The sequence below is a fragment of the Nomascus leucogenys genome, chromosome 20 (assembly GCF_006542625.1).
Source record: "Nomascus leucogenys isolate Asia chromosome 20, Asia_NLE_v1, whole genome shotgun sequence".
In the NCBI taxonomy this organism is placed as follows: Eukaryota; Metazoa; Chordata; class Mammalia; order Primates; family Hylobatidae; genus Nomascus; species Nomascus leucogenys.
This window is the reverse complement of record NC_044400.1, coordinates 62,163,760-62,307,938: the sequence shown is the minus strand read 5'-3', so window position 1 is coordinate 62,307,938 and position 144,179 is coordinate 62,163,760.

Here is a 144,179-nt window from a genome sequence, read left to right as displayed (position 1 = left end):
CCTCCCAGGTTCAAGCTATTCTCCTGCCTCAGCCTCCCAAGTAGCTGGGATTACAGGCATGCACCACCATGTCTGGCTGACTTTTGTATTTTAGTAGAGATGGGGTTTCACCATGTTGGCCAGGCTGGTCTTGAACTGATGACCTTAGTTGATTCACCCACTTTGGCCTCCCAAAGTGCTGGGATTACAGGTGTGAGCCACCATGACTGGCCGCATGTGTCTTTATAATATAATGATTTGTATTCCTTTGGTTATATGCCCAGTAATGAGATTGCTGGGTCAAATGGTGGTTCTGTCTTCAGGTCTTTGAAGAATCACCACACTGCCTTTCACAATGGTTGAACTAATTTACACTCCCACCAACACTGTATAAGCATTCGCTTTTCTCCCCAACCTTGCCAACATCTGTTATTTCTTGACTTTTTAATAATAGCAATTTTGACTGGGGTGAGATGCTATCTCACTGTGCTTTTGATTTGTGTTTTTCTAATGATTAGTGATGTTGAGCTTTTTTTATATGATTGTTGCCTGCATGTATGTCTTCTTTTGGGAAATGTCTGTTTGTGAGATCACACAGCATTTGTCTTTCTCTGCCTAACTTACTTCACTTAGTATAATAACCTTACTATTCATCCATGTTGTCACAAATGGCAGGATTTCCCTTCTTTTTAAAGGCTGAATACTATTCCATTGTGTGTGTGTGTGCCACATTTTCTTTATCCGTTAATCTGTTGACAGACACTGAGCATGTTTCTCTATTTCGGCTATTGTGCGTAATGCTGCAATGAACATGGGGATGCAGATATCTCTTTGAGATAGTGACTGGCTTCCTTTGTGATTTATAAACATGGCAAGCTTTTACCAGCCAGCCCTTTTGCATTTGTAAACCCTACTCCCTGGAAGACGCTTCCTTCCAGATCATCCCTTGAAGGCTTATTTCCATCCTTCTGGCATTAGTGCCCATATCACTTTTTCAGAGGGGTCACTGCATTTCCCCAACACTGCCACCCAGGCCCTTTCAATCTCTACCCTGTCGATTTTCCTTCAAAGCACGTCTCATGCTCTGTAACTGTGTTATTTTATTTTTTTGTTTGCTGTCAGCCTTTCTCCTTCAACTCCGAGCCCCCATCTATAATGCAAACTCCAAGAGTGGGGGACTGTGTCTACCTCCTTCAACTGCTTCTTTCTGGAGTCTAGCATAGTCTCTAGTACGTAATAGATGCTCATCAAATAGTGGCTAAATAAATGAATGGAGTAGTATGTTTGAAACAAGTATATTTTTGCAATGTTTTAAAAATCAAAATGGCTTTAATGTTTTATATTATTTCACTTTCATACCAAAGGAATATTTTTGGTTAATATATTTGCAATTAAAGATATTATTTCTATCAATAAGTTTTAGAAAAACCATTTAAATTTTGGAGGCCATAACAACACATAGCAGTGAATTACAAAAAAAGGTGAGTTTTTGACTTCACGTTTTCTAATGGAAAATAATTTAAACCATATACAACTTTAAAAAATGCATAAAAATCTGCATGAGACAGTATGTGTTATTTATACTATGTTCTTTGGCTCTGTGAGTCTGTGATGTGCGTTAGGTTGTGTAACAGTGGATGAGGCAGCCTCGACCTTTGGGTAGCTTAAGCATTTAGACACCTGATGGCAATCTTTCATTAAATTTGGTGTAGTAGCAGCCTCTCTGGCAGGTAGGAGAGAACACAATTTGTTTTTCTTCAGCAATCTTCATACCAAATATCTGAAAATGTTTCCCAGTGACAGACAGAACTGAGAGCTTAATGTCTTTCTAGATGAGCATGGTAGCTTTCTTCGGGAGAAAATGCTGTGGGTGGATGAGCTCAATGAAAAGCAAAGAAAAGAGGAAGGAAAATGAAGTTTATGCATGGTCCAGATACATTTAGGGACTCAGGCAGACGACTTAGAGAGCAGGATGTGATGCTAATGGGCAGGAAACGAGTTCAGTGAAATTTATGTTGTGTTAAAATGCAGTATCATCTGGTGAGCCAGCGTTCCCTCCCTTCTTCCTCCCTCTTTGATCTCTTGCCACTGCCCTCGCCTTGGCTGGGGTTGGGAATAAAAGACAGAGTTTTGGGCAGAAGGTGGATATTTCTCCTCAGGATGAATGAAAAGGGCAGGATTGAATGAGGGTGTGAAATAGCAAACCTTTCTTGTGTCTCCCAGCTCATTCACTGGGCCATTTTCTGAGACCTTGATGATATAATACTGTGGGCTAAAAGCTACCTTTTGTCAATCACCCACTATGTGCTAAAATCATGCAATGTACCTTACTTGGATTGTCTTCATATAATGAAGGACTTAAGTGAGAGAGGATTTGTTAACTTTCCCAAGTCATTTTGGCAGGTAGAGGGCAGAGTATGGATTTGACTCGGAGGCCTAAGCACTCTCCCCCTAGGCCTACTTGATATGGTTTTGCTGTGTCTCCACCCACATCTCATCTTCAACTATAGCTCCCATAATACACACATGTCATGGGAGGGACCCAGTGGGAGGTAATTGAATCATGGAGGTGGGTCTTTCCCATGCTGTTCTTGTGATAATGAGTAAGTCTCATGAGATCTAATGGTTTAATAAAGAGAAGTTCCCCTGCATATGCTCTCTCTTGCCTGTCGCCATGTAAGATGTCCCTTTGCTCTTCCTTCATCTTCTGCCATGATTGTGAGGCCTCCCCAGCCATGTGGAACTGTGAGTTCATTAAAACTCTTTCCTTTATAAATTACCCAGTCTCAGGTTTGTTTTTATTAGTAGCATGAGAACGGACTAATACAGTACTGCTTTCCTCCTATGCTCAGTGCCAGCTTATCTCACTCCCATGGCGTAGAATACCATCTACATGCTGACAATTCCCTACTGAATTCTCCAGCCTAACTCAGCTACCTAAAGCCGTCTCCTCTCAGGTATCTCCTGGGCACCATAACTTTACTCAAGATTAAACTCTCTCATCTCACCTCACCTTACCCAAATCCTTCTATCACAAAAGAGAATGCTGTGTCTACCCAGTACTGACACCAAATACATGGGAGTCATCCTTGACACCTCCTCCACCCCCACACAAAACCCACATGCAAATAATCACTAAGACCTGCCACTTCTGTCCTCAAAATAAATTACAAATAAGACCCCATGTCTTAGTATCCATTAGCTTAGACCAAGCCACCATCATCTGGACCAGGTGATGAACAAAAAACAAAATTATTGTGAAATAAAATAAAAATTACACTCATATACATAATCTGTTATATATAATAGAAGAATCTAGGTAGAGAACTTAGATGTATTGTTTAAAGAAGGATAATAAAGTTACATCCCTTTATCCATCAACAAGTTTAAGGTTTAGAACATTACCATTATATTTGAAGAGTCTTTTATTTCATCTGCCCCCTGCCGCTCCCCTTGAAAAATCCCCACATTATACTGCATTTTGCTAATTATTCCCTTGCTTTCTCTGCAGTTCTACCACACATGTTTGTATCTCTACATCATGTTATAATATGTTATAATTTTACATGGTTTTGAAATGTAAACATTTCAAAATGCAATCACAATTATGTTTAATGTTAATGTAATGCATAATGTCATATCTTGCTCTTTTCCTCATTACAGTCATATGTCATTTAATAATGGGGATACATTCTGAGAAATGTGCCATTAGGCTATTTTCTCATCGTGTGAACATCATAGAGTATACAGTACTTACACAAACCTGGATGGTATAGCTCACGACACCCCAGGCTAGGTGGTATAGCCTATTGCTCGTAGGCTACAAACCTGTAAAATGTGTGCCTGTATCGAATACTGTAGGCAATTAGAACACAAATCACTGGATGATAGGAATTTTTCAGCTCCATTATAATCTTATAGAACCACTGTTTTATACATGGTCTGTCATTGACCGAAATGTTGCTATGCAGTGCATGATTGTATTAATATTTTTTATAATTCCTATGTATAACAGGGGTTAGCAAACTACAGCCCATGAGCCAAATCAAATCCAGTCTGTTTATATAAATAAAGTTTTATTGTAACATATTGTCTATAGCTGCCTTCATGCTACAATAGCAGAGTTGAATAATTGTAACAAACACCACATTGCCTGCAAAACCAGAAATAGTCAAATCTGTCTCTTTACAGAAAATGTTTGCCAACCCCTGCTGTAAAGAAATCTTGCCCATGAACACTTGGAGGCATGTACAAGAATGTTCACAATAACACTGGTTTTAAGAGCATAAACCTTGAAACCACTCAAATGGTGATCAACGGGAGAAATATAACTACGTTGTAGTATGTCAATGAAATACAATACATCTGTGAAAATGAAGTAGTTACCTAAATAAACATGAATCCAGCCAAACCATAATACTATGATTTTAATAGCCCGAAAGAGCATATTAGGACTCCATTTGTTCACATTTCAAATCAAGCAAAACTATAATACGTTATGTAAAGATGCAAAAATATGTGATTCAACTATAAGGAAAAGCAAGGAATAATTAACGGATTACAAGATAAGTCATTTTTGGAGGGCTGGTAGATCAAGAGCACTTGTGTGTATCTTATCCAAGTTTGTGATTTGTCTTTCTCTCTCTTTGAGGGTTCTTTTGATGAACTAACATTTATATTTTGAATAGTCAATTTATCATTTCTTTTTTCCAGAGATTCTTACATTGTGAATCATTTAAAAAGCCTTTCTGAAAAATGAGAATTCTTTTCTATATAACTTTTGAAGTTTTAAATGTTGCCTCTCAGGTCAATTTTTGTACATTGAGGTACACACTTTTTCTCCATAGAAATAACTAATTGTCCCGGCACCACTTATTGAATAGTTCCTCTTTTTCTCACTGATATACAACATCTACTCAGTCATTTATCAGATTTTCATATATGCAATGGATCTGAGTCCAGGCTGTCTAATCTGCTCCACTGGTTTTAGCAGCCTTTTAACTGGTCTCCCTAGTTCTACTCATTTCTTCTTCAAACCATTTTCCACCCAGCAGTTGGAGTGATCTTTAAAATGTGTCTCTGTGTGTGTACATGTATGTATGTATATGTGTGTGCAAACCTTTCAGTTACTCAAATGTTCTTTTGAATAATTTGGTCCTCTACTTGTTATTTCTTAGAGTTTGTAAAATCTTCTCATATACATATTGTCATTTTCTCTTCCCATCATCCCAAACTACAGCTAAAGAAATTGAAGCTTAAAAAAGGAAAAGGAGCTTTTCCTCACACAGTGAAAAAGAAGCAGAATCTGCATTCATAGCTGCCTTTGCACTCCAGAATCCAGTGACACTTCTCTGCTTTCAGTTCCTCAGACTCTTTCTTTTCCTATGATCTTGAGTCTTTGGCGATTTTTCTCTGAGTGTATCATTTCTTCTGCATTTAGGTTTTTCTTTTTTTTAAAGAAACTAAATATTGTTAGCCCTTTCTCAGAATGACCCTCCTAATTAATGCTTCCTTTGCTTAGCCATTATCCTCAGCAAACTAATGCAAGAACAGAAAACCAAACACCACATGTCCTCACTTATAAGAGGGAGCTGAATAATGAGAACACATGGACACAGGGAGGGGAACAACACACACTGGGGCCTGTCAGAGTGGGGATGGAGTTGGGGGAGGGAGAGCATCAGGATAAATAGCTAATGCATGCTGGGTTTAACACCTAGGTGATGGGTTGATAGGTGCAGAAAACCACCATGGTACACATTTACCTATGTTACAAACCTGCACGTCCTGCATATGTATCCTGAAACTTAATAAAATAGAGTAAAAAATATATTCTTTTCCTTTTCTGGGCATTTTGCATAACATTGGCTTTCCAAGGCCTGTGTCTTCTGTCTACTTCATTGTTAAAAAGCCGGCATATTTCTCCTTTGTGCATCTTTCACCCCTTTCTTCTAAGCATCCCCCCTCTGTGCTCCATTTCTCAACAAAGCCTATAATGCATCTTTTTCTTTCTTTCTTCATCTCGCACGAAGTCTTGCTGCATTCACTCTTCAGAGATAAATTAAGACCTTCAGAGACTTTACAGTACATCAGGTCTTCAAAGAACGTCATTTTGTTCAATGTCCTTGCATTATAACGTTGATGAGAGAAAAGAAAAAAAAAATCAGTTCCCTGCTGAGGCCACGCTGTGTGGAGCTTGCACCTTCTCTCCATGTTTGCATGAGTTTCTTCCCACATCCCAAAGATGTGCACATTGGATGACTTCGCATGTCCACATTGTCCCAGTCAGGGTGAGTGTGGGGGTGTGTGTGAGTGTGTCCTGTGGTGGGACAGTGTCCTGTCCCGAGCTGGTTCCTGCCTTGTGCCCTAATCAGTCTGCACAGACTTCAGCCATCTGAGACCCTAAACTGGAATAACGGGGTAAATAATTACCTTACCTGTTTTTATTAATGTTTCTTAAATGTATGTATAGGACACATTTGTTTAATGCTTAATATTAGAAGTGTTTTGATCTTTATTTAGAATTTGGTGATGTTTTTGTGACCAGAAACATGCTATAGGAACCTGTTATTTTTGTCAATTAACCTCAGGAAAATTGTTTTCATGATATGTCATGTTGCTTAAAGCCACAGTTTCCAAGAATTCGTTGACAATGTTAAGATCTTGGTGTTCCAATACCTAGCCCTGGGTGCATATAATTTAAAATAAAAGGCTTATTAACAAGACTTATTAACAAATCAAACTATATTTCAAAATGACACCAAATATAAATATATCCTTCCCTTTTTTGTAGATTTTCAAACTCTCTTTTTCTTTCCTCCTGTGATTGCTGTTTCTGTTACTGCCTTCTGCTTAGTGGAGAACCTGGCCCTCTCTCCATTTATCCCCCGGGGGCCCTCCTTCAATTCCTGTGGATGTCCTTTCGCTGTGGAGCTTCATCTCTCCCACCCCTGCACTGTGTGTTCTTTCTTTTCTTGTAACTTTCTTCTGGAAGAAACTCTTTCTTTGTTATATCAAGGGTTATATTTTCTAGCCCTTTGCAGAAAAAAAAGAATGCAGATTTTTGATCATGAAGCCCCAAACATTTCTCACTTGAACTGTTACGGAACAGCAGGAGTTGAGTCTAGGTCCCATTGCTCACCTAAGAGAAAGCCAGTCACTGAAACAACGAGCATTGTCAGGGAAGAAGCCTTTATTATTTTACGGGTGACATCAGCCAGAGAGACAAGAGCCAAACCTCAAATCCATCCCCCACTCCAGATTAAGGCCAGGGGTTTACATAGCTGGGAGGAAAAACAGGAGGCACAAAGAAGAGGAGTTCATCAACAGATGGCAGGTGATTGAATGAGGGGGTCTCATTGTAACCACGTGCAGGAAAACGGGAATTAGGAATTGGTAAACAGGAGGAATTTGTCAACATGCAGCAGGTGCATCTCATGTAAGTTTCTCAAGCATCAGTTTTATGGGCGTCTACATTGCTGGAAGATTGGGCTGGTTTTAAAACCACGTTTTCTTTGTGGCACCTTAAAATCCATTATCCATAGCAACCAGGGTACTTTTAAACATGCAAACAGGGGTAAGCCCTTCTATAGCCTCCCTTCACACTTAACAAGAAAATTCAGCTCCAAGCCCCATTTTACAAGCCATGTGTGAACTAGCCCTGTCTACCTCTCCTGCTTTTCCTTGCCCCACTCTTTTTGTCAGTCACTTTGGTTAGCTAAATAAGATAAGCTTGTTCCTGCCACAGGGCCTTTGAACTGGCTGTTTCCTCTACCTAGAATGTTCTCTCTCTTGTTCAGTAAAGGTCACCAGCTCCTGTTGTTATTTAGGTCTCAGCTCACATCTCTATCAGAGAGGCCTTCTCTTTCTACTGCCCCTAAAGGACTCACCCTTTTCCTTTCTGACATATCAATTTATCAGAATGCTCCAAAGAGTTCTTATCATTATCTTCATTTTTCTTGTTTGTTTATTTATGTCTTATGTTTGTTTATTATATTTTTTCCCTGAGAATATTAGCTTCCTAAGGACAAGGACCTTTTTCTCTTCCTCACCGTTGTAGCGCAGAGGCCTGCAATAGTACGTCTTACATGAATGACCACAAGGACTTGATAAATTCTTCCTTTGCTGTTTATTTCATTGATTATAGTTTTACACATTAATTTTCTAGATTAGATCCCATAATGATTTCTATAAAGTCATATGTCTGCCTTATAATAAAATCTGTGAATCCACATGATAATATATAAACATCTTAGAGTCTCCTCTGTGTTGTTTCAATTTCTGAAAAGAACAATTATTTTTAACTTCAATTTTCTTCTAGTTTTTCCACCTTAAATGTGCTACTGCCTTCACCCAGTTGGATAAATCAGAATAACGTAATTATCCTCAATTCCTCTTTATTATCAATCCCCACATAAAGTCGGTCACCAAGTTCTATTGATTTTACCTCCCAAGTATGCTTCATATTCATGTATTCTTTCCAAGGCTAAAACCCCAGTCCAATCTCTTGTTATTTCTTGCCTAGATCTCTGCAATGAACCACTCACTGATTTTACTATTAATGCTTTTGCTTTTCCACAAATTTTATCCACACTACAATCAAAGAAATATTTCTAATATGCAAACAGAGTGTCACTGTCTTATATTTGGCCCTGGAGTGCTTTCCTATCACATTAGGATAAAGTCCCAGGTCCTCAAAATGAAATAAAAGGCCCTGACTTCTTGGTCACTGCAATATCTGTCGCTGCTTCTTCAATTTAAATGGTGATGTTGCGTCCTTCCCGGCAGGTGCTATTCTTGAAATGATGTTAAGAACAACCCAGAGAAAGCTGACAATCCTATTCTGTTTTATAGATGGGAAAAGCAAGGACCGTTGCATGAACAGGTTTGGCCAAGGTCACGTAACTGGGAATGATCCTTAATTTCTCTTTCTTTCTCAATCCCTGCATTCAGACAGTCATCAAATTCTATTGATTTTACATCAATGCCTCACACAGTTAAAAGTAGCAGCACTAGGAACCAAATCTCCTGATTCTTAGACCATGTTTCATTTTCATTTTACTATAACATGATTTTTTCCCCTCCCCCATCATGTCTGATCCAGGGCACCCAAAGGTCATTGGTGCTAATCAAGTTCTAGTTTATTTGCAGATTAAAAAAAATTTGGAAATATTTCTAAAATATTTCTGTAGTGTTAAAAGGTTATGGAAAAAATTTGAAGAAAGGTCAAGTTATCTGCAGGCTGAGGATCTTACTCATGACTCTGATCATATTTATTGACTTTTTGCATTGTATCAGGCACTATCCTAAGAGGATAAAATATAATAAGTAATACCTTTTAGGTAATATGTATTGAGGTTTTTCAATGTGACAGGCGTAGTTCTTTGCGTTTTCTGGATCTTATTCAATTCTCTCAGCAACTCTATGATGTAAGTAGTATTATTATCCCCGTATTACAGATGAGGAAAGTGAGGCACAGAGATATTAAGAAGTTTGCTAAAAATCTCACAAGAAATGAAAGAACTCTGGTATTAACTCAGCCAGTTTGTCTCTAGAGCCCATGATTTTACTCATAAGATCGTGGGGCTCTCTTCTGGAATTCCTTTTTATAAGGGTTTTACAGTTGGCATAGAAGAGAGGCCCATAAACATAAGACAGTGTGATAAGTGCTATGATCTATTCAACATCTCTTGCTGGTGACCTCTATATGGTAGATATTTTGTGATGTGCTTTCACTTACATAGTGTAGAGCAAGGGATATGAATTCAGAAGTTACAGTTTTATTAATTGTGTCACTTTGGAAGAGTTATTTGATCTTTCCGAACCACAGTTTTCTTCTAAGTAAAACACAGATACCAATATCTATTTCAAAGTTTTAAATATTTAATATATATCAAATAGGCTACACATAGTAGGTCAATCTGAAAACTTATGCGAGTTATAGGAATGTTAATGAAATAGCTCTGTATAAAGTGTTAGGTGAGAATAAAGGAAGAAATTATTAACTTTGCCTAAGGAGTGGGGAATGTTCCTCACGGTCAATGGAACACTTGAGTTGAAACATGTCTAAGGATTATTTAGACTGAAAGATTTCTATCAGGATCCAGATTTTTCTCTGGAGAAACACCTTTTTCTCCAGGTGTGTATACTCCATCTCACGTAGACTTGGTTGCTACTGACATTCATCTTGTTACCTCCAGATGAGCCCCCCAGATACTGAAATTACAAAAGGCAAAGGAGAAAGATGATGGCAAGAAAGCGGGCCCTTGATAATGCTAAGAAGCCACTGGTTCAACCAGATATGAATCCTGTGAACCTCAACTTTCCAATCCATGAGCCAATACATATGCTTCACTGTGGAAGTCCACTTGAGCTGAGTTTTTGTTACTCGCAACTGACCCCCTTCAAATGGCAGAGAGTTCTATAGGAGGGCTGCATGTACAAAGGCTTGCAGAGAGATAGGAGGGAGCATCATGAGTTTGGAAATATTTCATTGAGAAATAAGGCCAGAAGGTGGGTCACTGCCAACTTTTCAAGGGCATTGACTTCCATTTTAATGAGCTTGGACTCAAGCCTGTAGGCAGTGGGGAGCAACAGTTTTTGAGCAGAGAAGTGACATGATGAGATTTGCATTTTAGAAATATGACTGTGGCTGTGAAGTTGAATTTTGATGGGAGTACAGAAGGCTGAAAGCAGAGAAAGGAGTTAAGAGATAACCACAATGGCATGGAGTAGGGAGTTACTGAACTTGGACAATGGCAGCGGGGAGAGGGAGGTAAGGATCTGGTCTCATTTTCTTTGGACACACCTCGTTATTATGTGCTCACTGTTATGGATTCTCCTCAGCTCTTAATTCTGGGTTCACAGATGCCTCGCCAGTCACAGCTGCAGACTGGCAGATAGGAGACTCTTGCTCTGCAGGTGCACTAACTGCAGAGCCTTCAAAATCCAGAATGCAAGGCACAGGAGCCTTCCAACTTTTCACAGTCCCTGGCTTTTCTTATTCCTGCATCATGGCGATGTTCTTCTGCTAGACATTAACAAGTGGTACCAAACTTTGTGGTCATCACAGAGCATAGATCAGAAAGCTGCTTCGAATATCCTTCTGAATTCATAGATGATTCCCTCAGCTCCTTCTCTTGCAGGCAGGAGATGCCCCAGCATGGAATATCAAAATGTTCTTATGAAATTCATGTGTATTGCCTCTTGTTTCTGTAACAGAAAACCTCCAACAGGTTACTGTGGAGTTAATTTTGCCTCCTACTCTTCTGAGATCTTTTCAATAAGAGGAATGTTGGAATTGTATGGGAACAGAAATATATAAACAGATGTATAAACAGTTGCGTGGTTTTTGTTTGTTTTGAGATGAAGTCTCACTCTGTTGCCCAGGCTGGAGTGCAATGGCAAGATCTTGGCTCACTGCAACTCATCTGCCCCCTGGGTTCAAGTGATTCTCCTGCCTCAGCCTCCCCAGTATCTGGGATTACAGGTGACTGCCACTGCGCCCGGCTAATTTTTGTATTTTTAGTAGGGATGGGGTTTCACCATCTTGGCCAGGCTAATCTTGAACTCCTGATCTCATGATCCACCCACCTCAGCCTCCCAGGTGTTTAGTTTCTAGGTATATACTTAAAGAGAAAGAAAAGCAGGCTCTCATGTCCAGTCTTTCTGGCACTATGCTCTCATTTGCTGTATGCAGTTTGGTGCAAATTGGAATGGACGATTAAACATCTGTTAATAGGACCAGGGAAGAGTTATAACTCCACAGTTCCATGTGTACATACCATCCATGTTGTGCTTGTCTTCTGCTCAACTACAAAGTCACAGCTAGAATCACTTGGGGGGGTTGTGAATCTAGGCCAGGCAAACTCCATTCCGTTCATTGGCCACCACTGCCACCACCACCACAACCACAAGTCAAACTCTTTCCTTTTCTTTACCATGAATGGATGGCGCAATGATATTATTTAAAATTTTTGAATTATAATGTGGGAAAGAACCTTAGAAAGCATTTACTGTAAAATTACTAGTTTGTGATAATAGAAACTGTCCCAAAGTGTGGAGCTAACACCCACCACAAAGGAGACACGTCAGTTCCGTATTTGTAAGATGGAAATGATTATAGTATCTACGTCTAATGGCTGTTTAAGGATTAAATAAATTAATATATGTAAAGCACTTCAAATGCCACTGGCACATATTAAATATCAAATTGCTTGTTACTATGATATGATTGTTTGGAGATTCAGGTTTGCTGTCAACATGCAGCATGGGTAGGCTGGCTGGCTGCCTGGATGCTGAACTGGTAGAACTAAGCCAAGTTTCCTGCTTTAGAAAACAGGCACTTATGAGTTTGTCAGGGCAAGGGAGTGGTGAATATGTTCTGTGAATCCATGTGGCTACACAGAAGACAGATTTTCATGGAGGGATCTTAAATCTTGTGCAAAAGAGGTGAGCAGATCATAGTAGAGAAAAGTGGAGGTACTACTGGATTCCTAGAAACTGAGGGAGTAAGAAAATCAGCTGAAATAGAGACACATTCATCCTGTCAAAGGAACTGCAGGTGAGAACCCTAGTGATAGAAGGATAGAAGGACGAAAGCATCACACTTGCTTATTTCAGCTGAGTTTCTTACTCCTTTCCATCATAATGGCTACATAACTAGCAGATATTCTCTGAATGTTACTACATGCCAGACACTGTTCTGATGCCGAGAGTGTAGTAGAAGACGAAGACAAATCTCTGCTGTCTTGGGAATTTGATTCTACAGGGGAAAATAGATGGCAAATTAATAAATGATTGCATAAGTAACAGGTGTGATGTGGGATTACTAAGTGCTAATAAAAAACAGGAGCATAAGAAGAAGGGAGAAAGGAGGGAGTAAATGTGGTGGAGGGAGCAGAAGGAACTTCTGATTGCTTCTATTTTCTCAGAGCACTTGGAAGTGACAGCATGGAAGCGGGTAAGGAGGAGGCAGGGGCTTTTGGAGTTTTAAAGGGAAGGTATAAAATTGTCACCTAGAATCATGGGAGAGAAAACAGAATTGGGACTTGTAGTAGGATTGCCAGCCCAGCTTTGGAGACCTTCTTGAGAGCTGTGGTAATGATTACAGAATGACATGAATGAGCATGTGTGTGTTTCTGTAGGTCAGTTGAATTATCTTGGTGCAGGTACACAGAAAGTGGAGAATTAAATTTATTCAGAGTTGGGGTTTGCCCAGGGGATCATGAAGGAGGAAGAGAGGGGAAGGGACTTCAACCTGTTTGCGAGGAACTGTGGAATCTAAGTTGGATATAAAAGGGAATAAGGACGAGAGAAGAGTGAATGCTAGGATCAGTGGTTGACTGTCCCCTGTGGGGTTTATTATTTGCTTGACTCACACAAGAGTGAGTGAGTTATACAAAGAGGAATGGGGGATGAGGAGAGGATACTTAAAATGAAGATTATAGCAATGACAAGGTCTAGGAAGTATCTTGAGAATTGAGTGCCTAAAGTTGGGTGGACAACATCATTAAAAAAAAGAGGTCAGGAAATCTCTGACCTATAAGCTAGAGCAACAAAAGCAATAAAAGAACTATTTGGATATTGAAAGCCACCAAAAATTGTTGGATGCCGAAAGAGGGTCATGATCAACTCAGTATATCACTGGAGGCTATATGAGTAAGCAGCAAATTGTTTCTCATAAATGCAGAATGTTGGCAGACTGACAAACTGCGTCTGCCACTCAGAAAGGATACTGAGGGTAGTCACACCCCAAGCGCAATGTTTCTTGTAATTAGGCAAATCTGAAGCCTGTTAGCAATAACGTGAACCTGTGATCAATCAAGCAGCTGACCAATCATTACCTCCTCCTCTCCTGCTCATTCCACCCAATAAATACAAAGGGCTGTGGGAGTTCGAGGGCTGCCTTTGCTCACTAGAAGCAGGAAGCTCTCTTCTTCTTCCCCTGGACCCTTCCTTTAAAACAGTTTGTTTTGTCTTAAGTTCTCATTTCTGCATTTGTCCTCATTCATTTAGTCCTGTAATGATGGTCTCAAGTCGTAACAGTAATAACTGTCGTAATGGTCTCAAGTAGTAACAGTAATAACCGTCATAGTGACGGTCTCAAGTAGTAAGCGTGGAAGTCACAAAACTCAGTAACACCAGAGACTAATAAGAATCATGGTATTAAAATTGTCAAAAAGTGAGAGTGACTAAAGATCAGATTATAATGGAAGGTAGTAGGTGACTAAAGATCAGATTATAATGGAAGGTAGTAGTAGTAGTATAGACTAATAGAATTAAATTTGAAACTGGGAGTTTCAGTGAGAGGAAAGAGTAATGGTCTAGAAGTGGCTAGGAGGTGCAAGGATGACACCCTACTTCTTGGTTCATTGGTATAAGAGAAGTGGGAGAGAAAGGGGCCACTGCTTAAGAAAGCTATGAGAAAAACAATGTCTTCAGCATAGAGTAAGGTTTCAGTTAGTGTAAGAGAAATGGAGGAGAATGAAGATAACAGGTGGAGGAAGTTGCTGAAGATGGACTGTGAATTCTACAAGACTTGTGAGGAGGAATGGGAGATGGGGTCAGATTAGAAGATGTAAAGAATTTTATGGTGATAAAAGATGACCTAGGAGATGGGGCTTCTGGTATTGACTGACATAAATATGGTAGTAGAATAAGATAAAAAATCATGCTATTTAGTGAGAGGGTCAGAACCACTCCACCAGGGAATACATAGAAACTCTATTTAGATAGTTCTCATTATCAAATAAATGCAGTTTTGTATCCGTGTTCAGTTGGTGACGGTTAGTAATATAGATACTGAGTTTTGGCTTTGCCACCTATTGGCTGTGTTTTTCTGGGCAATTTATTTGACTGCATATCAGTTTAGGCTCCCCAGGATGAGATTAGATGTATGCTAGAGATTTATTTGAGGGAATTGCCTTTGATTAATAAAGTGGTAAGGAGCAGGAGGAGGCAGGGGAGCAAATGCGAGCCTGACATTTGTGAAAGAAGAGAGGGAAGGAAGTAGAATTGAGTAGAAGGAACCTCAGATTGTGGTACTGCTCTAAGTGAAGATGACCTTCAGATGAATCCTGCACTGGGCAGGAGTGGGCTCTAGGGCCCCTGCTGTGCTCAGTCACTGGCTGGGAGCAACCAGGGAAACCATGGGTTTGAGGCGTAAATATCCCCAAGAATTTGGGGAACCTAGAGCTTAGCAGCTGGAAGCTGTCAGCCAACTACTTGTAGCAGATCCTCTTAGAGGAAAATAAAAGCAGTGCACGTCATGGTCAGCATGATTCTAAGCCATTTGAAATGTATAATTTGAAATTATCTTTAAATTGAGGTAAAATTTATATACCAAAATTAATCATTAATCATTTTAAAATGCATACTTTGAGGAATTTCATATACTTACAATGTTGTGCAACCATCACCTCTATCTAGTTCCAAGACATTTTCATCACCCTCAAGGGAGACCTTGTACCTCAAAATGTGAATCCATAAAAACAGAATGTGACAACACTAATGTATATTCTATCTTTATGGATTCACATATTTTGAAAGTTCATGTACATGTAATCGCACAGTATACAATGCTTTGTATCTAGCTTCTTCAGCTTACCATAATATTTTTGAAGTTCATCCATATTATAGCATATGTCAGTACTTCGTCCCTTTTTATTGGTGAATAATATCCCATTGTAAGGATAGACCACATTTTGTTTATCCGCTCATCCACTGATGGAAATTTGGGTTATGTCTACCTTTTTTGGTTGTTGTTGGTTTTTGTTTTTTTGAGATGGAATCTCACTCTGACACCCAGGCAGGAGGGCAATGGTGTGATCACGGCTCACTGCAACCTCCACCTCCCGGGTTCAAGCAATTTTTCTGCCTCAGCCTCCCAAGTAGCTGGGACTACAGGCACACACCACCACGCCCTGCTAATTTTTGTATTTTTAGTAGAGACAGGGTTTCACCAAGTTGGCCAGGCTGCTCTCAAACTCCTGACCTCAGGTGATCCACCTGACTCGGTTTCCCAGAGTGTGGAGCCACCACGCCTGGCCAAGACTGTTTTACAGAGAAATGGACCACACTTCACTTTGGCTCACTGTGGTCTGAGAATGCAAAGAGCCCTTGGGACAGGATTAAAAGCATAATCACAACTTGTGACAATGGGTTTCTAACAAGGATGACTTTGTGGCCATTCTCTCACTAGTGACCGCACTTCCTGCGGACAACTGCCTCCTAGCAGAGCTGTTCTTGAAATACGATTTCCAGTTTGTAATGCTGGTCACCACCTTTCACATCTCACCAAATTTGGTCAGGCTCTTACAGACTCTCACTTTGATACCTTTATTTTTCTTTCTTTCCTCTTTTTTTTTTTTTTTTTTTTTTTGTTTGAGACAGAGTCTCGCTCTGTCGCCCAGGCTGGAGTGCAGTGGCGCGATCTCGGCTCACTGCAGGCTCCGCCCCCCGGGGTTCACGCCATTCTCCTGCCTCAGCCTCCCCAGTAGCTGGGACTACAGGCGCCCGCCACCTCGCCTGGCTAATTTTTTGTATTTTTATTAGAGATGGGGTTTCACTGTGTTAGCCATGATTGTCTCGATCTCCTGACCTCATGATCCGTCCGCCTTGGCCTCCCAAAGTGCTGGGATTACAGGTGTGAGCCACCACGCCTGGCTTTTTTGTTTTTTTTTTTTTAAGAGGAAAGAAGGAAGGAAAAAGGGAAAAGAAAATACTAGATTAAAAATAACAGTCATCCCTTGGGCCCTCAGTGAGGGAAGAAAAGAGAACACAGGCTTAATTAGTCCACAGGCAATTTGGAAGAGAGAGGGGGATAGAGTCACTGATAGTGTGCTGTCTCAGGGACTGGTATGGATTACTGAGGAACATGTTGTAATTTCCTTGTCTGCAGATGTTTAAAATACTAAAAAACATCTATCTCCCTTTGTCCCCAGCATAAAACCTTTGTTTCAGCCGAAGTAATGACTTCTACCACGACAATATACTTTCTGGCCATTCTGGTGGGCAGTTTTCCTTGCTACCTTTCTATTTTTGCTTATTTGTTTGTTCCCTTAAGTAGATATTTGTATCCCAAACAATGCCTGGCATACAGAAGGAGGAGCTCCATGAAGAGGTTTTCAACAAACTTCTCATTGCTGGCTGCCATTGTCTCTTCTTGGCATACTTGGATAACCTGGAGTTTGTTTAGAGCACTAATGGAGTACGCAGGTTCTGGTATTGGACTAACTGGGTTTGGATGTTGGCATTACCACTTAGGCTCTGTATGATTTTAGGCAATTTACTTTGGGTACAAATAAAGATAATATTATTCAGTATCTCAAGAGACTGATGTGAGGAATAAATCAGATACTTCCTGAGACACGCTTGGAAAATGCAAGACACATAATACGCTGGGTTGATAGATGTTAGCTACTAACATTATTGACTGTCTGGTCTTGTTTTTTGTCCATTCTAGTCTTATCTCTCCTAGTAGAAATTTATGATTCTTGAGAGCAAAGACTGTGTTTTAGATATATTTAATACTTACAAAGCAAACACACACACATACAAACAAGCAAATGCTATTAACCAATAGATAGATGTATGGATTTAGTGCTTCAAATGTGTCACATAAAGTAGTGATATGTGAATCCAGTTTTTGAATAACCCAATATGTTTTACAAGACATATGTAGAGATGAAAATTAAAAAAAAAACTTTTGAGCAAAGAGTGGTAGTGTTTATTAAAATGTAATCTTCATGAGGGCAAGACTGTGTTCTCTAGAATAGAGAATGGGCACACAGTAGGCATTTCATAAATACTAATGGAATGGGTGATTAAAAAAATTAGCACTAGGAAATGCCAGAAATTCTGCCTATGTTTATTAACTTAACTCTCACAATACGTAAAACATAGTTGTCTCTGTGTTAGTTAAGAACTGAGGTTGGCTGTGAGTTGAGACTTTAACAATGTAAACAAAAAAAGCTTATTTTTATCAACTAATGTAATGAGGAGTCTAAGTTTCACTGGCTATAGTTTAGGGGTTCATTGTTCAGAACCAAGGTCTCTGAAATTCTTTGTTTTTCAGTATGGTCCTAAGGTGGTTGCTGCAGCTCCTGCTAGCACACTCTTGATATAAATTAGGAAGAAAAAAGAACAGAAGAGCACTTTTCCCACCTGGGGCAGTCCCCTTTAAGGAGGTTTCCTTGAAAACCAGTTTTTAAAGAACTTTTACTCGTATCCAATTGGCTACACTCATTTGCAAATGGAAAGGATAGAGGGCTTCTCTTTTTCCTCCTCCTCCCTTTTTTCCTCCTCCTCCTCCTCATTTTTCTCGCCTGGTCACGTTGTCACTCCTAACAAAAACATGGTTCTATCATTAAGGAGGAAGAAACTGGTTATCGAGTAGGTACCAGTAGTCTCTGTCATCTTCTTCTTCATTTTACAGATGTAGGAAACAGGCTCAGCCCCATAGAGGTTTTACATATTGGTTTTACTGTGGCTTTTGAGGATTTGATTTATCACATCACAGTGCCTTCTTTTGGAGGACGTGCAGAACAAAACCCTCTTGGTAGTGATTCTTGGGGTAGTCAGCAGCTTGTTGAAGTTGTAGATGGTGCAGATAGTTTTGTGTCTGTCTTTACTTACACCCACTGCTAAGAAGTCCCAGAAAGTGAGGAGGTCTGTGTATGCCAACCATTGAAGAATATTCTACTATGACTTTTTCTTTTCCAAAATTTCCCTGCTATCCTACATGCGTTTTTTTTTGAGACAGAGTCTTGTTCTCTTGCCCAGGCTGGAGTGCAGTCGTGCATTCTTGGCTCACCGCAACCTCTTCCTCATGGGTTCAAGCCATTCTCATGCCTCAGCCTCCCGAGTAGCTGGTATTACAGGTGTGTAACACCATGCCCTGCTAATTTTTGTACTTTTTAGTAGAGACGGGTTTTGCCACGTTGGTCAGGCTGGTCTCGAGCTCCTAATCTTAGGTGATTAGCCCACCTCAGCCTCCCAAAGTTCTGGGATTACAGGTGTGAGCCACCGCGCCTGGCCCTACATGCATTTCTTCAAGGTACCTGAAACTATTATGAAAAGAAAAAGGTGATAAGTGGAAAATAACACGCATACACACACACCCACACAAATCCACTCACACATATAAGTGCATAAAATGTAAGCTCTGAGAGTTTATGTAATTAGCTTACATTATGGGTAGTTAGAGATGAGTCAGGAATCTACCCCATCTCCCTGACTCTAAAATCTATCCTTTACCCTCTCCAGCAGAGATTCTCAACCCTGGTTGCACATCAGAATCAGCCAAGAGCTTTAAAGAACTTCCATGCTTAGGTCAAGTCCCAGACACACTGTAAATCAGAATCTTTGGGAGTTGAGAGCTCTGGCATCAGTATTTTAAAAAATCTCCCCCGGATGATTCTAATGCAAATCCAAGGTTGAGGACCACTACTTTTCAGATACTCTTAAGCAAAAGAAATGAAGTGTGGTATTCTATAAAGAGAGTACTTTTTAAAAATTATTGTAACATATCCCAGTGGTTTTCTCACCTGCTTTCTTTTCTTCTAGTGGAACCAGCAGTATGCAAAACAGATTAAAGCAGAGTTTTCATAGTTGAGGGAGTATCTGGCTCCACTTCTTTATCACCCCTCGACTCACCCCATCTCTTGCAGATGGCCCTTGTGGCCACCCACAGGACAGTGACCCACCTACTTCAATGCATCCCGTGGAGTAGATGTTTTAACAATTCAACAGACATTCTGACCATCAAACTAACATACATGACTTGGGAAAAGTCTCAGTCTTGTGGGTGATTGTGGTGTTGTCTTTCCTTCTGCAGACGAGCCTCCAATTTCCATCTCTCTACCTGTGGTTATTCAGAGGACAAGATGCTAAAAAGAGCCCCAGGATCAATAACAGAAACACACAGATATTGTCAAGGTTATGCTTTCTCTCGGCTCATGTGGCCTTGTGTGTGTGTGTTTTATCCCCACACCCCCAGGAGTGCAGTCAATCATGTGGACCTGTAATGCCGAATGCTCAAACTCAAATGTCTACAGAGGCCAGGCTGAGAGAGAATATGTGAAGTTTCCATGTTTTGGTAGATGCTATGGGAAATTGGACTGTCTATGTCCTTCCTAAAAGCATTTATATTTTAAAAAATATTTGAAACTGTGTCTTGGCAAACAGACACATACACACATATTTTCTGGGCATAAGTTATTTTAGTGAGGTGCCTAGTGAGGTGAAATTTATTTTATTTTACATTTTAGCAGTAGAGGCTGTCAATTGCTTTTTTAGGTGGACCCAGCTGGTAAGTTTAGAGCGTCATTCTATTTTCAGGGAAGAGTTACTCAATTTCATGATGGCACAATGAGTGTATGTGCGTGAGTGTGGAGCAGAACGTTTTGAACCTTGATCAAACCTTCTCCCTCCAAAGCCACTTGGCTTATAGTTGATCAGATAACTGTAGGGACAGGAAATTTTGCATAGAAGGCAAAGTGTCACCTAGAAGAATAGGATGCAACTAGAATCTCTTTGATGGATTGAGATGGTCCCAACTGATTGGTAGGAAAATCCCAGAAGTCCCTAAAGAGAGTAGCTTTTCCATAAGGAAAGAGAATACATGAGTGACAGAAATCATTGCAGCCTAGATGTCATGGTGGGATCACTGGCCAGACCCTCCATTTCTCTCTTTTGCTGACATTTGGAAGCAGAACTGGACCCATTTGTTGCATCGTATTGTATTGTATTTTTTTTTTTTTATTTTCATAGGTTTTTAGGGAACAGGTGGTGTTTGGCTACGTGAGTAAGTTCTTTGGCGGTGATTTGTGAGATTTTGGTGCACCCATCACCTGAGAAGTATACACTGTACCTAATTTGTAGTCTTTTACCCTCACCACCTTCCCACCCTTTTCCCCAAGTCCTCAAAGAGAACTGGACCCATTTAGATAAATACATCCTTCTAAACTGAACCAAGTGGTAGAGGAGACAACAGATTTACTGCTAATATAAGCGTAGAGATATGTCAATAGTTGTTTGGAATTATGGTGGTGTTTGTACCTTGAAGTAAAGCAGGAGAAGCTGGTGACTTCCTTTTGTTAGGTTGTGTACCTGACACTCCACCAGACATTGCAGGATCTGCAAACAAGATTAAGTCCTGTTACTGCAGAGCTGCAAGTTCAGTCGTGTGGAAGAGGGGAAGAAGCTGGAGCAGGTGGCTCAGTGATGTGAGGGTGGAGTTTAGCATGGCAAATCAAACAAATACTCAAGTAACTGTAACTTAAGGAGAAATGAAGTCTGATACAGAGTCACATTTATGAGATGTCATGGACACCCGCTGAAGGAAGAAAGCCCATGTGGTTGGACACAATTTCCCGGCATTTAGAACAGCCTAAAGTAATTTCATAATGGAAACTTGGCAGGGAGAATTTCAGAGTTAAGCAAATATAAAGCAATGTGAAACAGTCTTGATGAATGCTGCAGAAAGGAATCTGCAAAAAAGGGACTGTGTGGCTAATGAATAACACCTGATGTTTACCTTCCTAAGCTTGGAGCCAACTGAGAAGTAGATGCAGGAGTTAGGTAAATGGGGAACAAGGATAAGCTTTGTTAGTAATAAAGCTGATTGAAAGTGCAGCGTAGGGTTGGGCGCAATGGCTCACGCCTGTAATCCCAGCATTTTGGGAGGCCGACATGGGTGGATCACCTAAGGTCAAGAGTTCGAGACCAGCCTGGTCAACATGGTGAAACCCCGTCTCTACTAAAAATACGAAAATTAGCAGGGCATGATGGAAGGCATCTTTAATCCTAGCTACTATGGAGGCTGAGTCAGGAGAATGACTTGAACCCAGGAGGAGGAGGTTGCAGTAAGCCAAGATGGTGCTGTTACACTCCAGCCTGAGTGACAAGAGCAAAACTTCGTCTCAAAAAAAAAAAAAAAATTGCAGCATGAGTGTCTGTTCCTCAACTGAATTCCGTAAGACTTGTGTTTACAGAATTAAACATCTCCTCTAGGTTGAAGGCAAAGGCAGCTGTTGCTGTCTCTGTTTCTGTCGTGCTCTTCTGTTCTGTTCTGCCCTTATGGGGATTAGGTTTCTTATGGAGAAGCAGAGATGCATCCTGAAGAGACATGGTTCTGAAAAACAGAGGACAGAAAGGGCTAAGTCACTTGCTTAGTTTCTTTAGAAAGGTTTTAGAATCTCCTGTTTTTCCTCTCCTTCTTCAGGAGGAACTATAAAAATGGGGAGCAGAGGCCAATTATTTCCATGGAAATACAAAAATGGGAAGAAGGAGGTCCTTTCGATCCTTTTACAAACTTTTCACTCCAAAGGAACAATTAGTCCGTCATTACTTTCTTGTGCTCAAAGAGCTCTCTCTCTCTCTGTTTTCTGTTTCTCTTCATCTATTTTTTACTAATGTAGGCCTTTGCCATTTATCTGTGACCTGTGATGGCATCTTCTAAAATATACATAGTTTCTACAATGTCAATATTTGAAAAGATGACTTGTTTTCTCTTAAATTCCAGGCCTGTTGGTATTTTCTTGTGTTTAGAAGCACAAGGCAAGTTATCTGGCTTTTTCATCTCACACTAAAGTTTTATATCTCACTTGAGGATCGTTTCTCTCAAAGAAACAAAGGTTTTATCACTCACTAGAGTAACTGTGTACAGAAGATGAATAGAGAACAACAAACCCATGTTGAGATGCTGATGTTGGGCAGTTAGCTAGCAACTGAACTGAGCAATACAGATTTGTGTAAGAAAGGCATTCAGCTCATTTCTGAATATGTGAAACTTCAGTTAAGTCTGACTTCCTGGGGATCCATGCCATAGCATTTATCTCTCTGTATCTTCAGTGAGTGGTTGTGTCTTTTTCTCTTTAATCATATCTTGAGCCCCATGTCTTTTTTAAAGTAATAAAGTCCCAAGTATAGTAGCCCATTACAGAAACTCAATAAATATTTGTTGAATGAATGAATGAAGGGTCATTTATCAGAGCAGCATAGTACTCATTCTGAGCACATCTCATGTAACCATTTTTGGACCAGGTCATTTTAAAGAAATGTCCATGACGCAGAGCACATCCTAACTTTAGGCAGGTGTGCATTTATTCTCTCTGCAGAATATAGAGTAAACACAACTAAGAGTTTGTGGATAGGGACAATCCTACCATATGTGTTTTCAAGTATAAAAAAAGTTTGTCATGTTGTACATGCTGGATCAACATGGGTTTATTGGGTTTCTGTAGGGTTCTATCACTCAGAAGCCCTAACCTCTGGAGTCCTGTGCTATTATGTAGAGAAATAGAGAGGGTTGTGATGGGAAAACGATGCTTTATTATTTTCCTTCTCAGGGTCTTAGGAAAAACTAAGTGTGTTCTATAGGGATCTCCACCAAATTCTCCTACTTCCTGTTGTAGGTATGGCTAGAATTGGGTTCTGAGGCCTGGAGCAGAGAAAGATTATCTCATTGAGATCAGGGGATGTCAGAACCTGAGTTAGAAAAATAAGGGTCTGTATTAGCTTCCTACAACTGCTGCAATAGATTGCCACAAACTGGGAGGCTAAAAGCAACAGGAATTTATTCTTTTGTAGTTCTGAACATCAGAAGTCTGAAATTAAGGCATCTGCAGGCTTGGTTCCTTCTGAAGGTTCGGAGGGACAATCTGTTCCATGCCTCTCTACTAGCTTCTGGTGCCTGCTGGAAATCCCGGCAGTTCTTGGCTTGTAGACACATCACTCCAGTCTTAGTGTTCACCATCACATGGAGGTTCTCCCAGAATGTGCATGTCCAAGTTTCCCTCTTTTTGTAATTGGATAAGGGCCTACCCTAATCTGGTATTATCTCATTTTTATTTGATTACATCTGCAAAAACGTATTTCAAAAAAAGTTCATATTCTGATGTTCCAGGTAGATGTGAATTTTTGGAAGATACTCTTCAACCCAGTACAGGGTCCAAGAAGCTAGAAGAGAATTCCATTAAAGGAATTGGAGTCCAGGTTCAGGGTATTGGACCTGTCACAGAAAAACAGGAAACCAAAGCCAAGGAGAAGAGAGCAAGTGTAAACATTTCCACATTAAGGGGTGGGTAGGGATTAGGTATAGATCCTGTGATGAATATATTGGATCCCCTACAAGATTTTCTTGCTGTCCCTGGCCTTCATTGCATGGACACAGATGTAAAGTTAAGCATGATTTTGTTTCCCAAACATGTCCACTTACATAGAATTATCAGTGAGCAATGTAGACTTTACTGAAGATATTATAGAGGAGGGATTTGTACATTGTACTCCACAGCAAACAATTTAAAATTCATAGCACATGTTTTTTATTTTTCCTTCTAAAATATCACTGACAGTTTATCTTTCTTGCCTTCTTCTCTTCTAATTCTAGAGTCTATCTGAAGTTCTTCGTCCTAGGTTACACAAAACAATTGAATTCTCCCTCTGGCTACTACTGCAAATGTGTACAGACTTATTCACTCAAAGCTCTCTAGAACAAAAGCTCTGCTATTACCATTATTTAACCTTATCAGAAGACAGTCAGGATTAGTGAGTGCAAATACTTGTTTCTCATTGTACCCCTAACCTGGATTGTTAGATATTTTGATAGCAAGGGCAATTATTTTCATCTCATGTGCTCTGCAGCACCAAGCATGTTACTTCCCACATGTAAGGAACTTCATAAATGCTGGTTAATAATAACCATTATTATTAATACTGTTGATGTATAATAATGCTAATACTATTTATTGATGTATAAGTCTGTATTTTTTGGTTTCCATTAAAAGTTTGTGGTGCTACAGAGATATCAAAACTTGAGCTTTTGAAGTGCCAAGTTTCTAAAGAAGTTGTTGAAAGGCTGGGAAATAATTTTCAAAAAGTTACTTATTTCTCCTCATGAGCAAGTTTCTAAATATATTTACATGCATTCTAAGAGGGAGTCATTTAATCCAAAAATATTTATTAAATAACAACTTTGTAAACACTAGGAGATTCAAAGATGTATAAGATAGTTTCTTCAACAGGCTTACATTCTAATTGCCATTATGTTTGTGTATGTAGGAGGAATATAAACCTTGTGGTTTGCTGTGATAGACTGGTTATTCAAATTCTCACTTTACCCCTAAATAGCTAATTGACTCAGAGCATATTTTAACCTTTCTGAGACTGTTTCCTCATTTATAAAATAGGGAAAATAAGAGTATACAATAGGATTTTGGGGAGAATAAAGTAAGATGTTTCTTAGTCAGCAACATGGTGTATATTTAATGAATGCTAGTTATTATTGTGATGATGAATGATGATTAATATTAATGATGATGACCAGTGGTATAAGATTTTTTTGGAGGTGGGTTATTTTTTATCTAAAAAGATAAGGAAAGGTTGTAGGGAAGATAACATTTTTGAGATGGTCTTGTAAGAATGGGTAGGGTTACCAAAGACTGAAGATATTCTTGCAGGGAAAATGGAATTAACGCAAAGGTACTTAAAAAAGACTTGAAGTGGGCTCAGATCAAACTGGAGAGACTAGAGTATTAAAGAAAAAGTAGCCATCATAAAATGTTGAGAGCAAAGTTTTGTTATCACACAATTGTGTCTCGTTTTTACTCTGTTCATCTTTCAGGCCAGACTACAACTCTTGGTGATATATTATACTTCACCTTCTACCCTCTATAAGTGTAATCACCTGGTACAAGCTTGTAGGCAGCATAAAGCTCAAAACTAGTTGAACTCACCTAATTAAATAATCCTAGAGCTTCACATGTTTCCTGTGAGCTGTTGTAAGCACACACTTGACTCCTTTCTGAAAGTTCAGATTAAAAGGAAGCAAACTTCTAAAATTAGAATTGTAATTAAAATTTGACTTTGATCAGTAGCGGCTGAGAGGGTCATTAAGAGCCTTGAATGTGCTGACACAGGGCGTTGTTGGGTTGGATAAGGTGAGGAGGGAAGTGGGGAGATTGGAAACAAAAAATTGTGAAAAAGCATTATCGAATTGCAAACATCAATTATGGGTCTATGGATGAGCGATTATAATATTAAAAACATTCTTGGCGGGCAGCCTGTATGGGTGTAGATAGCTGCAACTTCATCAGAGCTCGGCTTTAATTTGATTTTTGCAAACATGTTTTGGTTTCTTTTCTTTTGATTGATTTCAGAGAACACTGGACAATAGCTGGGTGGAAACTGCGTCTAACCCTCTGTGAAACTTATCAAAAGATGTTTTCTGCCTCCTGCAAAGCTTGGAACACACCATCTCAGAAGGAGATGTGTGAGGGACAGAGAAGAGAAAGTTGCGGGGAATGAATGGGTTCCCACACTGGGTGTAGAAAGTGATAAGGCTGAGTGCTGCCTTGTCCAGAACCAAGGAGCAGTGATCAAGGAGGGAGGAGATGAAGGAGTTGAGAGCTTGCTTTTGTTTCCCTGATAAAGAATAATTTATTGCTGGCATGAACAATGAGGGTCAATGTGGCAAAACAATGCAAGAAAGATAGTAGTTTTAGTTCTCTGTGAGACAGATGTGTGTTGTGACTGCCAAAAAGACTAATATGATCATAGGTTCCAATTATTGAGAATAGAACAAAATGATCATTACCTTTTCTCTGCACACTGGGAGTTACATATTCATTTTTAAGTGCCTAGAATACCCCTTTGTCTTCCTGGTGTATCTCTAGTCATTTTTCCAAAGCTAGCTCAAGCTCACCTCTTAACACCTTTCCTGACCCTATATTCATCAGGCAGATTTAATCATTGCCATCTCTTCTGGGCTCAATTATACTAGTATGTTCATCACTTTGCATTGCCATATTCCTTACATAACCATCTGCCCTGGAGTGCAGGGTCTATGTCCAATTAGATTTTGTACCCATAGGGCTTGGCACCTAGTAGGTGCTCGGTAGATATTTATGGAATTAAGTAGAATAGGCTAGCTGGAGCTTGTTTTGAGATCAAGTAGAAAGGTGGAAGAACCTAAAATATTGAAGCCCATCTGGAATCAGGTCATGCTTCAGTTAGCGAGTTGACTAGTAGCAGGTGTTTTCCCAGCTGATGGGGAGGGGCTCATCCTCCCATAGGAAGAACCACAGGAAAGGTCTGCAGAGTGACTGAAAAGAGACACTCTAAAGGAAGGCAGAAGTGACTCTACCATGTCCCAGAAGCAAGAACAAAAGAGTTATATGCAAAGGGAGAAAACGATTGTGTCATGCAAAGAAAGGACTTAACGAATTTTCTTTCTTCTTCCCCTTTATTTAGCAAAATGTGTCCATATATTTTCAAAGGAATTCAGGCAGCCAAACACATGACTGGATTTATGCCAGAAATGGAAGCATTTTCTGTGGATCTCAGAAAGTAATGCCAATTACTGAGGTCCCAAGGATGATGGACGCCAGAAACACCATATCATAAGCAACAGAAGTTAAGGTGTAAGCCAAGTCAAGAAGACTTGAGATATCTCAGTCAACAGGAGCAAAAGGATGTGCAGAAGAGTTAAATTTTGTGGCATGGGGAATTCCAGCTTCTACTCGCCATGTGTCAACGTATTGGTTCTTGTATACAGTTCCTTCTGCACAACCTTTACAAACCGTTATATAAAAGTGCTAGAATAAAAATCGAACAAGCGTTTCCTATACTGTATTTCAGATACAGTCATGCTTTGCTTAACAACAGGGATACATTCTGAAAAAAGCGTTATTAGACAGTTTTGTCATTGTGTAAATATCATAGAGTGTACATAAACCCAGATGATATGGCCTATTGCAAATGTAGGCTATATGGCACAGCCTATTGCTTCTAGGCTAAAAACCTGTACAGCATGTTACTGTACTGAATACTGTAGGCAATTGTAACACAGTGGGAAGTATTTGTGTCTCTAAACATATCTAAACATAGACAAGGAACAGTACAAGTATGGTATTATAATTTTATGGGACCACTGTAGTATGCAATCTGTAGTTGACTGAAGCGTTGTTATGTGGTAGGGGACTGTATTCTTAGGAATAGCTGACTGTGAGGGAGGAAAAAGGCAATAAGGGGAGAAAAAACATTTGACAGTCAGCAGGAATTGTGAAAGATGCGTTGGCCTCCTAAAAAGTCGTATCAGGAAATGAGGAATGATTTGAAGAAGGATGTGCTACATTTTTACACATATAAAAGACTATAATATTAAGCAGGAATTATGCCTGTCTAAATTTCCCCAGAGGCATAAATACAAGATATGTGGGGTGTTAGAACTTTTGATTGCAATTAATATTAATTGACTTAACTTAATTTTAGGCAACACTCAAATTTATAAAAGTGTCAGGTGCTCACAGATCTGAAATTTAAGTTGAAGAATCTGGTCTTTCAGGAAACCAGAATCTTCAAGGTACTGCCATTGGGATACATTTGTTCCAGCATTTTTTCTTTTTACCTCCTTATACTCAGAATTTAAAGCTCTGAGAGTTACATTTGTATTGTCATAGCTTGGATCATGTGAGCACTTTTTGGCTAACGGAGAAGGGGACAGACACCTCAACTGATGGTCCCATTAAGACAGCATATAATGGGAAAGAACAATTCCCCACAGAAAATCAAAGCTCCTCCTTCAGAAGAAGAGGGAATGCAATATGCAGAGCTATTTGTCATCTACTGCAAATGCATAGACTGTTCCAGAAATTCCCTTTGACTGAAGGCACTCAGATGGGGGTTGAGTGACTATTTGTCAAACACATTGTAGGCAAGATTCAATAATTGAGTGAGTAATTGGACTACATAACCTTCCTCTAACCCTGAAATTTTACGTCTCTGTGATTTTAGAATAAGAATCAAATCACAAGACTCCCTCCAGGAGGAATAATGAAACTGCCTTTATTATTCCTATTCATATGTTTATTTGAAAATATCTAGGATCAACCTGTATATACACAAGCAAAAATACATCGATACGCAACCCACAGTGCCAACAGCTTGTAATTAAAGAATCAGACTAATGCAACATTTTCCCACTTACAACTCTTCCCCACTGCTAGCATTCTTCAAGCCTTCTGTTATCAGGCAATTTAGTTATACACAATAAAAACATACACATGTGTAAGGAGATTTAAATATATTTTTCTAAATGTCAATTAAGGATCTTTATACAACTGCTCTGGTTTTTGAGCCTAGTTTATATTGGCTACAAATTGAAGCTGAAATAATTCTCCAGATAAGGTTATTTATTCTCATTTGAGAAGAACTGGAAAAGCTATGATAGGATTCTTTTAAATTTTAAAATATGTGGATTCTGTTACCTGGTACATATTAATGACAGTTTCTTATCCTGATTATATTATGGGATCATAGAATTCTAAAGGTGGAAGACATGTTGAGATGTCCTCTAGTACATGTTCCTGGGACCCCAAGGAAATTACTTTAGATGGACTAGAGAGACACATAAAATTTGGAGGCTTGGGCTCTATTGAGGGAAAGGTGGAGAGTATATCAAAAACATGGTCTGAAAGCTTTCTCTACCATGTCTGAATGTGAGGAGCAGTCTTAGATAGGTAGCCAGGGCTCTGAAGTATTAAAGCTTCAGGGTCAGTTCATGGATTCGGGTATTGAAGTAGTTCTCAACATACCTGCAAAACTTACGGAGGGATATTTTAAACGACTCTAAATAACAGCAATTCACTAAGACAATGATTCTCAAAAGCGGGGAAGGGAAACACTAGAGGACATCAGAAACTTGAGAGTGTGTTATAGCCCCATGTGACCTCCCTCACTGTACCTCCCTCACCTCCAAGTTGAGAGTGAATGATTTAGGGGGAAAATGATAGATGTTTCAAATTGAGATGGTCCCCCAAACCTACAGAGCATGGTGGGAAATGATAGAGGTTTGAAATTAGGATGGTCCCTGAAGCCCATAGAATATGGTGACCTTGAGTGTGCCATTGGCTTATAACTAGGGAATAAAAGTCAAATAAGACATACTCATCATCTACAAGTTTTCAGAGGTAGGAGAAATAAATGAGCTAACTTTTATAATGTACATAGCACAATGACTAGAACAGAGTAGGTACACAGTAAATGGTATGATTCCTTTATCCCAGCCATTAACTCTATTTCCATAGATATCTCTGAATGTTTCTTCTTGTTAAATGCATATTTAAATTTATGTTTCACTATGATAATCAGATATTTAGGTTAAACCTGGATCTCTAATACTAAGAAAAGTCTAGTCTATGCATTTGGAGTCCTTGACCATAGAGTTCCATTGCTATACTTCTATGGAGATCGATGTCTTTCTTCTCTGTTGCCATGATGACTTTCACCATAGCTGGATGCCACTTAAAGGGTCTGACTGGCTGGCACAACTATTTTAATGCATCCTGACTGTGTGCTTCTGAAAGGGAAATGTTTTCTTGGAGTGCAATGTAAGTTTAGGAATATCAAAGGCAGTCAGATACTCAGCATAATTATAGGTTAGGTTTGTAGACCAGATATTCAAATCATCTTCCTTTCATTGAAGGAGTGTCTGGTTGATTAAAACATTGGAGGCAGCATCTGATACAAACATTCCAGAGAGCATGTCAAAGAGATCTGGTACCAAAAAACAGCTCTCTGAAGCCAGGAAGCCAACTCCATCCAAATAAACAGCACCAGAGAGGGAAAGATGGTTCAGACGTAATGCCCATGTGTATGGATGACTAATTTTTTAGGATGCTTTTTTTCCGGTTCATGACTCTGAGGCAATTGCTAGATTTAGGACAGCATTTCCTTGACCTCTACCACCTGGAAACACATGAGTTATGATGTTCAAAGACAATGGCCTTGACAAGATTATTAGAATTTCTTTAGTGTTAACCGCAACCTAACCCCTTTCTCTCTCTCACTCAAAAGAGCATATCCATGTGCAAATGAGCTAAGGCTGGCATTTTTCTTAGGGCCATAAGGCGTAGGACATTTTCCATAGGGCATTTTCTTTAGGGCTCTATAAAGAGTGGTTTTAGATAGTTCATATACAGGAATCAAATCACGTTGACACACATAGTCACTTTGTCCTATTTAAATTCTCTTTTAATTCTTTAGATTATGTAGAGAAGAAAGACTCAGTTTGTTGCTAGTATTTCCTTAAAACCTCTCAACTCTCTCTCTCCCTCTTGAACAGAGCAAAGGCCAGCTCTGACTCAGAATTCTCAGCTAGCAACAGTATCTAGCTACAATTTAACAACATTGTCTGGTAATGTTATATATTTTTAAATTTATCTTCTATTTTGGCAAGTGATACTGGATTTCCATTTATAGTAATGATATAAAGTTTCCTTAATGCATTTATTTAAGTCAATAATTGAGTTCATTTAAATAAAAATACTTAAGGAAATAATAGGCCGGGTGCAGTGGTTCATGCCTGTAATCCTGGCACTTTGGGAGGCCGAGGTGGGCAGATCACGAGGTCAGGAGATCGAGCCATCCTGTCTAACACAGTGAAACCCCGTCTCTACCAAAAATACAAAAAATTAGCCAGGTGTGGTGGTGGGTGCCTGTAGTCCACCTACTCAGGAGGCTGAGGCAGGAGAATGGCGTGAATCTAGGAGGCGGGGCTTGCAGTGAGCCGAGATTGTGCCACTGCACTCCAGCCTGGGCAACAGAGCGAGACTCCATCTCAAAAAAAAAACATTTAAGGAAATAATAGTAAAGATACGTCCCATAGTACATAATAATGCAGATATGCTATAATAATTATACAGATAGGAAAATATTCTGACAGTGCTACTTGATGGTGGAAGTTCAGGAAACACTGTTGTAGGAATAATCTTGAATTGACCCTAAGTTTTCAAAAAAAATTATTTTCAACTTTTACTTTCATGATTATTACTAGCAAATTTTTTATGATATATTTCACAAATGTTTAGGATGTTTCAGCACTTTATTCTGCTCTGTTTTAGAACTGCTGACCTATGTAAACTCATTACACAGAAAACATATAGAATGCAGAACTATTTCTATTTTAATTTTTTGGAACATGTTTCATGTTTATGATCTGTGCTTGTGCTCTTTTTTAAAAAATAGTAATAGCAAATGGTTCTAAAAGGCTTTTGTTGGGGAGATGGCTAGTTTTCTACATAATACTTTCTTTGTCTTTTTCATTGTAACACCATTTTAGCTGGGTATGGATATGATCAGTAAATTATATTTTTTCATTTTTTTCTTTTTCTTTTTTTTTTTTTTTTTTTTTTGAGACAGAGTCTCACTCTGTCACCCAGGCTGGAGTGCAGTGGTGCCATCTTGGCTCATTGCAACCGCCGCCTCCTGGGTTCAAGTGATTCTCCTGCCTCAGCCTCCTGAGTAGCTGGGACTACAGGCACCCGCCGCCATGCCTGGCTAATTTTTGTATTTTTAGTAGAGATGGAGTTTCACCATGTTGCCCAGGCTGGTCTCGAACTCCTGACCTCAGGTTATCCGCCCCACCTCGGACTCCCAAAGTGCTGGGATAACAGAATTATATTTTTTCATGTGGCAAAGTTCTTGCCCTTGGAAAGTGAGCACACCTCTTCTCTGTTCTCCATCTGCTTCCTGTTGGCTGGCAACTGGATATGGTATGAACTCAGCTTCAGCCATACAGATGACATCGTGTCTAAGGAAAGGTGGAGCAATAAGATGGAAGGAGCCTGAGTATTGGAATGGCCAAGTGGAGCAGAGCAGCTCAGGGCCCCACATGGCACACATTGGAACTGTTATGTGACAGAAAAAGTCCATTTTCTTTTAAGCCTCCATAATGCTCTAAGTTCCTTTGTTACAGAAGCTTAGCTTTTACCTTACTATGATGAATATGATACTTTTCCACCTCCCCAAACACTCTCTGTTAATATTAAATATAATTAGCTGGCATAATGAGAAAAGTTGGGAAAGAAGGTGTGTCACCTTGTGCCTTTGTAAATAAATTACATTTGACTCCTTCTACTGCAGTCTCTCTAGCTCCATAAGACTCAAAATAAGTTTGGGAAAAGAGTATTGGGGAGCAACTATTTAAATACACATAGTCAAAAACTAAATAATAGCAAATCTGTTGCTTTACTCCTTAAGTCAGAGACTAATTCTAGGAATGTTAAAGGAAAAAATAATTCACTGGAAGGATTTAAAAAAGTTTATATAATAACCATGGGGAAAAAATGGAAGATGCAGGTTTCATTAAGGAGGTAGATTACAGCTCAGGGATGGGGTGGGTGTTAAGTCTGGATAGCAAGAACTGTTAGGGGTTTTCTCCTCCAATCATTTGTTTTTTATTTGTGCCCTACTCCAGATTCAGATTCTTGGGAGAAATAATCTATTTGACCAGTCTCCGTTTCTTATGATTACTCCTTTTCAGACAAAAGTGGGAGAACTTCATTGTTAGGTCCACCACGCAACGGAAGATGGACAGTTCTTCAAAGGAAGATGGGGCCGGGCGCGGTGGCTCACGCTTGTAATCCCAGCACTTTGGGAGGCCGAGGCGGGCGGATCACGAGGTCAGGAGATCGAGACCACGGTGAAACCCCGTTTCTACTAAAAATACAAAAAATTAGCCGGGCGTGGTGGCGGGCGCCTGTAGTCCCAGCTACTCGGAGAGGCTGAGGCAGGAAAATGGCGTGAACCTGGGAGGCGGAGCTTGCAGTAAGCCGAGATCGCGCCACTGCACTCCAGCCTGGGCGACAGAGCGAGACTCCGTCTCAAAAAAAAAGGAAGATGGAAGCTTTACTACTCTGCACTCAAGGGTGCATTGGAACCATGCTGCAGTGGCTCATGAGAGCCGATGGTGAACATTTGTTTCCAACTCTGTCTTCAGTAACACCTCCCTAGGGGTTTGAAAGTGGCCATGCTGGATGTATCAACACCACGGAAGTAGGCAAATGGTACAAATCAGAACCTTTTCTTCAAAGAGCTAGTTGTTAAACAATTACCAGCATAGAACTGCCTATACTCTATTTCCTTCTTTTCACCTGGTATTTTCTGTAGAATCTCATTAAATAGGCTGGCTTTGCATCACACTTAAGAGTAATAGGAATTTTTCATTCTCTTAGGGAAAACATCTAAGAAAATGAAAAGTTTTATTTTATAAGCATGCCCCCAAATCAACCTATAGTATTATTTGATTTAAACATTGAATTTTTATCCATGTAGATCATGTATCTAATTAAAATGAAGTTCTAGGGGAGTGTTTCAGCTTGTCCAGTTCTGAGAGAGAGGGTCCAAAAAGGCATTCTGTTTTTGTTGGGGAACAAAAACAGCCCAGCCTTAGTATCTGAGTAGCTCTCATCATACATTCTTTGACCATTTCATATGTAGAAGTATTGCCTTAGAGATGAATTGATTTTAATTTTGACACCACAATAATGAGAATTTTTGATTCTTTTTTACATGATATTTATTTAATTTATTCATTTATTTAATACATTTGTATTGAGCACCTAAAAGGTATCTGGTTTTAAAATTTTGAATTGAGGATAGAGTAAATAAAAATATATCTCTAATCAAAACCTTGAGGCTATGGTAATTTTCTGAAAGTTTAATTCTGATTTCAAATTTCTAAGAAGTTGGATTTTTTAAAATATCCCCAAAATAGAAGAAAATAATCAACTGGCCAGGAACAGTGGCTCATGTCTGTAACCCCAGCACTTTGGAAGGCCGAGACGGGAGGGTCATCTGAGGTCAGGAGTTCAAAACCAGCCTGGCCAACCTGGCGAAACCCTGTCTGTACTAACAATACAAAAATTAGCCTGGCGCAGTGGTGGGTGCCTGTAATCCCAGCTACTCAGGAGGCTGAGGCAGGAGAATCACTTGAACCCAGGAGGCGGAGGTTGCGGTGAGCCGAGATCACGCCATTGCACTCCAGCCTGGGCGACAGAGCGATCCCATCTGAAAAAAAAAAAAAAAGAAAAAAAAATCAACCTATGTCATGTGAACAGTTCAAGCTGAAGATATCTTTCTAAATGCAGAACAATTGTTTCAACATAGTAAGCGTCAAATATTGCTCTAAGAGGTTTACAAAAATTAACAAATTCTATTATCCTAATTTTACAGATATGAAAAAAAAAAATAAGTAATTTGTTAAAGATTACTTAGATAGTAATGGGGGAATCCAGGACTTAAACCCAGGGGATCTAGTTTCAGAGTCTATGCTCTTAGCTTCTCACTGTGCTGCTCCCTGAGATGGCCATAAGATCTGTAAGTGTAGAGATGGGGCTGATGGGAGGGTGGGAAGGTGGTCAGGTAGTGATAATATGGCAGATCAACTGAGTGTGGAAAGTGTCCAGTGATGTCTTCAAAATGTGTTTGTAAGAATGTTCTAAGCAGGGCATTATTCAAAATAAGTCCAGATTTTTAAAAATGCCATGCCTGTCAGCAGTAAAGTTAATTTAAAGAATGACAGTGAAGTGCTGTTTAACAATGAAAATTAACAGGCTACTGCTGTCGACAACCATGTAAAAAAGCATCACAAACCTAAATATTGAGCAAAAAATTGAGACACAAATTTTGCTCATTAGGCTCATGATACTCTATTATTCCATTTGCATAAAGATTAAAAAACTATATAAATGTAAAACTAATCTATGAGGTAAGAAATTATAGATATGGTTACTTTTAAGGAAGAAGAAGAGATTAATGGTTGGGAAGGGATATGGTGGCTTCTGATGTGTTGGAATCTACTCTTTCTTCATCTGGGTGGTAGCCACATGGATGTGCTCACTGAGTGATGAATCACTGAGCTCTAGAGTTATGATTTTTGTCTCTTTGTGTGTTATACTTGAACACTAAAGTTAAGAAACACTGATGAGAGGAACAATAGGAAAAATGGTACAATTGAGGTCAGAGAGAGGAATAGGTTGAAAAACAAGAGAATTAGGGTTGAGAAGAAAAATCATTTATATATGATATATTTATGAATTCAATCAAGTAATCTTAATTGATTGATTTAGCTATTTTCTGTAAGGGGCCAAACACAGTAAATATTTTGGGCCTTGCTGGCCACATATGGTCTATGTCACGTTCTTGTTAGTTTTTTTTTTTTTTTTAAACAACTCTTTAAAAATGTAAAGACCATTATGAGCTTTTGGGTGGGAAAAAAAGAAAAATGAAAAAGGAAAAAAACAGGCCACAGGCCATATTTGGCCTAGGAGTAGTAGTTTGTTTACTCCTCAGCTAGCTTCTGGTGATGCTAAATGGTAAAAATGCAGTTTTTTGCCCTTCATGTTTGATAAATTTATTCATTCAACTTTACTGAAAACCTGCTATGAGCTTTAAGTTGGTGAGACAGATATACAAACCTGTGACTCACAGTGTAATATGATGAGGACCCTAACTGTAGTATTCAAGTGCTAGAAAAACACAAGAACATGGGACTTTCTTCTTTTGATATTAAATTTTAATTTTTCTTGAAGTAGGTAGAAACTTACCATGTAGAGAAAAGGGGAAGGCATTCTGCATAGGGCATGTACATCATTATTAAATCCACACAGGCATAAAAGAATAGCATAAATTCATATGTTGTTTATTATGTAACTCTGTGCAACTGGAACATGTATAGGGTGATAGAAGACAAGCCTAAAACAGTGTTTCCCAAACTTTTCATGGCATAGCACATACAGAAAATGAAAATATCCTCTTTGTTTGGAGCACTAGGTTGCACAGATAAAGCCACTTGTGACTGGAAGCCATGGGCCCAGGGACTCATGGAGATGGGGCTGATTGGAGGGAGGGAAGGTGGTTAGGTAGTGACAATACGGCAGGTCAACTGAGTATGGAAAATGACCTGAGATGTGGCTTGGCTTCCCCAAGCCCTCCTAGGCTGCCCTGAGACCTGAGTGCATTACTCTGCCCGTTTAAACCCCTTGGCAATCCAGTTGGGAAGTTCTGAAGAAATTAGGAAAGCCTTGATTGAGCAGCTAAAACACAGAGCAAGAGGAAGTTTGGTGGCTTTTCACAACTCGAGGCTTAGGCTCAAGTTCTTGTTCTATCACTTACTTATTGGATGACTAAAGCAAGTTATTTCAAATTCCTTTTGCTTCCATTTCCTCCTTTACGTAAAATGTTACCTGCAGGATCCTACAAGGGATCTTGTCAAGCTTAAAATTAGATATACTGTGTACAAAGCTTTCGCTGCAGCATCAACTCTTAACAGATTATTTATTTCTTCTTCACATCCTCCCAACCTCCCTAACTGCAATTAAAAATATACATATACATATAAATATATTATATTTTAGTATATATTATACATATGTAATTATATATAATTTAGTATATATTATACATGTATATATTATATATAAATATATTTTAGTCTATATTATACATATATGTATCATATAATATATAGTATAATATAATAATATACATATAATATAGACTAAAATATAATGTATTTATATATATAATATATACATATAATCTTGACAAGAAAACCCATGCCCTTTCCGATCTCTACATCCACTGCCTGGGGATGGCAGTAGCGCTTTTCTGGCGTGGAGACAAGAATGATAAGTGAAGAGAAACTATAAAATGATGAGCAAATATATTACTATTATATCAAATGATGACTTTTTTTTTCTTCTAGAAAGAGAAAGGTCAGCAATTCTTGGAACACTTAGATATAGGTTATATTCTCAGTGTTAGGAAATCTCTTCTTTCTCTATCTATCTCTTTCTTGTATAAGCCAAGGGTGCTGGGGCTCAGTGGGCTGTGCCCTGGAGGTGAACTGAGGACTCTGGTTAAACATGGTTATGTTGGAAACTTATCACCTGACTTCAACAGAAACATCTGTGAGTTCATATTGGCCGAGTCCCTAGAGATTCTTTCACTGCTGAACATGCTACTTCCCAACTGTTCAAGATAGTGGCTCAGAGCTGTGCACATATTTTGAGATGCATTCTGCTGATTGGATTATTTTTAAAGCCTATCTCTTATTTAAAGTATTTCCTTTAATTGCTTCTTTTTGGACTGATGCTAGGTCTCAGTGAGGTTGTTCCAAGTCTAGGATAACAGAATGTTACTCTCCAAAATTGGAAGTAGCCACCCCATCACTTTCCAAATGAGGAAATTGAGGCCCATGGGAGAAAAACCTTGCTCAAGTCACACAGATATCTTGTTCTTTCTTCCTACTCTTTCTTTCTCTCTCATACCCTTCTTCCTTTATTTACTGAATAGCACCCAGAGGCCATGCTTTGTTTTCAGTGCTAATGATGCAAAAAGACACATGACATAGACCACTAAACTCCCAGTCTAGTGCAGTGGCAGTGATGCAAGCCAATTATTAATCTAGGCATGATAAATGATTGCATAGAGGGTCACACGGAATTCCAAGACAACCTAGAAGAGGAGCAGTGAAATGAGACATGGGGATTGACTTGAGTGGGGTCTTAAAGTGGAAGATGAAGGGAGTGAGATTTTAGAATAGAGATAAGAGAAATGATCTTCTAGGCAAAGGGAAGAGTACAATGTGATAGCATTAAATACACATTCCATTTTTCTGAATTCATATATTTGTGGAGAGAGACAGAAGGGGTGTGAGGGCAAGAGGGTGAGTTAGAAAATTAGAGATAAAGAGAACACAATTCAACATTAAGGGTGATTTTGCCTGCTCTTCTAGGCTATGCTTCTATGCTGTGCCCATCTACCCAGCCCAAGGGGATTATAGTTGAGTCTCACACTCATGGGGCCTCACAATCATCAATACTTCTCAGGTGTGTGTGAGTATCTCACCAAGCCAGTGTGACCTAGAGCTGTTTTGATGACATGTGATTGTATATGCTAAGTATAGCAATGACATTCCTCCACGATGTTCTTCCACTTATGAAGGCATTCCTACTATGTACTTATCCATCAAAGTTTTTGTTAAGGAGAACTAGTTTCCTGAATTGACTTTAGGAAATGCAATCTTTTCTATTGATTCAACGAAGATAAATTTTGTGGCTGCCATGCACCATCTTTTCTGATCTTTTTTATTGGAGGTGGTGGTGTCGTTGAAAGAACTGTGGAGTCAATAAACAAAGTTAACTAAGTGCACAACTTTTACTTTCCCAGCTCTGTGTGGGAGCCTGGAGGCAGTGTGTTTCTGAGATACGGCCTCCCCATAGGTTATGCCCAGGGGTTTCCATTATCTTTAAGCAGCATACACTCCAGAGCATCTTACTAATGATATTTAATTACATTGAAATTAATGATGTTTTTCATCTGATCCTGGGCTGATTTTACAGCTTGGAGATAAGCTGGGGCGATTTTGGGTTCTCTGTCTCTCCATCTCAGCAGTCAAGTGCCCCGTTTTATCTTTGTTGACTCTGCTTTTTTCCAGGTGTCCATTTTCTCCCCCTCCACTTACTCTCAATACCACTCCTCTTGTTTTCAGCAATAATTAGCTATCCCAAGTCACAGAAATAATCCATTTCCATAAGAGGGCTTCCAATGATGTGGACAATGGATTTTTTTCTTAACAGAATTTAATGTACATATATACTGGCCATAACTTCATTAGGTTTTGGAACACAGAGATTGTCAAATGAGCAATATCTGGTAGCTCAAACAATAGAGTAGTTTCAGCAGACTCTAATCTCATCATGGTATACTTGAGTGCTGTGGGTTTTGCTGATGAAAATCTTTTCAGAAGTGAAATGGAGTATTCAATTCTCAGGTTCAGGAATTGTTATTATTTCCCAATGAAAATAATGGGGATTGTAGATAGGATTTACCAAACTCGAACTGTATTGATGGCTTTTGTTTTGTTGGAGCAAAAACGGGTGTTTGGGGGAATTAAACATTTCAGTTGTGAACTGAAATACAACAGCATTATGAATGAAATGTTTAAAAACTGAGTACAGGGCATGATGATGAAAATGAATTGGATTGTAGAAATTCAGAGTTAAAAATCCTATGCTATTTAAAGGATTCAAAGAGTAAACTGGAAATATGCTTTGTTTGGATGTTTTGCTCTCAGGAAATGGTAAGAAATGCATTTGTTAAATAATGCTTCATTGTATTGACAACTCAACTATTGATTTATTATTTATTAGGGTGGAAAGTAGAAGCATTAAATCAAATAATTTCCCTATTTATTTCTTTCTCTTCTCATCTCAAGCTCTTTCTTAATCTCATCTCAGGCTCCCAAGAATAAACAAGCCCAAACAACAACTGAAATGATACCAAAATAACAGTAACAACCACACATAAACAGCAACAAATAAAATAAAATATCTCACTGCATCCATTCAGGCAAGCTTCAACATATTGGACAATTTAAAATGTCCTAATTATCTCTATATTTGATTCTAGGATAAACATATTTATCTTCATCCTACTCTCTGGGCTTACTTATGTGTCTATGCATTCACTGAACATGTATTTATAGACATCTTGTAGATTCCAGATATTATATTTTAGGCACTGGAGAAATAGGGTGGGCCAACTATAGTCTCTACCTTTATGCATATTATGATCCAGTGGAGGCTGGCATTAACCTATAAATCACACAAATAGAAATGTAAAATTATAATCATGAGAAATGCTAAGAAGAAGACATCTGTGGTTCCAGGAGAGATTATAGAAGTGAGATTTGACCTAACTTGAGGACCATAAAAAGACTTTTCTGAAAAAAACCACCATAGATCTGAGATCTGAAGGAACAGTAGGTATTTATTTATTTATGTCCAAGAGAAGATAGGGAAGGTGAGTGTTTCCCAAACGGAAAATACCACATGTGCAACAATCCTTAGTAGGAGGGGGCATGGTGTGATAGTGCAACTCAGGACTCTTTTGGGTAGTTCTGATCACCAACTTGACTCTGTGTAAAGTCTTAGTTCAGTCCAATTACCCAGAGTCAAACACAGCTGGTGGTAGCCAACACAAAATTGAATAACTCACTGATACAGTTTAGGTCCTCAAAGACTTCATCTGAAATATTGCATAAGTAAAGCAAAGGGTCATCTATATTTTCAACAAAGAATTTATCAGGATAGATCTCCTGCAGATCTGAAACGAATCAAGAAGGTTTAAGATATTCTGGACTTCAGTGTTTCTATCATTGAAGGGACTGAAAAAGAGGAGATGTCTAGAGTTTATTCTATCTCAAATATTTCATGCTAAATATTTCTTTAATCATTATCGAGAGGTGTTCGAGTCCAACAAGCCTGAATTCTCATCCTGACCCTATTATTCATTGGCCATGTGACTTTAAGCAAATTACTTAGACTCTCTAAATTTATCCTCCCTTTTGTAAAACAAAGGTATAATACTTCACAGGGTTTCTGTAAAGATAAGTGGACATACATATGAAATACATTTATGTGAATCTCTTGTACATATTAAGAACTAAATAAATGTTAATGCCCTTCCTTTTTATTTCCATTTTCACTTAAGTTTATATGAGTTTATTTGATCTTTAAGAGCTTATGTGCTTTAACTGGCCTCATGTGAAAACTTCTTGAGTGGAATGAGGAACCACCAAATTCTGCACTGTTCAAAGCCAATAATCATTCATAATATAAAATGCTTGAATTTCTTCAACACTCCGAAAGTGAAATACATCTCCATTACTTGCAATTATTTCACTTGTAATAATTAGGTATCAATCTTATGACTCATGATATTGCCTTATATTAAATTATAAGGAAGAAAAATGCTTAGGAAAGTAAGGGGAAGATGAGTGTGAGATATTAAAAAGTTCCCTATTCATTTTGGAAATAAATTTAGTGTTCTTGTTTTTGAAAGAATCACTGCTTCAGGGGAGAAAAGAGAAAATCTATTAAAGAGAAAAAAGTTTCTAAAGAAGTTAAGAGGTTCTTTTTATTTTCTTAAACAAATTCTTACTGCCAAGCATTGGCTCCTGAAAAATACGGTTAGCCAGCTATAAAGTTGTAATAGAAAATAGTAAAAGCAATGAAATGTACAATTAAGGATCACACACCCCAGATATCTTCTAGTTCATTAGTTATTCTCCTATCTCGGCCCAGGAGATTTCTCAATCTCTGCACTTTACTCCTAGGCTCAACTACACAGTGAAACTGATGATAAGGTTCACTCTTTTTTATAGTGTTTCTTGCACAAAGCAATGATCTCTTAAAGATGAAGTTTAATGCTCCCTCAGGAAATGCTGTCTATTTTAGACTTTTTTTCTGCTTGATAGCCTTCTCTTTTTCTCAGCGAATGTTGTAAACTAGATCCGTAGTCGCGGGGATTTTACTGGATTCACCAGCAGAGGGAGTTCAAACCAAGTTGTGTAAAATTTGGGGGAAGGGATTGTTCTAGAATTTTTTAGGGTGCTGCACAATGTGGGCTGAATTCAGGGAACTGCAGGAATTGGTAATCAAATCAGATGGAACATTCGATTCTTTCAGCAAACACTGAACACTGGAGAGGCAAAAAAAAAGAGACAATGTGTACTCCTCTCAAAGGGTATAGTTTGGTAGAAGTGGGTCTATGTAAATACATTAACTATAGTGCGCTGCTCTTGGTATAATATAGGGATGCAGACAAAATGTGAGAACCACGAATGTATCCAGATTGGTGGGAGAAGGTCATGTGTTTGCTGTAGGTCCTAGAGTGACAAGAAGTCACCCTTCTCTCTGCAGGGTTCTAACTAAGTCAGAAAAGTGGGGTTATGAATTCCATAAGCCAAGAAATAGATATTTAGCAGACACCTCAGAGATCTCAGGGACTTCTTTCTCTCTCTCTTTCTTTCTTTTATTATTATTATACTTTAAGTTCTGGGATACATGTGCAGAACGTGCAGGTTTGTTACACAGGTATACACATGCCATGGTGATTTGCTGCACCCATCAATGCGTCATCTACATTAGGTATTTCTCCTAATACTATCCCTCCTCCAATACCCCACCCTCTGACAGGCCCCAGTGTGTGATGTTCCCCTCCCTGTGTCCATGTGTTCTTATTGTTCAGCTCCCACTTACGAGTGAGAACATATGGTGTTTTGTTTTCTGTTCTTGTGTTAGTTTGCTGAGAATAATGATTTCCAGCTTCATCCATGTCCCTGCAAAGGACATGAGATCATCCTTTTTTATGGCTGCATAGTATTCCATGGTAAATATGTGCCACATTTTCTTTATCCAGTCTATCATTCATGGGCATTTGGGTTGGTTCCAAGTCTTTGTTATTGTGAACAGGTGCCACAATAAACATACATGTGCATGTGTCTTTATAGTAGAATGATTTATAATCCTCTGGGTATATACCCAGTAATGGGATTGCTGGGTCAAATGGTATTTATAGTTCTAGATCCTTGAGGAATCGCCACACTGTCTTCCACAATGGTTGAACTAATTTACACTCCCACCAACAGTGTAAAAGCATTCCTATTTCTCTACATCCTCTCCAGTATCTGTTATTTCCTGACTTTTTAATGATCGCCATTCTAACTGGCGTGAGATGGTATCTCATTGAGGTTTTGATTTGCATTCTAATGACCAGTGATGACCAGCTTTTTTTCATGTTTGTTGGCTGCATAAATGTCTTCTTTTGAGAAGTGTCTGCTCATATCCTTCATCCACTTTTTGATGGGATTGTTTGTTTTTTTCTTGTAAATTTGTTTAAGTTCTTTGTAGATTCTGGATATTAGCCCTTTGTCAAATGGATAGATTGCAAAGATTTTCTCCCATTCTGGAGGTTACCTGTTCACTCTGATGGTAGTTTCTTCTGCTGTGCAGAAGCTCTTTAGTTTAATTAGATCCCATTTGTCAATTTTTGCTTTTGTTGCCATTGCTTTTGATGTTTTAGTCATGAAGTCTTTGTCCACGCCTATGTCCTGAATGGTATTAGCTAGGGTTTCTTCTAGAGTTTTTGATCTCAAGGACTTCTAACCCCTTTTCTGCCACTGAATGGTTCTGTGACCTTAACCACTCCCTTAATTACTAAAGTTTTATTTTTTTTTCCACTAGAAATGAAGGGGAATTGGTGCTTGAGGACTCGAGGTTCCCTTTCATGAGGGATGCATAGAAGCATGACAAGGAGAGTTGTGGATAGAGGGATAGGAAACCCTGGCCTGTGTTAACTTAATTGGTGGAGTCATCTCCTTCATGTCTTTTGGTTACCACCCCAAGTCCCTGTTCAGCATTGTGATCCTCTGAAACTAGCTTCTTTTCAAATCACTCTTCCTTACTGATCACTTGAGGTGTTAAGATTGTTCTTCTTAAACATAAATTAGAAATATCACATTCAAAAACTACTATCACATTCCCAATATTTGCAGTTGGGACAGATTCATTCTGGTTTAAGGGACTTTCCTTTGTGTTTTCACAGGTGCCTATGCTTACCTCTAGTATTAAAACAAACAAACAAACAAACAAACAACTGTGTTTGAGATAGGTTAGTTGTCTAGCCAGCTTTTTGAAAAGAGGAGGAAATCTTAGTAATAATCTCTCCAGCACTCACCAGACAACTAGGCACATGGTAAATGCTTAGTGTATGTTGGATGAATAAATGAATCAATGGGTGAATAAATTCACATTTTGCTAAATGTCTGATGGTTATAGAGAGTCTTCAGTTTCACCCAGTTAGTGATAATATTAAACATGCCAGAAAGGTTAAGGTCCAGGCATACCTGTGATTTTTTATTTCACATGCAAATAGCCTTCATTTAGTAGAATTCTGTAGAAAAGTTTAGTATTATAAAGCCCTTCTCCTGAGATTGATTCATCCCCCAAATCTGTATGTGTGTCAAAATGCCAGAAATGAAATTAGAAATAAAAGGCAGTGATAATTAGTCAAGGTGGGCAAGGAGAGGGGATCAGAGCAAGACTTTCAGAATGATTAGAATATTTTACATCTAATAACCTTATAAGTTCCTTGTAAGACTGTGTTAATTGATTCTTAGGTGAAGAGGCAAATCTTACCACTTTAAGCAAGATCCTTTCTTCTTGCCTATCTTGAATAATTTTCAATGCCTTTCCTCACTTCTAATCCTTTCTAACTTGTATCATATTCTGACTAGGGACACTTGCTGCAAAATTCACTCTCACTGCACTTATTTGTTATACCAATAACTTTTAGCACTAACAATAAAAATAACTGATATGTTTAATTGCATGGCTAAGTGCTTTCAGTTGTTATCACACTGAAGTTCTTCATACTTTCAAAAAAGATATTATTGTCCCTATTTTTTAAAGATTGGAAAAATAGAGAGTGGTTAACTTGCCCAAGGTTTTGCAGTTTGTGTCAGAGTTAGAATTTATGTCAAGATCTGACTAATTTCAGCATCTGTAATCTTTCGCCTATTTCATATTGTCTCTCATGGTATTAAACTCTTGATAGATGGAATAGATTCAGTCTAATAATCAGAAAATCTAATGAAATAAAAAGACAATCGTAAATGGTCAGTTCACAGAAAAATCAATTCATTGCGTGCATTTCTGGCTTTTGAATATCTTGTGAGGTACTATATCTCCAGATACTCATTTGTCCCATAAAATTAGAAATTCAAGGAACTTTGGAATTCATTTATTCGGGCAACATTTATTAAGCACCGCCTGTGAGCCAGCTTTTGGGAGCTTTGGGCATAACATAACTGAACAAAATCCATGTTTTCAGCACCTTGCAATATATTGATGAACAACACAGACAAAAATCCATGTCTGCATGGAACTCTCCTTCCTATTTTTGTCTGGATTATAATTCGGGTGGAATGAAATGATCCCAAATTATGTGGATAATTGACTCTGCACTCTATTTCATTGCTTCTGTGGACTTGACCAGCCAAAACACCCATTGGGACCCCATATAAACAATCTTTTGAAAAAAAAAAAAAGTAAATTTGGAGATTTGAATATGAAGCAGAATATTTTAAGTTATTTTTTGGTCCTTGCTATGTTTCTCTGTGGTCTATATGAAAGAAATAGAATTTCTACTTTGGTGAAATGGTAATAGGCCTATCAGCTCCAGAATTATGTAGGAATTAGGAGGTAGTTGGCAATAATTGTGTCTCAAAATTTGTGAATTATTTAGTGGACTGAAGATGTGTATTTGCTTCATTAACTCACTCAAACTGCACAGGTGTGAACAATATCCCCAAAGGTCATTGATGTGTGCAAGCTGACCCCCCGTGGACATGGTAGATAGTAACTCACCAAGATACTCCACGGCTTTTTCCATATTCATTAGCTAATTGTTTCTTCTTCCTTACATGCCTCTTCATGCGGGTAGACGAGTTATTCCAAGGAGAGTGCAATTTAAAAAAAAATCTTTGAAACTAAGAATGGCCCCCATTATCATGTATCACCCCTTGGTAGAAAGGGTACTTGAATAGCCCCAGTTATTGGAACTAACAGCATATTTTAGGCATATAGTCCATTAGCTGCAGACTTTGGGATTCCTGGGATTTAAGATTTGACATTTTGGGTGAGACCGTGAACATCCCTGACACGTAGTAATAGCTCATTTTTTTTTTCAGGTCTAAATTTGAATCAACTGTAACTGAGGGCAAATGTGTAGGGTAGTGGAGGCATTTAGGGCAGTGTTTCCCATTTCCTGAGCACACAGCCCACTGAAGGACCGTACTGAAATTAACATGCTGACTCATTAAGTCTGGGCAGGGGCTAAGATTGTGCATTTTTCTCTGGGGGTGCTGATGATGTTGGTCCTTAGAGCACACTTTAGATGGCGGGGACCAGTTTGTGAGTGAACCTGATGGACTATCCATTAATCACAGTTCAAGGCAGCTTTGTTGTTTTCTTTTTATTGTTGCACGCCCAGTAATTTTAATTAAGGTTTTAAAGAAGAAACTTAAAATTTATAGTTGTAATTGAATGCATTTTATGAAGAAAATATGTGCTACAGTGGTGTTCACAATTTGGGATCAAGAAACTCTCACTTGAAATATAACCCTCATAGATGTCAGTGGCTCACTGTGTACATTTGGGGAACTCCTTCACATGCATTATCTTATTTGGACCTTAACACCTCTGTGAGGCAAGTCAGCCCAATATTACCAACACACTTTTATACATAACTAAAGTGAGAACATAGCAGTGATTACCCCCCACCTCCAAACACACACACCCCAAACTGAAATCACACGCTGCACTGTAACAATGCAAGGGTCTGAACCCCAGAAGCCCAGTTATCAGTCTGGTAGCAGATCCATCTAACAAAATGGTTTTTACTGTGTCCTTTTCTGAAACCACAGAGATTCATTGTCTGGCTTCACCAACTCTATGTTCAACCTAAAATAATGATATATGCTTCTTCCCAGTTTCATTACCATTATCACCTGCAGCAAGCAATGGTAACGCTTCTGAGAGCACTTATTATGTTTATGGAACATTTTGTATGTGTGCACATATAGAGATCAAGGCCTGCCCTCAAATACCATTCAAATGACTTTAATCACAGTAGAAGTGAGGATGTTTGAAATATCAGATTACAAATATTAAATTAAAAGAGTTAATACAATTTTTTAGATGCTTAGTACCCAATAAATGCTAAAATAATGTTACTATCAAACAATGGTCTTAATAAATGCTACAGAACATTGAAGCACCTAGTGGTCAAGAAAAGCTCGACAAATGAGGCAGGATTTGTAATGGCCCTTGGGAAGAAGTAAACTCACAGTGGATAATAGACAGGCTCTGGAATCTGGCTGCTCAGGTTTGAATTACAGCCTAATCACTTCTATACTATGTGAATGGGGGTTAAGTAATTAATTGACTCAGTTAACTCAGAGCCTGACTCTGATAAGTAACTCTGAGCCTTAGTTTTCTCATCAGTAAACTGGAGAGAAAATAATTGGTTCTACTTCAAAGGTTGTTGAGAGAATTAAATAAGACATGCAGAAACACTTAGTATATTGTCTAGTATATGGTAAATGCTCTGGAACCAGAACTAATTTTGTCAAGCATTTTCTACGTTCTTAGCACTACTTACATGTGTCAACTCATTTTATCTTCACATCAACCTTAGGAGTAGTGCATTATTATTCCCATCTTAAAGATGAAGATCCTGAGGTCCAGAGAGATTAAACAATGTGCTTTAGTTCACACAATCTGGAATTGTGATATCTGTGATTAAACCGTAGGCATTTGGCTCCAAATCTATGATCTTTACTAAACTATACCAACTGTACAAACATCAGCCCTACTGCTATTACTACTACTACTACAATTTGCTTTAGTTCACACAATCTGGAATTGTGGTATCTGTGATAAAACTCCAGGCATTTGGCTCCACATCTATGTTCTTTACTGAACTATATCAACTGTATTGTTGTTATTGTTATTATTATTATGTGTCATTAACACTTTCAGAAAGCTGATAAACAAAACGAACAGGAGTACATTCTAGTGTGAGCAAAGATAGAAAGGTAGAGATCTATCCGACCTAATAGATAGCCCCTCGACCAGTTTGATTGAAGCAGGAGGCTTGTGTAGGAAAGAGTAGGAAACCAGATTGGAAAGCAAGGTTGGAGACACATTGCAGAAGATTTTCAATACAACACTAGTCAGATGGGCTTTGTTATCAGGAAAATGGGAGGATTTTGAATTATTTTAGTAAGAGAATGATTAACTTACATCACTGTTTAAAATAAAGTGGACAAGGAGGGCAGGTAGATGTATATATAGATGATGGTTCGTTCATTCATTCATTTATTCATTCATTTCCCATTCATGTGTCCCACCCACCGTAATGCACATTCAGAGCACAAATAAAAAGATACACTTTTGTCTTCAGGACAACAAATACAGTTACATATTCACAAACCTATTCTCTGTACACTAAGAAACACACATCAACATAAAATGTGGCTTTAAAGTAATGAAGTTAATTGCACAAGACTCTTGTGTATTTTATCTTATAACTTTATAGCCTTAGCTCATGTATAAAAATTATATCAAAATGTGAAAGCTGAGGAATTAATCACATTCCTTAGAAGTTATTCTTCTACGTGACTCACTTAGTGGGTACATGATGGAAGGAACTTTTATGGTGGGGAAATTCCTATCAGTCACAGCTTTTATAACTGCCTATTGATGATACACACTGCTCCATAATGGCAGTGCTAAAATTGGCTTTTACTTCCTTAAACCATCATTGTATTGAACCATGTAACCAGAAAATCACAATGTGGTGATCTCTCTCTACACTAATCCTCCCCTGAGCGCTTAATGACTTGTCTGTTCCTCCTGGAGATAATAAACCTAACATTGAAGCAATAGCTGTCTTGGTGACTTTGCATAAATCATTATTTGTAAAAGTGAAGGAAAACCTATAGATAGGAGCCAAAGACTGGGATTGCTCAGCTTTCAGGAATTAGCTCTGATAATTGCTGTGGCTTGCATTAGGAATGCACTGAACAAATAGATGCAAACCGAAAAGTAAATATTATTTCTCAAAATGATCAATATAACAACTTCAAAGACAGGAAGGGCAATTATGAAATATCTTAGCAAGATTTGTCTAAGCAAAATAACATTATAATGAAATGCTTGCTAGGGGAGAAAATGGGAAACAAGCAAAGAACTAAAGAAATATGGACAGTGTACTCTTCCACAGCTAGAAATCAAGGTGATGTGTTGTAAGAAAGCATATATGGAAAACAGTTGTTAATATAGTACAATTTACAATTTTAAATCAAGTTGTTTCCAATAATTTTAAAAGATGGCTGCAATTAAAATAGTTTTCTGAAGGCTGAAAACCTATTGGTTTCCCAAATGATTTTTATACTATTCTGTTTTCTTCAGCTTTTCTCTTCCTACCTTGAATCACTGTTGAAATCATTCTATTTCTCAGCATCCTCCTAAGCTAAGAGAACACAAACATTTTATTGAAGCAAATACATATAGAATTTCTCCCTCAACATAGATTCACAAGAAAACAAGGCAAAGACAAACTGAAGAGAGAAGTAGGATACAGCACTATATTCAGTCCAGTTGCCTGATTTCCGTTAGGCTTATCCTAATTTCTTTTAGGCTTTTGTCCCAGGGGCCAATTTTGTTGTTCAAAAAGCATACAGGCATACAGATGGGTGGCTCAGCCAGCAGAATGTACTCTCAGATTAATCAAAAGGAGCTAGGTTAGTAGCTACTAATCCCAGAAAGGAAAGCATGAATACACTGCTGAGTTTGAAGCTGAGGGAATACCATACTAATGGGTTAGCAACTGGCTCAGAGTCTGAACAGAGAGTTCTGTTTTTATTTTTCATTCCCTAATGTCTCCTCTTCACAATCTCTTGCTTTCTCCTCACCCCTTCTCCTGTACTCTGATTCCTTTCTCTCTTTCTTTCTTTCTTCTACAATCTTTCCATTTATTCCTCCTAACTTGATTGTTGCAATGGCCTTCTAAATTGTTTTTCTGATCCCACACTTGCCCCTACAGTATGTTCTTACTATTGTAACTAGGGAGACCTCTTTATAACATAGGTCAAGTAACACCCCTCCTCTGCTCCACACCCTGCCCTAGCTTCTCATTTCAAAGCTAAATCCTATGCCAAGTTCTTTAACATCCTACATGGTCCAGCCCTCTGTTCAGGTTTTATATCTCATCTTTTTTACTCTTTTTTACTCTCTCTCAGACAAGACAAGCCCACTCCCCAGTATCTGCATGACCGACCCTCACCTCCTTGAAGTCTGCTTAAATCTCAGCCTCTCAGTGACCACTTACCACCCTATTTAAACTAAAATCAATCTTCCCTTCTCCTTCTTGACCATGGTATTCTTGATTTCTTTTAGCCTATTACTCATAACATATTACACAGTTTACTTATTTATGTTTATTGTTTATTGTCTGTCTTTTCCTACTAGAGCATAAGCTCCATTAGAATGGGGTTTTTGCTTGTTCAGTGTTTTATTCTATGAGCCTAAAACAGTGCCTGAGAAAAGCTAGCATCCTGGCATCCAATAAATGCATTTGGTGAATAAACAAAAGTAATCTATCTTCCGAGAGGAAGACAGACAATACAACTGGTAAGTGTGATGATGGAGGTCTATAGCATGATATTTTATCATTTTTAATGGATATTTTGTTACATGCATAGAATGTGTAGTTATCAATTATCAAATTATCAAGTGCTCATCCCTTTGAGTATTTATCATTTCTATATATTGGAACAATTCAAGTCCTCTCTTCTAGATACTTAGAAACATAAAATACATTGTTAACTATAGTTACTGTAATCTGCTCTTAAACAATAGAACTTATTATGCTTTTTTATAGTTGTAACTTATGCCTTCTGTGTAGCTGTATCTTCGCACCTGTTAATCAACCTCTCTTTATCCCCTCACTTCCCCACCCACCCTTCCAAGCCTCTACTATCTATCATTCTACTTTCTACCTTTATAAGGTCAACTTTTTTACCTCCTACATAGGAGTGAGAACAAGAAATATTTGTCTTTATGTGCCTGGGTTAATTCACTTAATATAATGAGCTCTAGTTCCATCCATATTGCTGAAAATGAAGTAACTTTATTCTTTTTTATGGCCAACTAGTATTCCATTGTGTATATATACTACATTTTCTTTATCCATTCTTCTATTGATAAACACTTAGGTTGATTTCATATCTTTGCTATTGTGAATAGTGCTGTGTTAAACTTGCAAATGCAGGTATCCCTTTGATATACTGATTTCTTATCCTTTGGATAGATACTCACTAGGGAAATTGCTGGGTTGTATGGTAGTTTTGTTTTTAGTTTTTTGAGAAATCTACATATGGTTTTCCATAGCAGTTGTACTAATTTACATTTTTATTAATGGTGTACAAAATTTCTCTTTTTCTCTACATTATTACCAGAATATGTTATTTTGCCTTTCCATTAATAGACATTTTAACTGAGCTAAGATGATACCTCATTGTAGTTTTGATTTGCATTTTTCTCATTACTAGTGATGCTGAGATTTTTTTCCATATACTGGTTAGCCATTTGTATGTCTTCTTTTGAGAATTGTCTATTCATGTCTTTTGCCTTCTTGTTAATGGTATTTTTGTTGTTGAGCTGTTTGAGTTCCTTGTATATTCTGGATGTTAGACTTTTGTTGGATGAGTAAATTGCAACTCCTTTCTTCCACTCAACAGGTTGTTTCTTCATTCTGTTGATTGTTTCCTTTGCTCTGTGGAATATTTTTAGTTATTATGGTACCACTTATCTATTTTTTTGTTCCAGCTATCTGTGATTTTGAGGTATTAGCTGAAAAACCTTTGCCTAGATCAATGTTCTGAAGTGTTTTCCTCATGTTTTCTTTAGTAGTTTTGTAGTTTGGGGTCTTATATTTAAGCTTTTAATTCATCTTCAGTTGATTTTTATAGAGGGTGAAAGATAGATATCCAGTGTCATTCTGCTTATGGATATCCAATTTTCCTGGTACCATTTGTTAAAGAATGTGTCCTTTCCCCTGTATATGTTCTTGGTGACATTGTCAAGTCAAATGGTTTTAAATATTTCTCTATTGCATTTCATTTGTCTTTGTGTCTATTTTTATACCAATACCATGCTGTTTTGGTTATTATAGCCTTGTAATATATTTTAAAGTCAGGTAGTATGATGACTTCACCTTTGTTCTTTTTGCTCAGGATTGCTTTGGCTATTTGGGCTCTTTTTTAGTTCCATGCAAATTTTAGGATTATTTTTACTATTTCTGTAAAAAATGACATTGGTATTTTGATAGGTATTGAATTCAATCTATATATTGTTTTGTGCAGTATGATCTGTGAGTATGGGATGCCTTTCCATTTGTTTATGTCTTCTTCGATTTCTTTCATCGATGTTTTATAGTTATCCTTTTATCAGTCTCTCAGTTCTTTAATTAAATTTATTCCTAGGTATTTCAGTTTATTTTATTTTTATAACTATTGTAAATGGGATTGCTTTCTTGATTTCTTTTTTACCTATTTCATTACTGGTGTATAGAAACAGTTTCTGATTTTTTGTATGTTGATTCTATACCTGAAAACTTACTGAATTTGCCTATCAGCTCTAAGAGTTTATTGGTTGAGTCTTTTTTTCTAAATATGAGATTATGTCATCTGTAAAGAAGGACAATTTGACTTTCTCTGTTCCAAACTGGATGTCTTTTATTTCTTTCTCTTGTCTGTTTGCTCTGGCTGGAACTTCCAGTGATATGTTGAATACAAGTAGTGAAAGTAGGCATTCTTACCTTGTTCCAGTTGTTAGAGGAGAGGCTTTCATCTCTTTCCTATTCACTATGATGTTATCTGTGGGTTTCTAATGCTAACATAGTATCTCTCAATATGGCCTTTACTATTTTGAGGTATATTCCTTCTATGCCTAGTTTGTTGAGAATTTCTATTATGAAAGGATGTTGAATTTTATCAAGTGCTTTTTCTGTGTCTACTGAAGTGATCATATGGTTTTAGTCCTTAATTCTGTTGGTATAGTGTATCACATTTATTGATTTGCATTAACCATCCTTCCATCCCTGGTATAAATCACATTTGATCATATTCTATTATCTTTCTGATGTGCTGTTAAATTTGGCTTGCTAGTATTTTGTCAAGGATTATTTTATCTTTGCTCTTCAGGGATATTGACCTGTAGTTTTCTTTTTGTTGTGTCCTTGTCTGGTTTTGGTATCAGGGTAATGCTAGCCTTATAGAATGAGTTAGGGTTAATTCTCTGTTCTTTATTTTTTTTTGGAATAGTTTTCAGAGAATTGGTATCAGTTTATAATATATTTGGTAGAAGTTGGCAGTGAATCCATCTACTCCTGGGCTTTTCTTTGTTGGGAGAATTTTTATCACTGATTTAATCTCACTACTCATTATTGGTCTGTTCAGGTTTTATATTTCTTCCTAATTCAGTCTTGGTAGATTGTATTTTTCAATACTTTGTCCATTTCCTCTAGGTTTTCCAGTTTGTTAGTGTATAGTTGTTCATAATAGTATCTGATGATCTTTTTTATTTCTGTAGTATCAGTTGTAATCTCTCCGTTTTCATTTCTGATTTTTTTGTTTTTTTTTTCTCTTCCCTTCTTGGTTAGTCTAGCTAATGGTTTATTAATTTTATTTGTATTTTCAAAGAGCCAACTTTTAGACCTGCGTTTTTTTACATTTTTATGTCTTTATTTTGTTTAGCTCTGCTCTAATCGTTATTATTTATTTTCTTCTACTAATTTGGGGTTTGGTTTGTTCTTGCTTTTCTACTTATTTGTTGTACATCATTCGATTGTTTATTTGAAATATTTCTACTATTTTGATGTAGGCATTTATGGCTATAACCATCCTTCATAGTACTGATTTTGCTTCACCCACAGGTTTTGGTATGTTGTGTTTCCATTTTTATTTGTTTCAATAAATTGTTTGATTTCTATCTTATTCATTGACCCAGCAGTCATTTAGGAACATGTTGCTTAATTTTCATGTATTTGTATAGTTTCCAAAGTTCCTCATGGTATTAACTTCTCATTTTATTTCACTGGGCCTTAGAAAATTCTTGATAAGGTTTTGATATTTGAAAACTTGTTGAAACTTGTTTTGAGGCCTAACATATGGCGTATCCTGAAAAATGTTCCATGTGCTGATGAGAAGAATGTATATTCTGTAGTTATTGGATAAATGTTCTGTAAATGTGTTAGGTACATTTGGTCTAACATTCAGTTGAAATCCAATATTTCTTTTTTTATTTTCTGTCTTGATGATCTAATGCAGGGAGCGGGGTGTTGAAATCCACCATTATTATAATATTAGTCTATCTTTCTTTAGATCTAGTAATATTTGCATTATGAATCTGTGTGCTCCACTGTCGGGTACATATATACTTAGAGCTGGTAAATTCTATTGCTGGGTTTATACCTTTGTCATTACATAATGACCATCTTTGTCTGTTTTTACTGTTTTTGACATAAAGTCTGTTTTATTTGATGTAGCTCTTGCTTGTTTTGGGTTTCTATTTACATGGAAGATATTTTTCTGTTCTTTTACTTTCAGTCTATATGTGTCTTTACAAGTAAAGTATGTTTCTGGTAGGCAGCATAGAGATGGATCATGCTTTTTTTTTTATCCATGTAGCTAGTCTATATATTTTAAGTGGAGAATTTAATCCATTTACATTTAAAGTTATATTGATATGTGAGGTTTTGTTTCTGTCATATCGTTAATTGTTTTCTGGTTGTTTTGTATGCTCTCTTCCTTTTTTTTTTCTCTTATTGTTTGTCATTGTGGTTTTATGTAGTGGTACCATTTTAGCCTTTCTCTTCCTCATTTGAGTGTTTGCTTTACTACTGAGATTTATACTTTTGTGTGTTTTCATGGTGGCAAATGTCATTTTTCACTTCCAGGCTTATGACTCCCTTCAACATTTCTTGTAGGACTAGTTTAAAGAACAACCTTTAAACTCAGTGGTGATGAATTCCTTTAGCTTTTCCTCATCTCAGAAAGACTTTATTTCTTCCTAATTTATGAAGGATAATCTTTCTGACTATACTACCCTAGGCTGGAAGTTTTTTCTTTCAGTAGTGTGAATATATCATCTCAGTCTCTCTTGACCTGTAACATTTCTGCTGTAACATCTGCTGTTAGTCTAATGGGGGTTCCTTTACAGGCAGCTAGATATTTCTCTCTTACTATTTTTAGAAATTTCTCTTGGTTTTTGACTTTAGACAGTTTGAATGTAATGTGCTGTAAAGACCTTTTAGTATTGTATCTCTTTGGGGATCTCATAACTTCCTGTATCTAGATGTCTAAATCACTTGCTATAGTTGGGGAGTTCCCATCTATTATTTTTAAAATAGATTTTCCAATAATCTCATTTTTATTTTTGCCTTCTGAGACCCCCAATAATTCAAATATTTTATGGGTCCCATATGTTACAATGGCTTTGGTAATTCTTTTTTATTATTTTCTAAAGTTTTTATCTTGCAAAATTATTTTAAAATATCTGTTTTCAATTTCTGAGATTCTTTCACAGTCAACCCCTGAGAGTCTGTCAGTTACATTTTTTCTCCCTGTACTGGGGAGTCTCTGTTAGCCTTCAGCTGATCTCAGCCAAACAGGCTGCCTCACTTCCTTATCCTTTTTGCTGTACGTATTTCCTGTCATTTTTCTGTTGAACTCCAGTGTTCTCTCTTGGGTGATCTATTTGTGATTATCTACTTGCCATTTTGGTTTTTCTTAGGGAGGAGGAGGGTATGAAATATCTTTAGTCATTCATCTTGAAGCTCCTTTCTCAGAATGTTGTTTTAAAAGCAAGAGTAGAAATTTCCCTTTCTTTGTTGTCATGAAGTGGGGGCACACTTGGGGACATATTCAGAGAAATGGTAACATCAGTGTAAAATTTGTAAGCATGAGTACAAGTTAAAACACCAGGAAGACTAGAATATACAGAAGGAGGAAGGGCATTTCAGGAAGAAAAAAAATGATGTGTGAAAAGAGCCACTTTGTATAAATATTAGGGAGTGGAGGTCCAAGAAAGCTGCCTAGCTATGTTACAGGAGACCTACAGGGAAATGGTTGGAAATGAAGTTGTATGCATAGAAAAATAGAAAGGAGCCAGATGATGATGGATCTTACCTGCAAAGCTAAAGTGGTTAGAATTTTCTGGAAGACAATAGAGATTCATCAAAGTACTTTAAGCAAAGGAGAAACAATTAGATTTTTTTAAAATATAGTGATGGCCTTGGATAATTATGGGAGAAGAGTGCCTATGGAGGCTAAGAAGGCATTTGAAGGATGCTGGTGGAAATATCAATTAAGGTCCTAGAATCTGAGAGGAGAGGGGTCATATCTGAGAAAGGCTTAAAAGTAAGACTTCACACAAATCAGTGACTGATAGTATATGAGATACAAGGAAGAAGAGTGCATGTAAGATAATTTTGACGTCTTTAGTCTGAGTGACCTGTTGGGTTGTGGTACTATTCGCTATAAATGAAAACTTAAAAGATGAGTATGCTTGACGAAATGATGCTTTATACAGAAATGTTGAGTTTGTGGTGTTAGATAACTCCCAAGAGAAGTTATGAGGTAATTAAAAATATTAATGACTTAAGTAGGTGAAACTTAGGATAGAGGTTTCGGATGCCAGTGATAGAGATTTAGGCAGCGTTTTTTCTTTCCAGGATGGCAGATTGGAGGCAGTGTTAGCATGCCTCTCCCACTTAGAAAAACAAAATAGTGTAGACATTCACGCTGTGAACTTTTTTCCAAAAAGCAAAGCAGAAACGTAATAGGAAAACTGAAAGAAATTGCAGACTCTTTGAAAAAAGTGGCAAGCTATAGCCTACACTGTGATCCAGGGGATAAGCTATAAGTCTCCAAAGCATGAGATGGAGAAAGGCTGCCTCCGGGATATACAGCCCCACTGGGGAAGCTGGCAATCCAGGCCACTGGGAAAGGCCTTAATCCTACCCAGTGCTAGAACTAATTTAGGGAGTGTGGAGAATTTGCAAGTAGAAGCAGCAGAGGGAAGAGTCTTGTGTGCTTTCCCAGTCTCCATCACGGACCAAGGGAAATCATTCCTGATTCTACATCATAGGGGACCTCCAAGAAGTCTGCTAGCTAACACAGGCAGTGGTTGCAAGTTGAGAGAAGCTTCCAACTGAAATGTGTAATATAATATCGAGTAGAAAAACACTCCCTTGGCCAGAACCAGGCGGCTGGTGGAAAGTGTGCTGCAGCCATGAGTGCAGGAGCTTGGTGGACTGGGAGAGGGGGTGACCTGAAAGCTGTGGTTGCTTTCTCCACAAGGAAGACTTATGGTCTGGGACAGTTTGGGGTTCTGAGTGTAGACTCTGTGGAACTTAGCTAGCTGCTCCTAGTGGAACTCTACAAGTGTGAGACCTGCCTTGCCAAATGTATGGGAGCAAGGTGGGGCTTACTGCCACCTGCCACTCTCCACTCTGTGTGCAAACTCTTCTATGCAGCAGAGGCAGATATGTTTCTCCCAGGAACATTACCCTAGTGCTGAGATAACTGACTTCCTATCCCCACAGGGGCTGCCGCTTGCCCCACATGTGGAGAGCCAGAGCATGGACCTGCCTGACCCAGCCCCAACCTGGCTTTGCCCTTTCACTCCCTTTGGTAGCTTAACACAAATGAAAGAAACTTTGGGGAACTCTATAACCCTTCCCATTGCCTGAGAAACCAGAGTACCTCCCCTGGGTAACATATAAGGCAAGCACAAATCCCACTGCTACTACCACAGCTGGCCCTCTTTTGCAAGTCTCATCTCCTGGCTGGAGGACAACCAACATAGTCCATTATGGCATCTGCAGGTAGAAAAACACTGCACCCAGGAAAGAGAAAATTTACACATGACCTCAGCTATCACCATTGCCTCTACCACCTTAGCTAACCAGGAGGTCCTGAGTCTTTCCACGTGACTAGTTCATTACTACGACAACTAGCATTTGAGAAAGTCAACACACTGAGGCTATTAAATAACCATGGAATCTCAGAGACTTCATCAGTCTCCTGCCACTCCCATCAGAGCTGGTGCTGGTACCCAATGCTGGGAGACTTGAGGACAGGTCACATTACTGGATCCCTTGCAGACATTCTCTAGCACCAGCCTAGAGTGAGGCAGTCCTATTGGGCTGCTAAACCCAGAGAAGCAGCATCATTCACAGTAGTCTGGCTCTCAGGGACTCTCCTAGTTTGGGAGAGTCTCCTAGTCTAGGAGTCCCTAAAAAGCAGACTACTGTGAACGTTGATCAAGGGACCACCCTGTGGGACAAAAGAATCTAAATGGCAAGTCTTGAATTCCAGATATTTTCGCTGGTGGGAAGTTTCTTTCAGCAGAGATACAGTTGCAGTGCTGGGCTCAGTGGAGAAAGCCTGCAGCTCTACCCCAACAGTCAGGCAACCGTGGTGTTTATGAAATGTCATGAAGAAGGGAACATCTTTTCTCCCTCATCCACCACTGCAGACACAGCTGGGGCTTCTCCCATGGGGGCTTGGCGTAAGTGCACCTATAGACAACCTTTCTGGAACACTCCAGAGTGACTGCATGCCTACAGGAGGACCACTCTCCAGGTTTAGGCTTGCGCAAGAGGCAGAGTCACAACTCCTCTCTACTTAGAACACCAGCATTCTTGCAGATGAAAAGTGGTGCCTGTCTGATCTGAATAGCTAGAAAATTTGGTCAGGAGAATGTCTGAGATGTGTATCACTTTCCTGCTGGCCTGGCAGAAGGGCTGAGGTGGTCCCCACTCTTCTCTTGATAATACTTCAGTGCATTTCACTGAGAGCTCCTCCAGCCACCTCTGTCAAGGCTGGGATCTCTGCCCACCATTGCATATTGCATTTAGCCACCTGCTTTAGCTACAATTAGTTTCTACCCAGGGATACCTCCCCTACTGGCCTGAAGCCTGGAACTATTCAACCCAGTAAATAAAATACTGGAGAAAAAATAAATAAAAAAGAACACACCACAAGGGAATTATGTAAGTTTCAAGAGGCTTCTGCCCTTCCAGCTCCATAGGAGGTAGTGAACTTGTTCACATGCCAGGCACATTGCTACTACAATCAGCATCTGAAGAAGCCATTATACAAAGACTCTATATAACCAAGGAACTCAAACATAGTATTCACCCTTGAAAGCATCAAGAGCTGAATTAAGCTACAACAAACTATAAGTAATAAAGTCACATCCTTAAAGGGGAAAAAATAAATTTAAAAAACATAGTTAAATAAAAAAATAAATTCAAGAATAATTAGAAGAAATAGTCTTCTAATGAGAAGAAATCAGAAAAATAATTCAGGTAATATTACAAAACAAAGTTCTGTAACACCCTCGAAATATCACACTAGCTCTCTAGCAATTGATCTAACCCGAGGTAAAATCTTTGAAATACCAGAAAAATAATTCAAAAAGTTGATTATGATGCTCCTCAAGGAGATACCAAAGAAAAGTGAAAACCAACATAAATAAATTTAAAAAACAATTCAATACATAAACAAAAATTTTTCTAAAAATATATTTTAAAGAAAAACCAATCAGAAATTCTAAAATGAAAAGACATATTTATGAAATTATAAAATGCAGTGGAGAGTTTTAATGATAGACTAAAATAAGTAAAATAAAAAATTTCAGAACTTGAACACAAGCCTTTCAAATTAACCCAATGAGACAAAAATAAAAAGAATCCAAATAAATGAACAAAGTTTCCAGGAAATATGACATTATGTAAAACAGCCAAACCTAAGAATAATTTGTTTTTCTAAGGGAGAAAAGAAAACAAGAAGTTTGGAAAATTTATTTGAGGAAATAATTAAGAAAACCTCCCCTGGTCTTGCTGGAGATATATCTAAATACTATCTAAATACCTAAAGCTCAAAGAACTCTTGGAAGATGCACTGCAAAAAGGACATCACTAAGGCATATAGTCATCAAGTTATCTAAAGTCAATGTGAAGGAAAGAATTCTAAGAGCAGTAAGACAAAAGCATCAGGCAACCTATAAAGGAAAACCTGTCACACTAACAGCAGACTTCTCAGCAGAAACCTTACAGGCAAGAAGGGACTGGGGTTTTTTTTCTTTAGTGTCCTTACATAAAATAGTTGTTTGACAAGAATTTTTGTATCCAGCAGAACTAAATAAATGAAGGAGAAATAAAGTCATTTTCAGACAAACAAATGCTGAGGGCATTTGTCACTACCAGACCTTCCCTACAGGAAATGCTAAAAATAGATCTAAATCTTGAAACAAACATTTGATATGCACCAGAATAGAACTTCTTGAAAGAATAAAACTCACAGGGCTCATAAAACAATAAGGCAATGAAGAAAACAAGGAAGGCATAATGATTGGAACAGTACCTCACATCTCAATATTAACATTGAATGTAAACATCCTAAATGCTCCACTTGAAAGATGCAGATTGGCAGAATGGACAAAAAACAAAACAAGCAAATATCTGCTCTCTTCAAGAGACTCACTAACATGTAAGATTCACTTAAGCTCAATGTAACGGACAAAAAAAAGATATTTCATGAAAATGAAAACCAAAAGCAAGCAGGAGTCCCTGTTCTTACATATGATAAAACAGACTTTAAAGCAACAACAGAAAAAAAGCCCCAAATATTATTATATAATTATGATAAAAGGGCCAATTCAGCAAGGGATAATGCAATCCTAAATTTATATGTACCTAACACTGGAGCTTCCAGATTCATAAAACGATTACCCCTAGACCTAAGAAATGAGATAGACAGCAACACAATAATAGTGGGGAACTTCAACACTGGACTGATGGGACTAGAAAGATAATCAAGATGGAAAGTCAACAATGAAACAATAGACTTAAACTACACTCTAGAACAAATGGACCTAACAGATACATGCAGAATATTCTACCCAGGAACTGCAGGATATACATTATTCTCATCAGCACACGGAACATTCTCCAAGATAGACCACATGATAGGCCACAAAACAAGTCTCAGGAAATTTTTAAAAATTGAAATCGTATCAGCTATCTTCTCAGACCACAGTGGAATAAAACTAGAAATCAACTCCAAAAGGAACCCTTAAAACTATACAAATACATAAAAATTAAACAATCTCCCCTGAATAAATTTTGGGTTAACAGTGAAATCAAGATAAAAATTTTAATAATTATTTGAAATGAATGATAATAGTGACACAAGTATCAAAACCTCTGGGATATGGCCATAGAAGTGATAAGAGGAAAGTTTATAGTACTAAATGCCTACATCAAAAAGTCCAAAATTAACAACTTAATGTCACACTTCAAGGAACTAGAGAAACAAAAACAAACTAAACCCAAAGTTAGCAGAAGAAAAGAAATAACAAACATCAGAGCAGAACTAAGTAAATTTGAAACAAAAAATACAAAAGGTCAGTGTAACCTTTGAAATTAAATAGCTGATTCATTGAAAAGATAAACAAAATTGTTAGACTGTCAGCTTAACCAAGAAAAGATTCATATAAGCTTAATTAGAAATGAAACTAGTAACATTACAACTGACACCACAGAAATACAAAAGATCGTTTGTGACTAGTATGAACACCTTTATGCACACAAACTAGAAAATCTAGAGGAAGTGGATAAATTCCTGAAAACGTACAACCCTCCTAGACTAAATCGGGAAATAGAAACTCTAAACAGACCAATAATAAGTAGTGAGATTGAATCAGTAATTTAAAAATTGCCAGAAAAAAGCCCAGAACCAGATGGAGTCACAGCTGAATTCTACCATATATTCAAAGAATTGGTATCGATCCTACTGAAACTATTCCAAAAGATTTAGATAGAGAGAATTATACCTAACTTATTCCATAAAGCCAGTATCACCCTGATACCAAAACCAGGAAATAACATAACAAAAAAAGAAAACTACAGACCAATATCCCCGATGAAAAGAGATGCAAAAATCCTCAACAAAACACTAGCTTACCAAATCCAACAGTATATCATAAAGATAATACTTCATGATCAACTGTGTTTCATTCCAGGGATGCAGACATGGTTTGACACACTCAAGTCAACAAATGTGACACATCAAGTAAACAGAATTAAAAAACAAAACCCATATAATCATGTCAATAGATGGAGAAAAAGTATTCAAAATCCAGCATCCCTTTATGATAAAAACTCTCAACAAACCAGGTATAGAAGGGACATCTCTTTTACAATGGCTGCAAAAATAAAATAAAATACCTAGGAATACACTTAACCAAGGAGGTGGAGGATCTCTATAAGGAGAACTACAAAACACTGCTGAAAGAAATCATAGATGACACAAGCAAATGGAAACACATTCCATGTTCATAGATTGGAAGAATCAATATCATGAAAATGACTATATTGCCCAAAGCAATCCACATGTTCAATGCAATTCCTATCAAAATACCTACATCATTTTTCACAGAATTAAAACAGAAAATTTAAAATTCATGTGAAACCAAAAAGAGCCCAAATAGCCAAAGCAATCCTAAGCAAAATTAAAATCTGGAGGCATCACATTAACAAACTTCAAATTATACTGCAAGGCTATAGGTACCAAAACCACATGGTACTGGTGTAAAACTAGACACATAGACCAATGGAACAGAATAGAGAACCTGCAAATAAAGCCAAATAGTTACAATCAATTGATGTTTGACAAAGCATACAAAAACAGAAATTGGGGAAATGGCACTCTATTTAATAAATGGTTCTGGAAAAACTGGATAGCCACAGGTTGAAGAATAAAACTTGATCCCTATCTCTTACCTTACACAAAAATCCACTCACAATGGATCAGTTTGAATCTAAAACCTGAAACCATAAAAATTCTAGAAGATAACCCAGGGAAATCTCTTCTGATATTGGGCCTAAGCAAATAATTCAGACTAAGACTTGCTTTTGAAAGCAAGTGCAACAAAAACAAAAATAAATAAATGGGACATAATTAAACTAAAAAGCTCCTGTACAGCAAAAGAATTAATCATCAGAGTATGCAGACAACCTATAGAATGGGAGAAAATATTTGCAAACTATGCACCTGACAAAGGACTTCCAGAATCTTCAAGGAACTCAAACAAATCAGAAAAAAAACAAAAACAAAACAAAAACAAACAAATAATCCCATCAAAAAGTGGGCAAACAAATAGGGAGTCTTCGCCCATTTATTCTAAGTGAAGTAACTCAGGAATGGAAAATTGCTGATTTTGAGGAAATTGCCACTTCTATTTATTACTTGGGAAGTGAAATTCTTGTTATGTTTGAAGGAGTTAGGCAAAGGAGTAGGAGGGCTAAGGAACACAGAAAGTATCTTTAATGGCCACTGTGAGGAATGAAGAGTGATCCAGGGACATGTGAAATAATTATTGAAAGGAAGTGAAGTTCAGCTGAGTACAGAGAACATATATTTGCAGTGGTGTAATTTCCTCTAGAAGGGTTCAGCAAGATTACATAGGAGGTATATGTTTTTTTTTTGTTTTTTTTTGAGATGGAGTCTTGCTCTGTTGCCCAGGCTGGAGTACAGTGGCGCGATCTCGGCTCACTGCAAGCTCCGCCTCCCGGGTTCACGCCATTCTCCTGCCTCAGCCTCTCCAAGTGGCTGGGACTACAGGCGCCCGCCACCACGCCTGGCTAATTTTTTTGTATTTTTAGTAGAGACGGGGTTTCACCGTGGTCTCGATCTCCTGACCTCGTGATCCGCCTGCCTTGGCCTCCCAAAGTGCTGGGACTACAAGCATGAGCCACTGTGCCCGGCTGGAGGTATATGTTTTAATTTATACTAGTTGGGGATTTTATGGGAGTTGAAGTTCTTGAGAAACAATGGTTCAAATAATACAGCATGAGATCTAGACTTGTGTTTCAATTATCTATTGCTGCATAACAAACAACTGGTAAACTTAATGGCTTAAAGCAACATACTTCTTTTTTTTTCTCATGCTCAGGAATTCAGGCAAGGCTCAGCTGGACAGTTCTTCTGCTCTGAGTAATGTCACTGGAGTTATTCACTCAGCTGCATTCAGGTGAACCTAGATTGGGCTGGAAGATCTATAAGAAATTCATTCTCTTGTCTGACATCTCATTGCTCCCCAACATAGTCTTTCTCTGTCTTTTTCTCTCTCTTTCTTCCTCTTTGCTTTGCTTTCCCATCTCTCTTTCTCTACACATTATGTTTCATCATTTAAGAGTCTAGCCCTAGGCTTCTTTATAGCATAGAAGCTGGCTTCCCTAGAGAATAATGTCCCTTCTGCACTTTCCATTAATAACAATTCCAGCCCAGCTTCAAAGAGAATTATAGAAATAGGATTCACCACTTGATCAGAGGATTGACCTACATATACAGGGAAGAGGACAATCAGTGACAGCCATATCTGGAGACTACCCAGCACAACAAGATAAGGGGAATAAAAGAAATATAGTTAGGTTCCAGATATGCAATAAAAAAGCTGGGATTTTATTTGTACATATATAGGAAATAAATGGCTGCAGTTTATTTTATGGGTGAAGTTATTCTACTCCTAGAGGGAACTGTAGTATCTCTGCTAGAAGACTGAGTTATCTTTCATTATAGTGTCACAAATTTTCTAGCCAAAGTTTGAGGGCTCAGAAAGAAAAATAAAAAACAAAACAAAAAACCCAAAAACTTCATATAGCCTTTCTTATTTGAAATTTCATTTTGATGTTAAGACTCATTTCACTCTGAGGGGAAAAAAAAGTAGCTTGGACATGAAAATATCACATTAAATTAGGCTCTTCTTGGCCTCTCGGGAGATGATAGAATTAGAATTTTCTATGAAAACGTAATAATTTGAATCTTAGAGGTAAGGAAGGATATTCAGGAAATATGTGAAGTCAGTATAGTAGATGTAGGATACTCTCTTCCTTTGGGGATTCATTCCATTTATGGCAGCACTCAGCTCCCTTTTGAATCCAGGGACATTCATTATCTAGGGCTTGCCATTCCTGGGTTCAAATATTCTCAGGAGCACCTGTCCTGGGATTTCCTTATCAGAGCTGGCTCTTCCACCTTGACCCTCTATACAGTTTCTCTGCCTGTCCCTTAGGGCTGAAGATTCTGGAGTGAATGTGAGCCTACATTTGTATCTCTCTATTTGTTCAGGCTTTCAGTTTTAGACCAACTACCTTTTTGGCCTATGGAAAATTGAACTACATCTTCTTGGAGCTTCCCTTTACCACTTTTCTGAGGCTGTGCCATAGTTCTGGATTCATTACAAAGTACCATGGACTGGTGTTAAGATTTCCTGGCTTATCATAGTCAAAATCTTAAGCTCTTTTGGAAGAGTGGGGTTTGAAATAAGAGGGATACACAACAACAAGAAAAGATTTTCCTGGCTGGAAGAAAGTTAGTAGGAAAAAAAATGGACTATAATAAGCCAGGAAATCTCATCACAAGCCTTTCTTTGGTTGAGTCTGTTGCCTGCTTGAATGGAGGCAAAGGACATGGAAAAGACAGAGATAACAAATGAATAGTGCAAATGTCTTCCTGCCACATTTCCCCACCACTCCCAGTCAATGATGATGTTTCTATATGTCTACCTCCAAAAGGGAACACTAGCTAGTCTTTTAAACAGTACCATCTAAGTGAATATAATCATTCAAAAGGGTGAGGGAAGCCTTTTGAGCTCCTTCAATCCTTATCCCTGACATATGTATCCATTTCTATAGTGGCCTTTTGGAGAAAATTCCTGTTTTTCTAGTCATTCAAAGAAATGAATTCAGTGATATGCATTTCTATCTAGGTAGAATCAAAGGAAAATAATGAGGCAGATGAGGGTGTGTGGAGCAGTGTAAAATTATCTAGTTATAATACTTAACCAGTGGATTACTCACCTCATGTAGATTAGGGTCTGTCAATGTGTGTACATTGATGTGAATCATAAAAATGCTGATGTGAATATTGCTTTAAAATATCTGAGCACTTTTCTATCTACAATTGCATTTGAACCTCGATTCTACTCATAGAATACGGCCATGAAAAAAAATTTACTTGTCTTTTCTTCCCTTACAATATAGGATTCCTAATTAAAAATATAATGAGCAGATGCAATTACTTGTCCCCGAAACATTCAAGAAACAGAGAGCTCACTGCTTCATGATGCCAAGTATTTTAAATGTACAGCTCTAACTGTTCAAAAGAATTTATGTTTTTACCAGAGCTGATAGATGTCATCCATAAATTTCATTCACTGGCCTGAACGTGGAGCTTAGAGAAAAAGAGAGCTAATCTTTGGAGTCAGGTGCACATGGATCAAAAGAGTAACTGAAACATTTACTGTGTATGATTTTTGAGAAGTGACATGAACTCTCCAAGTAACACTGGGTGATCTGTAAAATGCTGGTAATCATACTGACCGCAGAGGATTTTTCTTAGTATTAAAAAAGTGGTGAAGCATAAGCCGTTAAATGATAGTAGTTTACTTAATCCTCTCCCAGTAGAGGGAACTTGATGATGAGCATCACCCATTGCTCTGCATTGTATTACACCAGTTTTCCATCCAGGCTCCAAGTCACTGCTTTCACTGTGAGTGTGTCTGCTTCAGTTAGCATTCTCCCCACTCATGTAGCGTTTCAGAGTTGCTAAAACCATGCAACAGATAATCTCACACCTTACAGCTGAGGGTTGATTAAAAGGCAACATGCTCTGAATGAGGGTCTAGCCAAAGTCCATGTGTAGTTCAGGTTTAAGTTTTGTGGACGTTCTTTCCCTGGCTCAGAGTTCCTTCACTTTTATTTCTGAGCTCCATTAGGTTTTAAATTATTGGTCTTATTAAATCCTTGATAGTTCCTTCTACGACCTGTTCCTCCTTCTGCATACAACACCACTATGCATAGCATCAATATCTTCCCAGTTACTTGTGCCAGAAACAGGGAATCATACTTGCATTCACGCTCAGCCTAAATACCACAATCAGAGTAGGTTCTATCAACACAACCTCTCAATTATATTTTATATCCATCCCCTTCTCTCTGTCTCCCCTGCCACCCTGGTCTAGATTTGTACCATCCCTCCTTGGAAGTATTCTAGGGCTTCCCAAATGGATTATTTCAAGTTAACTGAAGAACTTATAAAATTGAATTATAACCTAGCCTTTATTTAAGAAAACTGGGGTTTCTGTAATATATTTAGGAAGACCTCTATACCACTGCTGTCTGTCTTTCTTTTGATTATTAAAGTAGTAAGTTTCAAGTTACTTGGAAAATTCAGTAATGTGGAACCTCTCATTTAACTGTGATGAACAAAAAAGAGGATTAATATAGTGCATTTATTCAAGATTGATTTTTGCAAAAGATTGTTCCCATTTGTAGTTTGTACTTCTGACTCATGGAGTCTCTCTTTTTGTTCTGGCTGCTTTGAAAAGCCAAGCAAAAGTTCCTTCAAGCCCAGCAGTTAATTGTCACAGTGATGCCTGTTTGATGACTCCATATTTATTTTAAGAGGAACTGCATCCCGTTGGGCCTGCCAGGATGAGTTAGCTGCGAAATGCATTCCTAAATAGCTAAATGATTCAGCGCAGAAACCCATATATAAAATTGACTTTGTAATGCAGCTACATGTCTCTCTGTTGGAAAGTCTATCTATTTCAGTTCTGTGCTTTATTTTATAATTTAATATTGCATATGAATAGGTAATGGAGGGAAGCTTTCCTGCCTCACAAAACCCATGTTACAACCAGTATGTTGTTAAGACTTCGCGCAGTTACTTGGAAGCTTCCTTTGATGAGGAGAGCTCAGTTATATGGAGGTAAATGTATCCGAAAATATTCACAATTGCACACTGCAGTTTGCAAATAACAACTAGGATGCTCTTGAACCGAGAAACCCCCAAGAGGGTACTTACCTCCTTTGCATCAATAAAGTAAAACAGCTTCTTATCAGAGGCTGACTTTTGCTTACAGCTAGAAATCTGGCTAAACCCAGTTTCTAACCACTTAGAGATTTCAAATAATTCCCAAATTATACCTTCCTTCAAAGGGAATATGCTTTAAATCAAGTGTTTAATGTTAGGAAAATAATAATTCACATACTTGCACACCTTAGCAGCCTGTTTTAATTTAGAAACAAAGAGAACAGAGAACAGCACAGATTGTGCTTTGGTCCCAGCCTCCCCACTTCCCCCAAAAGTACTCAGGAAATTTGCTTCTTTTTAAAGAATAAGGACTTAATCGGCACTGAACCCCACAGTGACTCAACTGGGCATTTTCCTCAACAAATAGTAGATTAAGGATAAAAATGTGGTGTTTTTCTGATATAGGCCTAGTGATGTAAGGGTGCTGTTTACAAGGTCCAGAGTACCACTTGGTTTTCAGTAAATTCTGTGTGTGTGTGTGTGTGTGTGTGTGTGCCTGTGTGTGTACGTGTGTGTGTGTGAGATGGTTAATTTTAATTGTCAACTTGACTGGAGAATCTCGACTAATACAGTGTGTTTCATTCCATTACTACCAAAGCAACCAAAGGCTGTCAATGGACTGGGCATTTATATCCATGGCTCCCTGTATTCTGTGGACCACCTGATAATTCTGGGTGGGAAGCAATCCTTGCATTGACAAAATGTGTGATGTGGGTGGGATGAGAGATACAGTGTGCTGCCAAGGATGGCCCATCTTAATGAGAGTTGTGGGAGAAAACAAGGTCAGTGCTCCAGATATTCAGGTACTCAGGTAGATAGGAACCCGCTTTCTCTCCTATGTATCTTTATAGTCATCAAATTATTTTTGTGCATTCTATGGTTTAGTTAAGAAACCCCAGATGAAAAAGGCTGGTTGAGAATCAGGATGCACCATTTCTAATGTTGTCATGTCACAGAGTTATAAAATTTTGAGAAAACCAATTAATTACATTTAGTATCATTTTCTTTATCTGTGAAACACATAAGAAGAGCTGGTTGATTTCTGAGATGCCTTAGTGCTCAAAGAACCTGAGGTGAGTGAGAAGGGCGGAGGAATGCAGAGGGATTATTCATACTGACGACATGCTCAGGAGTTTTGTATCTTCACAGTTCAAACTTTTTGTATGTATTTTTACACTGGAATTTTTTTTTCCTAGATCAAAGCGAGAGAAAGACAGTGCCATACAATCTAGTTCAGTCTTGTGGCCAACCTTTGAATTTCTTCTAAAATACTTTTACTAAATAACTACATATTCCATACTTGAATGCCTCTAGTTACAGAATACTCATAATCAGCAAATTTATTCACTCCATTTTTGAAGCATTTTCTAACCATTTTGCCCTATGTAATATGTTATTTTTTTCAGCCCTATAAGAGGACTACAAAACGAGGTTACATTTTTTATACAAAATAATCTCTCCAAAGATGGTCTAGTTACTGGAGACTCACCCTTCTCAGTGCTTTCACTCCTTTCTCCTGATGCTGTCTCATATAGACTTCAGACAACCCTTGGAATCTTCTGTGTCAACAGACTTAACCCACCATGGTGCAAGTTACCATGTTTTCTGGGAGAGAGGCAAGCTAATGCCTGGCTTCCATATGAGAAGCCTAGTACCAGGGTCATACATGGTGCCCCTGGAAAGAAAATGCTGTTTACAATTATAATCAACTCACCAATTGGGACCCACATCAGTAGGGGCACATAGGCTGGCAGTGCCTCCAACATGGGTCCTTGGATAACTAATAGGCATTAAAGTTTCCAGTTCAGTTTAAATAACTGAGTCTAGTTCTTTATCATGGACAGACTACCTGAGAATAGTTAATCCAATTTGTTCTGTTTGTCTACACCATCAGCTGGGTGGCATTCATCCACCCCATGAAATTACTGGCAACTGCTTTGGTAATGGAGGGGGGAAAACATCTGGAGGTGTTGGTGGGTGTTATGAGTGGGAGGCATAGGAACTGGGACCCTCTTCTGCTGTTTCTGATAGACTTCTCAGTAAGGTTAAGGTGAGTGGTGGTCAAATTGTGCTGGGAGCTCTCTGGTAGACACAGCAGTTAAGCTACTTGCAATACTTTGAGAGAGCGGTATCAGAATGTTTTCTTTAATGGTTTTTGTACAGGGTGTTTTCTTCCTACAAGTGGCTCTGAAGGACAGATGATCGTTAATGTCCCCCTCCCTCTCTTATGTACCTCCATGAGTTTAAGTTGCTGAGCACTGGGATTGTTACTCTCTCTTCACTGATCCAAAATCAGAGTGCCCATTCCAAGAGCTGTAGCTTCACTTTTTCTCCAGTCATCCCCTATTCACACTGAGATTTTTGTTAGAAACAGTCTATTAAAAAGGGTGAAGAACACTTTTATAAAATGTAGAGACACTAATTATGTACTCCAGTTTGTCTTACATGGGCCACCATAGAGGGACTCAGTGAGACATGTATTCATTATCTTTATGATCTAGGGCCATGTCAATATGACAGGAGAATCCAGGTGGATGAACTAGAATGAGCTCTGAATACTTTAGGTGTCCTTTTGGTAAGGTACCTCAAAGATATATCAACTAGATTTTGTTAGAGTTGCTGTTAAGGGAAAGAGAAAATTGTCAAGCTTAAGAATTGTCAGGCTAGAATTCTGAATTTTCAAAGTAGGTCTATATAATACATGCCACTTTCTTCCTGACAATTACTGACAATTACCCAAAAGGAGCTAAAAGGAGATAATCCCTTTCTGTGGAAAGGCTGTATTCAGTGACCAAACTGTCTTTCTAAGATGTATGGATTTGGAGGTGTTGAGAGAGGTAGAGTCAGAAAAGCTTTTTGAGTCCATTTTGGAGGCTGTTCCAAACGCTGTGTACTGATGTTAGATTGTAAATTGTACAGAAAGCTGAAAACGTGACATGGATTAATTTTACAGGTCATAATGATATGGCTAAAGTTGGATAATTCGGTGTAGCTACTCATAATCTGAAAAAGTATTGACAGTGATGAGGCATCATTAATCATCTTGCAAGGGGTTAAAGTTCTGACACACTCAATCTACAGAGAACAGATGGGGACCACCCCCTGTGAAATATGGTCTTTCCAACTGCAAGAGAAACTGATCAACTTTGGGTAGGATTCATATCTGGTATACAGTAGTGGTCTGTGCCTCAGAAACAAGGGATCCTTGACTTTGTGCCCAGTCTGTGATGGTGGATGCATTGTCATGTCCAGTACTATGATAGATCCAGGCAGCACTAGTGACAAACTGGGCTACAAGTGACTCAGATGGTTTGGTTAGCAGCTGTGATTTGCCTCCAGAGTTTGTAGCCCAAACAAGGTATATCTTTCACCTGCCAACCTACGGTTTTCCAAGTGGCAGACAAAGAGCCAGGCTATTGAAAACAAGTACCACTAGCTCAAGGATTAGTAGGAGTTGAGAATGGCCTTGAGTTTTGTGCAGGGAGCCAACTGACCACATCTACTTTCTGTTCTATATGGCTGGAGCTGAGATTTAACAACTGCAGTAGCCAGTGAACATAATTGGGTTTCAGTTTAGATGAACTATTAGTAAACCAGGCCCAGACACTTAAGGGAACTTTAATGTATTGAGGGCCCTATTGAACAGCAGCTTTGTGGAGTATAATGTTTCTGCTGAAGGGAGAACTTTCACTTTTTCATGAAAGTTTGAGATGCTGCTTGGGCCAGACTGATTACATTACTGAATATACCATTTCAATTTCACAAGCAAATTTTGTTGGGCCTTTTCTACCATGTTGGCCATTTAGTTAAAGTTGAATCACTCTAAAATGGCAATACCAGCCTGGAAAGTAACAAGGATTCTATGGGTCAGGAGTTGATTTATGTCAAGAGCCCAAGAGCAAGTTGAAAGACACTTTATGAAAGATGTCTACTTGGTAGACTTCAGAGGCAATGACTTCAAACCTAAGAAACTCCTCTGGATTGAGGTTACCATGGTTCGCCTGAGGCTCCACTTGGCAAAAATCATCAGTCACAGAGATCTTTAGTGTTAAAGGGATCATCGAGACCATGGGTCCCCAGAGATATTACCACTTCTTTATACGCAGTTCTTCTCAATCAGGAGAATCTCCTCAGGCACTTATGGGATGAGGAAGTATAAGCATATAGTACAACACTTTCTCTTACATATTCAAATGAAGAAGAAAAAAAACCCACTAAATTGGCCCAAAGGCATTATCCACAAGGTCATGTTCACTTTCCTTTCTCACTCTTAACCCAACTCAAACTCAATCATTTGAATCCAGGTAGGCCCTCTTGTCATGGGACTGGATTGGATGGTGAATTTAGCACCTTTATCCAAAAAAAGCCGTGAAAGTTTGTGACTGTCTTCTCCCCAAAGTTTTACTACATACTCAATGGATATGACTTTCAGTCTCCTTTGGGAACAGGGAGACCTTTGATCTACCCCTAATCATCTTTATGTTTAGAGTAGTTAAGATGAGGGTAGAAGGGCATGGAAGGCTAGGGGTCCATGGAGAGGAAATGCTTCTGTGCCAGCTAACAAGGCTTTGTATTACTTTCAATATTGAGTGACATAGCACCAGCTCTTGTTTCAGTTAAACAAATTTTCAATGTTTCCAGCCCATATAGTACTTTAGGTGATGAGGTCAACATTATTGACATCATCTACTTCAGCTTTGGTGACTGCTTTTCTTAGCAGCCACAACCACATTGCTTGCTCAGTAGATCTGCCAGGTTTGCACACTGTGGCTGACTTGGGCTTGACTCCTACAACCCTTATTCTTTTATTTTATTTTATTTTATTTATTTATTTATTTAGAGGCGTTCATCTTAATCTGAGGCACTTGCTAACCCATTAGCAAGATAACATCCTGTAAGTTCTTGCCCAGTTTCAACATAAGAACTACAGGGAGCTTTCTAGGACAGTGGTGCTAACTGCAAGAATTTATGTTTTTTGGGGTCAGTGTCTCATTTTCCAATAGGCCATCTTTATCAGCACTGTAACCCCAATCTGACCAATAAGAGCCCTACTATTAGTGCTTCATCTACGGTTTTCCACAGGACTTTGTCTGTTTCATGGAAATCTGCCTGAGAGGGACAAAGTGCTCTTATACAAGCCAGGATCCATTAAAAAAAATCTGAGCATTTTTACTATCAGCTTGATGGATCTCAGATGGCATGAAGATAAATTGCACCAGGCAATGAACTATAATACTGCCATCCTTCCTTGTCAAGCACTACATACTCTATTCCCTTATCTCCCAAGACGAGCAGCCAAAGTTCTCATGAAATGCCAGTTTTCTGCCCTCAGTGGTCAAGAATTCCCTCTTTACCCCTCAGTGTAAGTTCATGTCTCTGTAATCCTTGTCTAAAAGGGGACAGAACCTTCTTCCAAGGTAGGGCAAAGCTTAGACTGGTTGCTACAGTGTTACAATAGGGTGGACCTGACCCTGATCACCAGATTGGCTCTCCTCAAGCCTCGGGGACAGATGGCAACAACCAAGGCACTTTACAGGAAGTTCCAGGGTTTTTATTTATTTATTCATTCATTCATTCATTCATTTACAAACACTTAGTGTGTATCTACTAATGCTAGGCACTTTTCTATGTGCTAGGAATTTAGCAGGAAACAAAATAGATAAAAATCTATTTGCAGAATAAAAGCTCCAAGTAAGTAAATTACCCCATATATTGGAAGGTGGCAAAGGCTCTGAAGAAGAAGCAGAAGGAGGAAAGAAAGGGAGAAGGGGAGAAGAAGAAGGAGAAGAACAAGAGGAGGAAGAGTAGGGAGGAGAGAATGAGACAGAAGAAGAGGAGAAGAAGGAGAAGAGAGAGTGGGAAGAGGAGCGAAAATGAGAATAGCATACTAGAATTCAGGTGTGGAGAGGGGGTGGGGGCATGATGTGATGAGAGCAGGGTGTAGCTTAGTTGAGGTCTGGATAGCTTGTTGACAAGGTGAGAATTCAGTCAAGAATTGAAGGATTGGTAGTTAGGCAAACCGAATTGTATGGAAAGAACATTTCACTTCCTATCATGTACACACCCCCTAGAACAGTGCCTGATACAAAGTAGCTCAATGAAAACTCACTGAATGAATGGAAGTGCAGGCACCATCTGTTGAGTCCTTTTCTTTGTTCACAGACTGATGTGAAAATTCCACATTTTATCTTTGTTCAATTTCCAACTCTCCTGTGAGCAAATCAATGAACACGAACGCATAAACCCAATGATCAAATACTTTTTAGTTGTGAGCAGAACATTTAATGGTTCAATCTGGAATATTTTAAGTGACCTGTTTTCCCTTAGGAACAACAAGCAGATTCTTGTCTTGCACCTACATGACTGAAGGAATTCACTAGAGGGATTCTCTCCCTGAACAAAAGGTGGATCTGTTCCAAAGACAAATTTCATTTTCTAACTAGAATGCAAAAATTGCTGGCAGACCCAAATTGCAGATTTCTAATTTCAAAAAAAATGTGATTGAGACTCCATCAACTATCTATTACATTAAGCCAACATGTGTCTCCCTATATTTTGCCCATGGTCCCAATCCTACTTTTGGGGCCATAAAAATGAGTAGAATCCCTCTTTTATGTATTGATGCTAAAATGTTTGAGGCAGACTGATATCTTCCCTGCGTTTTCTCTTCTCCTGGAGTAAGTAGCTTCATCTTAAAAAAAAAAAAAAAGATTTCATTTAAGACATTGGAATTTCTCCACTATCTTATAAAATGTCCTCTAAAAATGTTCTAATTTTCCTTAAATTGTGGTACTTACAATTGAATAAGTACACTAGATGTGTTTTGAGCAGCACAGAGAAAAAATATTTCCATCTCATTTGTTCAAGATACATTTTTATTCATGTAGCTTAAGATCACATTCGCTCTTTTAGGGTAGTTTCATCTCCTCATAAGTAATTATTGAAACTATTTCCAGCTAAAACAATTGTTGTTTTCAGCTGTGCTCTGCTAAGCCAAGTTGTCCCTGTGTTCTACTTGTGTAAGTTGTTTATAAGAGAACCCCAATAGTAACTTTACACTATTTCCTATTAAATTTTAACTCACAAGATTTAATTACAATGTTTCATTCTGTCAAAATATTTTTAATTTTGGTTTCATCACCCAATGTATTTGTTATTTTACCCATGTTTCATCTTATTGTCATATTAGGTCAGTTGGTCTTTCAAATGATTATTCAAGGTAGTGAATTTAAAATTTACATGAACAGAAAGCTTTTTGAAGTAAACTGTTACACAGTATTCTAATATATAAAGATTGCACTTGTCAGTATAATTTTATTTTGCAAGTTAAATTATTAATATTTATTTATTATGAAGTCCTTCATATTAGCTAAATGAGGCAGTTATTGTTGAACACAAAATTTTCAAATCAGTGTTTATGGATGACAGCTGAAATCAGATCAATCTCATTATCTAATGTACTTGAATATTTTATTTTGGTTGCACAGTATTGTGAATATTGTTACTGAAACAGAAGTAGTTGCAGTAGTCTGTTTGGTTGGTTGATTTTTAACTCCATTGTCTTTGCAATCTCAAGATACCTTTTATTAATGAAATATGATGATTGAGAGAATATTAGAATTTTTTGTTTAAAGCAAAGTACAAATAATTTTTACAACTGTTCTCAATGACTTATTCAACAAATATTTCTTGAGAATCTCCTATATGACCAGCACTATTTTACCTGCTGTGGGCAGAGTGATGTATAATGGAAAAAAGTAACTGGCTCTTGGTACCTATACTCTAACGATGTGAGACAGAAAATAAACACATGCACATATAGATATGTGTGTACATGTGCACATAAATTGATGTAGTTCAGTGTGTGTATATATATGCATATTGTATGTGTGTGTATGGGGATGTTATATTACAAAACCCAAACCTGCGTCTGTGCAGTAGGATAGGGCTGGAGAGAAAATACACAGTTTATGGACTCTTCTCACTTTATACTCATGTCCACTAACTTGAACAATACTACTTGGTGGTTATACCACATTTCCCCAGTCCACTCTTCTACTTTTCTTGAGGACTATTTTGCACCTTCTTTTCTCTTCTCAATTGTGAACTGTTTTCCCATTCTCACTTGCAGCCAAGGACTGTGCTTCCTACTTCTCTGAGAAAATAGAAGTTATCAGATGATAGAATTTGTAGTGTATCAATATCTGCTCAGTTTTCAATTTTTGTTTTCACTATAGCCTGCGTATTTCATAGATGAAAGAGCCATGCTCCTATTTAATGCCAACCTATCTACTTGTTCCCTAGATTCCATCCCCTTTTGCCTATTCAAAGACCTGTTTGCAGCAATCCTCCTTTATTTTTCCTACGTTTGCTTTCTACTGGATTAGTTTCTGCCATCAGTCCTCCTTTTGATTTCACTTCCTCAAACAGCTACTGCTTCATTTCTTTGCTTTCCTTTGAAACAGAATTCCTCAAAAGTATTTTCTATTCTCATAATCTCTAGTTCTTCTTCAATTTTTAAATTGCTTGATACCTTAGTATTTTTCTAATGACTTTGGTTTTTTTTGTTATGAAATATAACACAAGCAAAAAATTACCTAAAATAAAAGTTGATATTAATAGCTTAATAAATTATTAAAAACTCATATGAAAACCACCAAAATCAACAAATTGGATATTTCCAGCATCTCAAAAGCCCTTCACTGGCTTCTTCCAAATTACTACCTACCTCATCTCTTCCAATAGGTAATCATTCTCTTGATCTTTTATATTATTTCTTCATTATATAGCTCATATACCAGTTATGCATCTGATATGGTTTGGCTGTGTCTCCACCCAAGTCTCACCTTGAATTGTAGCTCCCGTAACCCCCATGTGTTGCGGGAGGGACTCAGTGGGAGGTAACTGAATCATGGGGGCGGGTTTTTCGTATGCTGTTCTTGTGATAGTGAGTAAGTCTCATGAGTTCGTTATAAAAGGCAGTTCCCCTGCACATGCTCTCTTGCCTGCTGCCGTGCAACGTGTCTTTGCTCCTCCTTCACCTTCCGCCATGATTGTGAGGCTTCCTCAGCCATGTGGAAATGTGAGTCCATTAAACCTCCTTTCTTTTATACGTTACCCAGTCTCGGGTATTTCTTCATAGCAGTATGAAAAGGGACTAATACAGCATCTCTAAGCAGTTCTATTTTATCTGTTTCTGAACTTCGTTTAAATGGAATTATGTAGTCTTTGTGTCTGTGCATTCTTTGTATCTGGTTTCTTTTACTCCGCATAATGTTTGAGTGATTACCTGTATGTTATGTGTACTAGTAGTTTGTTCATTTTCATTGCTGTGCATGGTATAAGTGTACTACGGTTTGTTTTTCCATTCTGTCATTGATGGGATTTGGTTTGCTTTTAATTTTATTGTGAAAAATGCTATTATGAATATTCTTGTACATGTCTCTAGATTTTTATGTATACACAGTTCAATGGCATATATCATGAGAAGTAAAATTGCTGACTCATAGCGACACATATCTTCAGCTGTAATAATGTCACATTATTTTCCAAAGTGTATTAATTTACAGTCTCACCATCAGTACCTGAGAATTCCAGTTGTTCCACATGCTTGAAAAATTCTTAGCATTTTTAACCTTTTTAATTTTTTGTCATTCCGATGGGCCTGTGGTAGTAATCCATTCATTTTAAATTTACATTTATATTATAACCATTAAGGATAAACACTTTTTTTTTTTTGAGACGGTGTCTGGCTCTGTCACCCAGGCTGGAGTGCAGTGGCGCGATCTCGGCTCACTGCAAGCTCCGCCTCCCGGGTTCACGCCATTTTCCTGCTTCAGCCTCCCGAGTTGCTGGGACTACAGGAGGCCGGCTAATTTTTTATTTTTAGTAGAGACGGGGTTTCATCGTGTTAGCCAGGATGGTCTCAATTTCCTGACCTCGTGATCTGCCCGCCTCAGCCTCCCAAAGTGCTGGGATTACAGGCGTGAGCCACTGTGCCTGGCCGGATAAACACCTTTTCAAATGGCAACTGGCTATTAGGACGCCACTTTTGTGATGTATCTGTTCAAGTCTCTTGCTTGTTATTTTTTCGTTGTCACTATTTCTTATTATTTTGTGGAAGTTCTTTATACGTTATTCTGGATATTAGTTCTATGTCAGCTATATGGATGAAAATATCTTTTTCCAACTCATGCTGTCTTTTAACTTTCTTAATGATAATGTTCATGAACGAAATATAGTTAAATTTATTAATACTTCCTTTACAAATAGAGCTTCTACATCTTATTAAAAACCTCCCAACTTAATGTTAGGAAGTTATTCTCCTATATTATTTTCTAAAACCATTATTTATTTTGCATTTTATATTTAGATCTTTATCCAAAAATTTATATTTGTTGATCATGTGAGGCATAGGTTAGTTTACATTTTTTTTCTCCATGTAGGCATCCAATAATCTTTCCCCAGATATCCACCTGGCTAACTCGCTGTCTTGTTTCAAGTCTCTGGTCTCATGTCATATTATCAATAAGGCCTACCCTGACCACCCTAATCAAAATTGCAGCCTACCTCCACCCTTCAAACACTGCCCCAGTCTCTGGCACTGTATTCTCTTATGATAAACTGTACAATTTGTTTATTGTCTGTTCTTCGTTCACATGTAAGCTCCATGAAGGAAAAAATCTGTGTCTATTTTGTTCACTGATTTATGTCAAGTACCTAGATGGTGCCTGGACCAGAAAAGGCGCTTAATTGATACTTGAACTATATGAGTGAATAAAGCAATGCACAAAAATAGGAGAAAATACTTTGTTCAAGTCAGTGCCTACACTTGTTCATGTAACTGTATGATTTATTGTATTGGTGGTATCCAATATGTGAAATTTTGAAATATGGTGCATTTGAGCATGTGGACTATTTTATTTATTTATTTAAAGCCTTTAAAATAATTAAATATTTTAAATAAATGTTCAATAAAATATTTTGGAAACTCTGAAGCTGCTCTGGGGACATCTAGGTTACTGTGAAATGTCCATTCATTCATCAAATATTCACAGAGCACCCACTAGGTGCCAGGAAATGTATGAAAAGTCTTGTGGAACAAGACTGAAGTTGTCCTTGCCTTCAAGCAACTTGCAATTTCCTAAGAACACAGTTTAAAATCACAAAACTAAGGTATTTAAATTTAATTCCAATCTTTGTGATTCAGGTTAAGCGGCTCCAGCAATGTAAGATTAGTGCTAGAGAAGGCCTAAAGAAATCATCAATGAAAGTTACTTTGAGCATGAGATGAGGCCCTGGATCAGGTCAAGATCCACCCAGGACTTGACTTAGTGTCTAGGTCAGCCTGTGACCTACATGGCTTTAAGTAAGTTTCCTGAGGGTGGATTTTACAGGACTTAAAGGTTTCCTGGGTAACCTTTAAGAGAAGGTAATAGAGGGAGCATTCGCATGGAAGCAAAGACTTATTTTGAGTTTTAATTCACTCAATTGTTATATTATTCATTCATTCATCAAACATACATTGCAACTGCATCTTTTCAGGGTGAGGTAGGCACTATTGTTACTCTCATAAATACTCAGAGATGTTTTAAAAAAAACTTGCCCAATCTATAACATTTTTAGGTGGCAGACCTGGGCTTCATTCTTTGGCACTCTGGCGAGAGATCAAAATCTTGGCCCCTCCTTTATTCATTAACTCATTAACTGATTAATTAATTCCTTTGTCTAGCAGCTACTTAGTGAGTGCCTACTATGTTCCAGGAATTATGCTAATAGCTGGGATAATGTGTGAACAGGGCAAAGGCTGTTCTGATCTTTTATGAGCTGATGGCCAAGCGATTACCCACATGCAATGTGGTTTATAATTATGCTTGGACTTTCTTTATCACAGGTTTATTTTGAGCATCTAAATGACATACAAATTTGGGAGCATTTTTGTAAGCCACAAAGTTCTCTACAGTCAGCAGTTTATCATAATTATTATTTATTCAAAGGTTATATGATTCAATAATAATATTAAAAAATTATTCTCACAATTTGACATTCCTTCTATAATTTTTGTTTGCTCTCCTTCTCTTTTATGTGAGTAAAAACAAATATTTACAAGGTGACATAATTTAAATGAGCCCCAGTTATACGAATTTGAATTTCTAAAATTTATTTAGGAAAGTAAATTAAACAATAGTTCTCTTAGTTTATTTAAAACATCATTTAATGTATAAAAGTATTGGATTTGCACATACATTTTCAAGGGTATACTGTATACGTTTGCACTAACTGGTTGCGGTGCTTATATTGAAGCCATTTTTAAAAAATGAAACAACAGACCAAAAATACCACTTTATCCCAGAAGCGTCAGACATCTCTGTCCTGAGTTTTGATTTCTTGATTGCTGCCACATTAAAAATTTTTGAAAAAATTAGGAATATGTATTTTAGTAAATTATGTATCAAGTACATAAAATCTGGAAACAGATGGCAAGGCTTATTAGCTATATGACCTTGGGTGGGTCATTCAAATTCCCTGTTGTTGATTCTCCTTATCTGTAAAGTGGGAATGATCATAACAAACTATTTCTCAGTGTTGTTGTGAAGCTCACATGAGTCAATATAAATCAACTGCTTATAACTATGTCTGCTGTCTGGTAAGCTGTTATTTCTATTTCTGCTAAAAAGAAACCTTAAATCTTTTTGAAAAAGAAAGAAAGGAGGGAAAGGAGGAAGGGAGGAAGGGAGGAAAGGACGAAGGGAGGAAGGAGGGAAGGAAGAAAAGAATCATTATTAGATTTAGAAAACCTGACTGTAGTCAATTCTTTTCTCAGAGTTTTGATTGTTAAATGTCATTTCTGTTGTCAGAAAAAGAGAGAGCGAGCGAGAGAAAGAATAGCTACATGTGATTATCCAAAGCTGAAAGCCAAGCACAAGTTAGATAGCAGCCATGAATGCAATGCCCAGTTTTGAAGAGGAGCTTAAAACATAAGTCAGTGTCTGGACACATTTGTTAAATTGTCCTCAGCATTTCCATGTAGATCCCATTATTTCTACAAATTCCTTCATAATATTGCACTTTTTGTCATGATGAACACAACCTCTCTTATCTCAGAAGTGGGGTTTTCCAGCTGTTGGACTGAGGAAGCTCTATTCTTACGAGTTTCATATGGAAGCAGTGATAAGAAAGACAACTCTGTGGTATTTTAACTAGCTGCTCTGATGAAAAGCTTCCATTGTCAGGTGGTGTAACACCAATTGTTAATTTTAATCAAAGGGAATCTAATAGCTTAATGAAATCATGGACATTAGATGTTCCTGGCCCCCCAGCAAATTGCTGACCATATTATGGAAGTTTATTTTTCTCATATTAAAGTAATTATACTGCAGAACCCAGCAAACTTACTTATCAATTTTTTTGTTTTGTATTAAAGAAGCCCTTAATTCCTATTTCATTATGCTGTATGTAGCTGCTTTGTAGGTGAGAGAAATACCATGTTTTTAACCTCTTAATTGATGTAAATCTTTGGCAAAATTCTATGGTCATACTGTTTCCTGCATTTTCCATCTGAGGGGACAAAATGTATTTTTGTTTCCTAGTATTTAGATATTTGTGAAGAGTCTTGATCAAACCACCTTTTGTTTTACATGATAATTATATAAAATTATTGGTTATTGCTTGATCACTCTATCAGCTCTCATCCTGTGTGGTATCTTACAAATCACTCCTAGGATAGTTTCCATAACCTCAAAATGTAAAGTGGTTACTAATGAGCCTTCTAGCAGTCAAATAATAGGAGATTTTGAAATTCTGCTGTAAAAATTAAAGACCATAAAATGTAATTCTTAATTTTTAAACATAATTTAAAACATATTTATGTTCATCTGCTTCTATATTCTATGTGTGTGTGTGTATATATATATATCACAATTTTCAGTTATAGGAAATTGTGGGCAGCTGATCAACTATTATTAATCATGGCTATTTCTTGAACCAGATAATTTAGCCTCTGTTAATAGCATATAGTGTATTGGTCTCTTAGCTAATCAATGATACATTTTGAGTGACAAATATATTAAAGGAAATGTGTTTGCTTTATTTGTGTTACTATTATCTTTCCAATAAAATTATGAGGTCTTTGTAACCGGGAAAATGGCATTTATTATTTTTATATTCCTCCTCTTAAGAACTACATGCTTATGAAACCCCTGATGATTATTTATTGATGTGTAGCAACTTACCTCAAAACTTAGTAGCTTAAAGCAACTGTAATTGTTTATTATGTATGTGGTTCAGGAATTCAGGAATGCTTTCACTGGTGTTTCTAACTCAGGATTCTCACAAGGTTGCAGTCACAAGTAGTGGGGTGGGGGTTTCAGTCTAAAGGCTTGAGTGGGACTAGAATTTGCTTCTAAGGTAGGTTAATTATATTACTGACAAGTTAATACTGGGTTAGTGGCCGGACTCAGTTCTTCATGTAAGGTAGTCCATAGGGATGTTTAAATCTTCATGGTGAAGGTAAAGAATCCCAAGAGACTGAAGTTGAAACTTTTATGTCTTTTATGACCTAGCCTTGGAAATCACATGCTGTCATTTCTGCGATTGGTCATAACCAGTCCTGATTCCATGTTAGAGGAGACTACATAAGGACACAGGTACCAGAAGGTAAGGACCACTGGGGGTTCCCTGAAAGGATGGCTACCATACTGCTTGATAGAGCTGTCTCCACTACTCAGAAGTCAGCAATCTGTACTTGCTAACTTTTACCTGACAGCCATTACCATAAAAGTGATTCAGATAAAGATATCAGAAAAACTGATTATTTTAACATAGATGACTTAAGGTTTCATAACTCTCAACCACAGTTGTTGTCTGTAAGAGAAAATTCAAAATTATATTGGCTTAAACAAGGAGGGAAGTTGTTGATTTACATAATGCAAAAGATTAGAAATAAAGTGGACTTAATCTAGGTACTCAACAGTGCCATGAAATACCTACTACATGTTTTGTCTCCTTGTTACACCCTCATCCTAAAATGGATTCCTTTCATGGTAGTGAAATGGCTGCCAAATACTCCTGGTAGTTTTATTTGTATCGATGTTATTAGTTTAACAGTAGTTTTCTGAGTGAACCATCCTTACAGCCATGGCAAAGGAAATATCCTGAATGCATAGGTCATTTGAGACCCACCCAAAAAGCAAGGGTGCTGCAAGATAGGGAAAGGATGAAAAAAAAAATACTGGGAGGAACTACAGTGTCTTCTACAGGGACAGATACTCATATTTGTTAAAATTGGTAGCCCTGATTAAGCTAACCAGATACATATGCTGTACCAAAATAAGAATATTTTATACTGCCCTTGTCTTCTTTCTGTAAAAACAAAGCAAATTCTTCAAAATTTCGATGTCTCTTCTAAATATCTCCTAAAGGGTACATTGTTCTTTTTAGTCATTTTATTAAAATTCAGATATAACTTTATACATTTGCAATGCTAATACCTCGCTTTCAAAGTAAGTCACCACTTAAATAAGTTTCAGTTATTTGAGATTTGCATATTCGGGCAGCAGTGATTCTGGTTACTTGCCAATAAACAAGAAAGTTTGAAAGTAGACTCAATATTTGGGCCATAATTGTAATTAATTAATTCACTGGTCGTTCTCTACCAATAGACTGTAAGCTTCTTAAAGTCCTGTACTATACCTTTTCTTTTTCTCTTCCCAGTATCTGTTGTGTGCCTGGAACACAGATGAAAGTCAGTAAATAATTAAAGAGTAGATGGGTGAAATTCGAGGCTACATTAATACTATTCTAGCCCCCAGTCCAGTGTGTGATGCTTCAGGTAGTCAATAAATGATGTCCATCTGCTTTAGAGAATTTCCTACACATCACATTAAAGACTAACAATTGCAATTTCAACCTGCATCATTTTTCATTTTCTAGGCCATATGTGAATGCCTGTCAACAGCTTGCAGATTTCTCTGATTGAAAATCCCATATGTTAGAATAAAATAGACCTGAGTTCAAATCTTTACTTTGCTCCTTAGTAGCTGTACGACTTTTTGACTAATTTGATAACCTCCATAACTCAGAGTTTTCTCTAGAACAGATAATGATTACAGTGTCTACCTCATAGAAGTGCCAAAAAGTTAAATGAGATAATGGACTGTGTTAGTTTGTTTTTGTATTTCTATAAAGAAATACCTGAGACCGAACAATTCATAAAGAAGAAAGTTTTATTTGGCTCATGGTTCCACAGGCTGTGCAGGAAGCAAGATGCTGGCCATCTGCTCAGCTTCTGGGGAGACCTCAGGAAACTTTCAGTCATGGCAGAAAGCAAAGGGGAAACAGGTATGTTTTACTTGGCAGGAGCAGGAGGAAGACAGAAAGGGGAGAGGTGCTACGTATTTTAAACAAAAGTAAAGATGTCATGAGAATTCTATTACTAGAACAGCACTAGAGGCATGGTTCTAAACCATCGGAAACTGCCTCTATGATCCAATCACCTCTCACTAGGTCCTACCTCCAGCATTGAGAATGACAGTTCAACAAGAGATTTGGGTAGGGACACAGATCCAAACCATAGTATGGACATAAATCTCCAAGAGCACAGTTCCTCACACATAGTATGCTAATTAAGCATCAGCTATTGTTATTCATATGTGGAGATTTTGCCCCATCTCCCATAAAATACAAGGAGATTTCACATCAAAATTCAAAGTTTCGTGAAACTTGGAATTGCATTGGAAACCTTCTTGGCATCACCAGTATTTTACTCATGGGAAACTGGGTACTGCAGAGCAGAGGAGTGGAATGTAGTACAAAATAGTAGTAAAGAGCAAGCACTTTGAATTCAAATAGGTCTGATTTGGTTACTGATGTTGCCACTTCTTACCTGTGTGACCTTGAGCAACTTAACTTACGTCTTGTGTTAGTTATCTATTGTCACATAATAAATTAACAAATTTAGTGGCTTAAAAAAACATACATTTATTATCTCGCAGTTTCTGTGGGTCAAGGAGTTGGGGCATTTTTACTGGGTCCTCCGCCCTAGTGCCTCAGAAAGCTGCAACTCACGTTTAAATCAAGCCTGGGTTCTCATGAGAGGCTCAGCTGGGAAATGCTCCATTTCCAAACTCCCTCAGGTTGTTGGCAAAATTAATTTTCTCATGCCTGTAGTATTTATGGCAACTTGCATCTACAAAGCCACCAGTAGAGAAATTGAGTATGTTAGCAAGGTGGAGCATTACGTAATAAATTGTAATCATGGGAATGATTCATCACCTTTGACATGTTCTGTTGGTTAAAAACAAGTCATAGGTTGCACTCACACTGAAGAGGAGGGGATTATACAAGATACAGGCACCAGGAAGCAGGGAAGGAACATAAGGGCCACCCTAAGGTCTAGCCACTGCTCCCTAAGCTTTCATTTCTTCTTGTGTATAATGAGTAAAAATAGTGCCAGCCATGTACAGTAATCCATACAAAGTGCTTAGCATTCTGCTTGGCACTTGATGACAGCTTATATAGTGGTACAATCTATTAGTTGCTTATTAGGTAAGGGTAAAAATGAATCATTAGCCAGAGTGAGCTATCGAAAATCAGGACTACTTGCAGGTAATTCATCCTCATTGCTCCTACAAGCTCCTAAATTTAAGGTATCTCTGTCTCTGTTACGTGACACTTCTCAACATTGCTGTTATTTTTGATGCCACAAAGCCCTTTTCTTCACACTTCAGTGATACAGGCTTGACTTTTATTCCCTCAGAATCAGATTTTCTAGGCTAATAACTATATTGATAAATTAATTTTTGATAATAGGTAAAAGCCAGAGAAATACTTTTCCTTTGCCTTTTCTCCATCCCTTCCTCTCAAATGTAAAGCATACTTTAAACAGTGCCGTATATGAAACAAACACTTTTAGGGTAGAATTTGACAATTCACAAATTACTCTAGCATACTTTACTGAGCTTTTGAGAAGCTAAGTAGTCTTCTCTCTCTTCTGCAACTATACTACTGTAACACTCATTTGGAGATTCTCAAAAATTTATGCCAAATTAAATTTTAACTAATGTCTATTTCAGAGTTTGTCCCTATGCTAACTTTAACATTTAAATAAATTAGTATAATAAGAATTTTGAACCAAGGGGGAAAATATCAAGAAGTTCCATTCATCACAGTTGGGTAAAATATTATTTAGAGATAAGCATTTGGGCTAATTCAAATCATACTAAGTAGGTGGAATCATTACATTGACTCCCAAGTTTAGCCTGGTTTGTGGTATAAAGGAGGTTCACAGACTTATTCACAAGCATGAATAATCTACATTGGAATTTATTTATTTAAAAGCCAAACTAAAAATATAATGAAGTACTAGACTACATCATTACACCATAATCAACCACAAACAATAATAAAACTGAACAAAACATATAAATTATTGGGCTTGAGGCTTTGCACAACAGGCAGCACAAGACAATGATCCCTGAAAAATAAAAATGTATAAAGGGAACTGCATGATTTCTGTGGTTATTTGCCTGAAACAAATCCCCAACAATGGTACGAGGAGGGAGAATCCAAGAAAAGAAGAACAGTTTCTGCTGAGCCAAAGAAGCTAAGATCTAAGTATAGGAACCCTCCCTGAAGCAGTTGAAGTGTGAAAGAAAAGGCATTGGGGGCAAAGAGGCTCTTTATGATAAATACAAATCTGTGAAGGCAAGGGCTCCTCATGAGTTCCTGAATGAGGCTCATTTGCACATACACAGAATAAAACTACCCAGGTCTACCAGAGAGCAGCAGCTATGGATTTTATAGCAAAAAAGAGATATAAAAGTTTGAACAGTGCTAAGGAATATTAGAGTTCTGGCCTATGTAGAGTAGAAAAATCTCATTAACACTTTTGAATATAACTGAGATACCAAAGTAAGGCCCCTCAGGAGAGACTTCCCCTCAAAAATAAAGTCCACACCTTAGAGTTACTTCTACTCTGTAGCAGCCTTAACCAACCCCAAATCAAGTTCTGATGACAACTTTAGAATTGATAGTTTGGAGGTAGGATCTAATATTAGAAGGACTAAATAAATTTATTTAGTTTTCTACAGATCCATCTAAAAACACACAAAATCAAGCCTACACAGTTTACAGGGGGAGAAAAGCCTATACAATTTCAGCCTCTAATTGAAATGCTTATTAAAACAAAAACAAAACAAAAATAAATACCCTTCAGAGGAAAATAATAGAAACCAGAATCTCTACAGCATTACTGACAATGTCTGGTATGCAATAAGAATAGATAGACATGCAAAGAAACAGAAAAATGCAGCTCAGCTTTAAGTAAAGAAAAACAAACAGACATTAGAAGTCAAATTCAAGATGTCCAGGCCAGGCGCAGTGGCTCACACCTGTAATCCCAGTGCTTTGGGAGACTGAGGTGGGCGGATCACGAGGTCAGGAGTTCAAGACCATCCTGGCCAACATGGTGAAACCCTGTCTCTACTAAAAATACAAAAATTAACTGGGCACGGTGGCACCTGCCTGTAATCCCAGCTACTCGGTAGACTGAGGCAGGAGAATTGTTTGAACCAGGACCTGGGAGGCAGAGGTTGCAGTAGGCCGAGATGGCACCACTTCACTCCAGCCTGGGCTAAAGAGCGAGACTCCATCGCAAAAAAAAAAAAAAAAAAAAAAAAAAAAAAATCAAATTCAAGATGTCTTCATATTGGAATTAGCAGACAAATACTGTAAAGCAGCTAATACATTTTCAAAGAATTAATGAAATATATTCAAATAAATAATAGAAAATATGCCTAAATGCATAAATATATAGGCAATCTTAGCAGAAATGGAAACTACATGAAAAACAAAACCAAAATTCTAGAACAAAAAAATACATTAACTGAAGTGAAAAATTAACTGGATGGGTTGATAGCAAATTGGATATGGAAGAATACACAGTCAATAAATTTAGAGACAATTAAATAGAAGTTGTTTAATTTGGAAAAGAAAGGGGAAAATTTAAAGAAAGTTGAAAGATGTACAAGGATCTGATGGACAATATTAATTGGAGTCACAAGCATTACAGTTTTCTAAATATGATGAAAGACCTCACTGAGGCACATCAGATTTACTAAAATCCAAACATAAAGAAAAAATTTTGAAATCAGCTAGAGATCAATGACACATAACACACAGGGAAACAATTATAAAAATAATTGTTAGCTTTTCATAGGAAACAACAGACTCTAGAAGACCATGAATGACATATTTAAAATGTTAAACACAAACAAAAACTGTAAAAAAAAAAAAAAAGACTCTTAATGTAGAATTGAATTGGCAAAAATACACTTTAAAAATAAGGATAAAAACATTTTCAGATTAAAAAAACCTGAGACCATGTATCACCAGCAGACTAACACTACAAGAAATGCTAGAGAATATTCTTCAGGGAGAAGAAAATAATATCAAATGTAAAAATTACATCTAGAAGTAGGAAAGAGAACCAAAATGGGAAAATATAAAAGAAAATACTATTTTTCTTGTCATAAGTTAATGTAAAAATAATAATATTAAAGGCAGGGTTAAAATGTACATCAAGGTAAATAAATGACCACAATGGTACAAGGAAGCAAGGGTTACATTTGTGAAGTAGAAGCTGTGAAGTTTAAAATGTAAAATGGGAAGTTTATTAGTTATTAATAGTAATTAATGATGTAATGAAGGGTGTGAAGTATGTGGGAAGTGTGAGGTGTGAAGTGAGAAAATATTAACTCTAAATACATTTTGATATGTGAAGAATAGATACTATAAATACATTAACTAAAAATAAAATAATTGTAGCTAATAAGCCAAAGGGGTCGTGAAACGTAACCAAATAATTCGAAAGAAGGCACACAGGAAGAAAATAGAAACAAAGATCAGGTGAGAGAAACAGAAAAATAATAGCATGAATATATAGACTTAAACCTAACCCTATTTATGACTACACTAAATACAAATTATTTAAATATTCTAATTAAAAGCAAAGTTTATCAGAGGGGATAAAAAATAAGTCTCAGCCAGAGTTTATCTGTCAGAAATGTACTTTAAATACAAAGATGTACATAGATTAAAAATCAAAAGACAGAAAAAATGTACTCTGGGAGCACAAATCAAAAGACAGCTATGCTGGGTATATTAACATCAGACAATAAAGGCTGAAGGACTATAAATATTAATAGAGATAAAGAGGAACATTTTACATTAATAAAAGGGGCAGATGTACATCAGGAAGACATAATCCTAAAGATGTATGCACCAAATAATAGAACTTTAAAATTAATGGAGCAAAAATTGACAGAAGCAGATGGAAAAATAAGAAATACATAATAATAGTTGGAAATGTAAACAACACTCTCTCATTATGATGAAACAAGTAGAAAAAGTTTTGGAAGAATATAGAAAATTTGAGCAACACTGTTCACCAAGTTAATTGACATTTACCAAACACTGTACACACAACTGCAGAATAAACATTCTTTTCATATCGATATATAATGTTCATAAAAATGTACCACATAATGGGCCACAAACTGCTTCTCAATATATTTCAAACAATTGAAATCTTATGATATTTGATGTTAGACAACAGTAAAACTAAATTCAATACCAATAAAAAGAATATATCAAAAAATCTTGAAATATCTGAAAATTAAATAGCAAACTTCTAAATATCTCATGGAGACCAGAAGAAATCAGAAGATAAATCAGAACATATTTTAAACTGAATAATAATAAAAACAAATCAAAACTTGAGGGAATGCTCTAAGCAGAGCTTAGAGTGGAACTTTAAGTATTAAATGTGTAGTTGAATGAAGAAAGTTTTAAGTTAATGATCTAATTTTCTACTTTGAGAAGTTAGAAACAACAATAAATTCAACACAATAAGCAAATTAAAAAAATCAGTGAATTAGAACAGGCGAACAATAGAGAAGATTAATAGCCAAGCATTAGTTCTTTGAAAAGTTTTCTAAAATTGAGAAATACCTGACTGGAATTATCAAGACAAAAAGGAATAAAACACAAGTCATCAATGTTATAAATGAAAAAGGAGATATTATTACACATCATACAGACATTAAAAGGAATATGGGAAATAAATAATATGAAGAATTTTATGCTAATAAATTCAATAACTTGGTTGAAATGGTCACATACCTTAAAAAATACATTTTACCTTAACTGACATAAGATGAACTAAAAAATCTGAGTAATTGTATATCTGAATGTATAATAAGATATATATTATATATATATAACAAGATATATAAAATTTGAATGTATAGTAAGAAATATAAACCCAAGGAAAATTTAGGGTCCAAGTAATTTTACTGGTAAATAGTATAAACTTTTTATAGAATAAATAATACCAATTTTATGGAACAATAATAACAAAACTTTCAGAAAACAGAGATAAGTAGAATGCTTTTCAACAAATTTTATAAAGTGAGCATAAGCGTGATATCCCAATTTGACAATATATTACTAAAAAAGAAAAGTACATATTAATATCACTCATGAACATAGGCACAAATATTCTCAACAAAATATTATCAAATTGAAAATATCAGTCTATTAAAAAAGGATAACATATCATGACCAAGTGGAGGCAAGTTTGGTTTAAGCATTAAAAAGAATATCAATCAATGCAATCTCCCATATTAACAGATAAAAAAAGAAAAAATATATAATTATATCAGATGTTTATGTTATATAAATACAGATATATAAATGTGTAATTATAACATGCAAAAATAACAGTTAATAAAATTCAACACCTATTCATGTTTAAATAGTCAACTAAGGATAGAAGAAAATTTTCTGAGTTAATAAGAAGCACTTCAAAATTCTAAAACTGTTATCATGCATAATGGTACAACACGCAAAAAATTTCTCTCTACAAATGAGAACAAGACAAGAATGTCTGTTCCATTAAATATAATGCTGGACGTCCTTGCCAGTATAACAAGAAAAAGCTAAAGTGACATACATGTACCAGTTTGGAAGGAGAAATGTAAAATTGCCTTTATTTACAGACTATGTAAGCAAAAGAAAATATTAGGGAATCTTAAGCAATCTATAAAAACTTTTCTGGACTTGACAAATGAATTTAGCAAGGTTTAGGATACAAAATTTATAACAAAATCAATTAAATGTCTATTATATTTTAAAAATAAAATAATGACATAACAGCAAAAACAATAGCATGAAAATACCTAGAAATGAATGTAACAAAAGGCTTGAAAGATGACAACATTGAAACTGACAAATAAATTAGAAAATGGAGAGGGACATCATATTAATGAATTGGAAGATTCTGTATTTTTAAGATGTCAGTTCTTCCCAAATTGAACTCTAGTTTGAATGCAATCCCCATCAAAATCCCAGAAAAAATTTTTTAAAATAGGCATTGTTAGGTTGATTCTACAATTTATTTCAAGAAGTCAAATGCTAATACTTCTAGAAAAAATACAGAAGAGAATGCTCATAACCTTGGGAAAGGCAAAGATTTCATGGATAGTAAATAAAAAGCACTGACTATAAAGCATGTTACATGAAGCTTAATCTAAAATAAAACTTGTTTTTAAAAATACAGTATTAAGAATAAAAATTAAGCTGCAGATTGGGAGAATAATTAAAATGCATAATTCTGACAAAAACTTCTATCCAGGATATATGAAAGCCTTTTACAACTTATTAATAAGAAGCTAGCAAATTAATTAAAAATGAGTAAAAGGACTTGAATAAACTTTTTATATAAACTCTTTAAACACCTTTGTATACAAAGGTATCCAAATAGCCAGTAAGTCATGAAAAGTTGCCCAGTATTACCAGGCATCATAAATCACAAATTAAATCATTATAAGAGAACATTTCACTTACTAGTGTGGCTGAAATTCAAATGAACATGAATATCAAGTATTGGCAAGAATGCGAAGCACATGGAATTCTCATTCTTTGTTGATTAGATTGTAAGATATTATTGGGAAATGATTATTCAGTTTTTATAATACAAAGCAAACATTACCTTATGACCTACCAATTTCACCCTTAGGTGTTTATTTTTGAAAGCATAGGCCCACAAAAAGACTTGTACACCAATGTTCACAGTAATTTTATTCACAGTTGTCACAATTCGAAGGTAATATTTATTAATAGGTAAATATATAAACAAGTTGTGGTATTTTAATACAATGAAATTTTGCCCAGACACATACAGGAACAGGTTACAGATGTAACAAATCTGAGAAATGACACACCACCACCTCTTTCCTGTTCCACTGGTCACAGAAATTGAACTTGGTATGTGTGAGCAAACTACAAACAAAAGTATAAAGGCTGTGAATACCAGGAGGTTGGGATCATTTTGGCGGTTGGCTGCCATAGACATTTTTAAGAGGCAGTTATCTGATGAATATCTGGTGGTGAATTGGACTATGGGATGTCTGGAGTGAGATAGGCAGGAAACTTAACTTGTATGTGGCAGAAATCAAACTGTCATTTTATCCAAAGTAAATTGTAAAGCAACTCATCTGTAGCAATGAGACTGAAAATAATGTTGGATAAAACTCCTTCAAAAGGACTCAGTTTTGGAATCAAGACTAGGAAATACATGGTCCTCTTGTGTCCAAAGGTATCCAATTGGCTTGGCTCATTGCTGTATGTCTGTTGATGTTGATAGATAATTTGCAAATTGTGTTGTCAACACAACATTTAATCTGCTCTGAGCAGCTCATAAACACCAGTTTGATTAATTCTTTCAGTCCGTGTCTTCTGGACAAGATTTACAGGGCTCTGCTTATTTGGATGAAAAATAGAGAAAGACAAGCTGTCAGTAGAAAAGGAGGGGAAAATGAGAAGATTTCCTTTTCTCTTTTTTTGGTTGAAGTTTAGAAGTGTTTTGAAATCATGATTCTTTAAATGTTTGGTTTTTGAAAGGAAGGATTTCAAAGTGAAACTCAGCAATTGGCATGAGACAAGACTCAGTGTCAAGGTGGCAAAAGTTAGGACAGACAGAGGCAGGTTGGCTGTGGAATATTGTAGGGAGGGAAGAGTAAGTCAAGCCTAAGGCAGGAGATGACTTTCTGAATTACCCAATTAATTCCAGAAACCTGTTGGATGATTATAACTCAGAGAGCTTGCCATCCATGCTCTCTATGGAATACTAAAGTATTGTGATGAATAGAATTTTGTTCAACAAGCACATTTTGGAAAAAATAGAATTAAAAAGAGGCTATCAATCAGTGACATGAATATAAAGGTAAATGTTGTATTATTAGTAGTACTGAACAGTAATGAGAGACACAGAGAAAGAGATTGAGTCCGTTGTCTTTTTCTTGTATTATTACATGCCAGTTTTGTTCCTAAGTCCCCAAATCTGTTTAGTTGAGTGGTTTCTATTAATTTTGGCTTTGAAATAACTGTCCGTTGAAGCATGGCTTTTAATCAGCACCTCTCTACCTGTGTTGATTTATCCTAGCCAAGATAAGTGAATAGAGTTCTAAAACACTGTTTATGAATACCCTTATATCACTTTGAAACATGAGGATCATCCAGGAGCTTAGGCATAAAAACCTGGAAATGAATGTCATTTGGAATAAGGTCCTTTCATAGCAATTATGACACAAGAGGTACAGACAGTCTGTGGCTGATAGGGAAAAAAGATCCAAGAAAATAGCTATCTAATAATTTCAGGACTATCAGAAATGTAAATAACCCAACACCACAATTCCTCCTTGTATTTGTCCCCTTTTATGCCTGTCTCCTCTCAAAGGGATAAATATGATTTTTATGAGCTGTATTTTGGAATGCACACATTTGCAGTGATCATGCCAAGTGTTTCTTTTGTTGTTCACATCTGCATCTTTTGATATGATGAAGAGTCAACAAGAAAGTAGATTTGGTTTTGTTCCTTTGACAAATAAAGTTCACTTTGGGACACCATTGGAGACAAGGGAGAGAAAACAACATTGCATCCATACCAGAAAAACCAAAGCTGAATTTTCTATTAGTGGCAGTTATAAGTTGTAACTTATATGTGATGGTCTTTGGAAATATTAACCCAGATTCAGAAATGAGTAATAATATTGACCTTGACATCTGTCCTCATTACCTTGTTCTCAGCTCACACAATTAGTTTAGCTGAGAATGTCATCAAAACCCTGCACTTTAAATCTATTTCTAGCAAGAAACTCCTTCAAATCATTGCCCCATGAAAATTACAATATTAAGGACACAAAGGTATACGTGTATCTAATTGCAGTAATTGTGTTGAGAAAGAATTCACATAAATCTCCTTTAGGGGCTTCATTCTGTTTGATGGACTTCATGTCCTCTCTTAAAACTGAAATGATTTCAAAGCATTGTTCCACAAAAGATTATCAGCAATTATTGTATATGAAAAGAGAAAGGGCAAGAGAGAACACTTTGAGAGGTTCACATTGTGAAATAAACTTCAGGCTTTTAACTTGAGGATGGCAGAGGCTGACTAAACCCTTGTAATTCTGGAACTCCCTGTTTACTGTGCTCACTCCCACTCCCACCCCTCAGACCACAATTTGTTGGGAGCATTGTTGTTGTACAAGCAATATGCTGACAGAGTCTAAATGTAACGCTACCCTCCTGAAAAATGAGGGAACCACGTACTCATAGAAGAAAATACCTAGTAATTTTCAATCTCCTAAAAATAGTAATAATAGTCTATTGGGTTTATTTCATGATTATAAAAGGCTAATAATCTATGATAGCTGAAAGCAAGCGTGATTTATTAGGGTCTCTCACAGGCAGAAGATAAACCCATAATGTGCAGGCAAACATTTTTTTAAAGGATTGTGCTAAAAAGAAAATAGACAACAGCTTGCTTGCTCTGTAGCTCCAGAAAGTGATGATTTGAGGCTCCGAAATATCAGAGTTGATGAATGGGAGAAGCAAAATTATAACTGTTGTTCCATGGTGAGATAAACTTTCACCTCCGTGAAGAAAATATAGATTACTGAAACGGATTGCAAGCAATCAGCACTGTAGATTCTTCTTCCCTAACTGAGCAATGTTTGAATTTGCCTTTCAGACAAAGGCATTAATAACATTTAGCCACTAGGTATTTGTGGAAGAAATTGGAAATTGTTTTTAATTTGTTGGTTTGGTGAAACGATAATATACTGAGCCATAAGGGAGGGGGTTAAAAAAAAAAAACTATTGGTATTTGGTTTCTATTTGCATATGTAAATATATTAATGCAAACAAAGCCATGTTGTTCTTATAAACTCTCTCACGCAAAGGAAGGGGTTAATAGACAGGGAGATTTTTTTTTTTTTTAAATGCATGACCATGTTGTGAAATATGAATTTAACACATAACTCATTGGAGGTTCCAATGAGTTATGGGCCTCATTTACTGCATATTACAGACATTTTTTTCATACTCCTTTTCAGCAAGGCATATGTTTTAAATTAGTTTCATCTTGGATTTTCTAGGGTCTTTCGTGGACTATTTCCTGCAACAAACTGTAATACTCTTGCTCTTTTAATTCTATAGTAAGATGCTATTAAATGCAGTTATTTAATTACCATGTAAGGCAGTGCCTCAGGAACATATTCTGTAATAGCCACAAGCAGAGTAAGAGTTTAAATTACAAATTTATACTCAGTTGATGAACTTAAAGAAGCTGCAAATTCTTTATGGATGCAGGTGAATGGGTAAAAGGTCAGTGTTAGTTGGGGATAGCAGTAGGGGCCATTTGGGATGAAAGTGTTCAGACCCACCTTCAGTTGAATCAGGCAAGGAGACTGTGATAGTTAACAACATCCTGAAGGGTTAAGAATATTAAAGGACCCCATTTCCCATAACTTAGCTCATAAATCATATTTTCAGGTACTTTACATGATTTATGAGAGGCTGGCTGTCTGCATGATTAGGAAGTTGCATTAAAATGGCAATTGGTGCTTCCAAAACAGAGCCTTATGATAAGAATCCAAATCTCAGCAGAGAAGTTGTCGGAAAACCTTGGTAAAAAAGGAAGCATCTACAGTTCACTCTCCATGTCTAACACTCAGAATGTAAAATTGAAATATTAAGTGGGAGAAACACTGACTGAAATGATGATGCTTGGGTTTTTGATGTTTTCCTCGCTGTGACCTTAAGCCATTTATTTTATTTGGATCTCAGTTGCTTCTTTAGCAAAATAAAGGATCGAGAACACTCTTATCCCTGAATATGCATGCATTGCATATAGCTTCCTTTTTGGGGCATATATTTATGTCTTGTTTATTATCTATGTGCATATGATACGTTGTGTGATACGTATGTATGTATGCATATATATATTATGTTTAGGATGGTGTTTCCTTAAAAATAAAATATGTGAAAGGAGCTAGAGTGAATATATACATCTTTACATATACATACATATATAAGAATTCTATATTTGCATGCATTCATATGCATGTATGTATAAAGTATATATTATAAAATAATGTATACATATGATACATGAGACAACTGGTCACTATTCAGCACTATCAGCTTAAGGGTCTCGTTACCTAGTTTTACCTATTATTCTGAAAATAATAAATGCCGACTCCTAAAAGTATAAAATTTATGAATGGGATTATAAAATACAATTGAGCACTCTATTCAATATTATAGTTAGATAAGGATAGTATGTTGTTATCCTTTAGAAATGAAAACTTATAGGAAATTGGTATTTGACACTGATAGTAGGTAAATGAAAGATCAAAATAGAAGCTTATAACGGATGTCTTGTCACTTTATGTTAGTGAGAATAAATTCCATTTCAAGGGTGAATTAAAATTCATAGCTTCGTTATTAGACCTTTATTTGAATGCAACTCATCCATATTTGTATTTTATAATGGAGGACTGGTACATCTTTTGAAGCTTTCTTAACAGGATCAAATTCAGTATATATTGATCTCTTTGCAAAAGACATTTTATCCCATTAGGTTATCTGGAAGTTGTATTTTCTTTTTTTTTTTTTTTTTTTTTGAGACAGAGTCCTGCTCTGTCGCCCAGGCTGGAATGCAGTGGCGCAATCTCCGCTCACTGCAAGCTCCGCCTCCCGGGTTCACGCCATTCTCCTGCCTCAGCCTCTCCGAGTAGCTGGGACTACAGGCGCCCGCCACCACGCCCGGCTAATTTTTTGTATTTTTAGTAGAGACGGGGTTTCACCATGGTCTCGATCTCCTGACCTCGTGATCCGCCCGCCTCGGCCTCCCAAAGTGCTGGGATTACAAGCGTGAGCCACCGCGCCCAGCCTGGAAGTTGTATTTTCAAACACACCAGCCATGAGTAAGGCTCAACAGGTCACTGAGAAGCCAATAAGTAGAATGTGTTTGAGTTCAGAATTATTTGACATATTGAATCAGTTTAGACCTATGAAACCTAAACTTTTCACTATTAACAGAAATTTAGATAAAGGTTTTTTTCCCTAGTAAACTATCCCGTCATTGTACTCAAAAACACCACTGACCTCTGGTGTTTGTGCTCATTACTTAGAGCCATTACCTCTATCTCAAGCTCTTAATGAGCCACATAAGAAATCAACAGTCCTTCAGACTTGGTCATTTGGGCTGCTGGCCCCTTTTTCAGTGAGACAAATTCTACCGTTCCAGTTAGTTTCCCATGGCTTCCTTCCCCACTGCTCCTGGATCCAGTCACTTTCAGTTAAAAATCTTCAGTGTGCTTTGGACCAAGGATCCTGTTGGTCATGATGCTAATCATATCTGTGTCTATGACTCAAACATGCATCACTTTCTTCCCTTGAAGCCTGGGCAGCACATATGGGAGCCAAATTTGAGTTTTCTACACGAAACCAGCTGCTTTTTTTTTTTTTTTTGAGACAGAGTCTTGCTCTGTCGCCCAGGCTGGATGAGTGCAGCGGCGCGATCTCGGCTCACTGCAAGCTCCGCCTCCTGGGTTCACGCCATTCTCCTTCCTCAGTCTCCCCAGTAGCTGGGACTACAGGCGCCTGCCACCACGCCCGGCTAATTTTTTGTATTTTTAGTAGAGACGGGGTTTCACCGTGTTAGCCAGAATGGTCTCGATCTCCTAATCTCGTGATCCGCCCTCCTCAGCCTCCCGAAGTGCTGGGATTATAGGCGTGAGCCGCCTCACCTGATCCCAGCATCTTTTAACATTAAAATTTTGGAAATATTTTTCAAAAAGTTCATTTGATTATTTTCTCTCTCTCTCAGTAAAATTGAGACTCTGCTAGGTCAACAGTTATTTTGTTCACTACGGTATTTCCAGAGGCTTGAACAGAGTCCAGCACGTAGTAACCATTCAAAAAATATTTCTGAATAAATGAAAGTGAGGATGCACAAGAGTTCTTTGATTTACTTTCAGTGATTTGCAAATAAAGCTGTATAGAAATAATATGTAAAAATGTTTTTAAAATAACAATTCTGGATGCTGTCCCTGAAGATGATAAATCAGGTTTAGATAGGGCCCAAGAAAGTAGGTGTACACATACATACATACAAGCATGCATACACGTGAATGTATATAATAGATTTTGTAATATTTAATATTTAATATTAATATTAAATAATATTAAATATTTAATATTTAATATTATTAGCATTTGAAATAGACTAGTATTTCTGTAGAATAGCTTTTAGAAAGTGAATTGCTGATTAAAAGGTAACGAATTTTATATATTTGTAAAATCAGATATTGTCAAATTTCCCTCCAAAAGAATTCTATACTAATGAGAATTTTTATTCTCAATACTCTAACCTACATTGAATATTAACAATTAATTTTTGGGTCATGTTCTAATTATTCTAAGATTCAGCTTTTTCTGTTTTTTATTCATGTATGTTTCCTGTTCTATAAATTTTTTATCCAAATATTTTGCTCATTTTTCTATCAAATTATTTGGGTTTATTTATTTAAAGACAGATTCTTTAAAAGTATTTCAACTTTATTTAATAATGTTGTCCACTGTATTTGAAGTATATTAGGTTTAACACAGCACATTCACATATGTACATGAGTTTATTTCTCTAGACTATTTATAATTTTCCCTCAATCTATTGAGGTATGGTATGGGCCCACACCAGTACCATATTATTTTAATTTCTGTAACTGTATAATACATTTTGTTATCTGGTAAAACAAGTCACCCTCATTGTTCTGCCTTTATAAAATTATCCTGGCAAGTCTTGCATATTTTCTTTTATAGAAATAGTTAAGATTACCTTATTAAGTTCTATGAAAAAATCTTGTTGGGATTTTGATAGGTATTTAACCAGAATTCCAGATTAATGTTGGTGAAAAGAATATCATTTTTGTTGTTGTTGATGTTTTTGTTTTGTTTCTGTGTTTGTTTTTTGAGATAAGGTCTAGCTCTGTCGCCCAAGCTGGAGTGCAGTGGCGTGATCATGGTTCACTACAACCTCGGCCACCTGGGCTTAAGTGACTCTCCCACCTCAGACTCCTGAGTGGCTGAAACTACAGGTGTGCAGCACCATGCCCAGCTAATTTTTTTTTTTTCAAGAAATGAGTATCTTCACAATATGTCTTCTTTTTGAGGAACATGGCATATCTTTGCCTGTATTCAGATATTTTATGTCTCATCTAGTACTTGAAGATATAGTGACAATTAGATCCAATTTGACTTTTGATTTATTGGAAAGAAAAGTATCCATATCTTCATCTTGCTATTTGTAAATTGCTTGCAAAAAGCAACTTGGAACACTTATATCCTATCATACAATCAAAAAACACGAACACATTAAAAAATAAATCAGTGGTTTCTTTAAAATGCAGTTTTTAAAGATCCCAAATAATAAGAACCAAAAAGTTTTTTGTCTTATGTTTTGATGGTACGAGCTACAGTTAAAATTTAATCTACATTTTAATACTCATTAGTTCTACAAACAAAAAACAATATATGCCATTTTTGAATTTATTTGTTAACAATTCATGCTTTTATTACATAATTAATTTAAAGTCAATGAAACAGTATGCATCACTTGTTAAATGGGAAAAGTAAAAATTTGTCTTTATTTTGTATGAATAATATTAATGGTTCTATTAGCATCTTTATAATATGATATTTAATAATGTATGAATCCAAAACCACTTTTTTCTTAAATCACTTATTATACCCACAGAAAATGATAGAATGATACAAAATAATAAGTGGGGGCTCTCAAGGTTCTATGTGACAGGAATGGCTGTTTTTAAAGACAAGCAAGATTGCGGTATATTTCAGGATATGTGATATGGTTTGGCTGCGTCCCCATCCAAATCTCATTTTGAATTCCCACGTGCTGTGGGAGGGATCTGGTGGGAGGTAATTGAATCATGGGGCAGGTCTTTCCCATGCTGTTCTTGTGATAGTGAATAAGTCTCACGAGATCTGATGGTTTTAAAAATGGGAGTTTCCCTGCCCAGGCTCTCTTCTCTTGTCTGCTTCCATGTGAGACAGGCTTTTAACCTTCTGCCATGATTTTGAAGCCTCCCCAGCCACGTGGAACTGTAAGTCCATTAAACCTCTTTCTTTTGTAAGTCACCCACTCTTGGGTATGCCTTTATCAGCAATGTGAAAACGGACTAATACAATATGTTTCTATGAATGTGGTTCCTATTCCCTAATTTGGAGTAAGTGCCCAGTGTGCTTTGTTTTTGCCCTGGCTTGTCTTTTGCTTTTCATCCAAGATCTCCAATCATAACCAGACTGCTGAGACAGTGGATAGGGGCTGGAGAGAAGTTGAGGAACATAGCAGTCAAATACTTGCTCTTCATTTTACGATCATTGCTATTTTTCTTTCAGAGCTTAAAACTATCAGGCTGAACATAATAATAATAACTTGGGCAACTTTGCATTCCTATCTAGGACTTAATTTGAGGAACATTAATATTTTATCAGGAAATCAGCATTTTTCTTTTAAATGTGTACTTTAAAAGGTTTGTTGTACCCTAAGTTGTGATTTATGATATCTCGAGGCTCAGATATTTTCTATTGGAATGCTCTTCCCACTCACTCACAAAAGTCAACTGGCCAATGGAATTCAATATACAGAGCTTGCTTTTAGAGGTATTCGGGTCACTGTTGCAGTTTAGAGATTCAAAAACTATTCCCCGTATACAATGGTATGAAAAACCAGTTGTTTCCATGAAACCTTCCTTATTTTATTTTTTGAGACAGAGTCTTGTTCTGTCACCAAGGCTAGAGTGCAGTGGTGTGATCATAGCTCACTGCAGCCTTGATTTCTGGGGCTTAGGCAATTCTGCCACCTCAGCCTCTCGAGTAGCTGGGACCACAGACACACACTGCCATGCCTGGCTAATTTTTAAATTTTTTTTGTAGAGACAAGGTCTTGCTATGTTGCCCAGGCTGTTCTCAAACTCCTGGGCTCAAGCAATCCTCCCGCCTTGGCTTCCCAAAGTTATGGGATTACAGGTATGAGCCACCACACCTGGCCCTGAAACCTTCCTTTATTATTCTGTTAGGTCACAAAGAAGTCTTGATTTGAATTCTTTAAGTTTCACACGGAAATTTTAGTATGTAGCTTTAACATTTTTATCTAATATCCCACAAGCATTCGAGTTCTTTTTCAAAGAAAAATCAGAGAACAGTTATAGGAGGATGGGCACCCCCCACCTCATGCCACCAATCCCACATTAAAACAGCCAGTAGGCTCTGTGTTAAAGCCCAGGAGGAAGAATGTGGTAAATCAGAAAAGGCAGAAACCTGCAAGACTTCCTGGTTTTTGGTTCTGAAAGACTTAAGTGCATTAAAACAAACAGAGTGCCGGCTCCAGTCTAGAAAATGACTTCCTGCTGCTGCAAGATACATGAGTCCCATGGCAGTATTGTCTTGAGAATGTGGCACACCCAGTAGCTGGAATCTTAGTCCTAGAGCTCCCAGCCTTTCAAGATTCTTGAGTAGCAGGCTAGCATCATAGAGACAAACTTGAAAAGAATGCATTAGCAGGGCTGATAAGCATTTCATTCATAACCACTGTGGTCCAATGATGAAGAATGCAATGACCTTCCCACCACCAGCCACTTCAGCTGACCCTAGAATCTCAGTGTAACACTGAGGAAGCCCCAAGATAAACTAACATGTTCCCACCAGTAGAACATGTTAGTTCTATTGGTTGGAGCAGGGTTGGCCTCTCCCCTGCTCTCTCTCTTTTTTTTTTAATCCCTTCTCTCTATCTCTTTCATAAGTTCTTTCTGCTTTTTCATCCCCATTGCAGAATTGTGCCTACATCTTTTCATTGTTAGTGATGCAGCTGACCAAAGGAATCTCAGCTTCAAATTTTTAGGGGATAAATTTGATGGGACAGGAGATGGTCTAGCACTTACGCGGTCTCATGTTTTTCTTCTCATTATAATCCTGAGTTCATACAAACAAAATACCAGTGATCTAGCTCTTTATCCTTTTTGACACGGCCGGAAGTGCCTGATTTAGCTGTCCATATTTACCTAAGGCTTTTAAATAAGTATCCGTATTGCATACAAGTAAAATCTTTGTGGCAGAAGATACACCTATGAAAATCACATAAAATCGCACATGCAGAAAGCATATAAAGTAATCAATGATAACATACTATGCACAAGGAACACAGTCCTTTTTAAAATTTCTCTTCCTTTTCCCTATTTTCTTCTATTTAGTACTTTATGCCATGCCTTAACTTTATTTTTTCTTCTTTCTTCTTCAAAACTAATTCCCAAACATATTTCCTCTTAGTTCCTTTCTTTAAAAGCTATTATATTTTCCTTGCAATCTCACTTTGCAAAACTTCTGTAATGCATTATTCCAACAGGGTTATGTAATGATGGTTGATGTAAATTTCTGACCACTTTGCTCCTTCGTCTTCGCAGAACTCTTTAGGATGCACAGGAGGCTAAGGTAGCCTTATTTGCTAAATCACTGCTTCGTTAATCTCATTCCTTTACCCCAAATTTCAGCCCCTTAACAATTCTAAATGGATCCTCAGTTTTTCACTTCCAACTGATTTGCATTTTTCTTGGTTGTGTGCTGTTGAACAGCTGCTGTTTTCTCCCCAGAAGGGGGTGGGGGATGGTTTCCATGGAGATGGTGATGACTCTGCTAGATGTGGACACCTCCAATATTCCCACTGCATTTGTAATTTCTAGCATCCATTCCATGTGGAGTGTCTAAGTAGTTTCATTTCCTTGTGGCAATAAACCCCTTGGAATTAGGACTCCAGAACTCTTTACTTGGCCCTGGTTTGTGACTACAAATTGATTTAATTGACATCTAGATGTATTTATTTATCATTAAGTCCTTAAGTGGCTATGTGCTACAGAAGGCAATTAAAACAGGTACAATGCCTTTCATAAACAGGACACCTTGTAGTAGTGCTAAAGTCATAGTAGACATAGAACAAATGCTTATTGATTGATTTGTGGCACTATAAAGGAAATGTTTAAGTCTATTATGTTACTGCAGAAGGAAAAAAGAGAGACTAAATTGAATCAGTTCAAAAGCAATATTACCAAATTCATTAGTTACATTCTATTTTAGTCATCTTTAGTGTTACAAAATGCCAATTTTAGAGATAACTTGCCTAACCTCATCATGAAAAGTAATTTAATAACTTAGGCGATATAGCTGGCATTGTAGGGTAAGGTTGAGTCATGGGAGGGCAGATTGTTGAAGCACTGTTTAAAGAAGAAAAAAATTCTAGAAAGTAAAAAAAAAAAATTAAGGCCTATAATACAATCATTCATTTATTCTTTCCTTTATCGATCCAACAAATGTTTATTGAGGACTACTGTGTGCCAGCTACTGCCAAGCAGCACAAGTAAAATTCTGAGCAAAATACATTCTTTTCCTTACAGAACTTAGAATCTAATAGAGAATATAAATATTAAACTAATCAACTCAGAAATATATAGTTACTAGCAGTAATACTATTTCTTCCAGAAAGGTACAGAGTGGTATAAAAGCACTGTGTGACAAGAAGATAGAATCTAGACTGAGGTACACGTGGCCAGAAGAAATCCAAAACTTGGGTAGGATTTAATTGGATATGGTCAGGGTGAAGTTTTAAGCAGCATTAATGTTCTAAGCCGTGTTTAACAATGGCTAATACTTGTTGTTCAATTAGGATAATTGAGTCGCATCTAAGTACTTTGCCATGAGCCTGGTTTTACTATTACTTCTATATATGCAGAAATGAAGTGTAAAGAAGTTAAGACCAAGGTAAGAGAAAGGCAAGGCCAGGATGGGGGCCCAGGCAGTCTGAAACCAGGGCACACACACACCTGATCATTACTATATATTTTCTTACGTGGTGAGCAGAGGCAATAGTAGAAGTTTTTGTTCCAGTAATCCAGTGATTTCCTAAGACCACAAATATTAGATCTGGGTCTAATGCCCAAAATGTTATCGTATTAGTTAGGCATAAAATGGGCTGAATGTATTTATGACTGCACACAATGTACATACTAAAGACATCATGAGACTGGTGAAGGATGTGAAGGGCTTTCACTAGAAGTCTATGCAAAGTGTTGATCTCACACCATAATTTCCAAATGTCTTATGTCTTGCTCCCTTTTTGCCCTTCCTTAATAAGTGATGCAGACAGAATAATATATTTAGCTATAGTCCTCTATATGTAAGGACTGGCAATCAGAAATATATACCAATTTTATTTTTTGTCATTAAGGAAGAGATTCCTTAAGTCATCAAAAGCCAGGAAACACTAACAATTGTTTTGCGTAGTTTCGTTTTCCCCAGGAGTCAAGATGGTAGAATGGGATGTTGCAGTTTAAATTTGGGCTCACTCATGCTAGGAGTAAATGGTTTTTAAAATTTAATAGAAATAAGATATATAAATGAAATAGCTAAAGTATATGTGGTAATTCCCTATCACATATAAACTGAGTTTTTGGTGCAAAATAAAATAAAGCAAAGTAAAAATACGGAAGTTGGGTTTATTCAGGCACATAGAATAATATTTACACAGATTTCACGGGAAAGAGTCAATTTGGAAAACTCACGTCCTCCCATCTTTTTTTTTTTTTTTCTGTTCCCACAGTTGTTTTAGGCCATTATGTACTAAATATCTGGATGTTTCCCAACACTCCCCACTCATTTGGCCCAAGAATAGACATAGCCTAAAGTTGCTATTGGTCTCTTTTGAATACACTAATAGCTTAATTGTGTTTTAAAATAACTGCTAATGCCCAAAGCCTCCATAAGTGAATTTTTAAAACCTAGAAAATAAATACAGGTCTACATTGTTGCAGGGAGAGGTTCTCCTTCATAACACTGCTGGGTCAGAGGGCTGCTACGAAGTCTAATCATTTAATGTTTGTAAAGAACTTTAAAAAACATTACAGACCAGAAAAAACAAATAATAACACCTATTTTAAAAAACATTCATTACTTTTGAATATCATGCCAAATATATAATTTGATATGCTTTTATATGAAAAATATTGAAAAAGTAATTTAAATTGACATTTGGTAAACTGCTGACATCTTGCCTTTCATTTTGTACAACATAGATCTCTTACACATGCAGATTTCGAATAAGAACCTCATACTAACCTCGTAAAAACGGCAAGATTAGTAATGTTAATTTATTGATTAGTGAAGAAATGAAGTTCAGAATAAGAGAATGAGTTCTATAAAGGAGGCAGCTACAAAGTTGGATGTCTTAGTGCTCTTCCTACCACAAAACAAAAAGTTACAACTCATTTGGAAAACTTTGTATTGTATCAATTCTTTACAAGTATCAACTTGAACACCATCAAGAATTATCTAGGATAAGGGATTGAGTCTCCAGCTAATGTACCAAGTTAGTGAGAACCATGCCTTTTGGGTAACAAATAAATAAGCACAAAACTAATTATTTATATAACTTTGGTGGAGCTCTGTTTTGTTGGCTGTAAGTGGTAGAAATCTAATACAACCTAACTTAGGCAGGAAGATAATTGACTTGCTACCATATCTAATTATTCCAAAGGATGGGACTGGTTTTGGTCTTGGTTGAGTTCATGGATTCACAGCATGCCATTAGGACCCTCTGATCTTCTCTTGGTTCAGGCTTTATATCTGGCTTTATTTTCAGGCTGGCTGTCTCTATATAACAGCTAAGATAACTATTGACGAATCTAAGGCTTTCATTGTCTTCTCAGATTGCCATTCCAGAAGAAAGTAGCACATATTTGGAAGACTCAGAGGGGCCCAGTTTGGATCATGCGATTGCCCATGAGCCTATCAATGTGGCTAGGGAGATAGAGTGCTCTAATTGGACAGGTTTGGGATATGTGGTGATTCCAGGAGCAAGGTGTAGTGGGGTCATCCCCACATGGTCTTAATGAGATTACTAAAGATTGCAGCAACCAAAGCTGCTCTACTTTTATCTTTTCAATTTGTTGAAACTCTAGATATTTTTGAAGAAAGGGTTCTATAGCCTCAAAAAATCATAAACAACTGCTGTAGTGTAGAATGTTGATTAAAGCTAAGGAAAATGGCCGGGCGCGGTGGCTCACGCCTGTAATCCCAGGACTTTGGGAGGCTGAGGCAGACGGATCATGAGGTCAGGAGATCGAGACCATCCTGGCTAACACGGTGAAACCCCATCACTACTAAAAAAATACAAAAAATTAGCTGGGCATGGTGGTGGGCGCCTGTAGTCCCAGCTACTGGGGAGGCTGAAGCAGGAGAATGGCGTGAACCTGGGAGGCGGAGCTTGCAGGGAGATTCCATCTCAAAAAAAAAAAAACATAAGTAAAAAATAAAGCTAAGGAAAATGTAATCCTTCTGGTGAGTTGATTATATTGGAGATTAGGATATGGAGTTGAACGACCTGGGCTTGATTTCTGGCTTTTCCACCTAGTAACCCTGTGCCTTTGTGCAGAAAGCCTGAGCCTCAGTTTCTCCATCAGTTAAATGGCTTAAACATAAAGCCTGTTATGTTTTAACAACATGTGTAAAAGTGTTTTATAAAGGTTAGTTGTTGCTGCTCCTGTTGTTATTTATTTTATTTCTTTAATTTGCATGTAAGTCCAGGTCCTGACAGAAAATAGATGGTACACTAAAAAGAAAAAACACCCTGAGACTAGCAACCATGAGAAACCACTATGGCCTCCATGCATGAAGAGGAAAAAGAAAGGAAGAGTTGCCAGAATTCTATGAGAACTAGAACTCTAGGAAGGGCTACTAGACAGAATCTGTGGCTTTATGGAGAGAAACATAGCCACTGGCAAACCACAACTGCGAAAAGGGATGAAATGATGAAGACCTCTGCCTCTCCTTACCCTTTCCCTTGCGTCTCCTGCTGATGCTTTCCATTGCCCAAATACATCTGGAGTCTAGAGCTCAGGGACCCTGGTGGTGATGCACTCCTTCCTTATGGAGCTGCCTCCTGGGTCATAGAGCTCAGTAGGGAAAATGGAGAGAGGGCTAGAGGGAGAAATAAAGAACATCATGGGCTGAACGCGGTGGCTCCCAGCACTTTGAGAGGCAGGTGCGTGGCTCGCTTGAGGTTGGAAGTTCAAGAGCTGCCTGGCCAACTTGATGAAACCCTGTCTCCACCAAAAATACAGAAAGTTAGTGAGGCATGGTGGCCGTGCCTGTAATCGCAGTTGCTAGGGAGGCTGAGGCATGAGAATCGCTTGAACCCAGTAGGCGGAGGTTGCAGTGAGCTGAGATGGTGCCACTGCACTCCAGCCTGGGCGACCTTTCACCTTAATTAGTTTTATTTAAGAACATCAATTGTTTCACTATTTCATTTTATTTAGTTTTTAGCTTATTAAAATTTAATGATTGTTAAAACATTTAAATGTGGGCTTCATAAAAAATGTTGCTTGTGTTAATATTTTGTTTTATTTTATGATCTGTACACGTGGACTTACAGAGTACCCTAAACATCCTTCAATGTCATATGAAATTCTGCCTCAGATTGCAAGGCCATCTCTCATTTTGCTTGCGAAAGCAATACATAGAAGCTGTGTAATTTTTCTGTAGCAGTATTTTCAGTTGTACTTTAAATTAAGTATTTCAAATAAGGATTTAATTTAGGTTTAATGAGGGAGTTATTATATGTTAATTAAATATCAACTGATTATTATGAATATCTATTGGGGCATAACAACCTTTTTTATTAAGATGAATATCTCTTAAACAGTTGAAGCTTAGTAAATATGTTACAAATAATTAGCTTTAAACTAACATTCAATAGAAAGAATACATTTAAATGTACTACCTTGAATATAATGTGGTTATTACCTATTAAATATCAATAGATTATTGGGACTGTGGTTATCGAGTTTCAACTCATACATCTGAATAAACTTCTACTTGCACCTAAATAAACCACCATAAGTCAGCTAGTATTTAATTAGCAGAAATATTTATAGCGTCACATTTATATTAGCATATTTATAATGAAATAAATAATATAATAACTATTTTATTAAATCTAAATTAAATCCTTGCCAGAGGCATTTAAAGAGCAATGAAACTACATTGGCTACATGGTCTTTAATATTTAACTCATTACATGATTTTTAAACTTTACTAATATATTAAACAGTAAATTAATATACTATATATATTCTAGGGATATTATGAAATTGCATATAATATATTTAGGACTTAAAATATTTAGGTTAAACTGGACAAGAAAATCCTTGAATTCTTTTATTTTGTGCCTAGAACTAGGCACGAATATGGAACATGAGTAAAATATGTCATTATAATTGGCTATATTTATTGTTGCTAAAGAGATTTAACCAACATAAGTGGAGGACAGGGTTGACACTGCGGCATGTGAGGTGGCCACAAAAGCTTCTGTGAGCAGGAGTTTGAATGCCAAATTGCACCTATAAGAAGAGAAGCCCTAAGGAGGCCCTGTATATAGTTAGTTATGTGTTTATAAAAATAGCCTTGCTTATCACTCCACAGATGAATCAGCAGTTGTCTTGCACAGTTAAAAATGGAGCATGATTTCCTTTCAAGAGTGAGGACTAAAATCCAAACTAATTTTATTTCAATATTGAAATGTCATAATTAAGTTTCTTTTCACACAAAGCAGCCGAGAATGCAAAGAAAGCATGTGAGTTGAGATCCATCTCTTCTGAGGAGCCTAGTTAACTGTTCCCTCATCCTTGCTCCAGGTAGACAGCTTATTTCCGTAAACCTGTTCATTTCATGTTCTGCTGGGGGAGAAAAACAAAACAAAACAAAAAAACCACATTTTACTCTGTATACATTAATTTCTGGGAAATAATTCCTAGGAATTAATTCTGTGAGGAAGCTGACAATGTGACACTAACTTGTGTATACATGTTTACATTGGCCAAGGAAATCAAGGAAAGGCTACTACTAATAAGTGGGCCCAGAGCATGAGTGAAGAATTCCACACTCTCCTTAGTGCTAGTGAAATTCCCAGCTTCTTTTCCATACATTGTTGTCAAGTGAAGGAGACATGGATATTGATAATGGTAATGGTGGTTTACATTTATGGAGTGCTAGGCAGACTTGCTGTGTGCAAGGCAATGCTCTCATTGTCTCTATGTGGATTATTTTATTTAATGCTTGGATCTCCTTCGATATGATACTGAGGATATCTTAATTTCTCTCAGTGATCAGTGATAGAAATCAGTGGCCATCAGGTGATTCTTTGCAAATCACTATGACTTTCCCAACTTTATCCAAGTTATTTTACATGGACAAAATGCAGAGAGGATGCACTAGGGCAAGTCTTGTACTAAAAATTTGCTGTTTTGATTGCTACTCTCACTTCTGTGGCTAACTAGCTGCGATTTCACCAGGTTCTTCATATATGAAATAAGGGGTTTAGACTTCAGGATCTCAAATCCCTTCTGGCACTAGGCTTTCATCCTTGAGGAAATTAAGAGTTTAGGGGATCACATATATTGCAAGAATTTGGAATATAAAATACCTTTATTTTAATGTTACTCTAACAATATGTTATTATTTTGATGGGAGCCAGTTATATTAGTCTGAATATTAAAACTTAATCTTTATGCATGTCTTGAAAGGAGAAATAAAGATGGTAATTATTGAATCTGTACACCGTCTGTCTCAGAGGGGTTTACTTACTTTCCATTCCATGAATACCAAAGGGAAAAACTTATAAAAAAAGAAGGCTATGTATTTTGAAGGAGGCATAAATGTAGCAATTCTTCTACTCTATTTTTATATCGTATTTCTTTCTAAGATATACTGATAGAATCTTTCAAAATTTAGCTCCTGTAGAAACAGAAGTTTTAATTCTTTGATTCACCATTTTGGATAGTAAGTTTTTCACTTAATTTTGCCCCCAATAATGATTTGCTAAACCTGGTTCTTTAAGAAGGCAGGGAACCAATGGTGCTTTTCTAGGTAGTTAAACTACCTGGATCAAATTTTCTAATGTCAGCATTGGCTTCCTTAGATAGAAAGAAGGCAAAAGATGACAGTGAATAGAAAGCCCTGAGATCCTCACTACCCAGAAGCTGGAAGTTTCTGTTCCAGACTATAGGGCTAAGGAGATCAGCAGAGAAAGAGAGAGCTTAGTTGGGGTCTAATTGTGAAAAAGAGAATTCAGACTGGAATCAAAGTTTCTACTTTGAAATTTGATTTTTATATTTGTATTTCTTTCCATATCTCTGTTGGATAACATCTTTAAGGGACTCTTTGAGTATTGCCGTATTTTGCATTCTGATTTCATCTAGCAGTATACAAATAATACCATCAATTTTGATATCTTACTTAGAAGTCAGATTAGGCAGCCACACATACATTAATAACACTAGTGCAGGGGCAGGTGCGGCGGCTCACGCCTGTAATCCCAGCACTTTGGGAGGCCGAGGTGGGTGGATCACGAGGTCAAGAGATTGAGACTATCCCGGCCAAAATGGTGAAACCCCATCTCTACAAAAAATAACAAAAATTATCCGGGCGTGGTGGCGTGCGCCTGTAGTCACAGCTACTCGGGAGGCTGAGGCAGGAGAATTGCTTGAATCCAGGAGGCGGAGGTTGCAGTGAGCGGAGATCGTGCCACTGCACTCCAGCCTGGCAACAGAACAAGACTCCAACTCAAAAGAAAAAAAAAATACTAGCGCTTCTCTTTGGCTGCTTCTTTTTCTAGTACAAATTAGATATGGTTTTCCAACATTACAAATCATGGATGAGATTGATTTTGCCATTTATATCCAATTTTAGGGCATGGTACTTTTTTTAAGTTTAGATGAGTTTTGCCAGAACCATTGAACAAAGAAATCTAAGGTATAATAATCAATTTTAAAATATATCATATATGAATATAATGTTTCTACAGCTACCATCTTAGTTGTAAAAAACATCTAAAATTAACCTGCTGCTTTTAAGAAAATAAATTGCATGGCTTGGATCTCTTTGTAAGTATTGTGGTTTAAATGTACATGCAATTTTTACATATGTTATTTTTCAGGGTGCACATTTGTTTTTGTTGATTACATGGAATCTGCTGAAATATTCTTGAAAGTACAGCTAGAAATAGGTGTAAAAACCACCTTTCCATTGAAATCCCAAAAAAATAGGACATTGCATTTTTTTTAGAGGTCAGTCAACATCTACATACTCATTTCAAGTGCAAAGCTCTGCTTCATCACAACAACTCATATTGCCTGTATCCCAAATATGTGATATTAAATGACTTGATCAAACAGCTTGTCTGGCAAAAAGCAGATAAACCTCTCTCTAAGTGGTAAAGATGAACCTACTTTGAAAACACGTTTAGAAGTCAACTCACAAGATCAAGGTTATTCCAATGTAGCTTGAGTATAGGAAACAGATAAAGAGAGACTTGAGGAAGAGAGACAAGAAAGCTCTTGGAGTGATTGAGAAGAAAATTAAAACGCCCAAACTAAAGTACAATCTTATGTTATATAACTTTGCCTTTGTTACAAAGGCCTTTTCTTAAAACTATTGCATCTAGATTTCTTTAGTTTTTCTAACATGTTATTTCTAGGATGTGTGTGTATATATAGATATTTTTTTATCCATAGCTTTTGTATTTCTCCTGAGGCTACCAATTATTCTATACTTCCTTTTCTTTTCTGAAGTGAGAACACACTTTGATTAACCTCTCTTAACCCATTTAGATCTTGTCTCTTCTCTGTGTTACTATATTTAATTCTTGTTGTCTCTATCTACTTGGATTACAGACACTTTCCTCCATTTGCTATAAGCCAGCCCTCCTATTTTACATCTGTGAATCATTCACATGCAAGGTTGAGAAGAGATTTATAAGATCTTAATGCAATAATTCAAAAGGCATATTTCTATCAGACATCTGATTTTCAAAAGAATAACAAATAAGTTCCCCTCCTTTTAAAATAAAGTGATAAATGTAGGTTTAATCATGATTTTAAGCTCTTTGTTTCGTTGTCACTTTCACAATTACTTTAAGATTAGTTCAATGGTCATTTGAGTTTAGAGAGTGGATTTGGGTATCTCATGTTTACATCAATATTTGACTTTAATTATACAACTTGCCAAATGTATAGGATTTGTTTATTTTTCAGAGATAAATGGGATCAGCCCCAGACTCAATTTCTCTGTATCTTTTTTTTTCTAATACATTTCAGCTGGATCCACTGACCTGGAATGTCTGGACTGAAGCAGGTAGAATATAAAGAGTTCAATACCCTTAATGTGGGGCTTAGAATTTAGCTACTCATCCAGACAGACCCAGGGTACAGTGACCCCTACAAAGATGCCATGCTCTCCCAATTCTTTATGCTACTTCTTTGCAAATGGTTATTCGCCAGTTTCTCATTTTCTCCATACTTACTGCCAGACTTAGCCAAAATCACCATCTCTCAACTTACTGTCCATTTTTTTCCCATATATTTATCGTCCAGTTCATTATTTGAGTGTTTAGCTTTGAGATTGCTAGGATCTGGTCTGCCTTGTTTTCCACTGTATCCTCAATGCCTAGAACAACGCTACCACTTCAGACTTCTAACTCCATCACTCTGCCTTTTCTAGACATTCATTCCTTAAATGCTGAGGCTGTATCTGGACAAACATATTTACTCTCCCTTCTTTCTGCAACATTCCTCATCCTCTTTCTATTCTTTTTTTATTTAATTAAAAAACTCTATTTTTAAAACTTTTAAAATAATTTCAAATTATATTTTAGATTCAGGTATACATATGCAGGTTTGTTACATGGATATATTGCATGATGCTAAAGTTTGGGGTACCATTAATCCTGTCACCCAGGTAGTAAGGATAGTATACAATAATTAGTTTTTCAGCCCTTCCTTTCCCTTTTCCCTCCCACCTCAATTAGTTCCCAGTGTCTATGGTTGCAATCTTTATGTACATGAGTACCTAGTGATTAGCTCCAACTTATAAGTGAGGCAATGCAGTATTTGGTTTTTGTTCTTGCATTAATTCACTTAGTATAATGGCCTCCAGCTGCGTTCATGTTGCTGCAAAGGACATAGCTTCATTCTTTTTTATGACTGCATAGTATTTCGTGGTGTATATGTACCACATTTTCTTTACTCAGTCCACCATTGATGGGACCCTAGGTTGATTCCATGTCTTTGCTATTGTGAATAGTAAGGAAATGAGCATCCAAGTGCATATATCTTTTTGGTATAATCGTCTATTTTCCTGTGGGTATTCCCAGTAATGGAATTGCTGGGTCTGATGGTAGTTCTGTTTTAAGTTATTTGAGAAATCACCAAACTGCTTCCCACAGTGGCTGAACTAGTTTGCATTCCCACCAACAGTGTATAAGCATTCCATTTGCTCCTCAGCCTTGCCAGCATCTGTTGTTCTTTGACTTTCTAATTATAGCCATTCTGACTGGTGTGAGATAGTATCTCACTGTGGTTTTCATTTGCATTTCTCAGATAATTCCTAGCAAAATTAAGACAAAATATCTTGAATGATTTCCTTAAATATATTTTCCAGGTTGTTTGCTTTTTCTTCTTCTCTCTCAGAAATGAGAATAATTTATACATTTGGTTGCACTTTACATAACCCCATGTTTCTCGAAGACTTTGCTCATTTTTAAAATTCTTTAATCTTTATTTTTGTCTGACTGGGTTAGTTTGTAAGACTGGTCTTCAAGCTGTGAAATCTTTTCTTTTCTTTTTTTGGCTTGACCTTGTCTATTGATAACATTTTCAATTGTATTTTGATATTCCTTAAGTGAGTTTATTTTAATTCCATAAACTATAAATTTTTTAATGATGGTTATCTCTTTCTTCATTTCTTCGATTGCTTTAGAAGTTTCTTTGTGTCAATTTTCAACCTTGTCTTGGATCTTGATGAGCTTCCTTGCAGTCCGTTCTTTGAATTCTTTATCTGTCATTTCTGAGTTTCACTTTGGTTAGTGATCATTGTTGCAAAACTAATGTGAACCATTGGTAGTGTCACTACATTCAGATTTTTCATGGTACTATAATTCTTGTGCTGGTTTCTTTTCATCTGAAGAAGCTGGCACTTCTAATTTTTGTAATTATTTTCATGTGGGTGGGATTTTTTTCTTTCTTTTCTCTCTCTCTATATATTTTATTTTCCTTTCCTTTTTGCCTTCTTAGGAATTGCGACTGTAGAGGATGTTGAGTAGGGTCTTTTGACTTTGCTTTTATAGCCTTATGCACCTCTGTTGGCAGGTTTTATATTATGCTGTGCAATTCAACCCACAAGGCAGTAGATGGAAGTTATGGGAAAGAGCTGGCTGTGGCCCAGACAGCTGGGTGTGTACATGATTCTTGTTTACTGGGAGAAGCTCTCTATTGCCTCAGGCAATAGGCTGATCTATAAAGGCACAGTGGTCTCAGCTCCCTTCTCAGCCCTGGTAAAGTTGTGGGGCAAGTTGGGCCAGACTGAACCAAACAGGCTTATCTACATGTTCCCTGATGGCAGACCTACTGATCTTCCTCAAACATGAGCGTTGAGGAAGAATAAAGTGGGTGGCCACCAAGCATGCAGAGGTGTGCCAAGGCATGGAGCTGGGACACCTCCTTGGCCCCAAGTTCTCTGCACAGGGAGAGGGTGTGGCCTAGATTTCTAATCCAAGAGAGTGGGTGCTCCAGATGTCTGGAGATCTGCCTGAGCATGAAGTAGGGAGGAACCCACTTCATCACAATCTGCACAGGAAGGATATAGTGGCTCAGGCTGCTAATCCACATGTGAAGGTGTTCCAACTGTCTAGAGATGTGCCTAAGTGTGGGGCAGCCAGGACCTTGCTTCACCACTGTCTCTGCACAGGAAGAGTGGGCAGGCCCAGGCTGCTGATTTAGGTGAGCAAATGCTTCAGATGCCTGAAAATCTGCCTGGGCTGGAGCAGAGAGGGGCCTCATATATTCGGATCTCTGCACAGTAAGGGTGGAGCAACTCAGGCTGATAGTCTATGTGAGCAGGTGCTTTGAATGCCTAGAGATCTGATCTGCCTTGGTGCAGAGCAGAGATAGTCCTCCTGCACCATGATTTATGCCCAGGAAGGGTGGGGTGGGTCAGTCTGGTGGCAGCTGAGTGAGTGCTCTGAGTGCCTGGAGATCTGCCTTGGATGGATCAGGCAATGGGTTGCCTGGGGATCTGCGTGGATCTGCCTAGGGCCCCACCTGCGCCAAGATCTCTGCACAGTAAGGGTGTGGCAACTCAGGATGTCAGTCCATGCCTCTGGGTCCTCTGAATGCCTGGAGATCAATGCCTGGAGTTCTGCCTGGGGCCGGAGCAGAGGGTGCACTACTGTACCATGATCTCAAGAGAGCACCCGTAGACTCATTCCAGGTCACCAAGCTGTCCCTGACTGCAAGCCTTGTCACCCAGGAGAAATCACAGCTGTAGCAGCTCTCCTCCCACCTCCGGCCTGTGAAAAGGGACAGTACAATTCCATCACCTACTACTGTACTGCGGTACTTACCACCACTCTGGCTGTGGAGCCCCCTGCTCCACTCTAGAGCAAATGCTCCAGCCTGTGGCCCTAGACCAACCTGCCTGCATGGCCACAGTACCAGGTCACCAAAGAATGACTGATTTTGTATGTGCTTGGATTAAATATGGCATCCTGTTTTTGTCCTACGTCTGAGAAAATGCCTGCAACTTATCCCAGTGTCTTTCTCTTTCAGTGACCTCAAGCCTCTTCCCAAGTTAGCCCCCTGCCTTAGAGAAACAAAGTGTTTTATCTTTGCTTGGGTTGCTAGGGTCCCCACTGGAAAGGTGAGTCACAAAAGGAGGCTCCCCTTTTTCCTCGTGTACTGGGGCTTCACTCCTATCAACTAGCCACCATCATGAGGGCTGTTTGCTCGTATTTTCCTGCCTGGGATCTGGGGTGTCCTTCATAATTCTGGAGGATTCCAATTTTCCATCTTGAATTAAAGCAAACAGAGCTGATCTTTATGAACTATCTTGCTATTTCCAGGTGACTGAGGCACACTGAAAGTCTCTAATCCACCATCTGAGAAGGAAACAAACAAACAAAAAAACCAACTTAAACATTTGTCAACTTTTACTCATTTTTCGAGTTTTAGCTTGGAGCTAACTTTCATCATTTCATGACTGAGTTAGACATTCTTTCAGTGTTTACCCGTAGCAACCCTACTCTTCTGTATTGCAATGTTTAGTGTATTTCTCTTTCACACTTCAGTGTAAGTTTCTGGAGGGCAGAAACCATATCAGGTCCACTGGTGTGTCCTCAGGCCCTAGTAGATGCTCGGTAAATATCTGTGGAGGGTGGAATAAATTTTCTCAGATTTACCTTCATCCTATACATCACTTTGGACCAGTGCATTGAGCCAAGTTTTTGCCTTAATCCTCTTTCCTAGGTTTGGACTATTCTGCTTCGTTCTTAACAGTATTCTTTTTGGGACCTCGTGTCATACCCAGAAGAATAATTAGGCACCGGCTCCCTGAGGGTAGATCTTTAGGATAAGAAAAATATGTCTGCTTGACCTTTGTGCTCTATCCACGTAATCGGAGATCCCTGTGCCGAAGTTTTTTTGTAATTGCACCTAAGTCTGATATGATTCTTATTCTAACTAAGCAAAACTTGTGACTGTAACTCAACCATCCTGGAAGCTTGCTCAAGTCCTAGATAACAACATTTAACAGAAAGGAATCTTTACAGGTGATATGACTCAATAGCTCTCAAACATGGTTGTGCAGTTGAATCAGCTGGGGAATGTTTGAAATGTACAAATTCTGGTTTTTCCACAGACCCACAGAATAAAAATTTTCCAAGGGTAAGGCCCAGAAATTTTGAGTTTTAAAAATATTCCCTGGTGATTTTGATTTACAGCCAGTTTAGAAACCACCGTTTTTTTTTTTATTTTCATATTCTGTCTCAAGGATCAGTACTATGAATCCTGAACTTGGAAAATATAATTATATTTCTTCATAAAGTAAGGAAAAGAGATAGTTTAAAACAGTATCAAATAACTGCCTAATTTTTCTTCAGAAAGTGAGATAAAAATTATGTATCAGACAAAATTAATGAAGATATCCTAGAAAATGAACCAAAATTCAAATAGCTAAAGTAAAAGGCTACTTTCATTTTCTTTTCTAAAGACAATTACCAAAGTTTCCAGTGCCTTCCCCATTTCACCTCGTTTGTTTATTATATCACTAACAATTATTTATTCAGGGCCTGTTACTGAGCAGACATTATTCTAGGTGTTAAGAATGTAAGAATGAGCAAAATTTGATCAAGTCTTGTACTTACAGGGCTTAATTTTTAGTAAGAACAAAAGACCAATAAATGAATAAACATATAAATGATGAGTTTATCTTTTTTTTTTTTTTTTTTTTGAGATGGAGTCTCGCTCTGTCGCCCAGGCTGGAGTGCAGTGGCGCAATCTCGGCTCACTGCAAGCTCCGCCTCCCAGGTTTCTCCTGCCTCAGCCTCTCCAAGTAGCTGGGTCTACAGGCGCCTGCCACCATGCCTGGCTAATTTTTTTGTATTTTTAGTAGAGACGGGGTTTCACCATGGTCTCGATCTCCTGACCTCGTGATCCGCCTGCCTTGGCCTCCCAAAGTGCTGGGATTACAAGCGTGAGCCACCGCGCCCGGCCTGAGTTTATCTTAAAATATTAGGTTCTATAAAGAAGAATAAGGCAAAATGAAAGCATAGAGTATTGCTGTTTTATCTAGGGTGATCGGAGAAGGCATCTCTAAGAAGGTGGCAAATGAGCAGAGAGACCCGAACAAAGTGCTTAAGAGAGAGTTGCAGGCCACTTAGAGAAAAGTAAGCTCTAAAGGACTGAGGCAGCAGTGCATGCTTTTATGAGGGAGCAACATTTGGTCAGTCATTTACCCCTTCTGAACCTCAATTTTCTTATTTGTCAAACGGAAGGATAATTCTGCTTTGCCTAGTTTTAGGAGGAAGGCTGTGTATTGAATTAAGCAATCAATGTACGTAAATATTCTTAGTAAAAGCAAAAGTACCATACAAAGGGAATCTGTCAAGTATTAATATGCTAATGCTGATCAATGTCGCTTTTACCCAGAATAAAAAGCACAATTTTAGATACACCAGAGCTGAAAGGAACCTCAGGAAACCTTCTTACCTGCTCTAGGCTTTGAAGTTGAAGCGATATTATTAACCTACTTTTCAGGTCACAAAATTTCATCCCAGGAAAATTAAGTGACTTGCCCAAGGTGACATGGCTAGTTAGGACTGAAAGGGATCCGGTAACTTAGTTTTCTGCTTTCTGAGGTAGGGTTCTTTCTACTAGAGGCTTTTTTGGGGTACCATCTTATTCAGTCATTTTGGCCCTCAAAGTCCTTCTAATGTGTTTAAACATCAAGCGCTGGTGAAGAAAATGCAATCCAGTCTCTCCGCAGGCACTGTCCAGGCTCAGAAGTGGGGACAGGGAGCCTTCTGGTCCCATTGCTAAGATCATAAATATCTCTCCTGCTGAATTAGCCCTGGGGCTGCAATCCTTGACTCCAGAAAATGACTTCTGCAGCTGGGCCTTCCATCACTGTTAAGTGATATACATCATCATCTGTTATGGATTGGCCAACGTAAAAAAGCTTCTGTGTGCACAAATATTGAGTCATTTTACTGAGAAATGGGACTTGAGAAATTGCCCAATGTCATCCTTACTGTAGCCCCTCCCCGAGAAATGGATATACATGACTTGGTCTGAGAATGCTGTGGTTTAGAAAAACTGCATTGGCCTGGGACTAAGAGAGCTGACTTCATGATTTTGGGGTGATTAAATTTGTCATTGAGTTCCTTGCAGGAAAAAGTCCTAGAGGGCAGATATCATATTGGTTTATCCTGCATAGAGCCTTGGTGAGCAAATTACGTAGAAAGGGTAGCATAATAATGCAATCTCTTTGTGCAAGAACTGGTCAATTTGGAAAGCTGCCTTAACTCATGCTTAACTCAACACTTTGGGACCTTTGGGTAAATTATTGCCTCACTGGGAGCGGCTGGCTCATTAGGCTGCCACATAGACAGCAACGATGGCTTTATATTTCCATTCCTAGGAATGTTTGATAGATATTAATGGACTCTATTAAAGACTAGAGGCAGGAAGGATGTCTATTAGAAAGATAGCCCTCCATTTTATTTTACTGGCTGTGCTTTCAATCTCTCAATTCTCAGGGGGAAAAGACGTATTCACTGAATGCCTACTATGTGTCAGTTGCTTTGCATAGGATTTTACTCCCCGACTCTTACTGACAATCTCTATTTTCTAAATTAGGGTACTAGTGCTGTCTGTATTAATCAGGGTCCTTCAGATAAACAGAAACAACAGGAGGTCAATATCTATATCTATATCTATATCATCTGTATCTATCTATATCATCTATCTATATCTGTATCTAGCTATTATAAGGAATTGGCTCTTGTGAGTATGGAGCTTAACAAGTTCCAAGATCTGCAGTGCAGAGAACCAAGAGAGCCCATGGCGTAGCTCTAGTTTGAGTCTGAAGGCTTGAGTACCAGGAGAGTCAATAGCTTAAGTTCCAGTTTAAAGGTGGGCAGGCTGGAGACCCAAGAAGAGTCCATGTTTTAGTCTGAGCCTGAAGGCTGGAAACGACCAATGTCTCAGCTCAGCCGCCAGGCAGAAGGAGTGTTCCCTCCTACTCAGCCTTTTTTTCTCTCCTATTCAGGTTTTCAATTGATTGCAATGAGACCCACCCATATTAGGGAGGGCAATCTGCTGTACTCAGTCTACTGATTCAAATGTTAATCTCATCCAGAAACACCCTGACAGGCACACCCAGAATAATGTTTGACTAAATGTCTAGGCATCTCATAGCCTAGTAAAATTGACACATAAAATTAACCATTACAGACTCAGAGAAAAAAGGAACTTGCTCAAGGTCACACAGATCTGGGTGAACATATTTCTGTGCCTCGAAGCTTGAATCTTTTCCTTGTACCTCACTGCCCCTAACTACTTCCTAACTTGTCTCTCTGTGTGGAACAGTAGGTGTTTTACTTGTTTTCTAATGACTTCTGGAGCTACCCCTACAAGTTGATCTTTCACTATTCTCCAACATTAAAATTCCAACTCATTTAAACTCATGTCATTTTCAATGATGTATTTATGATCGATTGTATATATGTGACTATAACTTACATTGTATCAACATCCTATAGCAACTCCTATCCTGCTTCTGTACGTGTCCTCCTCTACTCATTACTTGAATGTTTTTAATTTCCTACCAAATGCTGGAAATTGTGCTGAATACTAATAACATAGCAGTAATACAAATACTAATCATAGTTATTATGTATTGGGTATTACTCTGTGCCAGACATGTTTTAACTATTTATACATATTAGTTCATGATGGTCCTTACAGAGCTACCATTCTGCCCTTTGTTCCAGGAGACTAACCAGCATGGGCTACATCAAAAAGGCTGCCATCTACTTTCTGCTGGGTAGGGGCACCAGAGAGACTTGTCAGAAACTAGAAGGAAGGTAGAGTGCGAAATCTGAGTGTTAATTCCCTGGGTTCATCAAAGGACACTGGTCTTCACAAGGAAACAGACTACATGATTCTCCTGTTGGGCTTCAGTAAAAACCCCCTCCTTTCATCCCTTAGTCTAGGGATGGTAAGAGGTCAGCAGCTAAGAATTCCAGGTTCTTTGTGGTTTTCCCGTGTACATGTCTTTGATGATAGCCCCTTTGGAAATAAATTCTCCTAGACTTTTCTTTAGGGTGATTGGGTCATTGTTTTTTCTCCTGGAACCCTGAGTCCTCAAATCAACCCTATCTGAAATGTACGATTATTGCTACATTTTATAATAGAAGAAGACAGATGGCTTATATAATTTGATGAAGATCACACGTTTTGTAAGAAGAGCTGGGATTGGAACTGTAGCAGTCTAGCTTTTCAGATCATGCTCTTAATCACCACAATAAGTATCAATAAGTGTCAATAATCACTATAATAAGTGCCATTGTAGCATAATGACACTCTACTTAGAGCAATAGCTTAGTTCGAGTCATCTTTTCCTATGAAACTTTCCATTTATTTGACTATTATTGTTTCATAGACCCTACCCCTCAAGTTTATTGAGGGTCATACTTAAATTTTCTATGCTTATGCTCTTTTTTAATAATCACAGAAAGAGTATACCTATCTAGGGGGCAGAGACTACAGGTTCAGTTTTTTAACCACGGCAAGTAGTCCTATCCTGAAAACATGGTACGAATTTAATAAATGTTTGCTGATTTATTTAAAAGTTTACTTGCACTTCGTAAGTAGCTCAATAAGGAATATCTTCTTGAATGTGTCAGGAATATGGAAAGAATTAGGCTGCCATAGAGTGGAAAATCTTGGGTCTAGCAGCAACTCCGACTATTCTTTCTTCTTAGCTGTGTGACATTGGATGAGTCACTTAACTTCTCTGTATCACCATTATCTCCATGAGAGTAGTTACCATGTTTGTGCCCCATATGTCTTGTGTGGACCTTGGAATCTATTAGACATTTGAAAAATATGTGTTAAATAGTTAAATAAATGTGTATTTCAAAAATAAACTTTACTTTTAGAAGAGTTTTAGGTGTACAGAAGATAGTACAAAACATTCCCATATATCCCATACCCAGTTTTCCCTGTTATTAATATCTTGCATCATGGTACATTTGTTACAATTAACGAATCAATACATTATTGGTTTATTGTTTTATTTACTGAAATCATACTTCATTTCAATTTTCTTAGCTTTTACCTAATGTCCTTTTTCTGTTCCAGATTCCTATCCAGGATACCACATTACTTCAGTTGTCAGGTCTCAGACTTTCTTGGCTCTTGGTGGTCTTGATAGTTTTATGTATTCTGGTCAGGGTTTGGTGGGCTGCCCCTCTATTGGGATTTGTCTGTTGTTTTGTCATTATTATACTAGGGTTGTAGATTTCCTGGAGGGAGAAAACAGAGGTAAAGTTCTGTTAGATATGAGTTCTAAATTTTCTCTTCAAAGAACCAATATGTTAGTATGTTCAATTCTTTGCCTTCTACTTTTAAACTTAACTTCCTCATAGAGCAACCTTTTTCAATTACCTACTCCACCCTGACTCATTCCGATTACCTCCTCTATCATAACCATTTTTCCTGCCAAACCACTCACCCCATTACTCTCTTTAAATTAGCCAATCGGAGTTAGTTTAACCTGTGCAGTCTAACCCTAGCCAATAGGGGAATGACACAGCAGCAGGGGCCACCTGCGTCAGGGGTAAGACCCCCTTCCCCTCCCTTGTCCAAGTGTGCGCTCACCATTGCTCCATCTGTGAGGGCACACCCTTCTATAGAAGTAAATTGCCTTGCTGAGAATTAAAAAGAAAATTTTATATTAGAGTGCTATTTCTTTTGCAGCACCAAAACTTTATTTATAGCAGTTCATTCTCATCACATTCTATCAAGGGTATATATTATCCTCCTAACTTAATGCTGTTGTCTCTCTGTTGCTGAGGCAATGCTTGTCAGATTCCTGCACTGTACAGTTTTCCCACTTTTCATACTGTGGAGTAAGGTCACTATGTTTAGCCCACACTTAAGGAGTGGTGAGCTATGCCTCACCTTCCTGAGGGTGAAGTATTTACATCAATTATTTGGAATTCTCCTGCATGGGAGATCTATCTCTTTTAACCCATTTACTTGATCATTTATTTTAACCAGTATGGACTCATAGATACTTATTTCATTCTATGGGGTATAATCCCGTATTACTTTATTTTGTTGTTCAAATTGTTCCAGGTTTGACCATTGGAAGCTCTTTCAGTTGGCTTTTTCGTCACATTAATATACCCCATCATTGTGTTTTGGTTTGCTCTGTGTGTGTGTGTGTGTGTGTGTGTGTGTTTGTGTTTTGTAAAGAACTTCTTTACTTTCTTCCACTACAAGATGCTCCAGAGTCACGTGGTACATCTCCCATCCTGGTCTTGGAATCAGCCATTTCTTCAAGGAACCTTGGTTCCTTTTATTGGAGAATAGAATTAGAAATAAAGATCTGGATACAAGATACACTCAGTAAGTTTGTCTTTAATGAGAGTAAAGGAAGAGGAAATGTTTCCCAAACAAGGACCCGTTGCTACTAAAAATAACAAAATGACTTGCAGTGCATCGCAGGCACTGTCCATTTGGATAACATGTAAAAGGTGTTTATGTCTTTACAACTTTCTTCTAATTCTTCTGGTTCAAGGAGAAAACTTCAGTTTGATTCTGGTAATCTCAAGCTTCAGAATCTCCTTTCTAACAATGTGAAGAAACCTCAGGCTCCATGCCTCTGGCAAGCAAAAATATCCAGCTAGAATTTAGCAGTATCATTTTGTTTCATTGGTGATACTTTTTTGTTTCAGTGTATTCATTTGTATTATCACCAACAATCTATGGCAAATTCAACTAATTTTCCACTACAATAGCAATACATACTTTTTCCCTTAAAATACATTAAGTAAAAACTGTAAGTCAATTTATAGGAAAAAGGATTAGTGGTTGGTGCAACATGCAGAAAGTGGTGAGTGAATGATTGAGTTTGGAAAAAATTGGAGAGTCAGGCACAGTGGCTCACACCTATAATCCCAGCATTTTGGGTGGCTGAGGCTAGAGAATCACTTGGACCCAGGAGTTCAAGTTCAGCATTGGCAACACAAGGAGACTCCTGTTTCTACAAAAAATTTAAAAATTAGTATGGGGTGGTGGCTTGTGCCTATGGTCCCAGCTACTCAGGAGGCTGAGGTGGAAGGACCACTTGAGCCCAGGAGGTCAAGGCTGCAGTGAGCTGTGATTGTGCCACTGCACTCCAGCGTGAGTGACAGAGTAAGACCCTGTCTCAAACAAACAAACAAACAAACAAACTGGAGAGAGTAATCTCAAAAATCTCTTGGATCTCTAGAATTTGATATTCTATGTCAACCAGCATCTATTATCTCACACCCATGGCTGTGTACAATATTTGGGATAGAAAATATTTTGAAATCTGAAGATCAGAGAGAAAGACGTCCTTGTTGAGAGCACTAAAATCTTTACAGTTATTTTCTTGTAGCTATTCTCAGCCCCAAAACAGATCTAAGAGCCAGGCGTTGGCAGAGAGATGAGAAATGCCATGTAGTGCCTCAAGAGAGCTGTGGCGTTGGGATCACAGAACTACAAACCAAGGGGAAGGTTGATCCTAATAGCATCAATGGATAGCTTCAAAATATTCATAAAAATGAAAATATAAAGCAAATAATTGTGACAAGCATATTTTCTAATTAAGATGAATGGGACATGGTTCTTATGCATTTTAATCTGTTAAATAAACAGCATATTATTAAGGCTTAATTATATTACCACATACTTAAAGTGACTTTCTAAAATAAAGTTTATTTTGATTTAACATATGCTTTTTTTGTATGTTTTTGTAGCACTTTTACAAGCACCATACATAAATAACATCTTGAAATAAATCTCTTGGATGTGTTCCCCATCTTGATAGAAAATTTTTCCTTTTAATTTATTGGATAATTCAGGATATGTAAAATAATTTTTTATTTTGCGATGAATTCTTTCAGCCTTTTTGTCTGAATATTGGAGAAATGACCTTCTTATCTTCGATAGTGTTTCTTTGCAATTTTATTTGTTCTTACCCATTCCACATTTAGATGGTCAACATATACTTCTTATTCCATCTCAGAAATAGCTCCGTAGTCTGTCCCCACCTGCCCTTTACATCTATGAATAGCTGCAGATTCTTTGACCCTCCCCCATCAAGAGTTAGGGTTAATTTCTTCTCCCTTTGCATTTAGGTTGGCTTGTGACCCCATTTTTCACCAACAGAATATAATGGACACTATGACCTTCAGAGGACTGATGATTTCTACCTTGATCTCTTGAAGCCCCGAGCATCAATAAGTCTGACCACTACTCACCCTGCTGGAGGAACCACATCTGAGACTATAGGGAGAGGGAGAGAAGCTCAGCTGAATCTAACCTTTAGGCCATTTCTGCTAAGAAATCTATCAAGTGAATGAAGCCACTCATTTACTCCAAACTAGCCCTAGGTGAACACCTGAGATTCATGAGCATAAGAAATTTTTAAGCCGCTGTTTCAGGGAATATGTATATAATAGATAACCAAGATAATAGACTTTTCAAAATAATGTTTGTCCTTCCCCGTAAGAGATTTATAGCTCCCTACTCTTCCGAAGTCCGATTTTGCCACCACCTGATTTCTGGCATTCTTCCCTTTGGGGGGATTATACTTCCTTATCTCATTGACATCACACTTGACCATATGATTCATTTTAGCCAATAAAATGTGAGCAGAAATGAAATGCCACCATGGCACAGAAGTTTTAGAAGCCATCATGTTGTTCTGTCACCTGCCTTTGCCCTCTACTGAGGGAATAAGAATGCCCCAAATGAGGGATATTCATTTGGCCTGGCTGCTAGAATAAGAAAGGCAAGGAATGGACGTGCAGCAGACTTACAGCTAACATGTAATGCAGTGAGAAATATTTCTTTGTTGATAGCCACTGAGATTTTAGGGTCTTCTACAGAGCCACCAGGGTCATCCTCCTAAAAAATAAATTCTATTATGTTATTCACCTACATAAAAGACACCACATCCGTGTGGTTTCTTACTATTTTGTTCTGTCTTACCTCTTCAGTCTCATCATGCATGTACCTCACAATTCAGCAGGGCTTGACCTGATTCTTTACTTTTGGATGTGTGTGGTCCACTCTACTTGGCACATACTTTTCAATTTCTCCACCTGCAAAGCTGATACTTTGAGACTCACTTTCGATGCCATTTACTTTGTGAAGCTTTTTCTCTTTTTCCTGGACAAGATTAGTTCCTCCAATTTCAGTGTTTCCATAGCAATGATGATGAAGCAGCACAGGAGGAGGTTAGTGAAGAGGATGGTGGTAACACAGTCCTCTTTATGCACCAGGAATTGTCTTAAGTAGTTTGAATTTTCAATTTATGTAATCCTTGTAATAACCCCAGAAGGCAATTCTAGCATTTCCATTTTATAAGGCAGCAGACAAGCACTGAAATGTTAGGTAATTCACTCAATATCAAACAGTTATTTATTACTGAAGCCAGAATTTGAACTCAGGTGGTCTAGCTTCTGAGTCAGTGCTCTTTATTGCCATGCTTCACTGTATTTACAGCTCACATTTTTAAGGTAGCATTTATAAGCTGTAATAAAGTCATCTGTTTTCATGTTTACCCCAGTAGACCGTGAGTTTATGCAGGGCAGTGACCATGTTAGTTGTGTTTATACTCTTGCACGTAACCCAAAGTCAGGCATATAGACATTCAATAAATAACTTTCAATAACTAAGTAAGGGTTTGAATTTAAATCCTGAAACTTGAAGTCCAGTTTTTTATTTTATCTTTATCACATTAGTCACCTTCATTTTATGTGGTTTTTCATCTTACTATTATAAATGAGTTCTGGAAATGCATCTGCTCTATTAGTTGAAATAGTAGCCGAGACATTTATTGAAGAAGACTACTATTTCATTTCAATTATTTCCTTTAATGTTACAATAATGATGATTCAAAAAGGAATGCTAATTTTATGAGATCTTGTTGTGCATGTTAAAATGTAGTCTAATCTCATAGCATCTTCTTCAAGGTCTCACATTTCTTTTCCGGAATGTTCCCCACTCTTCTATCCCAAATTATGTTTTCTATTATAAATAATCTGTAATTTTTTGGTTCAAAGTTTTTACTAACTACATTGGTTGAAAGGTTCTTCTTTTTCATTAATAGTCCCTTTCTATCACTGAGGGCTTACTGATCCTTCTCTTTCCTTAGTGACACATTTCTATGGAAGTACAAACTATCTTGATACCAATGCCACTCATGACCACTATGACTGTAATCATAATCATGATCATCATCCTTGTCCTCATTCAAATATCAGGTGGGGTTGGTAACCTTGCCCATATTATCTCAGATGATTAGGTTCAGACCTGAATACAAAGTAAATTTAACACCTATCCTAAGATTTTCATGCTCTAGGTTATTTCATGTTCTCCTGTGGTTTTGAGGTCCTACTTTCTCTGAATTATTTCAGTTTAGAGATTATCTTGTTTCTGGACTTCATTGTCTTTTGACTATAATGCATGGACCGAAACACAGAATTCAGCCATTTTCCACAATTTGTACTATGAAAACCTACTCACATCAGGATTCCATATGTGAAGCAGGCTTTCTAACATACAGGTGTGAAGGACTTGTCTTCAAGTCAAAGTGAGAAGTACAAATTTAGTTGAGGCTTCTGATGTTCATCATGCTGTTTGGCCATACTTCTTTCATTATTTTTCTCCCCTCCTCTGCTTGACCCTCCCCATAGGTGACATTTTTGTTCAAGTCTGACTTAGCTAACAAAATTCTGGTCACCTTTTTTTGTTGTCTTGGTTTCTCCAAACATATGCCTGCCTCACTCTCCTCCAACAGGCAGCCTCTCAGGTATGTTTTTCTGACCACATATGTCTTTGCTTCTACCTAACAGACATGTATGTGCCATTATGCTTTTTGTTTTGCTTTCCATAATAACCGTTTTCTCCTATAGATGATATTTTATAGATCTTTAAAGTACTTTGATTTTTTTTGATATTTTTCTCATAATAGACCTGTCAGATAGGAGAGGGACCAGATACATTAAAGTTGTTAACTAAATCACATAGTTGAAGCATGTAGTCCAATGTTTGAAACATGAAGTTTATATTAGATAAGGCTTAAATTCTATTCTGTGTGTGTGTGTGTGTGTGTGTGTATGAGTCTTAAAGTTGAAAGAGAACTCAGGGACCATTTAATATTAGAAAGATAAGATATTACAATTTCTGCTTTACAGATGCTTTACGTGATGTCCAGAGAGTTTCAGTGATTTGCTAAAAGTGAGGAGAAATGGTGACATGTAGTCACAGAATCCACTCTCTTCTACTTCTTGGGCAATGTTCTTCCTCATTTCTCTAGGAAGTGTATCCTTTAGTGGAAGTTTGTGAATAGTGGGGAATAAGACGGTAGGGGAGCAGCTGGGCATGCATGTGGTTCTCAGATATAGGTCACTGGGGGAGAGGATGCATGGCAAAAGGTTTAGAAATAATACCAAGGAAACAAATTGTTCACTTAAGTGTAGATTCAGCATAGGGAGAGTCTGCGAGAATGAAGGTTTGTAGAGATGTATTAGTAATGTTTTTATTCAACTTGCTACTCCGTGCATCATTGTTAGCATCTTTGGATGGTTAAAGTTTCATCAGAGAGAAAATCATGCTCTCATATTAAGATATTAGACCTTATAAAGACACACAGCTACTTGTTTCACCAAGAGGTATAATCACCTCCAACAACATATATTTATACATTGATTTTTTAAAAATTTCTGTAAAGGACTAGGTCAACAAGTTTAGTTTATCAAAGGGAATTTCATTTCCTCATTGACTTTAAACAATGAAGCCCTTGAAACATTCAGTCAATACACATCTCAGGGAAGAACAAAGGCAGCATCTGAAAGGAGGATTAGTAAATTACCTGCCTTCAAAACTCAAATAAACTGCACAAAAGCAGTTCTGTAGTTTGGCTGGTAATTCAACAAAGAAAGTCAAATGAAGCCTATAGATCCTGGTTATGTAGAAATATTCAGCAAGCTGAAGGTTGTGACGAAAAGATGTTCAAATAAAGATCATTCCAATGAATATAATTAATAGAGGGCTGATATGCATAATGAAAAATTTAAAAAAACCTTGTTTCTGAATGGTTGACACACAATTGCAGCATCACACAATTTGGGATTATAGAAAAATAATTGAACTAAATCATTTATGGGAGTGTACGAAAGTTGGGGTGGGGGGGACCTTAAAATTCACTGAGCACCTACTATGCTATTAATGTATTGAAATATGTTATTATTTTTGTTTGTTTGGTTGGTTTTTGAGATGGAGTCTTGCTCTGTCACCAGGCTGGAGTACAGTGGCACCATCTTGGCTCACTGCAACCTCTGCCTCTGGGTTCAAGCGATTCTCCTGCCTCGGCCTCCTGGGTAGCTGGGACTACAGGTGTGCCTGGCTAATTTTTGTATTTTTAGTAGAGATGGGGTTTTGCCACGTTGGCCAGGATGGTCTCAAACTCCTGACCTCAGGTCATCCGCCCACGTTGGTCTCCCATAGTGCTGAGAGTACAGGCAGGAGCCACTGCACCTGGCCATTATTATTTTTGATCCTTAACTAACCTGAGAACAACAAAAATAAGGAAATTTTGACTCAGTGGCTAATGAGAAAGCTTCCTACAGGTGCACACTCTGCTTTTCTACATTTCTCTCCATTTTGTGCTGTATTAGAACAGTTAACAATTAGAAAACCCATAATTGAAAAAGTAGTGACAGTAGCAGGAATAGTAAGGAGAAGAGAAGAAAGCCAGTTATTTTCTTTCTCATTTTCTTGCCCCTCTAGCGTGATGGAGACTGTCAGAACAGTGATCTTCAGGGGATACAACTTAAACAGAAATAACTATCTAAAGGGTAGAGTCAAACATCAGTTTATGAGACAAACACCTTTATGAGAATCATGCAAGGTTTTTGTTGAGGTAAGGATTATTGAAAAAAAAAAAGATTATGGGGAGAGTATGGAAATGTATTTGAAGCATAAAGTTAATTTTGGTATGGAAAGTGAATAGTGGGTAACCGTGTCCAGTTGACCTTTCTCTGGCTCAGTCACTGTGTTTTTCAGAAGGCAATAATAAAATCTTTCTTTACCACCTCTCTTAGGATAAGCAGGTTCTTGGGTACTTGATGATACATAAATCACATTTCCCTTTTTATATTATCATCATCTCTAGGAATAGAAAGTGATGAATTGCAGGGGTGGTCATGATCTTATTAAATATATTAAGATATTATTAGGTTATAAACAATAGAATTGGGACAATTTATAATATGGCTTTGAAAGATTAGACTTTAAGAATAATAAAAAAAGACACAGAGGTGCAAATTCAGCAAAGAAGGCAGTCAGCAGAAGGTTAGAAGGAAAAGCAAGATCAAAGACTAGGAACAGGTAGAGGATATTGATGTGTTGTAGGGTAGGTAAGTGGGCCTGATACAGATTGGTCCAACATAGGCACTTGAAAGGAAGGGATAAAATGAGAGTGGGGTTGGAGTAGAGAGAGTAGCAATCTAGGTTCACAATGAGAGCATTGTTTCGGGATGGCAAGTAGACTGGCTGAATAAAAAAAGAGTCAATCCAATTACAATGAACAGGTAAAGATGTAGTCCAGAACCCAGAGCCATGTTCCAAACCCAGATGGTAGCCACCTGCTTATCCCCTCCAAAACCATAGCAAGGTAATAATGTTGTTGACACAGTGGACACTTAAGTTTGTATTGGATTCAATAAAAAAGAAACACATTGCACTTTTTTTTTTTTTTGAGACAGAGTCTTGCTCTGTTGCCCAGGCTGGAATGTAGTGGTATGATTTTGTCTCACTGCAACCTCCATCTCGTGGGTTCAAGCTATTCTCCTGGCTCAGCCTCCTGAGTAGCTGGGACTACCGGTGTGTGCCACCACACCCAGCTAATTTTTGTATTTTTAGTAGAGATGCGGTTTTACCATGTTGCCCACGCTGGTCTTGAACTCCTGACCTCAGGTGATCCGCCCACCTCAGCCTCCCAAAGTGCTGGGATTACAGGTGTGAACCACCACACCCAGTCCACATTGCATTTTTAAAAGACAAGAATCTATTAGTATTTGCTTTAACTTGGACTTATCCACTGTAGTTTCCTTCTTAATAAAATAACTTGCACTTCAGAGAAACTAATCCTACTCAACACTTCCTTCTCTGAATTGCTCTCAAAGGTGTAATGCAGACAGGAAACTCTTTTTATCTCCAAGAATCACTTTCACAAACTGAAATGTCTCTTGAATTGAACATTTCCAGCCAAAGCTTTGATTCTCATCATCTGTTACCTGTCTTGTATTTCAGTGACCACTAAATGGGTATCCCTGCTATGACGACTCACTCCCACCTATTATCCATGTTGTCACCAAAGTATCTTCCTAAAACGTGTACCTGATAATGTCATTTTCCTGTTTAGAAACGATCACTGGTTTCTTTTCTTCTGAGTTGCTCATTTGACCTTAATATTTCTCCAAACACTCTTCCTACCTTCTAGCATGCGCACCTGACCCTCCAGCCCCGATGAGGGCTTCACCAGTGCCCCAAAATGTTGTGTTCCACTATGACTGTGTCTTTGCACATGTGTGTATTTTCTGTCCCATTGACTTAAAAACTCTTAAGCATATTTCAAACTTTACATCTCCAAAGAAGCCACTTCTATATATGGTAACATTTCCCCCTTGGTACACCCAGGTGATTTTAAGACTAATATAAACTCTTGACACCTCTTTCTTTTGGAGACCCTACCTCATATTATATCAAACATATAAAAATGCATCCAAATCCCCCAATACATATATTTTCCTGTTAAGATTTTTGTGGAGATTTTTGTAATGGACTTTGAAATTGTTTGGCTGCATATAACTTATTTAAAGTTGTTATGATTTCTCAGCAGTCATTGTGCATACTCAATAATTTTTGTAAACTAAGAGAATCTATCCTTCAAATTGTTTTCAAGTGTAATGAAATGTTTATGAGTGTTGAATTTGACAATGAATGAAATTGACATAATATGTTTATAGACATCTAATTGAACCTTTGTAAATTTTGACTTAGCAGTTTTAATTTAATATTTTACAGCAGCAATTAGATTTCTTTTTGTCACGACTCAGATATTTTCTTGGGCTTTCAAGAGGGTCGTTGGCCTCAGCCACTGTGTTTGTAATAATGAGAGAGCTTCCTGTCTCTCATATTGCTAGATATTGTATAACATTATCTGCCTGTTCAACTAGATTGAGTTTCTCAACATTTTACCCAGTACCATTACCTGACACATAGAAGTGGTTGTATATATCTACATATATATGTAAATGAATATAGATGCCTTAGACATGGATATAGACATATAGACATAGCTATACACAGAGACATATATATATCTTGTTTGAAAAAAATTCACTGAAGCTAGACAGTTTAGTCTATTTGTGTCTACTGGAACTCAGAGGTTCCCGATTGTGAGTTCCAGATCTAGAGCCTAAAATGTTCATTTTCCATTTATGCAAGAAGTCTTCATTTGCTGCTTGTATTGTATAGATAATTTGCAGAATGTCAATTAAAACTTTTTTTGATCAGTGATTTGGCACTTTGTTTCAGGCAGTGAACTCTATGGATTGGAATGAATTGTCTTTTCACATATTATTCACTCAAAGATTTTATGAGAAGGCATATATTGGTGTGTTATACTTGGCGAATGATATATTCTTACCATCTTATGATCTTCATACTTTGAAAACATTTCCAAGAAATACTTTTCTAGGTACCATGTGAAACTGACACATGACATACGCATTATCGATTTGCCTTATTGCAAAGCGATTCTGTATCACCACACTGTAAGCCTTTCAGCAACTAGTGAAGTATCAAAGCTTTTACTATTAAGTGGTTAGTTTACTAACCATTAGATTTTACCATTAGGTGGCTACTTTATATGGAGTTGCATAAAAATTTGTCAAATATCCCCTGCTATTAATGACATCTTAATGACAGAGCTCATACTTTGACATCATTTTTGGCAATGAAAAGTAATTGCAGGTTGTTTGGCATAGAGACTAATTGAGGTACTACTATTTTCTCTATCATTTAAGTATGATGTTTAAAGTTTTTATGTGGTTCACTTATGTACATTTTTCTACTAACATGCAGTGGGCTTTGCAAACTTAAATTCATTTCAATTGAGCTGTGCTAAAAATATTTCTGAGGTTGTATACTAACCGTCTGAAAGGACCAGGTGAGAATTTTAGGGGAGTAGAGAATTCAGCATACATCTTGGTATATAGAATAGGTTGTGGGCAGTTGAGTGATAACTTCTGCTAATAATATTGAGAACTGAACATCTAAGTTTTTATAATCAGTAATAAAAATGATGTTCAGATTTGCCTAGAGTATATTACTTAAGAGTTAGCAAGCAGGGTCCCTTATTTTCCAGCACCTCAAGTTAGTCCATTATGGGCAGGCTTTGTCATGTTATTGACTGTTTTTATTACATTTATCAGAACACTCATATCCATTAAGTGCAAAAAGCAAAGGTTAAATAACATTAAGGTTCTGACACAAATGAGCAAAAGAAATTTGAGATGCAAGCCAATGGCTTCTCTCCCTCTCGCTGTCTTTTTTTTTTTTTTTTAATTTGCCAGCATAGGCAGAGAGTGAATGAATGAGAAGGTAGCTAGAATTAAGGTAGAATTTCTACTTTCACTTGGTATTTCTGCTATGCATTATTGTTCTTTTCAAGGTGGAAATTATATGTGTAAATTCCATCCTTCTGTATTAAAGATATTTGAGAGTTGAGGCTTTGGACAATTTCCTATAGACATTTGACTATACATGTGTAGACCCCTCAAGATCTATGAGCACAGGAGATGGGTCTGGCACCACTGTATCCCCAGCACCTAGTAAATAGTAGACACTCAATAAGTATTGGTGGATTTGTAAATAAGTCTGTAAACATATTCTTAGCCACAACTTAACTACTAAAACATATATTTGGGCATGAAATGTACAGCATTAAGCATTAGATGTGGGAAATGCAGTGGCATACCTTATTCAAAGAATAATTATTTTTGCCCTTCTCTGGTTTACAATCTAGTGAGATAAGTAGTCAAAAATTAAACAAATAATCATACATTAGGTAATTACAAATTATGAGCAGTGTGCTGCAGGAAATACATCAAAACCTTGAGAGATCATTCCAAGGGGTTTTTATTTTTATTGAGGATTCAAAAAGGAGGTCCCTGAGAAAGTGTCATTTAAGCTCTGTTGTCCTTTGACAACTAGGAATTCACTCATTGAATGGTAGAGATAAGAACATTCCCAACATAGGGAAAAGCAATGTGTAAATGTTCTGTGGCTGGAAAGAACATGGCGTCTTCAAGGAATTGAAGGAAGGCAAGGTATTCTGTGTAGATCAGAGATGGGGAGGGTGGCATGAATTGAAGAGGGAGGGGAGGGAAAATGCTTGGAATTCGAGTGTCATGCTAAAGCTTTGGGATTGGATTCTAAGATTTATGAGTAAATATTGAATGAATTTATGCACATACATAGGAGTTATGTCACCTATTTTGGATTTAATAGCCTTGTAGCAGCTTTGTGAAGATGAATGGAGGGAGACTAGAGAGGAGATAAGATATCATTGAGGAAGCAATCACAGTACTCTAGGAAAGAGATGATGGTGGCTTAGACCAAGAGAGTGATCTTAGAGGTAGAGAGAAGTTGGCAGACTTGAGTCACAATTTGAAGATAGAACCAATAAAACCTTCTGTTATTGGTAGAGAAATATTGGGGGAGAGGAAAGTATCAAGGACAACTCCTGGATTTATATGAACATCTGAGTGAAAAGAAATGTTTAATAAGAGGTAAGAGGAATATATCTTGGGCAGACATCTAAAGTTTGAGATTATTGTGAGATTTTTTTTTTCTCAAGTGTATACATCATACAGGCAATGGAGGTTAGAAAAAAGTCTAGATTGGAGATAAAAATTTGGGAAAAGCCAACATTGGAAACATGGGATTGGTATAATTCCTTAGGGAAAGACTGTGCCATAAAAAGATAAGAAATCACAGAATTGTGTACTGACATAACTCAGGTTAACAGAGAGAGAGGAAACTGGAAAAAAAAAAAGATTCCAAAAATGTTTATGCCTTCATGGAATGGATGGAACTTAGGGACCCCAATTCAATGACTCTTAAGACTCTTAACCTGGGGCTCATGGTATCCTAGAGGATGTCCTCAAATAGGATTCAGGGAGTCTTCACCATGTGACAGTCATATGAAAAGTTCGGTAGATTTGTACTTGGATCCTTTCCTAATACTAATATTAGCCCATGAAAACTCTCTAGGTGTCTGTTGCCTCCAGTTCCTTGACTTCTTCTATTTTTCCAAATCTTACTTAAATTTTTTCATCCTTCAGAATAGAGGAAGCTCTCAATTTATGTATTCCTGTCTAGAGAGATAATTTGCAAAACACGCTTGTGAATAAACAAATATATTCTTATGCAAGTGATGGACCAGTAATTTATTAGGAAAACCACCCAGGCTCCAGGGCTTCTACTTTTTGGAAAATTACTGAACTATACTACTCATGCAATTTTATAAACACCATTTTTAAAAACTCCCAGAACTGTGTTTCCCTCACAGGCTGAAGCATATCAAACGCTTAGAATATATGCTTTATATGCTGCAGAGAGACATATAAAGCTTTATGTGTCTCTATAAGTATATCACATTCCAAGTATGTGATATGTTTCTAACTATGTGACTTACATATACTTAGAATGTGATGGGGTGTGTGTGTGTGTGTGTGTGTGTGTATAAAAGGGATGGAGATATATATATTTCTCCATCCATTTTTTTTGTAGAAACTTCTAAGTGCTGCTGTATTTCACCAAGCTCCAGTTGATATCCAAATTGGACAACTGTGTGCCAGGACAATCTGCCAGGCTTGCTTTAAAATGATGCATACAAATAAGATAAAGCAAAGAGACTCGACTTTAACATTCAGTAAAACAATAATGTGTTTCTTAATAATAAACATTTGCACGTAAATGTATCCCATTTTAAGAAAAAGATACTTTACCTATGCTGTTTGTAAGTTACGTTTCCTTATAAATTCTATTTTCTTAGCAACTCTCTCTAGTTTCAGAGATGTCTTTCTACTTCCCCTTTGTTTCTCGTGGTGAATAGCAATAAATCAGCTTCATGTTTATTGCCATGATGATAAATCTGCATGAGTATAAAAGGAATTGAGGACATGTACATTATAGAATTGTATTGATACGTACTTTTTAAAATTTTTATTTATTTATTTTTTGAGACAGAGTCTCACTCTGTCACCCAGGCTGGAGTTCAGTGGCATGATCTTGGCTCACTGCAACCTCTACCTCCTGGGTTCAAGCAGTTCTCCTCCCTCAGCCTTCCAAGTAGCTGGGATTACAGCATCCACCACCAAGCCTGGCTAATTTTTGTATTTTTAGTAGAGACAGGGTTTCACTATGTTGGCCAGGCTGGTCTTGAACACCTGACCTCAGGAGATCCGCCCACCTTGGCCTCCCAAAGTGCTAGGATTACAGGCGTGAGCCACCGCATCCAGCCCTGATACATACTTTATATGAACATATTCATTTATTTAAAAATTATTATTGAATACCTACTAGGTGCTTATCATTTTAATAAAGTATAGGACATAGCTCCTGCCATCAGTGAACTTCTAATCGTGGGAAATGCAGACAATAAACAATGACGCAAAATTTATATTTAACTTATAAATATAAAAAATGTATGTTTTAGTGTATACAATGTGTCGGTTTTTGAGTGTTGAATTTGACAGTGAATGAAATTGACATAGCACACTTATAGACATCTAACTGAACCTTTGTAAATTTGGACTTAGGAGTTTTGATTTAATATTTTACAGCAGCAATTAGATTTTTTTAAAATCACAACTCAGATATTTTCTTGGACTTTCAAAAAGTTCATTGGCCTCAGCCACTGTGTTTATAATAATGAGAGAGCTTCCTATGTCATATTGCTGGATATTGTATGACATTATCTGCCTGTTGTGAGTTTCTCAACATTTTATATTATTATTATATTTACATGTATTTATATACCAAGAGCACCAGACCTGTGAGAGAGGCCATCCTAGATCAGCCAAGTCCAGCCCAGCTGTGCCAGACCAGAAGATCCATCCAACCAACCCATAGAATTATGAGAAATAGTAAATATTTGTTCTTTTTAAGACCCTAAGTTTTGGTATAATTTGTTACATACTAACCTTTACAGCAGACATTATTTCAGATACTGGATTTCTGTCCCTCTTAGCTTGCCTTAGCTTCCTAGATAGATGTCATATTTCATACCAAAGAACAGACAAATTACATCACTTATGTATTATGTATTTATGATGATGACAAAAGGGAAAAAGAGTAAAATGTTTCCCTTACTCCATTCCTATTTTTACTCAAATGTTACTCTCTCCAATAATCTAACCTAAAAAATAATATGCTTAGCCCACCATCACTCCCTAACTCTTATCCTGTCATTTTCTTTTATGGTATATATCGCTACCTACTATCATTATGATGTAAATTTCCATCATAACATACACACACACACACAAACATACATACATACCATATGGTAGGTGGTGCTTAATTTTATGTGTCAACTTGGCTATGCTATGGTGCTCAGTTGTCGTTGTATTAAGCCATGACAACTTTGGAGCTCTTTCTTACTGCACCAAAGCTGATGAATAAATTAGTACTGGGAGTAAAGTGCTGCTGTGTCAACATCAACAGTAACAACTTAAATTATATGACATTGACTTTAGGGTTGGACAGCAGAAGGCCAGGAAATTGTTATTGGAGGCTAGAAAAAATGGTAGCTTGTATTGTGAAGGGGCAAAACATTTAGTATAACTGTCATTTATTGTAACTTGGTAGGCAAGTCATCTGCCCAATGACTCTGTGGCTTTTAGAAAATATGCTTAAAGACATAATACACAAGTTTCCTTTGGTTGTAATTAACTGGATTTGACAAGATATTACCAGAAAGAGATGAGTTCAGAAAATGATTATCCGTTTGCAACAGCAGTGAAAGGAAAAAGTGGATTTTAGGAACTAAAAGATGCACTTGTCTCTCACTTTCAACCAGTAAAAGGTAAAGTTGAAAAATGATTTGAACAACAAAGGCAAATTAAAAGCGCTCCCTGGAGCAAAGATTGAATCAAGAGTATGACTGTTATGCTTCTGTTAAAACCTCTGAATCAGTTAAGAGGTAAGTGAGCAAGTCCTTTCAAGGCACAAAATGATTCAGGAAGAAAGAAACTAAGGGCATTATCCCATGGAGACTTGATTAGCTCTCTGGAGAGAGGAAGGCCTGGAATAGAATTAGAAGTGTGGTTATTGACATATGAAGATGGCTGCAGTCAAACAAAGAAACAAAACCAACAGGAGCAAAGCTTTTCAGAGAGTTGCACTGTCAAAAGCACTGGCAGCTTGAATGCAGTCTTTGAACAGATTGTTGCTGTTCAAAATGTAAAATGACCTTTCAGTGCATGCTTCTCTACAGGGTAGAGTGAGGGTTGAGGGTGGATTCTTATTCAGCTATGCCCAGGGAGGATAATGCAACAAGAAGGACCTCCCAGACTTCAGAATTGCTTTGGACCAGTGTAATGTGTGGCTCAAGATTTTCCCCCTTCCAAAAGGGAGTAAATTTGTTTATGGTCTTTTGGGCAAATATGCATCAGGTGTACGGTGAACAATCTGTTTTTTGTTTTTAGTTCACAGAACACTGAATTAAGTGGACTGTATTAGTTTGTTCTCACACTGCTATGAAGAAATACCCCAGACAGTAATTTATAAAGAAAAGAGGTTTAATTGACTCACAGTCCTGCATGGCTGGGGAGGCCTCAGGAAACTTACAATCATGGGGGAAAGGGAAGCAATCATGTCCTTTTTTACAAGACGGCAGGAGAGAGAAGTGCTGTGCAAAGAAGGAAAAGCCCCTTATAAAACCATCAGATCTTGTGAGAACTCACCATTACGGAAACAGCATGGGGGTGGGGGGGGAGCAGGTAACCTCCCCCATGATTCAGTTACCTCCCACTGTGTCCCTCTCGCGATACATGGGGATTATAGGAACTACAATTCAAGATAAGATTTGTGTGGGGACACACCAAACAATATCATGGAGCCACAGCTATTCATGTTATAAATCAAGAGATCCAAGAATTCATCCCAAAGCCAATTGGTTACTTTTAGAGTGTATTCCATGGATGGAGGTTGAGTGAATTTTGCTTCCCTTAAGGGTGTAGGTATTTGTGACTGTGTCAGTAGACTGCAACAGATTGTATTATTGCTCCCAGTGATGTGCTTCTCCCCTCCCTGCAAAGTGATTATACATCCTCGGCATTGCTGTTTCTGTGGGAAAGTGTACATCCTGCCCCACTGCTGTTGGGATTGATCATGGGATGTGTTTTGGCCAATCAGTATGTGCAAACTTAGTTTAGGCCACATCCTAGCAGAAGTTTTAGAGATATCATAAGTTTCCTCTAATTCTCTTTCTTACTCTTTTCCCTTTGCCATAAGAAATGTATGTCTCAACAAGGGCCTGATTATCCACCTGGGCAACAGAATCCAAGAACATAGGCCACAGAGGCACAGTAGCTGACCCACAGCCTCTAACATGTAAAGTGAGTGAGAAGGAAATATTATTATAAGCTACTGAAGTTTGGTGTGGTATGTTACTCTCTAAAGCTGACACTGTGGGAATGAATTATTTTTAGAGAACCGGGACTCAGGACAACAATTATGAGCCTGAAAAACTCTACATGTATTTTAAATAATAATAATAGTAATTTTTCCCAGGACAAATATCGTTTTTCTCTGTATGATATTTCAACCTTGCTGTTTTTTTTTCAGAGAGGTTTTATTTATTTATTAATTTTTGTTTCTTTTCTGACACATTTGTTTCCCCAGCTTCCTATGTAAGCTGTCTCGTTTTCTCCCAAGCCATGTGCTTGTTTTACAGTATCATGTGGAAGAAATGTTTGAAGGATTTAGACTAATTTTAAATCCTGCTTCTGCTGCTTGCCAGGAGCATGTCAACAGGGCCACCAAGATGAAACTGAGGCCCCCACCCAGCGTCCCAAAGGCAGTATCACAGCAAAAGGTGGTTGTCCAATATGCGTAATTGCTATTTTTTTCCTCTAGAGACAACTTTGTATGCTTTGTAATTTGTGTGAATGTTTAAGACTATCTCAAACTCCTTACTTTCCCACTATCAGCCTCATTATGAAAATTATATAAGGAACATTTCAAAACTTCCCTTCTTCCTGAAATAACCTTTTAAAAGGGTATCTCTTCACCTCCATTCTCAGTGCGCGGATCTGTTCAGTTTTGAAAGCCTTAAAATGTTTCAAAGGGTTCATTTGTTTTGAGGACTTCCTTTGGACAGATAGAGGGATGTAGAGCATTTCCTGTCTCCGCATTGTTCAAGCTACCTGCTTTCATTTATCACAGTCTGCTTGAGAGAGTCTATCTTTTTATATATATACACACACACACACATATATGTATCTATACACATATATATGTATCTATACATATGTATATACATATATGTATATATATAAATCCTACATATTTATATATATAAAACAAGATATATATATATCTGTCTCTGTTGTTTTCATCAGTCCACTTTCGTTATAAGAAATAGTGTAGTGGTGGCTTCTAGCTATTTGGTGTGTTTGGTTCTAGAATTTAGAGTCCTTTTATTTCTTCCTGATGAGGGCTTTTGTTCTGGGGTAGATCTTAGTCTATTGAGTCCTTGTATCCATGTTTCTTTCTTTTTTCTTGCTGGCTTTATTAGCTCTGGAGTCCTCATGACTCATCCCTGTCAATACGCACAGAAGATTTCTGGTGAGATGCCCAGTCTCTCAGTACCAATGCCTCTCCCTATTGTGAGGCAGTTGGAAAAAGTGTAGTTGGGGCCAGAGGAGAGTAAAACCTCAAGTTTCATAGCAGGATTTTTGGTTTTAACTCTGAGACTACCACTGTGCTCCTTTCAACAAGTCACTTCCCTTCCTCAGTCTGTTTTGTCTTTTGTACCATAGGTGAATCCCAGGAATTTATGAGACTGCAAAAAAAAAGTAATTTTCTAATAGTTCACTTAAATATGTCATTATACACACACACACACACACACACACACACACACGAAGGTTTATATTTTGACTCGGTTAACGACTGTGTTTTTTTTTCTTAATGAGAAAACCATATAATGGTTTGGTCCCCGCTTCCTTGCCTATTTAAGAAGGACTTAGATTATATTTTCATGTAACACGTGAATTCAGCTATACACCTTTAGCAGAAATAGACATAAAGAGAGACATGCAGATAAGTAGACAAAGATGGATACATCTCCTTCGTCAGTAGAAGCAATAGTAATATACTTCAATACTTAAATGTTTGACTTGCTGAGAGATGATATATCAGCCACTTCCTAAAGAAAGTTCAAGGATAGATTTTAACCTTGTGAAATGTTTACCTGCTCAGGGCAGGCCCTAATCCTATGTGGGATGTAGGTCCTCTGCACTGCATTTGGCACTGGTTTAATCTTGGGCACACATGCATCCTCTGTGTCTCCACTCAGGCTGCCTGTAATGTGTTTTGCAAGAATAACGACCTTTGTGGAATGTCTGCTAGGTATCATGCACTTTACACACACATCACTGCCTGCTCTGTAATGTATATTTTACTTGTCCTGTTTCCCCCTAATGAAATCAGAGATACTTAGTCACATGCTCAGGGTCAAACACAGCAAAATTATTGCTTAGATAATGTGTTTCAAACCCACATATGATTATTTTCGAGTCCAACAGGACAGAATCCAAGTTCATCAGCATGGCATACAAAATATTTTGTGGTCTCACCGTTCCATGCTCCTCCACACTTATCACCTCCTCCTGCTATACTCTGCTGCACCACTGCTGAGAAATGCTGACGTCTTCCCCAATACCATGCTTTGCCCCTCATCTTTGTTTTGTGCCTATGTTATCCTCTCTGTGCAGAAACATACCTCACTTTGCCTGAGTAACTGCCATATGTCCTTTAAGATTTAAGATGCTGAATATACAATTATGTGATTAAGAAGGTAGCCATGTAGCTCTCTGTCACTTTCTAGCTATGTGTCCTTTGGCGAGTTATTTAATTTCCCCATGCCTCAGCTTCCCTATTTGTAAAACAGCCATAAAAGTACATCACAGTATTGTTGAAAGAACTAGTTGAATTAAGTTATGCATGTATCCAGCACAGGGTAAAACATTACATGCTAGTGTTTGCTCCTTAGATTTGCCTCAGAAATCACCTCCTCCAGGAAGCTTTCCTTGATTCCTACTCTCCTTTCTACCGAACAGGATTGAGTGTTCTCTTTTATAATCATCTACAATATTAATTTATTTTAGTATTACCTGTTTAGATGTTTGTCTTTGCTACTATACATGTTACCCCCCCAAAAAAAACTCATAAAATAAAGACAGACATCTAAACACATAAGGCTAAAGAAAACACGTGTATTTTTGAATGCCTAACAGCTAGCACATTGGCTGCGACATAGTAGAACTCAAAAATAATTGCCGAATGAATGAATGAATGAACGAAATATTTACCTTATTATTGTTGTTATTATTGTATTGTTGTTCTAACTAACCTTTACCGGTTACTTATTGTGTGCGAGGCACTGTTTTATGCACTTGGTATGCATTCTATAATTTAACCTTCATGCAAATCCCATAAGGTAGGTATGATTAACCCCATTTGATGGATGAAGAAACAGAGATACAGAGAGATTAAATAACATGTCCAGGGTCAGTCACTAGTATCTATGTGAATATGAATTTAAACCAAGTAGTCTGATCCAAGAGTTCACATTCTTAGCTATTTTCTGTTGCAGCCTCCAAATGGATTTAAAGGGAAAATAAGAAAAAAGGAAAGGAAGGAACAGGAATAAATGAGAGAAAGCAGGGAAAAAGAGAATAACTGGAGTACCACAGTCTTGATTGGCATCACCTGAAGGCTTATGGGATTGCCTTCACTGGCTTCTGGATTTATGTTAAATCTTTGACTTTTCACAAAAGTCATTGCAAAAAATAGCCCTGTGGAATTTCCTTCTTCATTTGCTGTGAAAAATTACTAGTGAACATCACCCATCATATTATTTGATTCTTCTTATATTATCCCCTGCCACACACACACACACAAACACACGCATACAGAGTCATACACAGAGTTTGTTCCTTGTAAAACTGTTGTGTCCCTGAAGGCACTGGCCTGCTTCCTTCTATCTGATCACCACAGTTGCCCACTGAATGGAACCACTTTGCATTGACTGCTGTGAAACACAGAGCCAAGCTTCATGCTTGGTCGCAGAAATTGTATTGCCCTCTGATTGGAATGTTAGTTTTTCTCTTTTGACTATCTTTCCATCCTAAACTTTATTCCTATATAATTAATTGTATAATATTAGTATTTCTGTCTTCTGCCAGCAAAGCATAATTTTTTTTTAAAGAGATGGGTGTCAATATATACATTGTGTAGACTATCTGTATGGTATAACCTCCACCCTTAATGATTAATGTCATTCTAGAAGGGTATATTCAACCAACTCATGGTAACCATTTTAAATAATAATAATTTAATGATAATAATCTTTTGTAAATAAGGTTCAGAGGGGTTAGGACTTTGCCCCAAATCACAAAACTAATTAATGGCAAAGTCCAGGGACAAACAGAATTTTCAACTCTGTGTTGGTGCCCTGTTTTGCATATAATGGCCATCAATATTGATCTTTCGAGGTATTGTCAAAATAGATGGCAATG